General features: G+C 37.2%; 4 protein-coding genes across 7 annotated transcripts; 2 read left to right on the forward strand and 2 right to left on the reverse strand.

The window, feature by feature from the left end:
* Positions 1 to 9,080: 9,080 nt before the first annotated feature.
* LOC117316522 (calpain-D-like) lies at positions 9,081 to 24,843 on the reverse strand. 2 transcript variants are annotated; one of them, XM_033871144.1, is made up of 13 exons: positions 24,766 to 24,843; positions 21,960 to 22,769; positions 20,740 to 20,936; positions 20,034 to 20,217; positions 19,179 to 19,323; positions 18,531 to 18,603; positions 17,971 to 18,099; positions 16,543 to 16,704; positions 15,593 to 15,754; positions 14,787 to 14,980; positions 10,341 to 10,520; positions 9,649 to 9,824; positions 9,081 to 9,456 (listed from the first exon to the last, which is right to left on the reverse strand). In XM_033871144.1, exons 1-11 carry the CDS (start codon positions 24,823 to 24,825, stop codon positions 10,384 to 10,386), a joined length of 2,253 nt encoding a protein of 750 aa, XP_033727035.1. In that variant the 5' UTR covers positions 24,826 to 24,843; the 3' UTR covers positions 9,081 to 9,456; positions 9,649 to 9,824; positions 10,341 to 10,383. The 2 variants fall into 2 exon arrangements, with proteins under 2 accessions (XP_033727035.1, XP_033727036.1); XM_033871145.1 differs by lacking the exon at positions 17,971 to 18,099.
* Positions 24,844 to 44,358: 19,515 nt separating this feature from the next.
* On the forward strand, positions 44,359 to 51,664 carry LOC117316563 (the record flags this gene model as incomplete). The annotated part of the gene is made up of 4 exons (XM_033871208.1): positions 44,359 to 44,851; positions 45,337 to 45,424; positions 46,353 to 46,546; positions 51,015 to 51,664. Coding segments are annotated over 4 exons (1,050 nt in total), but the record flags the coding sequence as incomplete, so codon positions are not given.
* A 1,741-nt stretch (positions 51,665 to 53,405) lies between these two features.
* On the reverse strand, positions 53,406 to 63,365 carry LOC117317026 (beta-1,4-N-acetylgalactosaminyltransferase bre-4-like). Its single transcript, XM_033871809.1, has 7 exons — positions 62,958 to 63,365; positions 60,687 to 60,919; positions 60,024 to 60,214; positions 59,730 to 59,852; positions 56,252 to 56,347; positions 54,823 to 54,967; positions 53,406 to 54,161 (listed from the first exon to the last, which is right to left on the reverse strand). The coding sequence occupies exons 1-7, from the start codon at positions 63,337 to 63,339 to the stop codon at positions 54,006 to 54,008; spliced, it is 1,326 nt and encodes a 441-aa protein (XP_033727700.1). The 5' UTR covers positions 63,340 to 63,365; the 3' UTR covers positions 53,406 to 54,005.
* Positions 63,366 to 67,741: 4,376 nt separating this feature from the next.
* LOC117317148 (putative homeodomain transcription factor 2) lies at positions 67,742 to 107,942 on the forward strand. 3 transcript variants are annotated; one of them, XM_033871944.1, is made up of 16 exons: positions 67,742 to 67,949; positions 71,339 to 71,682; positions 71,849 to 71,905; positions 72,218 to 72,287; positions 73,251 to 73,347; positions 74,234 to 74,348; positions 84,435 to 84,583; positions 86,078 to 87,452; positions 89,077 to 89,316; positions 96,583 to 96,622; positions 100,530 to 100,785; positions 101,599 to 101,695; positions 103,472 to 103,603; positions 104,134 to 104,220; positions 105,089 to 105,340; positions 106,044 to 107,942. In XM_033871944.1, the coding sequence occupies exons 2-16, from the start codon at positions 71,641 to 71,643 to the stop codon at positions 106,194 to 106,196; spliced, it is 3,162 nt and encodes a 1,053-aa protein (XP_033727835.1). In that variant the 5' UTR covers positions 67,742 to 67,949; positions 71,339 to 71,640; the 3' UTR covers positions 106,197 to 107,942. The 3 variants fall into 3 exon arrangements, with proteins under 3 accessions (XP_033727835.1, XP_033727837.1, XP_033727836.1); XM_033871946.1 differs by having other exon boundaries at positions 89,077 to 89,295; XM_033871945.1 differs by having other exon boundaries at positions 71,342 to 71,682.
* Positions 107,943 to 112,315: the final 4,373 nt, after the last annotated feature.

Below are 112,315 nucleotides of genomic sequence, written 5' to 3' on the forward strand. Positions count from 1 at the left end.
CGGTCATTTGAGGACAGGTGTCAAGGAGACACCTATAGAAGAAAACGTTACAGACCGGTCATTTGAGGACAGGTGTCAGGGAGACACCTATAGAAGAAAACGTGACAGACCGGTCATTTGAGGACAGGTGTCAAGGAGACACCTATAGAAGAAAACGTCACAGACCGGTCATTTGAGGACAGGTGTCAGGGAGACACCTATAGAAGAAAACGTTACAGACCGGTCATTTGAGGACAGGTGTCAAGGAGACACCTATATAAGAAAACGTTACAGACCGGTCATTTGAGGACAGCTGTCAGGGAGACACCTATAGAAGAAAACGTGACAGACCGGTCATTTGAGGACAGGTGTCAAGGAGACACCTATAGAAGAAAACGTCACAGACCGGTCATTTGAGGACAGGTGTCAGGGAGACCCCTATAGAAGAAAACGTGACAGACCAGTCATTTGAGGACAGGTGCCAAGGAGACACCTATAGAAGAAAACGTTACAGACCAGTCATTTGAGGACAGGTGTCAAGGAGACACCTATAGAAGAAAACGTTACAGATCGGTCATTTGAGGACAGGTGTCAAGGAGGCACCTATAGAAGGACACGTTACAGACCGGTCATTTGAGGACAGGTGTCAAGGAGACGACTATAGAAGAAAACGTTACAGACCAGTCATTTGAGGACAGGTGTCAAGGAGGCACCTATAGAAGGACACGTTACAGACCAGTCATTTGAGGACAGGTGTCAATGTCAAGGAGACACCTATAGAAGAAAACGTTACAGACCGGTCATTTGAGGACACGTGTCAAGGAGACACATATACCTCACAGACCAGTCATTTAAGACAGGTGTCAAGGAGACACCTATAGAAGAAAACGTTACAGACCAGTCATTTGAGGACAGGTGTCAAGGAGACACCTATAGAAGAAAACGTTACAGACCAGTCATTTGAGGACAGGTGTCAATGTCTAGGAGACACCTATAGAAGAAAACGTTACAGACCAGTCATTTGAGGACAGGTGTCAATGTCTAGGAGACACCTATAGAAGAAAACGTTACAGACCGGTCATTTGAGGACACGTGTCAAGGAGACACCTATAGAAGAAAACGTTACAGACCGGTCATTTGAGGACAGGTGTCAAGGAGACATATAGAAGAAAACGTTACAGACCGGTCATTTGAGGACAGGTGTCAAGGAGACACCTATAGAAGAAAACGTTACAGACCGGTCATTTGAGGACACGTGTCAAGGAGACGACTATAGAAGAAAACGTTACAGACCGGTCATTTGAGGACAGGTGTCAAGGAGACACCTATAGAAGAAAACGTTACAGACCAGTCATTTGAGGACAGGTGTCAAGGAGACACCTATAGAAGAGCACGTTACAGACCAGTCATTTGAGGACAGGTGTCAAGGAGACACCTATAGAAGAAAACGTTATAGACCGGTCATTTGAGGACAGGTGTCACGGAGATACCTATAGAAGAAAACGTTACAGACCGGTCATTTGAGGACAGGTGTCAAGGAGACACATATAGAAGAAAACGTGACAGACCGGTCATTTGAGGACAGGTGTCAGGAAGACACCTATAGAAGAAAACGTTACAGACCGGTCATTTGAGGACAGGTGTCAAGGTCAAGGAGACACCTATAGAAGAAAACGTTACAGACCGGTCATTTGAGGACAGGTGTCAAGGAGACACATATACCTCACAGACCAGTCATTTAAGACAGGTGTCAAGGAGACACCTATAGAAGAAAACGTTACAGACCAGTCATTTGAGGACAGGTGTCAAGGAGACACCTATAGAAGAAAACGTTACAGACCGGTCATTTGAGGACAGGTGTCAAGGAGACACCTATAGAAGAAAACGTTACAGGCCGGTCATTTGAGGACAGGTGTCAAGGAGACACCTATAGAAGAAAACGTTACAGACCGGTCATTTGAGGACAGGTGTCAAGGAGACACCTATAGAAGAAAACGTTACAGATCGGTCATTTGAGGACAGGTGTCAAGGAGGCACCTATAGAAGGACACGTTACAGACCAGTCATTTGAGGACAGGTGTCAATGTCAAGGAGACACCTATAGAAGAAAACGTTACAGACCGGTCATTTGAGGACACGTGTCAAGGAGACACATATACCTCACAGACCAGTCATTTAAGACAGGTGTCAAGGAGACACCTATAGAAGAAAACGTTACAGACCAGTCATTTGAGGACAGGTGTCAATGTCTAGGAGACACCTATAGAAGAAAACGTTACAGACCAGTCATTTGAGGACAGGTGTCAAGGAGACGACTATAGAAGAAAACGTTACAGACCAGTCATTTGAGGACACGTGTCAAGGAGACACCTATAGAAGAAAACGTTACAGACCGGTCATTTGAGGACAGGTGTCAAGGAGACATATAGAAGAAAACGTTACAGACCGGTCATTTGAGGACACGTGTCAAGGTCAAGGAGACACCTATAGAAGAAAACGTTACAGACCGGTCATTTGAGGACAGGTGTCAAGGAGACACATATACCTCACAGACCAGTCATTTAAGACAGGTGTCAAGGAGACACCTATAGAAGAAAACGTTACAGACCAGTCATTTGAGGACAGGTGTCAAGGAGACACCTATAGAAGAAAACGTTACAGACCGGTCATTTGAGGACAGGTGTCAAGGAGACACCTATAGAAGAAAACGTTACAGCCCGGTCATTTGAGGACAGGTGTCAAGGAGACACCTATAGAAGAAAACGTTACAGACCGGTCATTTGAGGACAGGTGTCAAGGAGACACCTATAGAAGAAAACGTTACAGACCGGTCATTTGAGGACAGGTGTCAGGGAGACAACTATAGAAGAACACGTCACAGACCGGTCATTTGAGGACAGGTGTCAATGTCAAGGAGACACCTATAGAAGAACACGTTACAGACCAGTCATTTTAGCATAGGTGTCAAGAGGAAATACTGCAGACTTCCAAATCACACACATACACAACACGCATGCATCTCGCGCACAGGGACTTGAGAATTAGTTACAGTCTACAGGTATTTGGACCTCCCCTAGTGTGTATAGCACATTTGAAACGTAAACTGGCCCCTCAAAACCTCTCAAAATGTGCTATACACACAAGGGGAGGTCCAAATACATGTAGACTGTAATTAACTCTGAAGTCCCTGTGCATCAGGCTGTATGGGACATCAAATAAGTGTATCAAGGCCTTTGGATAGGACCCATAGTCTTAATCACAAGGTAGAACGCCCAAATTCTTGACAGAAAGTAAAGCAGTGTCAAGGGAGACAGGAAAAAAAATTCCAGAAAGAAAAGGACACACTTCGAGAAAATGGGACTGTAGTTACAATCCCCACGTCTCACTCGGAGGGAGTAACTATAGTTACAATCCCCACGCCTCACTCGGAGGGAGTGACTGTTGTTACAATCCCCAAGTCTCGCTCGGAGGGAGTAACTGTAGTTACAATCCCCACGTCTCACTCGGAGGGAGTGACTGTAGTTACAATCCCCACGTCTCACTCGGAGGGAGTAACTGTAGTTACAATCCCCACGCCTCACTCGGAGGGAGTGACTGTAGTTACAATCCCCACGCCTCACTCGGAGGGAGTAACTGTAGTTACAATCCCCACGTCTCACTCGGAGGGAGTGACTTTAGTTACAACCCCCACGTCTCACTCGGAGGGAGTGACTGTAGTTACAATCCCCACGCCTCACTCGGAGGGAGTAACTGTAGTTACAATCCCACGTCTCACTCGGAGGGAGTGACTGTAGTTACAATCCCCACGTCTCACTCGGAGGGAGTGACTGTAGTTACAATCCCCACGTCTCACTCGGAGGGAGTGACTAGTTACAATCCCCACGTCTCACTCGGAGGGAGTGACTGTAGTTACAATCCCCACGTCTCACTCGGAGGGAGTGACTGTAGTTACAATCCCCACGTCTCACTCGGAGGGAGTGACTAGTTACAATCCCCACGCCTCACTCGGAGGGAGTGACTAGTTACAATCCCCACGTCTCACTCGGAGGGAGTGACTGTAGTTACAATCCCACGCCTCACTCGGAGGGAGTGACTGTAGTTACAATCCCCACGTCTCACTCGGAGGGAGTGACTGTAGTTACAATCCCCACGTCTCACTCGGAGGGAGTGACTAGTTACAATCCCCACGCCTCACTCGGAGGGAGTGACTAGTTACAATCCCCACGCCTCACTCGGAGGGAGTGACTGTAGTTACAATCCCACGCCTCACTCGGAGGGAGTAACTGTAGTTACAATCCCCACGTCTCACTCGGAGGGAGTGACTGTAGTTACAATCCCCACGTCTCACTCGGAGGGAGTGACTGTAGTTACAATCCCCACGTCTCACTCGGAGGGAGTGACTAGTTACAATCCCCACGTCTCACTCGGAGGGAGTGACTAGTTACAATCCCCACGTCTCACTCGGAGGGAGTGACTGTAGTTACAATCCCCACGTCTCACTCGGAGGGAGTGACTAGTTACAATCCCCACGCCTCACTCGGAGGGAGTGACTAGTTACAATCCCCACGCCTCACTCGGAGGGAGTAACTGTAGTTACAATCCCCACGTCTCACTCGGAGGGAGTGACTAGTTACAATCCCCACGCCTCACTCGGAGGGAGTGACTAGTTACAATCCCCACGCTTCACTCGGAGGGAGTAACTGTAGTTACAATCCCCACGCCTCACTCGGAGGGAGTAACTGTAGTTACAATCCTCACGTCTCACTCGGAGGGAGTGACTGTAGTTACAATCCCCACGTCTCACTCGGAGGGAGTAACTATAGTTACAATCCCCACGTCTCACTCGGAGGGAGTAACTGTAGTTACAATCCCCACGTCTCACTCGGAGGGAGTGACTGTAGATACAATCCCCACGCCTCACTCGGAGGGAGTGACTGTAGTTACAATCCCCACGTCTCACTCGGAGGGAGTGACTGTAGTTACAATCCCCACATCTCACTCGGAGGGAGTAACTGTTGTTACAATCCCCACGTCTCACTCGGAGGGAGTGACTGTAGTTACAATCCCCACGCCTCACTCGGAGGGAGTGACTGTTGTTACAATCCCCACGCCTCACTCGGAGGGAGTGACTGTAGTTACAATCCCCACGTCTCACTCGGAGGGAGTGACTGTAGTTACAATCCCCACGTCTCACTCGGAGGGAGTGACTAGTTACAATCCCCACGCCTCACTCGGAGGGAGTGACTGTAGTTACAATCCCCACGTCTCACTCGGAGGGAGTGACTGTTGTTACAATCCCCACGTCTCACTCGGAGGGAGTGACTGTAGTTACAATCCCCACGTCTCACTCGGAGGGAGTGACTAGTTACAATCCCCACGTCTCACTCGGAGGGAGTGACTGTAGTTACAATCCCCACGTCTCACTCGGAGGGAGTAACTATAGTTACAATCCCCACGTCTCACTCGGAGGGAGTAACTGTAGTTACAATCCTCACGTCTCACTCGGAAGGAGTGACTGTAGTTACAATCCCCACGTCTCACTCGGAGGGAGTAACTATAGTTACAATCCCCACGTCTCACTCGGAGGGAGTAACTGTAGTTACAATCCCCACGCCTCACTCGGAGGGAGTAACTGTAGTTACAATCCCCACGTCTCACTCGGAGGGAGTGACTAGTTACAATCCCCACGCCTCACTCGGAGGGAGTGACTAGTTACAATCCCCACGCTTCACTCGGAGGGAGTAACTGTAGTTACAATCCCCACGCCTCACTCGGAGGGAGTAACTGTAGTTACAATCCTCACGTCTCACTCGGAAGGAGTGACTGTAGTTACAATCCCCACGTCTCACTCGGAGGGAGTAACTATAGTTACAATCCCCACGTCTCACTCGGAGGGAGTAACTGTTGTTACAATCCCCACGTCTCACTCGGAGGGAGTGTGAAGGTGGGCATTTAAATTGTTGTTTTTTTTGTTGTTTTTTTTAACTTCTTTGCCTTTTTCACGGATTGGTCAAGTTGTGTCGTCATCTCTTTTTCCGGTGATTGTTTAAGTTACCACTTTTCATACTTTGAAATAGAGACTTTAGATAAAGTTGTTCCATTTGGTGAATATTTAGGCTTCTTATCGAGAAAAAAAACAACAGAAGACTGAATCATTGAATAAGCTTTTCTTCAATTTTATGATAGTATCGATACATTATGTTACTCTATAACAAATTATGATTATATATCAATGTTTATCAATTATCGGCCTTTGGTTAGGTTAATATGGTATTACACCGATCTGGTCAAAATCAATATTTTAGATTCTACCACGTCGGTTTACCACCATAATGACCGAATCATTACACGTTACATGATAATGACGTCATAATTTACGCAATATTAACTCGGTGTTTCTAAAAACAGAAACATCAGGTCGATATCCTAAAATATTAGCCTCGACCTGAGCACATTTTAGCCAATGAGAATGGAGGAAAATGGGGCAAAATATGATATTACACAATTATAGCCTTTTGCTAAGGTTGATACATGATTTTATTTACCTGGAAAGTTATCGACCGAGGACGAATAATTTCCCATTGAATAACTGTTTTTATTTTTAATCGTCATACAATGAATGCAAATAACACCTGTACATGAAATGAAAGAAACTGATTGGTGAAACATTTGTAAATATTTAATTATGTCTTTTTAAATACCACACAATCAGAAAATAAATTAATGCATTAAAATACATTCAATTCAGTAATTCTTAGATAATTTAATATCATAACAATCAAAGATATTGCTTGTCATGTTTCAATAGCATGCAGGATATTTGACACTGCAGGACAATACTAAGGGGAAATCATTCATAATCAACTTATTTTCAGGAACCACCTAGTTAACCAGCTTTTTTAACGGCCTTTTCTTTGCACGGCCGGTCAATATTACTTTTTATCGTTAATCACGTGATTCAATTTTAACCAATCAGAAAGTGAGAAAATAACATCTACTTGAGTATAATAATTATCAATATATAAATATAGATTAGAACAACACGTACCTAAGCATTAGCGCTTTCCTTTTTCAATCTTTTTGGTGCTTAGTATGGTTATCCATGTACAGATGTATTGATAAAAGGCAGATATATTGGGTGGTAAATTAAATTGTATTCGTAATATTTAGTTAAAAGTTAAAGGTACGACACGGTTAATCAATAAACGGTATACAATGATATACATAAATATATATTTAAAATGTATTCAAAGGCATCACTTTTACTTATTCCAATACTTTTATCGGATTCAATTTACTGAATTGATTAATCTGTAGTACCTATCGATAAGTTGTGACCACGATGGTTGTACTTCGTGTTACTGTAAAACGAACTATTCATGTTATATTTGGCTTGATAAGAAGCTGATTATGATAAATTTAATTACCTTATCTACAATTCTCTCTTTTTTCAACAGTACCAACCAGGTTTTATGCATGGTCATTCAACAGTTTACCTACCAACTCATATTACATTATTTGATCATCATATGATAATGATATGTGCTGAACTTGAAGAGAACAGAAATACAGATTCAGTTTTTTTGTAATATTTACAAATCTTTTATAGTGTTTGGTATTGGGTTTTGTTGGTTAAATCAAAATCGTAAGGTATTTAGTTGAATCGTATTCTTGGTTAGAATACTTACAGAGGCCGATTCAAAGATATCTGCAATGTCATCAACATATAGATTAAAAACAAAAGTGGTCTAAGAATTGAGCCTTGAGGAATCCCTTCTGGATGGGATATGTCCAATGCACCGATAGTGATTCTGTAAATTGCCAAAGAATGCCAATACCATCTCGGATGGGAGTTCACATATTCATTCAATATGGAGATTTCAACACAGATGGCGATGTTGAACCACAACTAAATACGTTCATTCTAAACTTAAAAACAGAATCCGGTAAGCACGAAACATATGTATTGCAAATAACACAAGAGGTACATATTGTAGACATCGATATTTCGTCCTTAAGAAAACAAAATTACACCACTCAATGTTTCCAACATCAATCAATCAGTCAAAGGTCCCATCGCAGTTACCATTTTAATCGGGCCGTTTCATCCCCTTGTGGTTTCATCTAAAGCTATTACATAAAAGGATTAACAAACAGCCAATCACTGCAGGTCTTTCAAATGGTGATGCACGCGCAGATAATGTCTAGTCGCAGTGTCGGACCAAAGTAACCCGTTGGGTAATAGTCAACTTGGCACGCGCATCAAAGCTTTCTGTTAACATACAGGGTTATTTTGTGCAATATAAGCGATACAAATGAGGTAATTATGTCCCCCTGAAACCTGCATTTTTTTCATGTTTTCTTGAAATTTACAAACAGCTTAACACATGGCATGTCAACAGCATGACGTCAAAAGGAAGACCCACGTTTTGCCATGATACATACTAAAAGTTCATCATGTTACTTCCACGAAAAATACTGTTTGCTTTACTGTATAACATGAAATATCCGTGTGAACTTTCTCTCGTGGTTTGGATATTTCACGTGTATTTCGTTAGTACAAACTGTCGTGATTCGCTCTTACAGCAATAATATAACAATACATTTGTTGTATTTGTATTCCTGGTTTCCATAGCAATTAAGACAACAACGAAGGTTTATACACAACGACCGTTATATGATATATAGTAAATAAAACCGTAAAGCATTGAACCATCAAACGGACCCTTACATTTAGAGAATTTCCTCCCTAAAAAGTAATCATGATATAATGATAAATAACGGATCGAGAACGAATGAAGCCTGTCGTGTAACACCAGTAAAGGATTTTAATGGTTTATATTTTCGTGCTTTTTGTCAAACGTTTGAACGAAAAAGTGAAAAAATCCAGGAAATTTATGAAAAGGATCATACCTTTTGTATTAAACTATTGAAAATAGCGAAAACAGAACCTTCTCAAAAATGACCTCATTTACAGTATCCGGTATGTTATAGTAGGTCTGGTGTAGAGCCTCAAATTCTGGTGTAAATTCCAGTGGGTTTTAGAATAGGCCGAATCTTATGTAGACCCTCCAATTGTGGTACAATTCTGGTACTTGTGGTACAATTCTGGTACGTTACATATTAGTCCGAGGCCTATGTGGACTCTCCAACTGTGGTGTTATTTCCGGTACGTTACAGAATAGGCCACGGCCTATGTAGACCCTCCAATTGTGGTGTTATTTCCGGTACGTTACAGAATAGACCGCGGCCTATGTGGACTCTCCAACTGTGGTGTTATTTCCGGTACGTTACAGAATAGGCCGCGGCCTATGTAGACCCTCCAATTGTGGTGTTATTTCCGGTACGTGGTGTTTTCCATTTGAGCCACATATTGTTTTGTGCAGACCAGGTTCTGCGCTCATAATATATGTGTATTGACAAGACGTGGACCATCCATGCTTTGAGTCGAGTGGCGTCAAAACTGTCGTCACCTGTCTGTGAACAGAAATTGGAGGCAAAATTGATCAAATTAATCTTAAAGAAATTAACAATGCTTCCCTTTCTAAAATACATAAGAGGTTTATTTTCAAGAGTTTTCAAAGAGCCCCGGGAAGACACATACCGAAAACTTAGCGCTTGGATTTGGAAGATGCTGGTTCTAGTATCCGTATAATTGTTTACTCTTACCTGTGTCTTGGTGGAACACAATCCATAGTGACAAAGCTAACTCGGGTTGAGAGCAGGTAAGAACTTTTGGAAGCATCACATTTAAAGCTGCCATACATTTTAGAACTTGTGTTTTCAAGGACAAAAATGGCGCCGTGCCACCACAACTCATATGAAACTAAGTCATCTTTGCCATGCTGCAATATAGAAGTGTCAGAAATGAGCTTAAGTATTCATCTCAATAGAACATTGATGAATTACTCCTTTTTTCTAGACATTGATGTACTGCGAAATATGACAGGGGAAAATTTGGTTCAGTATTGAAAACAAAATAGATAAACAAGAGAAAATGAATAAAAGATGAAAAAGAATGATTTAGATCTGATACTTATTACACAAATAGATAACCTGTAAGCGTATACCTTCATTTATCAAAATGGACAAAGGGTAATTAACAAAAATTGCCATATATATATGTGTGCGTGACATGCAAAGATATATATCCTAGATAGCATCAAAATAAAATGCAAATGGGAAGATGCAGTAAGTCAATTTTGGTTTCTAATCGACCCCCATAGAAACACGTTTCCTCCATCAACGGCCTCGCACGCTAATGCCGTCGAAGTTACCACTAATTCATTCAACAGATCCAAAGGCTTGTTTTTATGTATGGTTTGAAATGTGTGTCAGAGCGATTAGGAAGTATGGCTGACCTTATTTCGTTTCCCATTTTGAATGGCTAATTGGATTAGGGTATCAGCGAGGGCGGTACGGTAAATCAGGAACATGACTATCGATCTCCTCCGATAGGATCATTTCAGAACTGTGAATGGCCATGACGAAATTTCGATTGAGTTGTTCTTCATCTAATAGTGACTGCCTTCCGTGGCCAGCTGGAAGAAATTAATATCAGGAGACATTCACACAATGACCAATATGCTTCAAAAGTCGTTAAAAGGTCAAAGTACTGGCACCAGACCCTAAGTTGTTTAGTTAAGAATTACCAAGCTAAATTCTAATACTAGATTATCTGCCCCTAGTTTGAAACTTAGGATCAGACATATCCTAGGGATCAAAACCATAAAGCTCAATTTTATTTATAATTTTAATATTCCAGAGACAGGGGGCCAGTCTAAGGTAAAAGGTAAAACAGCGAATCTAGAAAAGTATGTTTTTGACTCAAAATAGACTCCTGACAAAAACCAAAGAATATCGACATGTAAGTGAAATCGTAGATCGACAAAATGAGTGTAACATCTTAACAAATTCAGATTTATACGGCAATGTTTAAAAAAAAAACTGCAAAAGAATAAATCTAGGTGTTTCGGAAGAGTTTTCTACTTCTTCGACAATATCTTCCATCTCTATGTTGCATCCAGGTAATGTAACGTTCTCAAACTGAGAAACATGTATTCATTCATAAGATCACGATGCCACCCATAACATTTTCCCCATGGTGTTCATCAACCTACATCTCTTGAAAATCCAAGATGCACGTTTTATGTCAGAGATGAACTCTGGATTGTGAATACACACTGATATTAAAACTATACAGTGTGAAGAAGCAATGTATGGTCGTTGTCTCTGCTGAAAGGAGAGTTCATGTTTGTAAGTACATTTATGGTCTTGGGTATTTTTAAATATAACTAAGCATCTTTTGTGTCTCTATGATATTCCAACCTTTCACGTTATACATACGTTTTCTTGGTACCATGCTAACGGCAAAATGTGTGGATTTATTAAATTTACATGCTAATTGTAACATTTTGTGATATCTAATCACTGTTAATAAACTTAGATTCGCGTTTTAATGTCGAATTACTTTTCACGGCGATTTAATTTCGCGAATTTTAATAGCCCCAGGATATACGCGAAAATAAGTTTGTTTAGAGTAATTGAAAATAAATAGATATACGGAACAGGGAAGGGACATGGAAACAGTCGGCAATCTTGTTTGGTTTATATAGTGGAAGGGAAGTAACTCCTATTTGCAGTCATTTACTTACCACAGTAACAATATTGTAAACTTAATTATTTCTCTTTGAAACTGTAACTAGACATTCATTGGAGCAAGTTAAATTACAATTAATGCTTTTCTTAAACATTGTGTTTTATGTTCGATCTTTAGAAGATCATTTATAATATTAACTCTCATATATATTCATGCTTCATGAAAGGGCCTGTTTCCAAAATGGCCCCTTCTCTGATTCAAATTTCCTGTTGGTGGTGCATTGCCCATGCCGTTGTGGTCACAAATCTATAAAGTATAAAGATTTAGGTCACTTGGTTTGTTTTTTATGGCTCCTCAAAGTTGTACCTTTCAGAAGCTGTCTAAGTGTTGATAAAATGTGCATGTTATGTAAAATATTAATGAAAATCTAATCAAATGATGGTCACCGTAAAGAATACATTCATGGCATGATTGTGATAAGAAATCATGTTTCCATCGCGCCATTTGGCTGTTTTATGGAAGAAACAATCTCAAAAATGCCATTTTCGATGATAACATTTTAGACACAAAAACTGTGTTTTTTAGAGAATACACCCTTTTATGGGCGTTGGATGCAAACCAATTGTTATCCTATTAAACAGTACATAATATGCTATTGATGAGAGAAAAAATCATCAACATGTAAGTGGTGGAACATTTTCAAATCTTGGGTTGAATTAGCCTATGTTTGAATTGCCAATTTTCCACTTTCTTTAGATAATTAACAAAAACACGAGAGTATTTGCTCGGTATGTTGAGAATATGTACACAGATATGAAAAAAAGTGAGAGAAACACTTTTTCATAAAAAAAATCCAAGATGGCTACTTTACAAGTCCCCGTGGTTGAAGACATTGGCTGACAAATAGACAGAACAACAAACAAAACTAGATCAAGATCAAAACACGGGATTTCCAACTAGAAAATGATTGCAGACATGTTCTCGTTCTGACGAACGCTTTTGTACGTTTTACCTACGATTTCTCTTCGTTTTCTCTTCGCTTCCCTTCTTTAACCGATCAATTGACTTTCAACCCTCTCTGTGACCTTTAACTTTGAAGGTCAAGGTCAAATATGTGCATACCTTTTGTAGCCAGTCATTAATGTTTTATATGTGCCAATTATCAAGTCTGTTAGTGTCAGAGTATTGGAGGAAAAACATTTCTAGTGTAATTGAAGGATAATATTTAATTTTGGCAGTTAAATGTTTTCCTATGTATTTTTTCTGAGATAAAGTTGACGTTTTGACGTGGAAACGTTGCAAACATCTTCAAACAAACGTTTTCTTAAATATACAATAAAAATTAACCGTTTGAAAGAGAATTTGAAATTTTCTATTTTTGATCATTTGACCTCTGTGACCTTGAACGAAGGTCAAGGTCATTGAAAAGCAATCAAGTTTGTAGGCATCCGTACATGCTATCACTATGCCAAATAAAATATCTATGTATGTAAAGATTTTGGAGCAGAGGGTAATTAAGTGCATTTTGGGGAAAATTTGAATTTTGGCGGGAAAACAAACATTTTTCAAAGTGCCATTTCTACGTCATTTTTTATCGCACGACCATAAAACTTGCACCGTTCGTCTTCATTATTCATGCACTTTGCAATGCAAAAAATTAACTCATTTTGAATTTTGAATTTTTGACCTTGATTTGACCTTGCGCTGAGACCTTGACCTTGACATATTTTTTGATAGCATATCGCAGAGAAAAGTGAGCCCCGCCAATGAACTACAAGATGCATTGATTGTTTAAGGAAAAAAACGAACGAACAAAGAACCTGATTCAAAAGAATTTTTGTTTAATTTATTTTTTTTGATTATTTGACCTTGAATGAAGTTCAAGGTCAGTGAAAAATAACTTCTTTTGTAGCCACTCTTACGTTCTATGGTTGTGATAAATATCAAGTCTGTATGTGTTTAAATGAAGGAGCTGAAAAACATTTAGGCATTTTTGCTCGATTTTTTAATTTTGGCGGGGAAAACTTTGAAATTTTATATATCGATACTGTTTATTTAGTCGTTAGATATCATAAAACAGTCATGAAAATATCCGCTCTGATATTCAATATAAAATTTTGTATATAATAAGCTATATAATAGGGTTTCAGACAAGGTTGTTACTCATTTCCCCTTTTCTTTCAATTTACAACCACATTCAGGCGGCGACATGAGAACGTTCCACCACATGGAATTAGCTGATTTTTGGTACACATATGAAACAAGTAAAGCTCTATCCGATTTTGTGATGGAAATATGCATCCAAAACTATATAACGGGAGAAAATTGCAATTTTATGGCATTTTTCTTCATATTTGTGTCTCTGCAAGTGCATTTTCATCCGAGAAAATTTTTGTTTTATGTTTTATGAATAAACACGATGTTTTGGAAATATTTATCAAAAGAAATTTATACTATGTTGCGAATTACAATTTCGAGATAACCTTCTTTTATTTAGGACCTTATGTCTTTGATGCTCAAAATGACAACTTTATAAAAATACATTTTCACTGACATTATGAAATCTGGGTGTCGGAAAGGTGTAAAATTATTCTTCGGAAAAGAAAAAAACTGTAGTTGAGCTAGGTAAGAAATTATACGGGGACAGGCTCCTATGGGGAATTAACATTACTGGAAACAGACCCTTTCAAATATGAGATCCCAGACTTTTAAACAAAACTATAATTTTGACTCAAACGATTTGCAGGAAGACCCTTGAACAAATGGCTAGCTGCTTTATGCAGCATAAGCGTCTTCTATGAACATTTAATCAGAGTATTGTTAAAGTAAGACTATTTGGACCAGCATTTTACAATTGAAATGACTGAACAAAAGGAAAAGGCAGATTTGTGAGAGATGTAGTTGATGAAGACTATGGGCAAGTTCTATGGTCGACAGTATCGTGATATCCCTGAATGGTGGTTCTATTCTCACCAACCCGGTTTATGTATGTATTGGGTAATGGCATTTCCTCCGATTTTATTTCGACCCAGATATATGATTACATACTGCGTGTTTTCTCAATGATTAAAAGACGCTCAACCTTCCGGGATATCTGGTGATAAGTTCCTTGTAATGATTCAACGGATTTCGTGTAGTTGTGTATTATTTCATATTTTGCCCTCGATCATTGGCTACGTTTGTAGGTTGGTATTCCTTTAGTACATACCTGTCTGCCAGTGTTTGAAAGCCAGACACACTATTGTGTAGTAACCTGGCCTAAGGTCAACCTCACACCCAACGAAGCTACGTTGTTGTCTTTGACTTGTTGTTACAACTCTCTTGAATACATTGTGACCCTCCATGTTGTTCTCCATGACAACAATGAAGAGATCTAACGTATTTTCTTTCCCTTCTTGTCCCCTAGATCAAAGGAAATTATCAAAAAATGTATCACATAATTTTCTCTTTTAGATATCCTATGTCACAACGCCTCTATATGTCGTTAATGAAAAATTGTACACCATGAGAATGTATAATAGAACTTCGTGATTAGGTCAATGTAGGGATACAGCTAGAGTAAAACATGGCCGTCGGTCACTGTCGGTACCAATAAACTGAATATGTTATCCTTTAGTTAAATAAGATAGACCGTTCAAGCCTTAAAGCAACATTACGAATGTAAAACCATGAAATCATCAGTTTATTATCAACAACAAAGTTGTCGGGAGTGAAATATCATTCAAATTCAATAACAATGAGTTTCATTGAATGAATAACAGATTAATTTCAATAAGATCTATTTAACAGTATGATGAAAGTCATACATATGCAAGCTTTAATACATTCATAGATAATATGAACGAGATCCAGAGATTATTTAATATATGGAAAATCAAGATTGTTGTATTGTTCTGTGGTTCAAATATGTCAAAAGTCTGAAAGTGGGAAATTGGGAAACGGACTAGAGCAAGATAATGCAATATATCAATGATATCGAAAAATATGACATCTTAAATAACCAATAGTTTATACCTGAAACTTTTCTGGAAGAGTCCTATGTCCAATTGTGTTCTCTCCATAATGGATAAGTTGACAAATTTCCACGGTTTTCCAGCATTTGGAGGGAACACACCTTTGATTCGGACCTCGTGCCAGCCGGATCTTGCCTTACATATGTCAACACTATCAAAGTACCTGTCAAAACATATATATATATATATAATGGTTCTTTGATGTTTAGTTGTCAACAGTTCAGTTTCACAAAATGCTGAGCCTTTCCTTACTTAGACCAACGCTCAACAAGAAGCTAAAATGAGGCAGTGTAAAGGCAGAAAGTTTCGAAAGTAGAGAAAATATAACATCTCAAATTAAGTCGCCACTTGCGACCATGCAGAATGCTTTTAAGTCCAATTATTCTCTGACCATATAGGGCCGTGTAACCAAGGACTGGTCTCATTTGGTTAGTTTATATCGACAAGGTAGCACTCTTAAGCAAACAAGATAAGCGGTTTTTGCAAAATGGAAAAACTCAGTTAGGGTTAGGGTGAAAGAGTCTGCTATTGCCATGTGCTGCCATTCACGAGTGTGGCTTTGATTGAGAATCCGCCTTATTCATCTGATTGCGCTCCATCAGACGTTCATCTATTTCCAAAACTGAAAACAGCTATTTCAGGCACCCTAACCCCAACCCTAACATGCAGTGGATGGCTTTCTGAACAGCCAAGAAAAGCAGTTTTATAAAAGTGGCATTGAGGCCCTTAATTAAACACCCCTGGCAAAAGTGTATAGATACCGAAGGGGATTATGTTGAAAAATAATACAATATGTCCGGCAAAATTCAAATCCTTCAATATGAGGCTCACAACTTATCAATAACCCCTCATATATAGTATGTCTGAATTCTCATTTTGATTAACAACTCCGCTTTTTTTCTAGGATAGATATAAGACATGCATATTAATAACATGCCATAAGAAACATACTTCATGTATTCGTCCAGGCTTATCCAAAATATTCCGTTTTTGTTTTCTGTTGGATTCAGTGCTTTTCTCGAGGACTCTCTAATAGCTGACCATCTCTGCGACCCATCAGACCAATCTCCATTCCAAGACTCCCGACCCCAAGGGTTTCGTATTCGCACCAATCTGTAGAATATTAAGTTGAAGTATACAGTAAAATTATTATTTTCGCGAGGTCTTATATTTCGCTTTTTTCGAGGACATATTTTCCAGACTGCTAAATTGGACATAACTCAAATTGAATTAGTAATGAAATTATTTTCATCATCATCTGAATTTTGGCAATTGTGTTAAGGTCTTAGATGCATCTTATTCAAGTTTGATATCTGGAAATATTTGAAATACGATTGGACAAATAAGCAATATATAATTGACACAAAGATTTTATCCAAATGGTACCACTTAAGGCTTGTCAGTAGTAGCAGTCATCTATTGGTACAACATATTTACTAGTATAGAAGAAAGTTGAAATACATATCTGGTTGTATGATTCCACCTAATAAGATATCTGAATACTGATTTACATATTACTTGTCTTTTCGGACTTGTACTTCTACAATTTCATTGTTTGTTGACTTGGGTTATCGACCCGTGAACAGCCAGGGTCATTTTGAGGTAGGGACTCTATGTAGTTGTTGGTGACTACCTCACTGAACAATATATGGGAGGTCCTCCGCATGTCGTCCAAAGTAACTAGGGTAAAGTGTCTTGCCCAAGGAAGGGGGCCGCGGTGGCCGATTGGTTAAGGTGTACCGACACTTTATCAACTATTAACTATGGTAAAGTGCCTTGCCCAAGGACACAGCCATGGCAGCACAGACCGGCCGTTTCTCAGCTTCCTGAGAAATACAGACAGACACGGGTAGGGAGCGTCGAACCACGTAGTTGGGCCTATAGCCGACTGAGCTATCATGGCCCGATGTACTTCTACAAAGTCATCCTAGTACTTCTTACAGGTACTTAAAGATGGTCTGATGTCGAGTTTTAGACAAACTGATACAGTAATATAATAGTTTTACCAAATATTTGAAGATTTGGTTATGCTGTTTTCTCTAGAAAATGTTCTTTATCTGGACCTTTGATATCTCAAAAGCTCTGCTTAACTCGAAATACAAATTCAATTCCGACAGTAAAATTTTAAGTACATACTTGGTTACCTTGAATGCCCGGGATAAGTTTGTTTATTACCCCCTTAATAACCTCGAGATAACATAGTTCGAATGTATATTGCACCGGATGTAGCTGTTTATTGGTATAGTATGATTTTTGTGATGTCCCGTAGCGATAGGGCAACAGAACTAAAACGCTTTGCCACGTTGCCTTGCATACATTGACTTCTTTTGGTGAACACTTTTAATTCCTTCTGGGCACTCACAGTACAAATATACTTACTGGTTTCCTTGGACATCTCGTACGTCTAATACCGAATAAGCGTGTAGGGAAATGAGACCCATCTTTTTATATTGATCTTTACTGACATTTTTCATTTTTCCAGATCCACAGGACGTGCCCATAAGGAATCTAAATCAATTCATAGTTCTTGTTATTAACTCAAAACATAAATTAGAAATGTTAATAAGTGTTTATCTAAATCTTGGTTGTATAAAGTACACTAATTTAAAATATGTTTTAAAGATGTTGCATGCCACATAGAAATAAAAATTATCAAACAAAAACACAATTTTAGCGCAACTTCGTTTTTGCTAATAAAATAATGTCATGACTTAATATTCGTAATATCTCTAGATTGTCTATTTAACAAAAGGATAAAATATTCGGAAACCTCATTTTATTGATACCGGAAGTGACTGACGGCAATGTTTGCTTATCCGGAACAACTCTAGCTGTATCCCTACACTCGAACCACTGCAAATTGTGATATGCGTTCTCATATACATGTATTACAATTCTATTTACGAACGATATATATAACTAAAAATAAGTGTACCTACTTTGATTCTCTTGCATTCACCAGTTTTGACCACACAACCACTTTGTCAGTTTCCTTATCACCTTCTTCTGAATCTGCAATCGACCAACAGACTACAGCTTGTATTAGTGTAATTAGCGTATGAATATGTATCAAATACAAAAAAATGTACCTACTTCAGTTAGATATTTTAAAATGTCGTTATCTGTGGATACAATAAACCATGAAAATACAATTATCATTTGAATATGATATCTTTATTTTTAATAATTCATGTTCACAAAGTTTGCTCAGTATACTTTCAAAAAAAAAATCAGAAGCAAGACGGATATTTGTTTGCATTGTACATACGGTAAGTAAATAATACTTTGAATGTAAATTTAGTAATAAATAAAGTCAGTACCGAACAATGAATCTGAACACTACAAATTCAACTTTTGAAAAGAAAAAGATGCATTTCCCTGAAAATACCTAATTAACCTTAATTCCTAATTTTTTTTCATTAACGTGGCATCTATTTTTGCAATTCCATCCTCAAAAATTGCGCGAAAAGTATAAACCAATCAAAAAAGTTTAATATTACACAGCATTTTGCAATATACTATAATTCAATAAAAACTATAGGTATTTTATATCAATAATTGTTATCAATTATAAGTAATTGCATTACCTTGAAAACTGATGTGTTCGCACGGTTCTCCGGTGAGTAGGGAGAGAGCCTCCACCGTGTGACCAGACGCCAATGCCTGGTAACAACCAAACAACTTGGCAGCCGCTTTCTCGATCAAAGGAATCCAAAGCTGATTCCGTTTTCCCTGAAATCAATTAAGAATGGTAAAAGGATATTTGTATCCAAACCTTATAACGGACCTGTCACTATGGAGTATATGTTTGAAAGGAGGAGATGTGCCTAATTAATCATTTTATGGTATAAATAATAATAACAATATAATCTTGACGTGTGAACAAAATAGATAAAAAAAAATTAGGTCTTTTTTTATCAAATCCTTGTAAGGGTTATTTGACCTTGGGAGTATATTTCCAAAGAAAGGAAACTACGGAATTAATGTTTTATGAATTTGAACAACAGTGATATAACTGTAGCTGGACGCGTAAACAATAACGTAACTGTAACTCAAATAGGAACAAAAATATACTTACACGGATACACCAGAAAACGTACCAGGTGTTCCGGAAGGTAACGCATTGTTTGAATAACGTGATATAACGTTCCATGTTATCACATTTTAGTATTATCACACTCATTATAGCGTTTACGCGATAAAAAAAAAAGGTAAACAAAGAACTGACATAATAGCTTTACTGTAATTCTAACTCGAAAACAATAATACGAGGGCAAAATACCAGCAAATACATACATTTGCATGGAGACCTTTTAAATAAGTACAAGGCGAATACGACCAGGCATTCCGGAAGAGTAAGCGTCTTCTGCTCCATTAACTACACAACTTATTTAACATTTTAAGGAGAAATACAAGAAAAATTATAGACAGCTGTTACTCACCCTTGAGTAGAGAAAACGATTGCTAGTGTCACATGGAAACGCGTCATCGACCAGAACTATTTTCCAGCAGCCATCTTTACATAATCGTAAATGGTAGGCTCCCTCGTCGCAAAACGTTTTGGTGAGTATTATTTTTTCCAGTAGCTCCTTTCGATCTGCGAGTACTGCTAGAGCACTCAGATACCTGATGAAACAGAAATAGAGATTTGTCATTATTTTGTTTCAACAACATGGTGATCAAGGTATGATAATGCTTTGTAATATGCTTACACATTTAAACACTTCATGAACTAGTTAAAATCAATATGAATGTTGATATACATATAGAGCACAAGTCTTTCATATAACAAACAGTTATCTGCAAGCGTTCGAAGATATCTCCCAAAATTGGCATAATTCTTTAGCAATTGGCCATTTACTTTATCTATGACTAGAAGTCCACTTACTGTAAATTGGACGTTTTTGATCGTATGACCGAATTTAAAAAGAGATTAGTGTTTTGACGAATTGGCACTTTCACAATATTTGGTCATATTGAACAATATAGAGAAACTACAATTCATGGTATAATAATTTAGCTGAATGCTTTGTGTGCGAAAATTACAAAAAATAGATTACTGCTAAATATGTACGTTTATAGTATTTCGGAATGGATAAAATTAAGTTAAATCCTATCTTTAATTCAGTGATACAACAGAGAACCTACCAACAATTTCCAAGGTAACCCTGCTCGATATCGTCTGGCAAGGGATTATCTCTATAAACAACCCATTTCTCGCGTTGGTTTCCCGTATAGATGTCGTGGCAACGACGCCATTGTGGGTTATTCCCTTCTTTCTTGGGTTTTGTATATAGTGACGTAACATCATGAGGAAAATCAGCGTCCGTGAATTTTTTCTTTTTCTGAAATATAGAATCAATTTAAGGATTGTAAGACACGCAGTTAGTAGTTAATCAAGTAAAGGGAAAGCATTGTAAAATTATGTGAAAACTTATCCCGTTTGGACCACGTTTTCAACATCTTGAATACCCTTCCCTGAATGATACATCGGGCCATTTTATCGAACTTGCTTCAATGAAGTTGAAAATGGGACGGACGGACGGCGGTCGGACAGCTACGCACAAACAACGAAACAAACTAGTTCTAGTATTTGACTAAAAGGGTGATTTAAAGACAATAATTAAATATAACAATGTGATGTTTATCATTTCGACGAAATAAAGACCGAACGCATAAAAGACATTTTGACTATAGCTACTCTTAGTAAGTTTGCTATTGACGACAGTTTCCTAATTTAAGTTTTCGTGTGTTGTATATGATATGTTGTTTGTTGAAAGTAAGAATTCGACATTCTACAACAATGATACTTGTTTACTTGTTTGCTAATCCTATATAATGAAATTGATGTGTTTTATATAGCATTGCTATGACTTTATTTCAGCATTTTTGAAGTAACGTTTAAACCAATTCTACATATTTTTCATTGAATTTTTAAGGTTGTGAAATACTCTGATATTGTAAAAATAAATACTCATATATCAATAATATTTCGCAAACCAGATCTGCAATAACAGTGCTATGATTTAAAATGGCTCATTTCTAAAATATCTTTCAATGCCTGAACAACTATAATCCGACCTAAATGACTTCTCAACTAACCTCATAATACCATTCTTATTTGATCCAAGGTAAACTTCCATATAGTGAGAATAGGCATTTCAAGGGAGTTGATTGCATCCGAACTACAGGTGACGTCACGATGTCGCGCTGATTGAACTATGAACCGGTAGGCTTAACATCTACATACATACCCCATTTTTTAAGTAACAGTAGGCATACAAATATAGCTTAACCGTATATGAAAAGTCATTATGGTCTGACTCCCTGACAATACAAGCATAAAATAGAAATGATTTGAAACCTACCTCTCTACAGTATTTTGTAATACTTATCCATCTCTTCAAAGCATCTGCTTCTTCTTTCCTTTGTAGATCCACAACGCGCATGCTCTGTTTGTGTTGGAGTCGCTGTCTCTTCGCCACACGAGAGGTAGGAGCTGCCACTGCAACTGACGACGGACAAATGCTGTCACACATTTCACATTTTTCTGTCATCAACTGAGAATTCAGAAATGTACAAATTTTGCATCGCCATTGATCAGTAGACTCCGAATTATCGCCAAGTTTCTTGTCATTTTTTCGCGCGTTTTTTCCAGAATTATCTTTTCCGTTTCGTTTACTTGAAGTGTCTGTACTTGTTCCTTTAGTGATTTTGTCTTTGTCGTTGCCTTTTCCGATTGTCACTTTATCTTTTGTTTCCTTTTCCTTCCCTTTATTGTCCCCGGTAGCACCATCACTGGTTCCAGTATTTCCCGCCTGCCAGTCCCTTTGCTTTTCACACATATCACACATGTATAAAGTTTCGGGATTTAGAAATGTACACCATTTGCAATGCCATTTTTCTACTTTGAATTCTTCCTCGTAACTGATAAGTCTTGCAACCGGTTTATTTCTTTTTTGACATTTTTTACATGATTTTTCACGTATGGTATTGTCAAAATGACAATTTGTGCAGGTCCATCCTCCAATTTGTTCGCCATTCTCCGTTATCGTAACCTCGGTATGGATTCTTTGTTGATGACACGCATTACAACGTTTTCGGAAGTTCTCGTTCTGTAGAGTACAGTGTTGACAAGTCCATTTAACTTCTCTAGATTGTGGTCCACTCATGTTCTCCTAAGAAATGAGAATAATTTATATAAAAAATGGTATATTTCAAATCAAATATGCAATTTGAAAAAGTTCATACTTGACAGATGTGTACATGAATTAAGTATTTATCTTCATTTGGTCCATTCCATTTTCACCTCCCCAGTTCTCAATTCGACAACATGATATTCCTTGTTCGGTCTACATTTATATGACGAGCGCCACTTAAAATACGCTTACCTCTCCGGAACGCATGAGTTTGATATTTTCTATGGATTCCATATACGTTTTGTTCATAATTCTCCCATACTCTATCAATTTTCAGTAATAATTAAGGCGTCGTTGGCATGTTGTTGTTTTCTTGCTGTATTTGTTTTCATTCTTTTAGCTTAGATTATAAAACAATTTTAGAAACATTCTATACATTTCTTTTCAAAATTAAATCAAAACTTTTTTTATCAGGAATGGAATAAACTAATTAACATTATATCTAAATAATTAGGTTTAAAATTAACTTCTCGTCTCCTCGTCTGAAAAATTGATTCAAACATCGAAGAGTAGACCCCTATCTCTAGTTGATTTATATGATTTTTTCATCTAAAATATGTCTGATTCTAGGTTTCAAACTAGGTGGAAATAATCTAGTATTAGAACTTAGCGGAGCAATTCTTAACAAAACCCTATGGGGCTGGTGGTCAGTGTAATCGAAGATCGGTCATTTTTCATATAAATTCTCTAGTATTCAGATTCTTTTTTGTACTTTACAGGTTCAAATACTGTCAGATATACAGTGAAACATCTTTATCAAGACCACCTTGGGGTGTGAGTGAAAGTGGACTGTGTTCTGCACATGTACCACTTGTATATATATACTTTTAATATATGATTAAACTTTAACACATTCTATGTTAGATATGTTTTTGTTAAGTAATTTAAATAATGCAATGCATGCATTTTTGTAATAATTTTTTTAAAATCAATATTAAATTCTTATTTATTTGACATAGCCATTAAATAGCCATAAAATGTCAAAAACAACTCATAAATTATTCATGTCTTGATATCAGCTCTGATAAGATGGTCTTAATATAAAGTGAAGATAAACATTGATTGCGTCATATGGAAAACATAGCTGCTTAAGTACTTGTCTACTTCTTGTGCAATCGATGTGGTGTTAGCCGCAGAGCTATGTATTTAAATCATGTAGACATGTGGGTTGTTTACAAATTGTTATTAACAATAGCAGCGTGTAGACACTTGTCTTGTTGCCTGGATAGAAACTATGTACAACAGCATATCGATAATGGAAGGCAATTGACGAGAACTTTAGAAAAACCTTGTAGGATATATAGCACAATTCTATACATTACCGCCTCCCCGAAGGATTTTATAGAAGGAACAAAACTTTTAATTTAAAATTAGTGTTAGAAATACAGTGATGCTGAATATTGAATATAAAACTGCATCATACAGCTGTTTTCTCTATGATTCCTGACCTCCCTTAAATTCTTTCTGGATTTTCACAATTTTTGCCCTTAGCGTCCCTGACGAGTCCTTGAGGGATTGTAACATTGTTGGTGTCACTTTTACCGAATGTTAATCTAGACTAGACCCCCCCCCCCCCCCCCCCCAAAAAAAAAAAAAAAAAACGTCTAAAAGTATGCTATACACACTAGAGAAGGTCACACTACACGTAGACTGTAACAAGTTACAATGTCAACATGATTAATATAAAGTGTTAGAAGCTATGTGAACGCATCCTTTAGTAAGGGTTTAAATATCATACAAGTCAAGCTATAGGCAATAACGATCATACATGTACTTTGACATATGATACTTGAACTCCACTTCCTCATAACCCAGATGTTTAACGTACCGAAAGCGAAAGTAGACAACATGCAATAATAGAGATAAACAGCATACTAATACATAGAAAACATATGTTTCCGTGTTTATGACAGATATAAAGATCTCCTATGAATGTTAACTTTTTTAGGTAGGGAAAAATTCGTGTAATACTTACAGTTCTGTCGTCCGATTTCAGCACTGTCGACAAAGAGGTAAAATATGGTCGAATGCGCATGCTCTGAGCGCTAGTAATGTATACACATCTAAAATACAATTCTATATTTAGACTTACCTGGTATTATTATGAAGTAGATACGGTAATATATGTATCAAACTACATAGACAGAATGCATTACATTGTTAGTACAATACAATACAATACAATACAATACAACACGAAATTATTTATTTGATGTCACATTACATTTCTATAAAATACATATATATGGGATATATAACCAGACTCAATCTTTCTAATACAATACTGCCCTGCAGGTAGAGCGTAAGAATTGTACCTGCTGCCCCCATTGCATGATCGTAAGAGGCGACTAAATTTGGGATCTTATATTTTCTCTTCTTTCTGAACAACTTTCTTCTTCCTGATGTCTCCCTTGACAATGCCTCACTTTTGGCCTTTAGTTGAAGCGTTCGCCCCTGTGAGGAAGGCTTTGGGTTCTGTCCCCTAGCCGAGACATACCAGAGTCTTTAAAAATGGTAGTTGCTGTTCATGCTAAGCGCTCAGCATATTAGGAGTGGGACGACTGGTTCGCCCGTTGTCAGTATAATGTGACCGGGTGGGGTGTGCTGCTGGGTGTCTTCAGCAGTATGCATCAGTGGGGTAGCACTATAAATCGCAAATGATCCGGCCTATCACAAGGAGACTTAACACGAACATACCGCAGCCTCCCAAAACACACATACGCACTCGCCACACGCATGCATATCGCACGCACGGGTGGCCGTCCATAAATGACCTTAGCTGTTAATAGGACGTTAAACAAAATAAACCAAACCAAACCAAATCTAATACAATATATTTATTAATGTTGGACATTTCTAAATATCTTCAGATGGATACAGGCGAGAGAGCAGGGGATTTGGAGACCTCCCTACCTAAAGCAGGCTCTCTGGCTGTTCAACATATACATAAGTAATACATGTATAAAACAGTCATATTTATCCTTTTCCTGGGATTAATATCGATCCTGTCCTTTATGAGATTATATATTTACTTTTTTTATATCTATATTTCACTGTATATCAGAACAAGTTCCGATTTTACGTTCCTTAACTTTAAAAAATCTTCCTTAAATTCTGAAATGCTTCCCAATAGAAAATGTAAGTTAGAGAATACCTTAAAGATTCTTGATGATCTGATGATGAAACTGCGTCAAGAACCTATTTGCAATGTCATTTCGCCACTATTAAAAAAATAATATAATAAAGTAATATATATGTATCACAAGTGCAACTCCCCTTACTACTTTTATTGGGAGCTTTTTTACCTTTTACCATCTTATTTATCCTTAATATCAAACCGAGCATGTTCTACTTAGTTGGTTCAGTCATATTTGTACACATCTCCCTTATAGCAGGTATCCTTTAATTAACTGATCTTATGACAATCTTATCACGGGCGACAATTTAAAGTCCCGAAATAGACTAAGATTTTTCTACAGGCTTCAAAGCAATTTACGTGTGTGTGTTCATTAAATGTTTCAATTTCCTTAGATACTGAAGCAGTCAATACAACAGGAATATTAGGAACTTGGCTAGTAAAACTTTGGTGGACATTGCATATATGGTTCTTATATCTATCTTATCATCTTGACAATTTCCACCTCCTATATAAACAAACTGTGGGGTATCGGATCTTAAATTGGGTTCAACAATACCCCCTTAAAGGGTTTGGTGAAGCCATTACCTTATCAAGGGGAGGGGACACAGTTAGTCTCCCCCTCACTCACCCATCCAACCCCTGCACCAGAACGGAGTATGACCAAATTCTGCAATACAACGTACACAATATTTCACTTCTCGAATATCCTCTACCTCAGGTGAACTAATATACTAGAATGCATCTCGCAATGATTGGACGAAATCAGAAAACCTTTATATAAATAGGTGACATTGAAATTAAAAAATATAAATGTTAACAGAATCAAAATAGTTCTGTGACAACAGATGTATAATAAATCTGGTCGCACTATAGTTAGGATGTATTTAGCTCAGCGTTCGTCACCTTCAACTCTTTCTGTATTTTAAAAATACTGTAAACGTGGTTATTTTCGCGGGGGGGGGGGGGGGGGGGGGGGGGGGGGTAATTATACGATTTCGATATGTATACTATACGCGTTCGGGTAATTTTCGTGATCGATCCACCTTCGTTTGTAGTTCGAGATTATGCATATTGATATCAAAATAATACGCACGGGGGGAATTTTCGCGATCAAAAGGAAGCATAAATTTCCACGTTTACAGTAGCTACTTCAGAACTGTAAATGTTTACAGGGTTTTGGCACTAAAACTCGCTCCATTGTCCATATACACGCATTAGGTATATATAAATATGGACCTGAAATTTGGAATTGTGTCAATTCCATATATACTAATTTAAGTTTATAAATAGTAACAGGAAGGGTTTTTTTCAAAAGAGAGATTCCAAAAAATGTAGCTGTACAACGTGGTCTGGATGAATAGAGAATGGTAGATTATTGATATGGAGCAGATATACACAGACAATCAATCGAGTGTGGATCGCAAAGACGAACAATACATAGAATAGTATTCTGAAGACAATGAAATTCCGGAAAACAATGCAGAAATTTATTATATTACATGTGACCAAAATATACTGGAATCTGAAGATGTTTATATCACTAAACACAAGGGCTGCATTTGTATTAGGAGATATTCATCATATTTAAGTATGATATTTTCTGGAGTGAAGACAACTGCCAGGCTTTGTTTTCATTTGTATGGATTTGTATCTTGGTATTGGAGGACCGAGTAGTCTAGTGGCAATTACTTTGACTTGTGGATTTACTGCAATCAAACCTGTTACAATATCATCCCTTACAATAGTAAGTGGTAAGGGCATACATTTACAGGACGGAAAGGAAAGATTATTAATTACAAAATCCTGATGATTATTTTCCTTAATCGATACATAGAGTAAACATGTTGCCATATATATATATCAAGTTTCAATACATCTTACCCACTCTAATTAGTAACCTTAAAACTTCATATAACATCGAGAGGTACTTAGCAAAAAAATGTGACAAGGAAGCTACTTTTATTGAGGATTTCAGTGCTTACCATTCAGCTTTTAGAAAATAAATATAACCATTACATTAAGGTAGTGTCTTTCATTATGAAATAGATTTCAATTTACCAACGTAATTAATTTTGATATTTTTTCAATTTGCTTGTGTTTTTGTCGGACTCGTTTCTTTTCCATTAAATGTTTTTATTAGCAATAGTCAGTTGTTTTTTTTGTCACCCTTTCAGAAATTGCCTTTGCTTTCGTCGGAAATCTCGTTCCCTCTTCTCTTCTTCCTTTTATGTTTCCTTTCTCTCTTATCTTTGTATTTCCTTTTTAAAACCAGCTTCTACTTTTTATCCAAACTATCCCCCAATCCCATTTTTCAATTAGCTCCAGGCAATATATTCATTGGTTGATTGTTTTCAATTCTACATACACTATACTGCCCAATAATTAAGAATGTAATAGTAGATTATAGTAGATTTAAAATACACCAAAAATGTAGGAGTATTCATAAAAACTGATTACATGTACATAATTAAGAGAGTATTGATGTATATGTTTGTCTGGAACTAATAATAAAAAAAAAAAAAAAAAAGTTTCAATACATCTGAAATTAAATCTACCATACTCCCTTGAGAGCACCATATGTAAAATAAGGAATTAATTTGATTCATAAATCAGTTCTAAAATATCGCCCATATATGCAAGAGCTTTTTACCTTTTAAAAAAAATCCAGTATTGGAGTTTTCTTTTTCACCCAAGCGAAGCTTATATATCATTTACAATCATTTGATGTACCTCCGTGTGTCATAACAGAGGAACATGTATATATATATACATTATGTATATATATATATATTCAATAAACCGTTATAAGACAATTTTTAATACTAGAATTGGTCAAAATGTTTAGATATTCTCCAAAGTTTAAATCTATTTAGATAATACTTACCTTCGGTTATTCTACTACGTGTTTTTACATAAGTTAGGCATCAAGCTAACCAGACACTGAAACCTGAGACGTAGATCCAGGTCATATACATAATACAGTTCTGTTGAACGAGCAGATATATAAAGCATCATTAGCTTATCGATACAATATTCAAATTATCATTGCTGGACGAAGGCTAATACTCTCCAAATACTTTTATCGAAATTTTCGCTTCAAAAATAAGTTCCCGTATAGATAAAACAAAACAACATAACAATAATGTTAGATTTGATAGTGTTCAACACAAAAGACTGTGTACGAAACAGTGTTGGGAATGTTGGGAATCATTCGGAAGGTATTGTACTATATAAACAACAGTATTGTACTATATAAACAACAGTATTGTATTATATAAACAACAGTATTGTACTATATAAACAACAGTATTGTACTATATAAACAACAGTATTGTACTATATAAACAACAGTATTGTACTATATAAACAACAGTATTGTACTATATAAACAACAGTATTGTACTATATAAACAACAGTATTGTACTATATAAACAACAGTATTGTACTATATAAACAACAGTATTGTACTATATAAACAACAGTATTGTACTATATAAACAACAGTATTGTACTATATAAACAACAGTATGGTACTATATAAACAACAGTATGGTACTATATAAACAACAGTATTGTACTATATAAACAACAGTATTGTACTATATAAACAACAGTATTGTATTATATAAACAACAGTATTGTACTATATAAACAACAGTATTGTACTATATAAACAACAGTATTGTACTATATAAACAACAGTATTGTACTATATAAACAACAGTATTGTATTATATAAACAACAGTATTGTACTATATAAACAACAGTATTGTATTATATAAACAACAGTATTGTACTATATAAACAACAGATAATACCGTAATTCTAGCTCAAAATGATGAAAAAAATCATTGAGGACTATTTTGTAAAATATTCCCTTATGCTATTAAGTTATTATGTTATGTCAATTCTAAAACATACCTACCTGATCACTTTAAATCACATATCTGGTCAAATTTGTATCAACACACTGACATATAGTTCTTCTATCATTTCTGCTCTGTAGGCATTGACGTTTATGGGCGTCTCCTGGTCTGTCATATCCGGTATCCTGACCCTGTTTCTGGCTTTTTCTCCCCTTTTATTTTTGTTGTTTTTTGTTTTTTTGGGGAGGGGGGGGGGGGGGGGGGGGGGGGGGGGGGGGGGGGGGGATGTTAAATGGTGTCACAACTATGCCTTATCTCTTCTAACAACTTGTTATGAATAGTAGAACCACTTCGTATGCCTCAATGTTTTGTTTTACATTTTACATTGCTTGGTACTGTATACAATATAAAGGATATATATAATACATAGATGAACGGTACTGGGATGCAAACACAAATTACACACAACCACACAAATCAAACACAATTAATACACAACCACACACACAATTTACACTCAACCACACACAATTTAAACTCAACCACACACACAATTTACACTCAACCACACACAATTTAAACACAACCACACACACAATTTACACTCAACCACACACACAATTTACACTCAACCACACACACAATTTACACTCAACCACACACACAATTTACACACAATCACACACACAATTTACACACAACCACACACACAATTTACACTCAACCACACACACAATTTACACTCAACCACACACAATTACACTCAACCACACACACAATTTACACTCAACCACACACAATTACACACAACCACACACACAAGGACTGGGCACACACAAGCACACACAAGGGACACACAAGCACACACACAAGGGACGCAACCACACACACAAGGGGCACGCAACCACACACACAAGGGACACGCAACCACACCAGGCAAACACAACCACACACACAAGTGACACACAAGCACACACACAAGGACACACAAGCACACACACAAGGGACACACAAGCACACACACAAGGACACGAAACCACACACACAAGGGACACACAACCACACACACACAAGGGACACAACCAACAAAACAGGGGACACGCAACCCACACACACAAGGACACGCAACCACACACAAGGGACACAACCACACACACAAGGGACACACAACCACACACACAAGGTTACAACAACAACCACACACAAGGACACACAACCAACAAACAAATGACACTCAACCACACAAACAAGGACACGCAAACCACACACACAATGGACACTGCAACCACACCAGCAAACACAACCACACCACAAAGTGGACACACAACCACAAAACAAGGACACTGCAACCACACACACAGGGTACACGCAACCACACACACAATTTACACGCAACACACACACAAGGGACACAACCACACACACAAGGGACACACAACCACACACACAAGGGACACGTCAACCACACAAACAAGGGACACGCAACCACACACAAGGGTAAACTCAACCACACACACAAGGGTACACGCAACCACACACAAGGTAAACACAACCACACGCACAATGGGACACGCAACCACACACACAAGGACACGCAACCACACGCACAAGGGACACTGCAACCACAACACACAAGGCACACCCAAGCAACACACAAGGACACACAACCACACACACCAAGTGGACACGCAACCACACACACAAGGGACACGCAACCACACACAAGGGACACGTCAACCACACAACACACAGGGACACGAACCACACACAAGGGACACACAACCACACACACAAGGACGGGACACACAAGCACACACAAGGGACACACAAGCACACACACAAGGACACGCAACCACACACACAAGGGACACGCAACCACACACACAAGGACACAACCACACACCAGGCAAACACAACCACACACACACAAGGGACACACAAGCACAACACACAAGGTGACACACAAGCACACACACAGGACACACAAGCACACACACAATGTGACACGCAACCACACACACAAGGGACACACAACCACACACACAAGGGACACTCAACCACACAAACAGTTGACACGCAACCACACACACAAGTACACGAAACCACACACAATTTACACAACCACACACCAATTTACACACAACCACACACACAATTTACACACAACCACACACAATTTACACACAACCACACAAACAAATTACACTCAACCACACAAACAATTTACACTCAACCACACACACAATTTACACTCAACCACACCATTCAAACACAACCACACACACAATTTACACACAACCACACACACAATTTACACTCAACCACACACACACGGTACACCAACCACACACACAAGGGTACACGCAACCACACACAAGGGGACACAACCACACACACAAGGGACACACAACCACACACACAAGGGACACGCAACCACACAAACAAGGGACACGCAACCACACACAAGGTGAAACGCAACCAACACACACAAGGGACACGCAACCACCACACACAAGGGAAACACAACCACACGCACAAGGGACACGCAACCACACACACAAGGGACACGCAACCACACGCACAAGGACACGCAACCACACACACAAGGGACACCCAAGCACACACACAAGGGACACACAAACCACACACACAAGGGACACGCAACCAACACACACAAGTGACACGCAACCACACACAAGGGACACGCAACCACACCACACAAGGAACCAACCACACACAAGGGACACACAACCACACACACAAGGGACGGGACACACAAGCACACACAAGGGACACACAAGCACACACACAAGGGACACGCAACCACACACACAAGGGACCAACCACCACACACAAGGGACACGCAACCACACCAGGCAAACACAACCACACACCACAAGGGACACACAATGCACACACACAAGGGACACACAAGCACACACACCAAGGGACACACAAGCACCACACACAATGACACGCAACCACACTACACAAGGAACACAACCACACACACAAGGGACACTGCAACCACACAAACAGGGACACTGCAACCACACACACAAGTACACGCAACCACACACAAGGGACACAAACCACACACACAAGGTGACACACAACCACACACACCAATGGGTACACACAACCAACACAAGTGACACACAACCACACAAACAAAGACACTCAACCACACAAACAAGACACGTCAACCACACACACAATGACACGCAACCACACCATGCAAACACAACCACACACACAATTTGACACACAACCACACACACAAGTGACATCAACCACCACACAGTTGGACAGTCAACCAACACACACAAGGGACACGCAACCACACACAAGGGACACAACCACACACACAAAGGGACACACAACCACACACACAAGGGACACGCAACCACACAAACAAGGACACGCAACCACACACAAGGGAAACGCAACCACACACACAAGGGACACGCAAACCACACACAAGGGAAACACAACCACACGCACAAGTGACACGCAACCACACACACAAGGGACACGCAACCACACGCACAAGGGACACGCAACCACACACACAAGCACACCCAAGCACACAACAAGGACACACAACCACAACACAAGGGACACCAACCACACACACAAGGGACACGCAACCACACACAAGGGACACGCAACCACACACACAATGGACACGCAACCACACACAAGGACACACAACCACACACACAAGGACGGGACACACAATCACACCAAGGACACACAAGACACACACACAAGTTACACACAACCACACACACAATTTACACTCAACCACACACACAATTTACACTCAACCACACCATTCAAACACAACCACACACACAATTTACACACAATCACACACCACAAGTTGACAACCACACCACACACAATGACACACAATCACACACACAAGGTACACTCAAACCACACACACACAATGACACACAACCACACACACATTTGACACTCAACCACACAAAACAGTGGACACGCAACCACACACACAATTGACACGTCAAACCACACACATGGTACACAACACACACACAATTTACACACAACCACACACACACAAGTGTACACACAACCACACACAATTTACACACAACCACACACACAATTTACACTCAACCACACACACAATTTACACTCAACCACACACACAATTTACACTCAACCACACCATTCAAACACAACCACACACAACAGTGACACACAACCACACACACAATGGACACGCAACCACACACACAGGGACACGCAACCACACACACAATGGGACACGCAACCACACACAAGGGACACAAACCACACACACAAGACACACAACCCACACACACAAGTGGACACGCAACCACACAAACAAGGTACACGCAACCACACACCAAGGGGAAACGCAACCACACACACAAGGGAACGCAACCACACACAAGGGAAACACAACCACACGCACAATGGACACGCAACCACACACACAAGGGACACGCAACCACACGCACAAGGGACACGCAAGCTCACACACACACTAAGGCACACCCAAGCACACACACAAGGGACACACAACCACACAACAAGGGTACACGCAACCACACACACAATGGACACGCAACACACCACAAGGGACACGCAACCACACACACAAGGGACACGCAACCACACACAAGGAACACACAACCACACACAAGGGACGGGACACACAAGCACACACAAGGGACACACAAGCACACACACAAGGGACACGCAACCACCCACACAAGGGACACGCAACCACACACACGAAGGACACGCAACCACACCAGGGCAAACACCAACCACACACCACAAGGACATCACCAAGCCACACAACAAGGACACACAAGCACACATCACAAGGGACACACAAGCACAACCACAAGGGACACGCAACCACACACACAATGGACACACAACCACACACACAATGGACACGCAACCACACAAACAGTGTACACTCAACCACCACACACAAGGTACACGCAACCACACACAATTGGACACAACCCACACACACAATTGTACACACAACCACACACACACAATTTACACTCAACCACACAAACAATTTACACTCAACCACACACACAATTTACACTCAACCACACCATTCAAACACAACCACACACACAATTTACACACAACCACACACACAATTTACACTCAACCACACACACAGTTTACACTCAACCACACACACAATTTACACTCAACCACACACAATTTACACAACCACACACACAATTTACACACAACCACACACACAATTTACACTCAACCACACACACAATTTACACTCAACCACACACACAATTTACACACAACCACACACACAATTTACACTCAACATCGCTTCTGCATTCCTAAGTTGTTATTCAACTGTAAATAAAAATTTAACAGTGTTTTCCTACATTCTTACATTTAAATATTGCTTTATGTAACATCTAATAAAAAGGGATACTGATGAGTTCACTTCTTTTCCAAGCCTTGTTGATATGTTCCAGAAAACGTAGCTTTGGCTAGGTTAATTAACATACGAGTTAGACACTCATGTGTGAATGGATTTCAAATCTGAAAGGAAATAAATCATACCATACTGAATAAAATATGTTACGTAGTGCCAATATAAATGTGTTAAACTGTACACGGTTATTTCAAAACATGGATCACATATTTGATTTGTACGACCTTAAAATATACTATATTTCTGTAAGAATATTTTTTGGTTTTGTGTTTTGTGTGTTGAACATACCTTGAGATAACGCGGAGATGCATGATGACGACTTTAGAGTGCTGCCTCACCGAAGCATATTGCGGAAGACACCAGTGGCAGGAACACACCAACACGGTCACATTATACTGAAAAAGGACAAACCAGTTGACCCACTCCCAAACGCCCATGAGTACTAAGACCACAATTAGCTTCGCTATATGTTTCGTTGTAACATTAAAATTCATAATAAATTCCCAAAATCTCATATGCAATTTTCCATCTCACCTGGCCAAGACCAACATCTGAGAAGCAAAATATAAAAGTTTCAACCCAGCATGTTGGGCATTTTCTGAAGATAGCTGTCAAAATGTGTCACCAACGTGGATTATATACATCCGGGTCAGGGGTAGAGATCAAATCAGGATTCATCACACAGGGTCCTGGAGCACATAATAAATGATCAATATTATCATTTTACATCACAAAACCTAGATTGACATCTCTACTATAAATCCACATTAAATTCATCAACAAAAATCAAGTTCAAAGAGGCATTTGATTTGTTTTTCTGAAATACATACATTTTTGAGGGGACTTCATTCGTGGGGCCTGAACCCGGAAGTACTTAATTGTGGTCTCAGTCCATGAGCAATAAGCAGGACTAGTAACAAGTACCAATTTTAGGGACTCTAGTATGTGTCGGCCATGTTTCTAACAGGACCCAAATCCTTCCTCACGGGGCGAACGTTCAACTAATGGCTAAAAGTAAGGAAGTGTTAAGGGAGACGTAAGGAAAAGAAAATTGTTTTGAAATAGGAGAAAAGATAATACCTTAAATGCGTTTGTCTCTTAAGATCTTACCACGAGGAAAGCAGTTTGGGGGAAAATATCAATAATCCATTAATATTGGTAAATAAGTAGTATTTTTTAATATAAATGAATACTTAGTAGTAATTCATTGATACACAAAAATACATAACGTAACACAATATCACCAAACACTTCTGTTTTGGCTTTTCGTTAGTAAATTGGTTCTACGATTACAGGTCAAGGGATATCATTCTGATTTACTTGCATGCAAGTCTTTTTTTAAAAGAACTATACTACCAAAGGCAATCATCTGAAATATAATGTTGATCAGTCTACAATGAAACTGACACTCCTCTAAGATTATATTTTTAAATGTCATTTAAATGTTGAAAGAGGCGCCAAAATAATCTTACAATGCTTCATGTTCTAAAATATTTTTAACAAAACCCACACAATTTATCAGACTAAGAGAAACAATTTCAACAATAAGTTTATATCATATACAAGCCGATATCCCTCTAGATCTGTATCCACATGTTCCCTTCTCTACTTCACCTCACAAAATTTAATCATCTATCCAAGTATTACCTATTAAAGGTCAATCAGCATCTATCATAGGTCCTCTGGCTCTGGTGTAGTTTTATAGTTAACCAATTTATACTGATTGTTAATAAGAAATGTGGTAAGGTAATTTTTAATAAATTGTTAAGCTGTAATATCATGCATTGAAAATTCATTAGCAGTATGTTTCAAATTAAAATGGGTCTGTCTTTAAATTAGATTATGGAACATCTATAGCCATTTCAGATGTCTAATACGACAATGACCATGCTTTAGATTTAAGTTACATCATTCAACTGATGGATTCCTAAATATTGCTTTCGATTTTCGTCATCCATCTTATATACACTATATGTTAAGCAGTGACCCTATCTTGTTAACATTGTAAATAATATCTTAATCCACATATAACAATAGCATTGGTTTCCCTTCCATTTGTATCCTTTAGAGTTCCGTTTCAATAAAATTAAAAATATGCTCTTAGAATTGTACCCGCTGCCCCAACTGCATGAGCCGTAAGAGGTAACTTTTTGAACCTGTTCTTTTCGCTTCTTTCTCAACAACTTTCTACTTGCTAATGTCTCCCTTAACATCGCCTCGCTTCTGGTCTTTAGTTAATTAGCGTTCTCTCCTGTGGGGAAGGCTTAGGATTCTGCCCCCTGACCGAGACATACCGGAGTCTATAAAAATGGTAGTTATTGCTCCTGCTAAGTGTTGTCAGTACATAATGTGACAGGTTTTTTTTGTTTTGTTTTTTTTTGGGGGGGGGGGGGGGGGGGGGGGGGGGGGACTTGTTGGGTGTCTTCGACAGTATGCTTCAGTGAGACTGCACTATAAAGTCTGCACCGATTTCGCATTATCACAAGGGTACGAATATACTGCAGCCTCCTAATACACACACCGAGACTATCAAAAAGTACATGGAGGCCACGTGACCTGGAAGCTGCTGGCATTGGAGTTTCTTATTATTTCAAGATCTCTTGGGTAAATCTGACAGACGCGGTTCAGAAATATCTTGTTATTTAAAAACAAAATATCGTTGACGTATCTACCATTGAAATTGAAGCTTTCGACTACTTATGATTATATACACGATCAAAAATGGTGTAAATTATCTCCACCACCACGTGTTTTGTGGTAATGATTCTGCTTAGACGTTAATAAGTTTATTTACAAATACTGTATTTTCAATGCCTCGTATTTATGAAGAATTCAATAAAAAAGTGAGCTAGTGTGAGAGTTTTTGTCTGAGTAATATGTTTTATATGTGAAAATAAAACGATAAAAATCAAGACAAACAAGAAAAATCTTTAAAAATCTTTAAAAAAATAAACGGCATAGTTTTAATGCTGGTGGTTATAATGTAAAACTGCTGGTGAAATAAATTAACGACCCAATTAATAAATGCGCAGTTTCAGCACGGATAACAAAATTATATCAGTTTGAATAATTTTTGGTGATAATAAGACTGCATTTGAATCAGGAATATGATTTTATTATGTGTCATTTGAATAGATACATCCACTTATTCAGGTTGCATTCAATCTTAATTTTGTTTGGTCTTTAACTGCATATCTACATTTTGCATTTACCGCTACATTGACCAATCACATACTTCATCTTGACCAGTAACGCCACCTGTCGTATGAGGTTATCAGATATATGACCATACATGTTTATATATTACCTTTTACGAGCAGTTACCCTGTTATTGTTATGCTACGTGTAAACAATGACGATGGGGAAGCAGGAATGCTACTATCTAGCAAAGGATAAGATAAGAAGCATACGTTGAAATCATCACGCTTGTCATACAAATCCATTCCTGTTGGTAAATTTGGTAGGGGAAAATTGAAGTATCAATTGAAGAAGGGTACAGACTCTCGCGTAGCGATATGGTAGTCATGCCATCATCTTCGCTAGCCAAGGTGATCAGAAGAGTGAAGCGTAATGAGAAACTAGCGAACATGTCATCCAATTGGTTCTAGATAAACCTGTATCTTTTGAAAAGTACTTATATGTGCTGCATTCTTTTTAATTCAATTATTTATTGCTTTCGGCCTTACGGCCTATCAGTCACAAAAAATCAGTGTACATTAATTACAGCATAGCGTAAACAACAGCACATAACATATAGAGAATAAGACATCATAACATCAATAATTGGTTAAGCCATTGGTTTATTTCTTAATTTAGTAGCTTCATGTATGTATTTTCCTAGAGAACACAGTTCCTTTACATTTCCCACTCTTCATAACTGAATTGATTTAAATACATATGGGTTAATTTCAGTAATAACGTTAGGTTTACTTTTCCCTTTAATTTCCATATCTATTGCATTCAAGAATAAAGCGATACGCAAAGTCATTCAAGCATTAAAGCCCGGGTCAGTCACGTGACGACGGATGTCTCATGGTTTGTTTGTTTGTTGGATTACTCTAGTTCTTACTCAAATTATTTATTTGTAACTGTGTTCACAAAATTTGGTTGGAGGTAGTCCCAACAATTTGCTGCGTGAAGGCATAGTTTCTTGTGTGTAAACTTGAAAGCTCTTAACATGTGTTAAGGTAATGGTCTCGTGTGTTTGAACTTTCTTTAATTCTAAATATATCTACAACGTCTTTGTCATATTTACCAGAATTACATTACATTATATTCCAATTATATTTCATTATAGAAGCGCATGGTATGGATATGTTATTGTAAGAATAGCTTAGACGCGGATCCACTACCTAGAGAAACATTCGGATGAAGATAGAAGTTAATGTAAGCCTCAATCAATAGCATAAAATTACATGTCACTGTAGAACTGATAAATACATATAACATTTTGTCACGCGAACAAAATAAATCTCAAATTGAACACTAAAAAAAAATAGCCACCAAAAAGATAGATTCGATACATACGTCACGGATTTGGATCACGTTTATCTGAATTCTTAATTGCCACGCGGTGGTGTACAAAATCATTTTTTTTTATTGCTGTGTGCAGTTATCGTTCATGATAACCAGTTGCAAACTCCTGGAAGTATGACGATGTTTTTGTAAGAAAATTTCTAAAAAGCGCAATGCTTGTCATTGTTCGGATGCGCCCACCATGACGAGAACTCGTTATACCTTATTGGGTTATTTTTATACACCCCGTAATCCTACCGACTGATCCTTGGGGGAAATCTACACCTATTTAGATTCTAGTCACGTGACAAGCAGACGACAGGTTTTTAAAAGTGTACAGTGTTTCGTTAACATGCTGAACAAAAGCGGTCGTGTCGGTGGATGTGTATTATGAAAATAGCACCAATGGGTATTTAATTTGTGCTCTTTATTCTGACTGTGATGAAAATGTCAAAGTAAATATGTATGGCAGGCGGCCAAATTGACGACAAAATTACCACAAATTGCATAGAAGCCATGTCAGTAAATTGCGCTTATGTCGATGGGGTGACTATGAACTCTCGGTTGTGAGTAGTTGGCAGTAGTGTGATGTCTGTTTAGGATCCTACTAACATCACGGTATGTATATCAATATGTCACACCTCTTGGTCAGCCATTGACAAGTTTTACCTAACTTTTTACTTTGAAGACGTTAACACTTCCTTAAACCGGAAGGGATTAGTTTTGCTAATTTCAATTGCTGATTTTTGATAAAAATGCTACATGTACACATGATACAAAGATTCGTCATAATGTCTTATAAACATGTTACATCGAGGAGTGACATAGCACAGAGGTGGTTGATAATATATAGGGGTCTGTGTACATTCTATTTACATGTGCAAATTAATTCCCTTTCGTATTTTATAACAAGAGCCTTATATTACGTCAAATGTAAATTGCGTGTTCCTGTTTCTACACACAGGCACGTTCCAGTCGCCATGGAAATGGTTTCAAACTTGAATTAAATATATAGTTTGAATATTCTCTTTATTGCCTCCAAATATGGCGAGTACAAAGGAATGTAGAACATACGTACAAAGCCTTCTGTATAATTACATGAAAGATATTACATATATGCACTTTATGTGTATAAATTTGTATATAAATTGGAAATTAGAGTATACCTAGAAGGTTTATAAATTTATATACGCTATATATAATACTAATACATGAATATGTTTATTAAATATATCGATCCTAAATGCCCCTGTAAATTTTATGAACTCCAGCTTGTTTGTACTTAAGGAAGTCTGGAGGCGTGACTAAACTGCTACTTCATGAAAACCAAGTGACCCTGAAGTGTATCCCGCGCGTGTTCAGTTCTCATATTTATGACCCGATACAGGCTGCTGATAAGCTCGATCACTTTTCTAAATATCCCAGTGTCAAACTTTCAAACTAAACTGATTTGAAACACAACATTGTCCTATAAATAGTTTTGGTGGTGATGGCGAGTAACAAACACTCTTAGCCAATTCCGTCAATGTTCCGAGTCAAACCGAGTTTTCACGGAATTGGTCGATATGTTGGGTGTGTATGAACTTGAGCAAATGATGTCAACGACAAGCTAATATATCATAAATTTTCGTTATGCTATTTATTATTGTCCCGATATACAATGTTTTATTAAACATTTCGAAATCAGTAGATTTTCATTTTGTTAGGTATGCTGTGCATTCATCTTGTCAACCTGATATTTCTTAATGATTATTTGTTGTTAAGCTGCCCATGCTTAGAATGGGAGTATCGTTAGCTTAACCGTAGGTACAAGTATATCGGATACACATATTTTAAATGTATACATGACGTATGTTGGGATGGGTACTTGTGATAAGACTATGAGACGGAGATGGACACAGGTGAGTGATTTTGATTACAGGCGAGATGTTCAGTTACGACAGGTAGATATTACACAGGTAGATAATTGTCCGGGGTACGTGTATGAATTTGATACAGCTCACATATTTGTGTACTTGTAAACAACTCGACTCTGTGCAATGTATTGCTATTGTGTATTTTGTTTATGGTAACAAATCAGTTATAAAATGCACACAGTATATGCACAAATTCATCTGGATATAGTTGTCTAGAAAATACGTTTATATGACAGTTCTGCATTAATACATCACGCTCCATAGTCGTCCGAGTTTCATCTGACCTAAACGCTACACATTAAACATCTTTGAAAACCAATATTCTACGCAGTCGATTATACTGAAACTTAGTAATAAGCGGAGTCATATGTAGGCGATAAACCAGTAGCTAACTAAGACAATCATTGGCAATTGCCTGTCAAATGTCCAATATCGAGTAGTTGGGGTCAGAGGAAACCCGGGCTAAACGCTAGGACAGATCGATCGATGAGAAATAACTAAACGTCTTAATGTCAAAAGAGTATTAAGAACCGCGCCCACCGATAACACTTCCACTACAAAGACGATTTTCCGAATAGGCTTTATAACTGAGAATGAGCACGTGATCACTCCAAAATAGACTCAATCGAGACGTCCCCCTTCTTATCAAATCGGTGTCTACGCTGTGTTGGCATAACTTTCTTTGTGGAATGTGTTAATCTTTCAAAAGAATCTCAGCGTCGAGTTTATCTAGTGTTTAAATATTTGCCATCAACAATAGAAAGTTAGTTCGGCAATATCCGGTTTTCGTGAAGCAAATTAATTATTTTTTCTCGCGAAATCAAAGACGTACCGGCCCAATATTTAACAAAGCGTACTATAACACAGAAAACGTATCGGCTCTTTGACACAAATTGTCAACACAAATTTTATAGAGTTAAATGAACCCTACGGACGAAGTAACACATACAGAAAATTAGTCGCACATATATATAGTTACATTTTGGTGGCAAAGCCACGATATAAACTAAGTAAAAAGATTTGCAGTCTATGTGACCATACTTGACACTCAAAACGTGACATCAATCCATGCCGCGCATGAATATATTCATCCCACCGGAACTACTTGTAAATAACATAAATCGTTTTTTATGTTAATTAAAAAGTATCAAAAAGACATTTTATACAATATTGTTACACAAATAATAAAAAAAAATTGAACAGACTGTGTGAATTATTTCAATGCACTTTTTTGTTTGCCAATCTGAACGTGACAATTGAATTTTGAAAAAAAGAGGCTGTTCTATTTGTCGAACCCCATTGGCGAAATCGCTGAATATTGGCATTTTTTATGCTAACTCAATTTTAATTTTCAAAAATAACAAAACGAATATGTCTAGAATGTAAATATAATCATTAAACTGTCTTTTTTTGGTGTCTATGGTCGATATAGATGCCAGAGCTTTGCAAACAAACATGTCATATGTATGACATGTTTGTTTGCAAAGCTCTGGCATCTATATCGACCATAATTACAATGACATGTTTGTTTGCAAAGCTCTGGCATCTATATCGACCATAGACACCAAAAAAAGACAGTTTAATCCTTAAATATATATCGCGATTGTACCTCATTTTGATTGCGTATCCGCTAGATTTAGTAGTGACGTGATCAAATCTCTAGGAACTGTACGCTTCAACCATTTGTTGTCAGCTTACATCGTGGAGAAGTTAAATATACACGTATTTCCTCAATATTCAGTTTAGTTTTTGACAAAACACTCACTTGACATTAGCTTTTTGAGATCATCGGGTAACAGAAGAAAACGCTAAAATTGCGTTGATCAGTCCGATCAAAATGGCGCCGTCTTGTTGACGTTCCGGTAACGTTAAAAATAGACGACGTCATAATTATGTTACCGATTCCGCGCTTATTAATCCGCCGAACCTTTTCCATTGCGTATACGCTAATTTATTTAGTTACATAAGGGAGAGATGTAAATTTTTACAATATATATACAAAACAGTGTGTATCGTTTAGATATGTAACCATAATGAACTCAAAATGATAATCGCCGATAGCCGATACTTATTTTGATACCAACATTTGGTATTTACATGTGATGCGGGTTCTGAATCACGAAGGCATTTGATTGATCGCAGAACACGCTAGGTACAACGTGCTATACCAATGAATCATTTGTTAATATATACACATTTTCTGTTTGTTACTGACCCATTTCGTAGTTGTGGTGATGAAGGGAACCTTTTACTATTCTACACGAAAAAGATAAACACTACAAAATCATTACTGTTCTATTGTAGAAAGCACTTTAACTTTAGACTAACCGTTAGATTTTTAATTTCTCTTACCGCTACATTGACCAATCACATACTTAATCTTTACCAGTAACGCCACCTGTCACGTCATATCCGGGACCAAAAGAATATTATACGGCTATGCCGAAAAAAACAGCAAAAAAAAAAAAAAAAAAAAATCGGGAAATGTAACTTAATTTAGAAACCGACTATGTTCATTTCATAAAATCATCAGAATAAAGAAGAAATGTTAAATGTAAGTAAATGTCATCGACATTACAAAATTGATTCGATGCTCTTTTTTTTTTTTTATATCTTTGCAGATTGCCGGTAAATAATCCTCAATCAAAGTGGCGGCGAGGAACCCGGCGGTCTTGGCGGTAGGGGGCACCGTCAGACGTACATCCTCCCTTCGGAATGTCTCTAAGAGAAACAAAGGCTCCGGGACAATCCGAAGAACCAGCAGTTTCAGTCTGCTTGCGAGACCCAGTAAACCAGGAGATCGGCTGTCAGTGGAAACTTTACAAGCATTGTCTCCCTTTGACGTAACAGGAAATGACGTAGTATCAGAGGCTGCGCGAGCGCTACTCCTAAATAAAGTCAAAATGGAAAAGCACGTACATGACATTTTCTTTCCTCATGAGAAAAGTGATCCACGATTAGAAAACTTTGACACCCGAGGATTTCCGGTAGACAAACTCGGAACCGCTCTTGTAGCACAGGCTATTTCCAATAACAAGGACGATCACAAGTTTCACTCTATGATCGACAAGCGCGGCTTAGCGGACGTTCTAGAAGAACTATATAACAGCATACAGTGGAAGAAAATAGGTACGGTTGTTGTTGTTGTTGTTGTTGTTCAGTTCGTAGAATATCGGATGTCATGGATTACTTCCCCTTAACACGTTTCGAATTGCTATACGACCCAAACAGCACACATATATTAAATCTAGTTAGCTGGACACATTTCAATGATTTATCACCTTGCATAATTTTTTTTATGGATTTACGGTGAACATGCTGACTTAATTAATTTGATCTAAAGTCTTATCGTAACTATATGAACACATTCATACAGAGCTTCTAATATATTTTTGGTAGGCTCTGTTCGGGAGCTTTCGGGTTATTCCAGTTTTAGTATGGCGAATAAAGATCTCTTGAGTTCAATTTTAAAGACTGTGATCGAAAGCATAAAATGTTAACCATCTAGAATTCTCGTAATCTTAGTCTAATCTATACCATCATATTCAACTTGATGTAAATTCAAGAGTCATCAGCCATTTTCCAACATATATTTCTATTAAATATTTTATCAGGGTTCTGCCTCTACACACTACTGTATCCGGATGAACTCAGGAACGACGTCCTAGGAATTTGTCTGAGGGACTTCATCGAAGACAGAGGGTAAGAAAGAGAAAACTATACTGTTTTTATTCTTGAAAATCACTGAGTAGTATAAAGTATAACGGCGTAGAAAATGGGAGACATCGGTAGAAATTCGTTGAGAGTGACGTCCCTTGATTATAGGTGGCGCACAGTACGTTGCGAACCTGCATATACAGTGTCTAATCATTTAGAGTAAGACACAGTAAAAACCAAAATAATAACTTAGTAACTTAGTATAACTTAGTATATTCTGAACGCAGGCATAACTTGCATCTATGTTCAGATCGCTGTCCATATAATATTCAAACAAAGATTATTAGTGTTTTATGTTGTGAGGTTTCTCCACAATTTGTCCAGATGGTTTTCGGAACTGATTAAATTGGGGCTTGAACTACATTTCAGGGTAATATCTCCATCTGTCCACAATTCTTTGAGTGAACAAGTATTTCCTCATGTCCAGTCTACTTCTTGATTTTTAAGGCTGAGCGAATGTCCCCGGGTCCTTTTCTCTTGCTTTAATAATAAGATTGTATCATACAGCAGTTTCGTATGTGAAGGGCTCGGTAGTGGTGCTGAGTCCCTTACATGTTGTTGCCAAGGAGACGGCGGAGGACATTTTTAAAATATCAATGTCAAAATCTGGATAGCCCCATAATTCCATAAAATACATAGTTTTAAATATTGAATTTCACAATAAATGCATATGTTATGAACCGTGTCCGTATTCAAATGAGTTAATATGAAACCATATTCGGATACAAAGACCGAGTACTTGTAAATAACATTGTCAATACTTTCTACAATATTTGTCATTTCCTTTCCTCTTTTGTGTCAATTCTTGTCTTAGACTGCATCGTGCGATCTAGCAAACTCCCGCCTGATACTTTGAAAACATCACATCCGCTGTTGAATGTGAATTGACAGTTCATCCGCTATTTTGTTTCAGCCATGTTTGGGCGGAGAAACTGCTTTCATACATCATGGAACCTCGATGGACAGCGATGTGGCAATATAAAATTGTGCGAGGTCAAGCTTCGGAAGAGGAGTATAATCGAGAGATGAACGCCCTTTTTGTCAAACTACATCTACTAGACCCACAGTCCGTCATACCCGCCTACCAGTTCCTACTCAACCAGAGAGGTTAAGATCATATTTATTACTCTACTAGACATTTACTTTTTTCTTTTATGTTTTCTCCTAATACCCATCTGTTAATTGCCACTGAAATTGGGAAAGATCACAGGGCCTTGACACAAATTTCTAACCCACGGAACACACACACATATATATTATGCCAAGTCCCTTTGGTAAAGATCCGGCTCAGTTCCAAAACCTGACTGTATGGGACACCAGAGTCATTTCTAAATACCGCTCTTATATAATATGAGAGTTGTCGCCCTTATGAAACACCGGTGTTTGTGAGAGTTGTCGCCCTTATTCAAAACCGGTGTTTGTGAGAGTTGTCGCCCTTATTAAGCACCGGTGTTTGTGAGAGTTGTCGCCCTTATTAAGCACCGGTGTTTGTGAGAGTTGTCGCCCTTATTAAGCACCGGTGTTTGTGAGAGTTGTCGCCCTTATTCAAAACCGGTGTAGCAAGATGAACAATAATCATCCAACTCAGAACATTAATGATCTACCTGTATTAATGAAGTTCTCAGAACAGGAAATTAATTCTGAAAATTACAAACTTTCGTATCAAAATAAGTACCATTTACAAATGTAGCTGTGGAGACAATGGTTATTTTGGTTAAACAACAGAGTGCCGTTTTATTTCATGAAAAGAGAAACTACAAACCGTCCATCGGCTAGAAATATATAAAGAAAAGTCTTCAAAGTTCTTGAACATAGAGATGTTTTTCCCTTTTTTTTTTCATAAAGATATTATCAATTCAAATCATATGATGTCATTAAAAAATTTCTAGGTTCGTACATTGTATATCATTTAAGTATTTCGTCACTCAAACACGAGATTCATGTTGGTACATTTGTGTAAATCTGGTTTTGAGACATACTTAGGCACTAAAATAAGATTATTCAAGAAAGCGCCAAGTCATCGGATTTGACTTCTTAATGCACGATTTGTTAACTTTGAAGTCATTTACTCCGTATTAATCCATAACAGTTTGAAATAAGGATTACAAGTTATAATTCTTCACGCAACAATGGCCGCGCTAAGCTAGTATGATTTATTAAGCGGTTTTAACGACGATGACAAGTTTTTCAACAGGTTAATGTTCCTAAGCTGAACTCTGTATTAAGGTGTTCCGTTGTGAAAGAAATTGTCCTTTTTGTATTGAATATGTATATATACGCTGTGTTGTATCTTTGTATCATTTGACACGCTGATTGATCATACACGTATATAATATTTTGTTTTTAAAGATACAAGAGATGTAGTTAAACATGTGTAAAATCTTTTCATAACTACACTGTATACTTTTAACTCCGTCAATTGAGTATTTACGGCCCCATCCTATTGAAAACGAAGGGAGGTAACTCTGAGAGATGAGAATGTGTTGCGATTTCGTTAAGTCCTGTGTTGGTTTGGTTGTGTTCTTGTGCAAAATACTTTTAAAGATGCTAAACGTTGTTATTTTTTCTCATTTGTTGATGTTAATTAGTTAACACCTTTAGGGTAATTTTATGTGTGGTGTTGATATGTTAGAAGCAGTATATACGTACGCACACGTGCAGTTGCTCTAGACAGCAGGCGACGGTCATCCCGTATGGTATTCGCGAAGAGGTAGCCACCAGCTATTATAAAGACACTCCCTAAAATTGCGTTCATTGGGTGATAAACGCAACAAAAACATGTTGAATGCTTACCTCTTAGTTCAGACCTATATTAAAAAGTACCATTTAAATGAAAGCAACGTCTTTCTTTCTTTCTTTCCAAATTTAATATTTACGGTTCTGTTCCATTTTTGGAGTTGTTTACCAGAGAATCTAACATCATTTGTAGCCCTTCAAGAGTTTTAAATAAAATACCATATAGGGATTGGATTTCACTTTTATGTTAACCATGCTTTTATAACATAAAAGTGAAATCCAATCCCTATATTTACACTTACGGATGTTGTTTCTATAAGTCTTTGTGATTACAATATTTTTTCTTTGTAAATAAAAAAAACATATAAAAGTCGGGACACAGTGGGAGGAGTCAATTATTAGAACAGCCAATGGTGACGCTTCACAACAAATTGAGACTTTTTTCCCGCGGTAAAAAATAGTTCTGTTTTTTATTATGATGTTAACATAAATAACAAAAACATTTTGATAGATTATCATATTTAATATTGTCAAACATGTTATTTTTATACATTTAACAATGGTTAACAAACGGCTTTGTAACTTAAATTGTAAATGTAAACAAAGCCATGTGCTTGGAGAAAGTAGTCCCCGTACCCTGTCATATTTTCATACGCAAGTTCAAAGGTCAATGTTTCCATGCAAGAATGGTAAACAAATCGGTCTGGTATATAGTGACAAAACTTTGCAAGTGTAAATATAAATCCTTGGTGACCACATTGACTCGGAACGAATTTCCAACCCACGGTCCATTTATATGTGTCATATAAAAATCGCCAAAGTTGTGCAAAACTTCTTGAGAAGGTCGGGAAGATTCGACTATCACTTCCTAACTCGCCCCTCTCCCCTTCTTTTCATGTCATTTTCCTATAATTACAAAAACAGCTTATTCCAAAATGACCCATTTATCCATATAATATATAAAAAAAAATGTTTTTTTTTCTAATCGATTAAGCATAATTGAATTCATTCCAAACATTTATAGGTCGTGTTTCTGATCCTTCCCGATCTGGGCGGCACATGTGAAACGGATATAATACGTAGAAGGAAACAGAGAGACCCAGGAGAATGAAACTTTGTACAGGATGTGATGAACATTTAGTACAAGCAGAAAGATTCGAATAGCGATTAGAATAACTTGTGCCGTCTGTGTCGGGAAAAATTGGAACCACGACCTTGCAGTCATTTAACTTTATATGTACCTACCCCCTCCCCCTCCTGCCCCCTCTCTCTCCCTCCTATACCCAAATATTATTGCTGATATGTCAAATATTATATTTTCGTTTCTTTATCACATTTTTGACTATTTGTATATACCATCACGTGGCTATGTTATTGTTTATCATTGTGTTATTATTCTGGGAGAAGTCGTTTATAAGTTGGTAACACTTGCTGACTAATCCCTTTGTCAATTTATGGCAATAAAATATGTTTAAACTAAATATATGGATCGTGTGTGGGAAATGCCTTCCAAGTCCTTGTGCTCGCGACAATAATCATAGGTAATATATTGAAATGCTTTACTATTATTCTTATTCTTAGAAAATCGATTTACTGTGATATATTTAAGTCATTTAAATATTCGTTTTTGTTTTATTTAATTTTGATTTAATTTTGATATATATAATTTATAAAACGTTTTGCATGTTTTTTTTATTTGTTTACAAATCGTGAACAAAATCTATGTTTTGTTTAAACATACTTTATTGCTTCTTCAAAACAAGCAAGAGGGTTTGGCGCAAGTTATGACAACTTAAATAAGCCCTCGCCTCCACAGTTTATTTCGGGAATGTGACAACAATATAGACATAATTTTATGTACATTATATACGATAAAACGAAATTGGAAATCAGTGGCGTGAAAGAAGAGACAGATTGGATATGCAGGGAAATAGCAATGATATCATAAAGTGGACTTTATCATTTATAACAATATATTGCCTAATGATATATAGAATATGAAATATATCATATATCTGCCTGGCACATACAAGCTACACACTCCAGCTACTTTCTTTGTTCAAATTGTCCATGTAAATGATCATTCCTTATACACACGTAGTAAGCTTTCTCTAATGTACACTCGTGCTCCTTCTAGGTACCGTTTCTTTGTGTCAAGCAGAAATTCAATTTCAATGTATATTCTTATCTTTTAACATATTTAATAGAGAAACATAAATAAGAATAAACAATATGCCTGTTTTTCATCGCTTGTGATTTCAGAAAAGGTAGTTGTAGGATAGGTATGTTATATAGAAAGGCAGGGAATTAGAGGATAGGGTATAGGGTAAGGGCATGCTCTTCAAGACTATATCAAAATCTATCACTTTTTCGAATAGATATTTGGACAGTTTAAAAAATAGTATTATTTTCTCCTAATCTTGGATCAACACTTCCATCAAGCTGTAATGGTTGATATCGTCGTAATAAACATATAACTTCTTATGTTGTTATAAAATGGACATTATAACAAAAAATGATAGGAATTTTCACAAGGATAACTACGGGCACAATTAGGAGAATCTGACACAATAGAGATCATTGTTTAATGTAGTGTAATTGTGTCCTAGCTTATAAGTAGAACATCAAGATGACGTTGTCCGTGGTTAAAAAAGAGGAATTTTTAAAAGTATTCAGAGTAGGCTGCCTTCTACCATCAATCAACATCAAAAAGCTTTATTATTATAATTTTTGTTTTGTGTTGTTTTCCAATTCATTAAAAGTGTGTTTGAGCGTACTGTAATTTTTTCTTCATCTTCCAAAATAAAAATGTATTTATTTTTTTAATTGTTCTTTTCAGCTTTACCAACAGTGAACTTAGAGTTAGCCACCCGGAACTACCTCGGGGATGCTATCGATTGTGCGGAAGTAGAAGAGGATGTTTCGGACGCCATTACGAGGTCAAGCATGCCTCTAAATGTTTCAAGACTAAGTCTATCGGAAATTGAAATATTTTACGGTGTAGAAGTGGACGAATTTATTGTGACTTCGTGTCGTAATATTGGGGTGTGGAGCGGAAACAGGGCGGACAATAGCCGAACATCAAAACCACGTGACAGATGTTGTGTCATGTGATTTCTTCTAAAATGTGATAAATCGTATAACCTCGACTGATTCCGGTACTATCCGTCAATGCTCGACGTGGTTACGGAATCTATTATGACGATCAACAACCTGGTTTTCACAGATCTCCCATACTTCCACACGGAACTGAAGTATTTGTTATTTTATCACTCTACGCTTTTCAGTTTGATATATGATGTCAAAATCTTCCAATTTGTTTTGTAATGTATATATAGCACATACATAGAGACACGGTGAAAAAGTCACGTGACTGGACACGTGAAGTTTAAATTGAGTCATATGACCTGTTTAAGTATTACACGTTCGTTTGAAATACATCTGATTTGCAATATAGTCATTTTAAAGAAATAAATCGGAGCAACTTTATTGAGTTTGATGGTCTTACCTGAATACACGTTATAGAATTGATAAAAGGGTATGTTTTTCAGTAATATAATTCCACTTACATTAAGCCGACGTCATCTAACATAGTTAATGTTAACATTTTCGTGTGACGAACTTTAATAAGTGCAATCGTATACTGGTTTTCAAATTTTAACACAGAGGGTCTCGAACGACAGAGTGCGTTATTCTTAATATTATGTTTAACATTGGAGTCAATTCATTTTAAGATATTATATATTGATAAGTCTGATTTGTTTTCAGTCGAACAGTAATGTCCGTTTTCTCGCCGGAATATTTTGCACAGCCTTTTCAACTGCAATACCGCCATTTCGATATTTCATGGAAGACACATGTTCTTCAAATCTAGGTCATATCTAAGTAAGGTCACGTTCTCAAAATGTAAAAATGATCACCAAGATCGTGACAAAGAAAACACTTTCCCAAGACAAAATATTAGCTAATGGTGCTTATATAACCCTAATACATTGATGTATTTCCCCATATCATGATTAATAATTCCACCAATTATCCCCGACCCCACCCCCAATATCCCATCACGCTCCATGATCTCCTCCTCTCTACTCCCTCTCTAGAGACTTCTCCCCCTCTCCCTCTCTCCCCCCTCCTCCTCTCCCTCCCCCTCTCCTCCTCCTCATCTCTCTCTCTCTCTCTCTCTCTCTCTCTCTCTCTCGAAGACCGGAAGTAAGCTTTCTTTAATAGTAAATATCTCTCGCTGAAATCGGGATATCGGGATATCGGGATCGAATCAAATGGTCATGTAAATGCCACAGGTTGAGAAGGCAGGTGTTATCTAGAAAGGGAAAGTTCAAATACGGTGATAAAAATCACTCTTATAATACAGCTTAGTGGTAGGTATCCATATCGTTACAAAGACCGAGAAAAGTGGCGGAGAGGAACATAAATGTTGTTTGTAGGAATTAATTCGTGTGAAGCTTTAAGAAATCCAATATCAACAAAGTAGGTCCGTACGTATAGTCTAAAAGATATAGTTTGGAAGCACGGTAGCTTACACTTTCATCTTGAATCTTGAAAATGAATTATACTTCGGAAGGGTTTCCTTACTTATCAAGAATTTCAGCTCTTTTTGTAAGAGTGATATTGTTTACTCGATATATTTACAGTGAACGGACTTATTTCTCTCTAAGCTTAGAGAACCCGATGAAATATGTTCCGTCTGCTAGCTCGATGGAACTTAATATTATCTTGCCATTCAAACCAAATGCTGTAGAAGAATTCTGTCGTTACTTTGGTTCCATCATGAAAAACTCTCCAGGCGTAATATTTTAGAAAATATTTTAGATTTTAGGTAACCCGGATTTGACCTTGATTTGCATAGTGGGTGTTGTCGATGAAATAAAAGACGCTAACCTTCCTGGAACGTCTCCATGGAAATCTATATCTTATTAATATTTACGTCTCCATGGGTATCTATATCTTATTAATATTTACGTCTCCATGGAGATCTATTTCTTATTAATATTTACGTCTCCATGGAGATCTATATCTTATTAATATTTAAGTCTCCATGGAGATCTATATCTTATTAATATTTACGTCTCCATGGAAATCTATATCTTATTAATATTTACGTCTCCATGGAAATCTATATTTAATTAATATTTTGCCTCGTTTTATCGATTTTGAGTTATAATTGGCTCATTTACATGTCGGCATTGTCTCTTATCGTACAAACAAAACATAGTTTAAATTTAACTCTAACATTTTATTTATAAACATGGACTAGGAAGCACGTTTAAATATTTCACATACTCTTCAACCATAACTATTCGTAGTATATCGTCATGGAGAGGCATGAGATACTTTGTTTTGTTGTAATTCCACTTGCCGTAAGATGTCTTTGTAGAGAAATTATGACAGATGCACAGGAAACCTATGAGTTGACAGTCAGCACTGGCGATTCAAAATGTCCGGGGCAATCGTTTCAGACGAATGATCTTAAACTGAAGAACTCGCCAGATCTGTTAAGACTCTAGCAGCATTTGCAGACTTAAGGAAGATCTACAACGAAAAGAACACCGCCATCCGTTCAACGTTGGACAACATTGATGTGCTCTCTAATCATATCAATATTCTCATTCTCACGGAAACCTTAGATATAAACAGCAGACATAGAAAGAAGAATACCGGTCATGGATATGTCTTAGAAAGCCCCTTGGCATCAGGTACAGAGACCGTATCTCCTTTGAGGAGGTGCCAACCAGAATTAGACAGGTAATCGGTCCCTCTGAAGAATGCAAGGAGCTAGATTCCAGGTCATCTGTGGCGCCCAATGACCGCCAGACTACGGTATAGGGGAAGGTGGTAAAGATGAAGGCGAGGGCGAAGGTGCAATTGTCTTTTCTTTTAAATGGACTTTGTTCCAAGGTTTATTCCGAACACTTCCTTTTATGTATTCTTTTCCTTTGTGGTGTTCGATGCTCTCGAATTTTTCGAGGCTCTGGAATGAAAGACAATCGAATATTTCGACTTAGACAAAAACAAATTTCAAAGGTAAAATAACAAGCGAGTCAGAAAAAACACGGATATAAAATTAAGAAAGCAGAGGATGTAAACATACCTTGAACACATTTTATTACAAGAAATTAACATATTTGGGGGTATTTGAATCATTCGCAAGATCTCGGTCTATTCCGTCAAAGTTCGGAATCTTTGACGGAATTCACCGAGAGTTAGCGTCGGAATAATTACGTATATGTTAATGTTTTACCTATTATTACATATTTATGTAAGTGTTAACTATATTCTCTATATGCGTAAAAGTAAAAATATCGTTATTGGTTTTTCAGACAATGATATTGACATTAATGAACAATAGTTTAATTTTGCTTGTAACAAGCATTTTCATTGGCTTAAAAATGTTATCAGTCCACGGCGTAAAAAATGACGTCGCTGTTTGTAACGTCATTTTTGTTTGGCTAAGGCAGTTGCGTGATAATTTCTGAGAGAAAAGAGTGTATCCGTAAAGGTAGATGTTAACAGGGGTTGTGTATATTATATTAAAATATCAGGATTAGTTTGAATATGAAAGCCATACCACAAAACAAGGTGTGTACTCTCAGATAAATAGTGTTCAGCGTGAATGTAATACAACTGCTCACCTTTAGGACAAGTTCTTCGCTAACACGTACATACAGCCACGTAAACAGTTGTCTTTCCTCACTAATAACCAGTGAGTATTTATCGTCCAGCGTATTCAGTCCGTCTTTGGAATCGTGGTTCCTGATCTTTTTTAAAATCGCTTCACTAAAATGAATAAACAGATAGATAGATCCTTTCGTGTCTTTCATGTATGTTCTTTTAACTGTTTTGTATTCTTCTGTCCCCTCCCTTGTCTTGTATAACACACTTCATGCATCCCCCCCCCCCCCCCCCCCCCCCATTCCAAAACATACTTAAGTCCTTCTTCCCCCTCCCTTCCAAACACACCACACTTTATACCGTCTCCCCCTCCCTTCTAGAACAAAATTCATACATTCTCCCCCACCTCCACCCACCCCCATTCCAAAACATACTTCATACTTTCTTCTCCCTCCCTTCCAAAACACACTTCATACCCCCTCTCTCAAACACACTTTATGCATTCTTCCCTCTCCTTCACAAAACACAATTCATACCCTCCCCCATTCCTTCGAAAACACACTTCATGCCTTCTTCTCCCTCCCTCTCAAATACACCAACACACACTTCATGCCTTCTTCTCCCTCCCTCTCAAACACACCAACACACACTTCATGCCTTCTTCTCCCTTCCTCTCAAACACACCAACACACACTTCATGCCTTCTTCTCCCTCCCTCTCAAACACCAACACACACTTCATGCCTTCTTCTCTCTCCCTCTCAAACACACCAACACACACTTCATGCCTTTTTCTCCCTCCCTCTCAAACACACCCAACACACACTTCATGCCTTCTTCTCCCTCCCTCTCAAACACACCCAACACACACTTCATGCCTTCTTCTCCCTCCCTCTCAAACACACCAACACACACTTCATGCCTTCTTCTCCCTTCCTCTCAAACACACCAACACACACTTCATGCCTTCTTCTCCTTCCCTCTCAAACACCAACACACACTTCATGCCTTCTTCTCTCTCCCTCTCAAACACACCAACACACACTTCATGCCTTCTTCTCCCTCCCTCTCAAACACCAACACACACTTCATGCCTTCTTCTCCCTCCCTTCTAAAACATACTTAAAACCTTCTTCCTCTTTATTCCAATACACTTTATAACCCCTCCTTCTCAGAAACTGAATTCCCCCCCCCCCCTCCGATACACATTTCATGTCCCTTTCAGACACTCATTTCATGACCCCCTTCCCTCCTATCCCTGGTTAAGGTGACTAATCCTACCGAGTAAAAAAGGGTAACACAGAGAACACATATTCCAAACCCCATAGTCCGAATGACACAAACACATATGTATACGGACCGTGGGGTTAGGAAGTTGTGCCAAGCCCCTGTGTATATCTACCCAATAAACACCACTCTAGTCCATGTCGTCCCCGTAGATGATCCTTACCTTACTTGATTGTCATAATTCCGTTTGTGGATGAGGGTCGTTATATGTCCTACCTCGGCTGGAGGTCGAGACACTTTGTAACCATATTTACGAAATCTGTAAAATAAAAAATATTCCAACTAGAGCTGTACCTGTATATAGATTTCAACATTACTGATTTGATGCAGTAGGCTGTGAAGATAACTAAGCAAGAGATTCCAGAGTGATCCTGGCGCCCAGCATTGATATTTACTGGTCCTAAGTATGATTGATCTTTTCTCTTATTTCCCCTGCTTTGTTCTTTTCTTCTTAAGCATTTGGCAACAAAACAGCTTTATGCCTCCAAGGAATGTGTAAGAGGAACTGTCCGAGAAATAGCGATAACAAACATCACCTGACAAAATCCAAGATCACCGACTTTCATCCATGAGGTTTTCTTGTTAAAGCCCCAAAATCAAATGGACACAAGGTACATAGGCAAACTTACATGCGAAATTTGAAAAAATATCCTTCCAGAACTTTTCATGAAATATTGATAACAACGATTGTTTACGGGCGGTCGAAGTTCGACAGACCGGAGACGTAGCCCACTATAGTTTAAATCAATTTTATTGCAGATAAAAGCAAATGGATTGGACAAAAGTTGTACAACTTACTTACGTCCTTTCCGTAACAAGGGAATATATACAAAATTCGTCACGCAACAGATTATTTTAACTTATATTGTATTTTAACGAAGACGGGAATAAAGATAGAAAGGGGCAGAACAGATCAGGAACACCAACGAAAACAGAATGTGGAGTTTTGTAAGATGAAGAACATGCATGTGGTTACTGTAAAAGTAGTTATTTTCGCGGGGGTTTAATTTCGCGATTTCGATTTATAAACTATATGCGCGGGGGTATTTTTTGCGATTGACCCACCTTCGTTCGTAGTTCGAGCTTTCTCAAATTAATATCAAAATAATACACGTGGGGGAAATTTTCGCGATCAAAAGGGATCCGTGTAATTAGCGTAAATTTCCCCCTCGCGTAAATTTCAACGTTTACAGTGATATGGTCTTGTCGACGTAGGTAGACTGCTTTTCTTATACACAAGTCCTTCTGCTTTCTAATGTTCGTCACATTCTGTGCTCAATATCGTTCTCCATGTTCACTCGTAATCCTTCTTTGGTCTCACTTCCAATACATATCCTTGGCTACCTTCGCCGACAAGACCAGTGAAACTAGGTACACCGTCAATACGACATGGAATTTACAGATACATGTATATATACGATAAATGATACATTTTAATGGTACTAATACACAGTTGGTGTTGGAAGGAAGGGTTTAGATTGGATAGGAGGTGAGTGGTAGGAAGAGAAAGAGAAAAGAAAGGAAGGAGAATTAGCTACCTGGGTATTTGATTGGACAAACTCATATTAAATGTTAAATCTTTTCGAACCTGATATAAACATTTGTACAGACCTGCAAATAAGAATACATTTGTATTATGGTTAGTATCGAGATTTGCGTCCCCGAAAAGAAGATGTTCCACGGTGATTTATTTGTACCAGTTAAGGGATTGAAGCATTATGCTTCTGACTCGATAATATTTTTTACAGTGTAGTAAGAAATGAGAGGAGTTTTCACAAAGGTGAATTCGAAGGTAGAGTTTGCTGAAAGATGGGCTTTATGAAGATAATATTTTAGAGGACTACAACGATTACGTAATTGACAATGTATTATATTGACTTTTCTTTGCCCGTATTCGAGAATTCTTTTAATTTGAATTGGAATGGTATCTTGGCGAGATAGAAAGGTTTTTTAAATGTCTGATGTATTGTGATGATTTAGCTTCTGTTGCTAGGTTATTCTAGGAATTTGATGTACTTGGTATAAAAGATGATTTTGTGACTTGTAATCTATAAAGTGGAAATAATCTCTGTTTCTAAGATTATAATTAGTATGATTAGACACTGTGGGTGGGAGTAGGGACTTTAAATAAGGAGAGTTATCGTTACAAATATTATAAAACATACACAATTTTCTATTTCTTCTTCTGTCTGCTAGTGACTGCCATCTATGTTCCCTGTAGATATATTCTTTCTTAGTCAATATAGGTAAACCGGTAATCATTCGACATGCTTCATACTGCATATGCTCAAGTTTATTTGTTAAAGTGGCGTTACAGTTATCCCATACTTCGGAGGCACACTCGAAAAGTTTTTCCTATTTAAGATGTATTTTGATTTTGTTAAAGTTCCTATATATTGAGTAGTTTTATTTAAAATGTCTTCAATGTGGGAATTCCATGTACCCCTGCTATTCATAACTACACTTAGATGTTTGTGACTGTTAACAAGAGGGATTGGTTTATTATCGAAAAGAAATTGTGGGTTAGAAGGTATAGTTGTGTTAGAAATCAAGAGTATTTCGGTTTTAGTAGGATTGAAATTCATTAGCCATTTTTTTTTTACCAAAGATTCATTTGTTCCATGTCAAAGTTTATTACTTGTTTAATGTCGAGTAGATTTTTAAAAGAATGTGACGTAGCCCACTATCTGATGATGGTGGGCAAAGAACATCGTTTTATACCACTAATGTGTCATATAATGATTTCTTTTGTTTCCATGTAAATGTATATTCTGTTGTGTAAATATTATTCTAAAACAAAGGCTCATTGTTTCAGCTTCCCATATATATAGCCTGATCAATCCTATAACATGATTTCGCGAACGCTGATCTAGAAATTACTTTTAATTCGCAAATGATGAGCTATTAGAAACATGGACTCTACAAAACCTCTATATCTGTAACTGATAACTTATCCGCCATCCTAAAGTGTTATTTTTGCAAAAATAATCACTAAGGATTTGAATTCGCGATTGACTCTCCTCGCGTACTAACGCGAAAATAAACTCTACGCGAAATATAAGTAATTTACAGTACTGTATGATATAGGTGAATTAGTTTATTTTGACAGCTAATGTTACCAGTTTTCTTTATTTGCATTTTTTTTTTTTAATTAAAAGAAAATATTGATTGTGTTTTGAAGATACCACTATAACTATTCATACACGTTTCAAAACGACGAAAATTAACTACGTATAAATAACCAATTTATGCCAAATAAATGTTTAAGGTAGTTTGACAGGAAATGAATAATGTTATATTTTCCTTGAAACAATACTTTCCTATTGTTATAAAGTATGTTGGTGCTTCGCCCCATTAAACATATATATGGACCGTGGGTTTGGGATTTGTGTCAAGCCCCTGCGGTGAACATTATCATAAACTGGATTGGAACATTCAATATTTTTTTATGATTTTCAATATTGGATTTCAAAAGAACGTTAGGTACATGTATATTCTGGACCCTGTCAGTATCTCAATTAATTAAAACGTGACCAGCAGGTTACGATAAAGCTCTAGGACACACTCAAGTCCACCAGCAGTATCAACCACCTGCAATCTCAAAGGATTTTACAAAAGATTCACAAGTAAATGTAAATTACCTGTCGAATAAGTCGTCGTCCTCGCCTCCCCAGACGTATATGGAGTTAGAATAACCATTCGCTTTCACAAACTGTTCGTAGGTCACGCTCAGAATTCCTCCAATTAGCTTTTTGTACAAAAGTCTGTAAAATAGTTTTTAAATGAAAATTATATTTTTTTTTATATTTATTGAAATCTTAATGCGTAAATCTAAAAGGTCTTCAATAAAAATAATTAAAACATTTTATCACCGTGTTTTGTTGTTACTTTGTTTCTTTCTTATTCATTTAATTTTATACTTCTTTTGGACTTACGTGTAATTAAACACGTCCACCAGAGATCCAATGTGACGTACATGATGTGCGTCACAAATAAACATGTTTCTGTCATCCTCAATAATGGTGTCAACGTCGTTAAATATGTAACAGTCAAACTTCTGTTTCCTACTGGCTTCAACGAATCCTATGTTACGCATCATTCCGCGGTTAAAATGGTTTCCTGGTGCCTGTGAAAATGGTTCATAAATAAATTAAGAAATTGTATCAATGCTGTTTGCTTGTTTTTGTTCTGTTTATTGTTTTTGTTTTATTATTATCCTTATTTTCTTTTCTTTCATTTATCTTTATTTATTTATTGTTCTTTTTTTAGATTTTTTTTAGAAAAGCCACTTTCCCGTATATTGACAACAGCTATCAAAGTGAACAATTTCAATTAAAAACCTACTGAACTTTATCAATTTTGAAACGTCTTAAAATGTCAATGACCAATGATGCCACAGCCTCGTTTAAAAACAACTACAAGACTTCCATTCGAGTTCTTCTACAAGAACTGACGGCATCTAAGTAAAAACAAAAATAGATAAATAAATAAACTAACCATTCCGAAACGCACATTCTTAATCTTGAGTTGGTCCTCCCTTGATTGAAGGAACTAGAAGCCTTACATAAATATTGATTACTGATGAAATGGCCACTTACCTGTTCCACCACAAATATAGTGTAATCCACCATTTGTCGTTGTAGTTTGGGTATGACGTTCGATATGAATAACTTTAGATGGCGATCCCTATCTTGGTAAGGAATAATGATTGCAATCCGGAACTGGGCCTTACATCCCCGGGGTCTCCAATGTCCGCCTCGTAATGTATCATTGAAGGCGTTTTCTAGATAACTCCATTGATGATATTTGAAATCTACAGCTTCTCTGCCATCTAAAACGATTATCATGTGAACCTTTATATTATATTGTATAAAGCGTTAATTTGACTAAATTGTGACTATGTGATGATATGCCGGAGGCCTTATAGAGAAATTTATTTATGTTTTGTTTGTGTTTCATACCGTCATTAAGCGACATTTTGCGATCGCCTTTGTCCGGCGCAATCGCAACATCTCGGGGAAATTTCCGGCAACACTTCGAGTGTTGCCGGAAATTTCCCCGAGATGTTACGATGGTGTCCGGCTATGGGGCGCCGTTTTACTATTCATTCCCATTTGGTGATATTACCTATTCAATCAGTGATATCACCTATTCGAATAGGTGATATCACCAATTCATTTTTCAAATAAGTGATATCACCTATTCGAATTGGTGATATCATAATGAAACGAATAGGTGATAGCATTTATTCGAATAGTTGATATCACTCATTCGAATAGGTGATATCACCAATTGGAATAGGTGATATCACTTAAAAAAGTTCTTAAGTGATATCACCTATTTGAATAGGTGATATCACCAAATGGTAAATAGTAATACGGCGCCCCATAGTCCGGCATTGTGTGTCATAACCAGTTTACAGTTTGACTTCTTATTAATTACCAAGAGACTCGGGGTCATGGTATTGGGTTAGTAGCATGCTGTGATGAAGGGATTTGACATACTCTCGAAGTCAGGGGTCAAATTAGCCCGAGTTTTCTCTGGCCAGTGACAACATGTCTGGTGTAGGATGTAGGGGCCCTGTACACCAGACATGGTGTCGCGGGGTCAGAGGAAACTCGGGCTAGGGTCAAATGTGTTAAAATCTTTTAACGGCGTCTTCTCAATAAGAATGATAGCCAGTCACCAGGACTGAGTTGTTCAAAAGGTGATTAGCCTAATTACCTTATGAACAACTGGGCCCCAATATTGGGCATGTAGCATGCTGGGATGAATGGCTACCATTTTTTAATCAGTGATCTTGACCTACTTTCAAGATTACAGGGGTCGAATGTGTTATAATCAAGAGTACTGTGGCTATGTTATTGGACCAGTAGCATGCTGGGATGATGAGCACTTCCATATTTTTTTTTAAATGAATGACCTTGACGACTGTTCAAAACGTTAATTAAGCAACTTCTTACTAAACATTTAAAGGGCCACTAATGATGATATTAGGCAAATGTCTTGCTGGAATGAATGGTAACCAAATACAAATGAATGACCTTGACCTACTTTCGAGGTCAAAAGGGTTCAAATGCGATAACATATCAAAAGGTCTTCACAATAGACAAGACGCATAGGGTCATGACATTAGTCAATTAGAATGCTGGGATAAAAAATCTGATCTAATTTCAATCTCACATGGGTGATACATGTCGAATCTTTGTTAGTATACTTTAGAAATAAGGTGACCGATAAAGCTCATGGGCCTCTTAATTTGATTTTTTGATTTTTTAATGCATGTATATATTTTTTTATTTTGATTGTAACGTACACAAGACAGAATTATTTTGTTCTAAGATAATACAATTGATTTTCATAAACTTAAGTTTAAAAAAATTGAGAAACAAAATGCTTGTATTTCTGTAACGTAAGATAATATTCTAATAATGAAATCAAGGATAATCCGGAATAGGGTTGATTCTCTTAGAACGTAGAAATATCGATAATAATGTCGTATAGATGTTGGAGTCTACGGCGGATATAGTGGACGTCTATACTGTCTACGGGGAAAATTTCCGTTACCATTAAACTGAACTGTTGCCGTTTTGGCTAATATTGTAATAATTTCACATATTGTCAGGGTTGAATTTTAAAGAATAGAAAGGTATTTTTTGTGAAAGGTTGAAAGTTTCCTAGGCTAAATAAAGATGTCCAGGTCACAATATATTTCTACCATTTTAAGTATTTTTAAGTTAATTAGAATCAAACATCAAAATACACCAAATAGTCCAAATCAATTATTTGTTTTAAAATATCTATAACAGAAGTATGATTTAACAAAACAGAAAGTGATCATGTGTATTTTTTAAATCAGTTCCACTTACGAAAATTAGACGTTTTTTGTACGCATATAGCCTGCCCACGATCAGCAATGCTTTGGCTTACATCGTCAGATGATACTTCTGTAGAATACTGTCCGTCGTCGTCAGATGATACTTCTGTAGAATACTGTCCGTCGAACGTTGTCGTAACCACAAGTTCACCGACAGTGGTGTTGCTAACATTGTTATGACGCATCGCTTCCATGAAATGTTTTCCAGACAACTCGGCAACATACCGTTGTCTATCGAGACCCACCTTATTGGTTATAATAAAAGACATCGCCACTTGGTGTAAGGCTAACGACATTAGAAATAGGCCTACAACGTAGATCCCTGTACTTGAAAATAACAACGTAAAATATCTGAAAATCCAGATTTTGTCCATGTTGTTCAGTACTAGTTTCTGCTATATAACCTTCTCACGTTCTCCAGAGCATACACGTAACCTAAAATTAAGCTGCACTCGAAAAGCCCATTAAAATTTTGCTTATGGCAATGTATATGATATAGGTAGATATTTTATTAGTATATAAGACTTGGGGCTATTCAATTAAATTTGTTGGCTGGACTTCGATTTTTAGTCCTCGGGGTTTTTCATTGCCGTACATATATCTTGTCAAAAAGAATTGAGTTTGTTATGTTTAATGCAGTAGAAGATACGATATTTAGTAAACTTTTGAGGCGTTTATACGTTTATTGGAAGTTACAAAGTCTCTTATGATCGAGGCACATCCATGTATGAATTCATACAGTAACAGAAGATAGCTATAAGGAGGAACCTTATTGGAGGACATAGTGGGCTCATAGTAATGTAAAATAACCACGTGTAATATGGATGTATTTTATATCAGTTCATTTTATTCCGTGAACCTATCGGTCTATAAGTGAAAATAATAACATGATTATTACATGAAAAACGGAGAGTGATCAACATGCATATTGATATATTGTCATTCTAAAAAACCTGCATTTATATACCCCCCCCCCCCCCCATTTATAACCCCCCCCCCCCCCCCCCCCCCCTGTAATTTAACATTATTTTGTTCCTTTTTTTCATTTGCCCAGTTGAACTTCTTGATCTTCATAAGCTTGGCCAGCATTTCCCCAATAACGATATAATTAGGATCGTAAACGAGTTTTTATCTTTATGGGATTTTATAACACAAGTCTTAATTTTGAAGTTTTTATATTGCGAGCCTTGGTGAGCAAAAATTTAGAGGCGAGTTTCATACCATCTCACCATACGAAATGAAACAAATATAAGATTGTATTACACAACTATGAAAACTTATATTTTGACAGGTTTTAAAACGGAAAATGGAGAACGCCATTTTGCTGTGCCATTCACAATTCATGACGTCATTGTCTATAGTATCACGTCACAATGAAAATTCTGACTGGCACAGTCGATGAAAAACGTCACAGGGAAAACATTACACGGACGAATTCATCCGATAACAGGCAGGTTTTGTGTGATAAATTACAATATATAGAGGATATTGAATGGTTTCCCGTTTAATATTACGTCTGTTTCACGAGTATGACAGAACTCTTGAGAATATCGATATTTTAACGAGTGAAAAATATCGAAATATTCTGTCATACGAGTGAAACATATGTTCTTGACGTCATCTCTTTGTGACGTTACTCCACGTCAAATCGACGGCGCTATTTTGAAAGGACTGATCAACGCAATATATAAGTTCTTTCTGCTGTTATCGAGGATCTGTGCATAAAAAGCTAACGTCAAGTGAGTATTTCGTCAAAAACTAGTCTAAATATTTCAGAAAATCTTCGCTCCGATTGGAAAATCGGCACGTTTCAATGAGGTGAATACAAAGGTTCGCTCTGATTGGTCAAAAAGAAAAACTTATATTTTCTCTGCAAAAGTTACATTTTCAATGCAAAATCTTATATTTTCACTGGTCATCGCTGCAGTGAAAATATATGTTTTATTAGTTTGATAAATTTCTATACTTCACTGGCAAAAATCGCCAATGATCGTATCTTAAATTGTTTTTGGACACATTATTACCAAACTGCATTTATAACGAGTGTAAACACCATAGCATGGTAGTGTCTTACATTTCCTCAGTATTAGGGTGGTCAGGGGCGCAGTGGTATCACACTTCCCTTTTATCTAGGAGGCCGGGGTTCGACCTTCCAAACGGGCTTGAAAACTCCGTTTTCGAACGCTTTAAAATTCCATCCGGGCCAACAAGGTAATTAATTAATATAAGTTGGTAGGCCTATATATAAGTTGTTTCGGGTTTTTTTTTTTGTTAATAAATACATTATGCATCTTTTTATTCATTTTTGTACATGAAAAATATCTCTCTTTTTTAAAATGATTTTTTGATATCAAGAATTTATTTCCTGTATAAACATAAATCAAGCGCAGCCTCGTTACCACCTATGCTGATAAAAAATTGAATGTTTGATATTAAGAATTCATTTTTGTTATATCAGAAAATAACCTTGATTTCTTTATATCGGGAAATCATTATTTACATAAAAAAAAACCCATAAAAATCCTGAATGAATTTGCATAAAGACGTCAAGCATACATATACAGTAGTGTATGATCCATAGAAATGTATTCTTGATATCAAAAATTAGTTTCTGATATCAAAAAGTAATGAATAGCTATACAGATATACAGTAGAACTTCGTTAACTCGAACTCGGATAACTCGAATACCCCGCTTAACTCGAAGTACCTCGCCGGTCCCGGCCGAATTCTCTCTTTATCTTAGTAAAAAAAAATCGGAAAATTCGAATTCGGATAACTCGAAAAACTCGGATAATACGAAGTAAAAATTTGGTCCCAACAAAAAAAATCCTACTTGAAATGTTCGAATAACTCGAAGTATAATTTTCGTCGATCGGTGGCAAACGCCGACATTTTTTAAGAGCTAAATTCCGTTTGTAATACTGAACATATCGGCACTACTAACCTACATGCTATTATAAGTGTTTCATAAATTCATAAAAGAAATTGTCGGTTGAATCTTATAACAACAAGTCTTGGTGATAAAAAAGTACTGCTTTACTTACATCAGGTAATTTCCCCAAGGCGGTCGCCGATATCAGTACACACGATAGTCAACAACTCATCTACCCGTTCGCTCAAGCGGAACTAATCTCTGACACACCGGTAGATCTACCCGGCTGATGTTTTTACAGGTGTAGAAATGACACAGTCACCGGCGCCTATTAAATCTTTAAACTGCTGAAACAATAGCGTAATTACTGCCGAGGTGTGCAGAGTACAACTGTAACGGTCAGTGCTGTCTATTAAATCGGATAAAACGCCAACTCAGTTACAGTAACATTTTATACGCACATGCGCAGCCCAACTTCCGGTGCTAATACACATGGAAATGGCGTGGTTATCAATAAAAAGTAAGTAGGCCGATCAAACAGTATTTTATATATGTCCAATAAAAGGTAATGGTTCTGTTACGTTTTGTATGCAATCTGTGTTAAACTTAAACGGTTATTTGTTTTGACATTAATAACTTGTTATTTTGTCGAATTCCGTTTTATCGTTTACCTTTTGCAAACATGACTTGCACATCAGATCGTTATTGAAGTGACTAAGTGAAAGAAACTTTATCGTGACTGTATATCGGCAAAATTACACCAAATTACAAGTGACATAACGAAACATTACATATATATTTACATGTATTGACCAGTCTTCACACTAAACTGATCAGCGACAGAGCGAAGTTATAATGATTATATAATGTTGACAAATATTGACCAAACTTTTCACCAAAAACGATAACTCGCTTAATTCGAACACTCGGATAACTCGAAGTTTTTTCGTGGTCCCGTCGACTTCGAGTTAACGAAGTTCCACTGTATATTAATATATATATAGATTTAAGCTTTCATTCTGACATAAAAAATCGAATTCTTATGTCAGGAAATACACGGTCCGTGGTCCGTATATTGTTCGGGTTTCGAAGGCCCAAGGTTCGAGTCCCGGTCTGGTAGTATATAGTTGCATTTCTCGTCTCCCGTCTCCTTTTACCTTTTACCTCAGACTTAAGATTAATTATATAGATTCTATATATTTGCTTGGAATGATATATTTTATGTTTGACCGATGTATTGATAAAACAGAGTCTAGAATCTATATATGGAATTCAAAACGACTTCGTATCCTAAAATTATAATTTACATTATATGTATATAGAGTACTACATATCACCAGGGTCTCTGATATCACAGAAGTCAGCTCTTGAACAAAAAGGAAAATGTGCACTTAGAATTTCTAGGCCTACATGGTTTTTGTGTTTTGAAAATCTTTGCTGAACGTCGAACCTTCAAATAATGTAACTATATATATACCATGTGTGAGGGCATATTCAAATTGTTAATCGTATCGCCGTGGTCCTTATAAGATTTCTTATAACACTATAAAGAACCACGGTGATAAAACACAAACATCTGAAACGTAACAATCATTAGGTAGGCCTTGGCTGTTTTCGTTTTTGCGGTCCAAACGGTGAGACCACTTGGACCAGTGTTGTTCGTGAAATAAAGACGGACCTGGTGATTTTATATTGTTTTCAGACGAGCCTGGACAAAGACTTCCAAGGTCTGTATTAACATTTGCAGTTCCGTCAAGATATATGTTTGAAATATTACATTTAAAAACTGACGAATCGGTTTGTCCACACTGAAAAAAAAACGAACAGGCCCCTAGTCTCTCGGCACCGTCTGCATTTTGTAACTCTTCTATGTTAGGAGGTAGAGAAATCGATATTATGAAAATTGACAGCTGAGTGGGAAAGAAGAAAGGAATCGCTATGAATCAAGGTTTTTCTGTCGCTAGTGTGACATAGATTTTACCAATTAATAAGTAACAATAATGGATGGTCGACAATGCTCTTGATTGACTTTGATTAACAACAGGAGGAACACGCACGCGGTAGTATTCCACAAAGGTCATTTCCACAGCCAACGTACAGTTGACACTTCGGTTTGTATCAGCTGTGTATATATATGGTTACATAAAATGGTCGAAAATTTCACTTTCCTAAACCTCTGTGTTTCTTAAACTGGTTGAACTAGTCGAATTTTCAGCTTTTCCCAACCATGTGAAAATAGTTTAAAGATAACTTATGTTTAACGTTGACGAGAAGAGTAATTTTATAATTAATAATCGCCAGCAAGTACAAAGATTATACTATTTTCAGAAATATTTTTATTGAGCAAATGGATGCATTCAACCATAATATACAAAGCAATTGTGAAATCAAATGAATTCTAAATTTCGTAAAGTCTTCAACCTGTTGATGAGGAAGCTAGACAACCAGGTAGCTGAAATTACATATTTATTGATCTGGAACACGTATATAAATTTGCAGCTAACTCTCTCCTGTCTGTTGCATCTCCTTCTCCTCCTTACCCAGTGTCGATTGTAAAATCTGACCTAACAAGCTTGTGTTATCATGTTATATGCCTATATCGACGTTAAACAAAATTACTTGAACTTGTATTATATATGGATTGAATAGATTTTTTTAATTTTCATTGTGGCTATGAATACCAGTAGCTAGCCACTGGTATTCATAGCCGCAATGAAAATTAAAAAAATCTATTCAATTCATATATTTACATAACCTTGATTTAAAAAATTTATATCTAGAAAACGAGAAATTTTATTAAAAAGAAAAATTTGTCATGTATACGACGAAACGGCAAATTATTAGAACAGCCGGGAGATCCCGCCTATGCACCATGCCGTTGTTTTAATGTCGTTCCGCATTTTCCGGTCTTTTTTGTTTAATTTTGTATAAAACAAAAAGAAAGAAGTATTAAAGTAAAAATAATATTAAATACAATCATTCAATATTTTTAACACTTATCTCGTACCAACGTTATCGATCCAAGGGAAGCTACTCTTCCTGTCTTACTGTCGATGGTGTATTAATATGACCCGCTTAATCAGGTGATTTGCACGAGAGACAATGTTTTCATACGGTTTTCATAGTGTATTCATGGTCATATGTTTGTTGTTTTCACTTGGTGTGTTCATATCAGCAAACCACATTAGGAATGTAAATATAAATCAATTAATCATATGCTGCTGCCACCATAAGATATCTAAGATTTTGTCTAACTTTTAGATATCCTGTCAGCACCAGGCCTATAACCTATGCAAATTTATCTGCAAATCAAACATAAGTCCCCTACTTTCTTGCATAATCATTGAATTTTAAAATAGTAAGCTAAAAATGGTTCAAAAATAAAGCTTAAGCCCTCCTGAAACATGTAAATGAAACTATTACATAAGAGGAGGGTCTTATTTTAAGATCTATATGTGATATTTCATACAAGAATATAATGAACAATTTTTTTTTGGTCATAAACCCTGTGTGTTAATTATCTTTGTGTTGACCTTGACTGACCACAGTGCCCTCACTACCCTGTCATGTTGACCTAGTCAGACCACAGTGCCCTCACTACCCTGTAATGTTGACCTAGTCAGACCACAGTGCCCTCACTGCCCTGCCATGTTGACCTAGTCAGACCAGTGCCATGTCATGTTGACATAGTCAGACAAAAGTGCTTTGTCATGTTGTCATAGTCAGACCACTGCGCCCTGTCATATTGACTTAGTCCGACCATGCATATATGGTGCCCTGTCATGTTGACTTAGTCCACCACAGCGCCCTGTCATGTTGACTTAGTCAGACCACATGGTGCCCTGTCATGTTGACCTAGTCAGACCACTGCGCCCTGTCATGTTGACTTAGTCAGACCACAGTGCCCTGTCATGTTGACCTAGTCAGACCACAGTGCCCTCACTACCCTGTCATGTTGACTTAGTCAGACCACAGTGCCCTGTCACGTTGACTTAGTCAGACCATGGTGCCCTGCTATGTTGACCTACTCAGACCACAGTGCCCTGCTATGTTGACCTAGTCAGACCACAGTGCCCTGCTATGTTGACCTAGTCAGACCACGGTGCCCTGCTATGTTGACCTAGTCAGACCATGGTGCCCTCACTACCCTGTCATGTTGACTTAGTCAGACCACAGTGCCCTGTCACGTTGACTTAGTCAGACCATGGTGCCCTGCTATGTTGACCTACTCAGACCACAGTGCCCTGTCATGTTGACTTAGTCAGACCACGGTGCCCTGTCATGTTGACTTAGTCAGACCACGGTGCCCTGCTATGTTGACCTACTCAGACCACAGTGCCCTGCTATGTTGACCTAGTCAGACCACGGTGCCCTGCTATGTTGACCTAGTCAGACCATGGTGCCCTCACTACCCTGTCATGTTGACTTAGTCAGACCACAGTGCCCTGTCATGTTGACTTAGTCAGACCACAGTGCCCTGTCATGTTGACTTAGTCAGACCACAGTGCCCTGTCATGTTGACTTAGTCAGACCACGGTGCCCTGCTATGTTGACCTACTCAGACCACAGTGCCCTGTCATGTTGATCCAGTCAGACCACGGTGCCCTGCTATGTTGACTTAGTCAGACCACAGTGCCCTCACTACCCTGTCATGTTGACTTAGTCAGACCACAGTGCCCTGTCATGTTGACTTAGTCAGACCACAGTGCCCTGTCATGTTGACTTAGTCAGACCACAGTGCCCTGTCATGTTGACTTAGTCAGACCACAGTGCCCTGTCATGTTGACTTAGTCAGACCACGGTGCCCTGCTATGTTGACCTACTCAGACCACAGTGCCCTGTCATGTTGATCCAGTCAGACCACGGTGCCCTGCTATGTTGACTTAGTCAGACCACAGTGCCCTCACTACCCTGTCATGTTGACTTAGTCAGACCACAGTGCCCTGTCATGTTGACTTAGTCAGACCACTGTGCCCTGCTATGTTGACCTACTCAGACCACAGTGCCCTGTCATGTTGATCCAGTCAGACCACGGTGCCCTGCTATGTTGACCTAGTCAGACCATGGTGCCCTCACTACCCTGTCATGTTGACCTAGTCAGACCATGGTGCCCTCACTACCCTGTCATGTTGACCTAGTCAGACCACGGTGCCCTGTCATGTTGACCTAGTCAGACCATGGTGCCCTGCCATGTTGACCTAGTCAGACCAGTATTGATAACTGAAAATTTGAGCAGTTAATAGATCTATCTCAAATTCCATATGTAGGCTACCATTGGTCCCTAGTTGTGCTTGTTCAACTGAAATTTCTGCAAAAGATTTTTAGTGTTTAGAAACCAAATTAAGGAAAGATGTTGTCCTTACAATGTAGTACTGAATACAGAGGAAAACTGTATGATTTCCTCATGAACAAAAAAGTATCATATCTCACTGAAGAATGGAAATTTTGTAAGAAAGAACAATTTATGAAATAATGTAGAATTTGATGTTTTATGTTTTAGCAGGATTTCAGACCATTGGGAAACCAGATCTTTGGTGGGAAGACTGCTTTAATTAAAATTGATGCTGTAAATGGGAAAAAATAGAACAAATTTCTATCAGAAAAAGTTCATCTTGATCATCTGACAAGCCAGATAACCACTGGACAAAGGAGATTACCATCAATCAGCTGGCAAGGGCAGATAACCACTGATCAGGGGAGATAACCACTGATCAGTTGGCAAGGGCAGATAACCACTGATCAGGGAAGATAACCACTGATCAGTTGGCAAGAGAAGATTACCACTGAGCAGTTGTGAAAGGAATGGATAGAGTGCATGACTCGGTGGCATGGTACCAAAAAAAGGTAACAGTCATTTATAACAAATGAAATATAGCCAATCATTTTCTATTTCACGTAGTGTGAACATTTTGTGGATCTGTTATGAATTCAACATTACAATTTGTTAAAACTCTGTGCTGACTAATTATTTGTTTGTATATCTGACTCCCTGCCATTCTGCCAATTTCAGATTGGGTCATATGACAAACACATCTGGGAACAGTCATCTGAACAAAAAATCCTAAGGGTATGTATTTTGAAAAATGATTTTTTTTTACATAATTTTTGTTTACAACAATTGCCGAACAAGTTCTGTCAACTGACTATCTAGCACTCTTGTCAGCCAGTTTGGAAGGCCATGCTCAGACAGATGGGTGTGTCTATGAGGGGATACCTTATTACTCTTTACCACTGCGCCATCCAATCATGGCCCTGGTTTCATAATCATACACAGGACTATTGTCAGTAGGAACTCAAAGTGAACACTTTCATCTATGAGTATAGAGTTAATGAAATTAATAAATTAAAAGTGATTTCTATATTTTATTCTGTCTTTCAGAGTATACAACTTGCCCCGCGGAGAAGTGTCCGTCAGAAAACAGAGCTCATTGACGTTGATCTTGTTCGAGGTAAGAATGTATTTCAGATGTCTAATCTGGTGTTCAATGCTCTTTGTCTGATTGGTAGGAGGTAGAGAGGAAAGAAATTTTCGTAGAAAATCTTGAAGTGAACTGGTATAAGGTAGTGAGTATGGAAATTTTCTTGGAAATGTTGTGAAGTGAACTGGTATAAGGTAGAGAAGATCAACATTTTCTTAAAAAATCTTTAAGTGAACTAGTAAAGAAGATAGAAATTTTCTAAGAAAATCTCGAAGTAAACTGGTATAAGGTACAGAGGATATAAATTTTCTTATAAATGTCGTCAAGTGAACAATATATAATACATATTTGAAAAAGACATTTTTAGCCAACCATCAGATGATGGGCTATTCAAATCATCTGTGGTACGTCATATGTTGTCTGTAGTCCATGGTCCATCTGTCTACAAACAATCCTAAAAGTTACTGCCTCAATTTCTTGAGAATTACAGGAGAGATCATTCTCAAACTTCTTATATAGGTTTCCCTAGTTGTGTCCACTCATTTCTGATCAAGTCTGATCGGTAAAACAAAATGTTCAACAGACAGCCATCTTGGATTTTGACAATTTAAGATATTGCTCTTTCTTGAGAAGCTCTGGAAAGATTTTTTTCTCAAACCTGATAAAAAATCATGTAGATTCCACTCTGTCCTTTGTCCATTTCATTTTGAGGCTGATCAGAGAAGCAAAATTAATGTCGGGCAATATTGGAATTTACTGATCTTAGTTATACATGTAATTTCTCAAAAAAATATCTTCTCTAATTGCCCATGTAGGTTCCGCTTGCTTTCAAATGATTATAAGACCAAAAGATAAAGCAGAAGAAAGATCAGAATTTCATAGACCTAATAAAGATAATTCAATTGTGGATGCCAAGATACCTCTTGGATAACTTGTTATACAGTTCTAGTATTCTGATCAAAAATATACCATTGATTTGATTTTCTGTTTCAGGTTCAACCTTTTCCAGAGCCAAACCACAGGTGTCATGGACAAATATAACTCTCAAGGCTATTGTGAAAGTTGTCTTCTTTCCTCTGTACTACAAATGGTCAGTTTCAGTTTTTGCCATAGTAGGCAAGGATTGTGTGTTTTATTTTAGCAGGGAAATAGCTGGTTTTATTAAGCACACATCTTTTTAGGTCACCAGAGATGAAGTCTATTTTAACTGACTTTTGTTCGTCGTCCATCCGTAAAGAATTTACATTTTCGACTTCTTCTTCAAAACCAATGGACCAAATTCAATGAAATTTGGCAGGAAGCTTTCATGGCCAAAGGTCAACCAAAATTATGAATTACATGGTCCCAACCCCCTAGGGGCCTGAGTGGTGGGGCCAAATAATCAAATTGATTACTTTCAAAAATATTCTTCTCAGCTCCCCAGTTATGGTAGAATATCAGCATTGGATGGCAGCTTGATGAATTGCACTTGTTGGCACTGACTGACCCCTAGGGGCTGATGGGCGGGGGGCCAAAAATGTTTAATTAAATTAACTGAAATATTTCAAAACTCTGGTGACTTTTAAGGCCCATGGGCCTCTTGTTTGTTTTTATGAGTAGAAAGTACTCTTATTAGGCCAAAAATGGTAACACAGATTAAATGAACTGAATTCAATTATGTAAGGGGACTTAACTCTTGGACACATTGAATTTTATGATGCAAGGGGGCTTAACTCTTGGATACATTGGATTAAATGATGCAAGGGGACTTAACTCTGGGATGCATTGGATTAAATGATGCAAGGGGACTTAACTCTAGGAACATCGATTTTTATGATGCAAGGGGGCTTAACTCTTAGACACATTGGATTTAATGATGTGAGGGGACTTGGACTTAACTTTTGAGTACATCAGATTTTATGATGCTAGGGGATTACGCTTGGATACATCTGATTTTATGATGTAAAGAAACTTAACTCTTGTTTCCTCTCCTCCAGGTGGCTGCAGCAGATGCCACTGAAAATGTTTGTGTTTCTCATGGTGCTGTTTATAATGCAAACGATCAGCCTCATCATCTTCTTCAGGAATGTTGGAGGCAGCATAATGAAAGATGTAAGTAGGAAAAATGAAAGTAAATGAAATAGTATTTAATAACTAAATATTAATAGATGTTAGAGATAGCACAGTGCCCCAGATAACTCTTTAGTTCAGAGATTGATGTACTCCCTCTGACGAAGGATGGGAAGTATAATCCAGATACATTTGAGGTCATTGTAAGCATACTTTAAATAAACTGTTTGTCACTGTCTCTCAAACATTCCACGGAAATGAATGGCTTCACACTTGCATTGCCATTGTTGAATGAATTTTGACATGTTTTTTACTGTTACAAATTGTTGAAATAATTTAGTCAGTAATACCTTTGAGGATAATCTGGCTTTCATTGACAGATGATTTAGTTTAAAAAAAAATACTTTCAGCTTACACTTGGCGATTAAACTTTCACACAGCGTGGCTCATGTCATTAGTGATCTGAGTCAATAAAGCGCTTAGAAGCACTTGCGGTCAGACTATAGCGACAAACAGTGCTTGGAACAATAATTGAAGCGTACATTGGGGCATTGTCTGTTGGTAAATGATGTCCCGAGCATCATTTATAAGTAGTACATGAACACATTACTACGCTATATTAATTGGAGCGTATACGTCCCACATCAAAGTCGTGGGCGTAATGCTACATTCATGGGAGTTTTGTATATATGTCTCCATTTTTTCTATTTTTTCTAATTCTAAGGCGTAGAATACGCTTGTATGCTTCTTATCTGGACTACTGGCATGATGACAGATGTAAGTGGGGACAAAAATGAATATTAAATGAAAGATAAAATTAAAAGAAGAAATTAAATAAGTGCTAAAGAAAACAAATAGAAAATATTGAATAAATTAATAAATAGATTAAGAATAAATATTGGGAGAAGCAAAATGAAAAATTAAAGTGAGGGAAAAAAATATTGAAAAACCAATAGAATATTTTGAATAAATCAGGAAATAAAGAAATAAATCATGAGAAAAGAAGAAAAAAGATCAAAAAAAAATAGAAGAATAAATCAATAAATAAAAATGTCTGTCCACTTTTAGGATCTCAGTTTGTTTTTCTTTTGGAATGCTTAAATGCAAAGAAAATGAATATTTAATTACATTTTGTTATCAGAATAGGATGACCACCATGTGTTGATGTAAATATTTACAGGGGTTTAGTTACATTTGTGGTTAAACTACCAGAGCAGACAGATCAGACTCAAAATTTGATTTTAAAAACATGTAATTTGACTAGTCCGAATTATTCTAACATTTATATTGATGTTATTCAAAATCAGACCAATGCAAAAATTAAAGATTGATGAAATGTCAGAATAATTTGGGACAATGTGCTATTGACACAACAGGATATAGATAATGTGTTATTGATACAATGGGATATAGATAATGTGTTATTGACACAATGGGATATAGATAATGTGTTATTGACACAATGGGATATAGATAATGTGTTATTGACACAATGGGATATAGATAATGTGTTATTGACACAATGGGATATAGATAATGTGTTATTGACACAATGGGATATAGATAATGTGTTATTGACACAATGGGATATAGATAATGTGTTATTGACACAATGGGATATAGATAATGTGTTATTGATACAATGGGATATAGATAATGTGTTATTGACACAATGGGATATAGATAATGTGTTATTGACACAGTGGGATATAGATAATGTGTTATTGACACAATGTGATATAGATAATGTGTTATTGACACAACAGGATATAGATAATGTGTTATTGATACAACGGGATGTAGATAATGTGTTATTAGCTCACCTGGACCGAAGGTCCGGTGAGCTTATGTCATGGCGCAGCGTCCGTCCTCCGTCCGTCGTCCGTCAACATTTGCTTCAAATCGCTACTAGTCTAAAAGTTCTTATTGGATTTTGACCAAATTTGGCCAGAAACATCCTTGGCAGAAGGGGGACAGATTTTGCATAAATGGTGACTCTGACCCCTGCGGGGCCAAAGGGGCGGGGCCCAATAGGGGAAATAGAGGTAATTCCTTTAAATCGCTACTAGTCATAAAGTTATGAATGGATTTGAACCCAATTTGGTCAAAAACATCCTTGGCAGAAGGGGAACAGATTTTGCATAAATGGTGACTCTGACCCCCGAGGGGCCAAAGGGGCGGGGCCCAATAGGGGAAATAGAGGTAATTCCTTTAAATCGCTACTAGTCATAAAGTTATGAATGGATTTGAACCCAATTTGATCAGAAACATTTTTGGGGGAAGGGGAACAGATTTTGCATAAATGGTGCCTCTGACCCACGAGGGGCCAAAGGGGCGTGGTCCAATAGGGGAAATAGAGGTAATTCCTTTAAATCGCTACTAGTCATGAAGTTATGAATGGATTTAAACCCAATTTGGTCAGAAACATCCTTGGAGGAAGGGGAACAGATTTTGCATAAATGGTGCCTCTGACCCCCGAGGGGCAAAGGGGCGGGGCCCAATAGGGGAAATAGAGGTAATTCCTTTAAATCGCTACTAGCCATAAAGTTATGAATGGATTTGAACCCAATTTAGTCAGAAAGATCCTTGGGGGAAGGGGAACAGATTTTGCATAAATGGTGACTCTGACCCCAAAGGGGCCAAAGGGGCGGGGCCCATAAGGGGAAATAGAGGTAATTCCTTTAAATCGCTACTTGTCATAAAGTTATGAATGGATTTGAACCCAATTTAGTCAGAAACATCCCTAGGGGAAGTGGAACAGATTTTGCATAAATGGTGTCTCTGACCCAAAGGGGCGGGGCCCATTAGAGGAAATAGAGGTAATTCCTTTAAATCGCTACTAGTCATAAAGTTATGAATGGATTTAAACCCAATTTAGTCAGAAACATCCTTGGGGGAAGGGGAACAGATTTTGCTTAAATGGTGGCTCTGATCCTAAAGGGGCCAAAGGGGCGGGGCCCAATAGGGGAAATAGAGGTAATTCCTTTAAATCGCTACTTGTCATAAAGCTAGGAATGGATTTGAACCCTATTTGGTCAAAAACATCCTTTGGGGAAGGGGAACAGATTTTGCATAAATGGTGACTCTGACCCCCGAGGGGCCAAAGGGGCGGGGCCCAATAGGGGAAATAGAGGTAATTCCTTTAAATTGCTACTAGTCATAAAGTTATGAATGGATTTGAACCCAATTTCGTCAAAAACATCCTTGGCAGAAGGGGAACAGATTTTGCATAAATGGTGACTCTGACCCCCGAGGGGCCAAATGGGCGGGGCCAAATAGGGGAAATAGAGGTAATTCCTTTAAATCGCTACTAGTCATAAAGTTATGAATGGATTTGAACCCAATTTGGTCAAAAACATCCTTGGGGGAAGGGGAACAGATTTTGCATAAATGGTGACTCTGACCCTAAAGGGGCCAAATGGGCGGGGCCCATAAGGGGAAATAGAGGTAATTCCTTTAAATCGCTACTTGTCATAAAGTTATGAATGGATTTGAACTCAATTCAGTCAGATACATCCTTGGGGGAAGTGGAACAGATTTTGCATAAATGGTGTCTCTGACCCAAAGGGGCCAAAGGGGCGGGGCCCAATAGGGGAAATAGAGGTAATTCCTTTAAATCGCTACTAGTCATAAAGTTATGAATGGATTTAAACCCAATTTAGTCAGAAACATCCTTGGGGGAAGGGGAACAGATTTTGCATAAATGGTGGCTCTGATCCTGAAGGGGCCAAAGGGGCGGGGCCCAATAGGGGAAATAGAGGTAATTCCTTTAAATCACTACTTGTCATAAAGTTAGGAATGGATTTGAACCCAATTTGGTTAAAAACATCCTTTGGGGAAGGGGAACAGATTTTGCATAAATGGTGACTCTGACCTCCGAGGGGCCAAAGGGGCGGGGCCCAATAGGGGAAATAGAGGTAATTCCTTTAAATCGCTACTAGTCATAAAGTTATGGATGGATTTGAACCCAATTTGGTCAGAGACGTCCTTGGGGGAAGGGGAACAGATTTTGCATAAATGGTGGCTCTGACCCCCGAGGGGCCAAAGGGGCGGGGCCCAATAGGGGAAATAGAGGTAATTCCTTTGAATCGCTACTAGTCATAAAGTTATGAATGGATTTGAACCCAATTTGGTCAGAAACATCCTTGGGGGAAGGGAAACAGATTTTGCATAAATGGTGGCTCTGATCCTAAAGGGGCCAAAGGGGCGGGGCCCAATAGGGGAAATAGAGGTAATTCCTTTAAATCGCTACTAGCCATAAAGTTATGAATGGATTTGAACCCAATTTAGTCAGAAAGATCCTTGGGGGAAGGGGAACAGATTTTGCATAAATGGTGACTCTGACCCCAAAGGGGCCAAAGGGGCGGGGCCCATAAGGGGAAATAGAGGTAATTCCTTTAAATCGCTACTTGTCATAAAGTTATGAATGGATTTGAACCCAATTTAGTCAGAAACATCCCTAGGGGAAGTGGAACAGATTTTGCATAAATGGTGTCTCTGACCCAAAGGGGCGGGGCCCATTAGAGGAAATAGAGGTAATTCCTTTAAATCGCTACTAGTCATAAAGTTATGAATGGATTTAAACCCAATTTAGTCAGAAACATCCTTGGGGGAAGGGGAACAGATTTTGCTTAAATGGTGGCTCTGATCCTAAAGGGGCCAAAGGGGCGGGGCCCAATAGGGGAAATAGAGGTAATTCCTTTAAATCGCTACTTGTCATAAAGCTAGGAATGGATTTGAACCCTATTTGGTCAAAAACATCCTTTGGGGAAGGGGAACAGATTTTGCATAAATGGTGACTCTGACCCCCGAGGGGCCAAAGGGGCGGGGCCCAATAGGGGAAATAGAGGTAATTCCTTTAAATTGCTACTAGTCATAAAGTTATGAATGGATTTGAACCCAATTTCGTCAAAAACATCCTTGGCAGAAGGGGAACAGATTTTGCATAAATGGTGACTCTGACCCCCGAGGGGCCAAATGGGCGGGGCCAAATAGGGGAAATAGAGGTAATTCCTTTAAATCGCTACTAGTCATAAAGTTATGAATGGATTTGAACCCAATTTGGTCAAAAACATCCTTGGGGGAAGGGGAACAGATTTTGCATAAATGGTGACTCTGACCCTAAAGGGGCCAAATGGGCGGGGCCCATAAGGGGAAATAGAGGTAATTCCTTTAAATCGCTACTTGTCATAAAGTTATGAATGGATTTGAACTCAATTCAGTCAGATACATCCTTGGGGGAAGTGGAACAGATTTTGCATAAATGGTGTCTCTGACCCAAAGGGGCCAAAGGGGCGGGGCCCAATAGGGGAAATAGAGGTAATTCCTTTAAATCGCTACTAGTCATAAAGTTATGAATGGATTTAAACCCAATTTAGTCAGAAACATCCTTGGGGGAAGGGGAACAGATTTTGCATAAATGGTGGCTCTGATCCTAAAGGGGCCAAAGGGGCGGGGCCCAATAGGGGAAATAGAGGTAATTCCTTTAAATCACTACTTGTCATAAAGTTAGGAATGGATTTGAACCCAATTTGGTTAAAAACATCCTTTGGGGAAGGGGAACAGATTTTGCATAAATGGTGACTCTGACCCCCGAGGGGCCAAAGGGGCGGGGCCCAATAGGGGAAATAGAGGTAATTCCTTTAAATCGCTACTAGTCATAAAGTTATGGATGGATTTGAACCCAATTTGGTCAGAGACATCCTTGGGGGAAGGGGAACAGATTTGCATAAATGGTGGCTCTGACCCCCGAGGGGCCAAAGGGGCGGGGCCCAATAGGGGAAATAGAGGTAATTCCTTTGAATCGCTACTAGTCATAAAGTTATGAATGGATTTGAACCCAATTTGGTCAGAAACATCCTTGGGGGAAGGGGAACAGATTTTGCATAAATGGTGGCTCTGATCCTAAAGGGGCCAAAGGGGCGAGGCCCAATAGGGGAAATAGAGGTAATTCCTTTAAATCGCTACTAGCCATAAAGTTATGAATGGATTTGAACCCAATTTGGTCTGAAAGATCCTTGGGGGAAGGGGAACAGATTTTGCATAAATGGTGACTCTGACCCCAAGGGGCCAAAGGGGCGGGGCCCAATAGGGGAAATAGAGGTAATTCCTTTAAATCGCTACTTGTCATAAAGTTATGAATGGATTTGAACCCAATTTAGTCAGAAACATCCCTAGGGGAAGTGGAACAGATTTTGCATAAATGGTGTCTCTGACCCAAAGGGGCGGGGCCCATTAGAGGAAATAGAGGTAATTCCTTTAAATCGCTACTAGTCATAAAGTTTATGAATGGATTTAAACCCAATTTAGTCAGAAACATCCTTGGGGGAAGGGGAACAGATTTTGCTTAAATGGTGGCTCTGACTCCTAAAGGGGCCAAAGGGGCGGGGCCCAATAGGGGAAATAGAGGTAATTCCTTTTAAATCGCTACTTGTCATAACGCTAGAATGGATTTTGAACCCCTATTTGGTCAAAACATCCTTTGGGGGCAAGGGGAACAGATTTTGCATAAATGGTGGCTCTGACCCCCGAGGGGCCAAAGGGGCGGGGCCCAATAGGGGAAATAGAGGTAATTCCTTTGAATCGCTACTAGTCATAAAGTTATGAATGGATTTGAACCCAATTTGGTCAGAAACATCCTTGGGGGAAGGGAAACAGATTTTGCATAAATGGTGACTCTGACCCCAAAGGGGCCAAAGGGGCGGGGCCCAATAGGGGAAATAGAGGTAATTCCTTTAAATCGCTACTAGTCATAAAGTTATGAATGGATTTGAACCCAATTTGGTCAGAGACGTCCTTGGGGGAAGGGGAACAGATTTTGCATAAATGGTGGCTCTGACCCCCGAGGGGCCAAAGGGGCAGGGCCCAATAGGGGAAATAGAGGTAATTCCTTTAAATCGCTACTAGTCATAAAGTTATGAATGGATTTGAACCCAATTTGGTCAGAGACGTCCTTGGGGGAAGGGGAACAGATTTTGCATAAATGGTGGCTCTGACCCCCGAGGGGCCAAAGGGGCGGGGCCCAATAGGGGAAATAGAGGTAATTCCTTTGAATCGCTACTAGTCATAAAGTTATGAATGGATTTGAACCCAATTTGGTCAGAAACATCCTTGGGGGAAGGGAAACAGATTTTGCATAAATGGTGACTCTGACCCCAAAGGGGCCAAAGGGGCGGGGCCCAATAGGGGAAATAGAGGTAATTCCTTTAAATCGCTACTAGTCATAAAGTTATGAATGGATTTGAACCCAATTTGGTCAGAGACATCTTTGGGGGAAGGGAAACAGATTTTGCATAAATGGTGACTCTGACCCCCGAGGGGCCAAAGGGGCGGGGCCCAATAGGGGAAATAGAGGTAATTCCTTTAAATCGCTACTAGTCATAAGGTTATGAATGGATTTGAACCCAATTTGGTCAGAAACATCCTTGGGGAAAGGGGAACACATTTTGCATAAATGGTGACTCTGACCCCCGAGGGGCCAAAGGGGCGGGGCCCAATAGGTGAAATAGAGGTAATTCCTTTAAATTGCTACTAGTTATTAAATTATGAATTGATTTGAACCCAATTTGGTCAGAAACATCCTTGGCAGACGGGGAACAGATTTTGCATAGACGGTGACTCTGACCCCAAAGGGGCCAAAGGGGCGGGGCCCAGTAGGGGAAATAGAGGTAATTCCTTTAAATCGCTACTTGTCATAAAGTTATGAATGGATTTGAACTCAATTCAGTCAGATACATGCTTGGGGGAAGTGGAACAGATTTTGCATAAATGGTGACTCTGACCCCAAAGGGGCCAAAGGGGCGGGGCCCAATAGGGGAAATAAATGTAATTCCTTTAAATCGCTACTAGTCATAAAGTGATAAATGCATGTTCTAAAAACAATCCTTGAGGTCTTTCAGACCGTAGAGAGTCTGGACTTCATTAATCTTTAAAGCAGTTCGGATTCCCACACTATAACCATATATAGCATTGTTAGAGATTTACAAATAAAACAAATTGAATATGAACATTATTTTGAAATTTGGTCTAATCCAACCAGGTGAGCGATACAGGCCCAATGGGCCTCTTGTTGACACAACAGGATATAGATAATGTGTTATTGACACAATGGAATGTAGATAATATGTTATTGACAAAACAGGATATAGATAATGTGTTATTGATACAATGGGATGTAGATAATGTGTTATTGACACCATGGGATGTAGATAATGTGTTATTGACACAATGGGATATAGATAATGTGTTATTGACACAATGGGATATAGATAATGTGTTATTGACACAATGGGATATAGATAATGTGTTATTGACACCATGGGATGTAGATAATGTGTTATTGACACAATGGGATATAGATAATGTGTTATTGACACACTGGGATGTAGATAATGTGTTATTGATACAATGGGATATAGATAATGTGTTATTGACACAATGTGATATAGATAATGTGTTATTGATACAATGTGATATAGATAATGTATTATTGACACAATGGGATATAGATAATGTGTTATTGACACAATGGGATATAGATAATGTGTTATTGACACAATGGGATATAGATAATGTGTTATTGACACAATGGGATATAGATAATGTGTTATTGAAACAATGGAATGTAGATAATGTGTTATTGACACAATGGGATATAGATAATGTGTTATTGATACAATGGGATGTAGATAATGTGTTATTGACACACTGGGATGTAGATAATGTGTTATTGATACAATGGGATATAGATAATGTGTTATTGACACAATGGGATATAGATAATGTGTTATTGACACAATGGGATGTAGATAATGTGTTATTGACACAATGGGGTATAGATAATGTGTTATTGACACCATGGGATGTAGATAATGTGTTATTGACACAATGGGATATAGATAATGTGTTATTGACACAATGTGATATAGATAATGTGTTATTGATACAATGTGATATAGATAATGTATTATTGACACAATGGGATATAGATAATGTGTTATTGACACAATGGGATATAGATAATGTGTTATTTATACAATGGGATATAAATATTGTGTTATTGACACAATGGGATATAGATAATGTGTTATTGATACAATGTGATATAGATAATGTGTTATTGATACAATGTGATATAGATAATGTGTTATTGATACAATGGGATATAGATAATGTGTAATTGACACAATGGGATATAGATAATGTGTTATTGATACAATGGGATATAGATAATGTGTTATTGATACAATGGGATATAGATAATGTGTTATTGACACAATGGGATATAGATAATGTGTTATTGACACAATGGGATATAGATAATTAGTTATTGACACAATGGGATGTAGATAATTAGTTATTGACACAATGTGATGTAGATAATGTGTTATTGACACCATGATGGATATAGATAATGTGTTATTGACACAATGGGATATAGACAATGTGTTATTGACACAATGGGATGTAGATAATGTGTTATTGACACAATGTGATATAGATAATGTGTTATTGACACAATGGGATATAGATAATGTGTTATTGACACAATGGGATATAGATAATGTGTTATTGATACAATGTGATATAGATAATGTGTTATTGATACAATGTGATATAGATAATGTGTTATTGATACAATGGGATATAGATAATGTGTAATTGACACAATGGGATATAGATAATGTGTTATTGATACAATGGGATATAGATAATGTGTTATTGATACAATGGGATATAGATAATGTGTTATTGACACAATGGGATATAGATAATGTGTTATTGACACAATGGGATATAGATAATGTGTTATTTACACAATGGGATGTAGATAATGTGTTATTGACACAATGGGATATAGATAATGTGTTATTGACACAATGGGATATAGATAATGTGTTATTGACACAATGGGATATAGATAATGTGTTATTGACACAATGTGATATAAATAATGTGTTATTGACACAATGTGATGTAGATAATGTGTTATTGACACAATGGGATATAGATAATGTGTTATTGACACAATGGGATATAGATAGTGTGTTATTGACACAATGGGATATAGATTATGTGTTATTGATACAATGATAGATATCAACAACATGTTACATTTTGTTGACACAGGAGCAGACGTTGTCCGAGGTTGTGATCCCTGCCTTACTGATGTTGATCCTGGGTCAGATACATTCCCAAACTGTCCTGTCACACTTCTCACACCGATCTCAGCACAGAGACAACAAACTGGCCCGCAAATCCTCCACTGGACTCATCAGGTATATATATACTATAAATCATCGATAGGTTTTGTCAATGTTTTTGCAACAGTTTTTAGCTCATCTTTCTGAAGGCTAAATGAGCTAATGCCCTGGTGCTGTGTCTGCCATTTGTCAATTTGAGAGCTATGTGTTCTTCTAGTGTCAACTTTTACCTTTAAATGACTTTTTCTCAATAACCAAGGATCCTGATATTGGGCCAGCGGAATGCTTGGAGCAATTCTACTAATTTTCTTCAAATGAAATGATTGAATCATGTTGACCTACTTCCAAGGTCACAAGGATCAAATAGGTTAAATCTTCAAATCACTTCCCACTATCCAACATGTCCAAGGTCTACTCCTATACGTATATGAGGTCTTATTCCACCTGATTACATTGATGGATATTGCGACCTCATATCCCCTCAGCGTGTTTTTCTTGTAGCTGCCAGCGCCCTGATTCTGGGGCGCGACAAAAAAAGTGTCATAAACCATCTAAAACGATAATTCATGCTAACAAATATGTGTATGCTTACTTGTTGATGAATTATCAATCCATTTATGCACAAACTGTTGATGGACACCTCTTAAATATAATTATATCCACAATAATTCACTTGCAACCTACTGTGTTCAAATATTGGGTCACTAAAACAACTTTGCTGTTCCGGTTATTATAAAATACGGAATACAAATAAAACAGATAGCGTAACGTAATATTTTCACAGCGTTTCGTTTGTTTCGTCTATTTCAACTCCAAATTTGTATAAACCGGAAATAACCTCGAGAGGTCACAATCAAAACAAGTATGGCGGTATATACAAATGGGACCTACGCTTAAACGACAAAAGAGGCTAATAATCACTGATCTTGGATATAGATATTGACACATGTTGTGTAACTTTGTGTATTTATGATAGATTAATAGAATAAGGTAGGTCAGATCATATGAAATGTGAGTAAAGATAACTTTTAAACGACTTTAATTAGGTGGGTCACAGCAACAGGTTTTACGTGCGGTGGTGATTAGAGGTTACATGACAGCCTGTCAAAAGTTTCCTGTCGTGTAAACCTCTAATATTATTGGAGTAGTCTAAGGTCATGATGTTGGGTCAGAAACATACTTTGATATTATGCTGCACAGTTTGTTTAAATTATCTACCTTGACTTACTTTCAAGGGCTACCAAAGTTGTTCAAAGTAAATTTCCTTGATGTAATTTCAATTTTTAAAAGACGTCTTCTCAAGTTCAACCAGTGACATTCAACTCAAACTTGGCTATAGTGATCTTGAAATGGTCCTGACCACGTGTTGTAATATTTCTGGTCGGTCCAAAATCCAAGATGGTCACTTTTGTAAACAGTACTATACTTGGTACTGAGTATGTATACTACAATAGTGCGAGGGTCTTTCGAGTCAGATGACCGTAATGACCAATGGGCCTCTTGTTTTTTGTATTTTCAAAGATTTGATACAAATAACATATCAAGCTCTATAAGTATTTCTCTTTGCAGGGAATCAAAGATCAGGAATTCCAAAATTGCTGATTTAAAACGAAGCTATTCTGTGCCAAGCCAAGTAGTTGGAACCATATATGAAAATGTTCCTCAGAATTCGAGCGCCGATGTTGGCCAGACACCCAAACACCATAGAAAATCTCCTTCAGAGAGACCTGTTTCTAATGGAAAAGTGGATGTTAAAAAACAAAACAGTTTAATAGACAATGCTAAGAAGCACTGTTTTACAGATAAAGGCACAATCATTAAAACCGGCACAAACATATCGGAACATAAATCTGTGAGTTGGAGCGATGCGTACTGTGTGAAAACCTCTCATGTGAGTGGACATGAAAGTCCAGACAGCGACGCTCGTACTGATGAGGAGGATGATCACACTGAGGATAAAGAAATCTCAGAAAAAGATCTTGGATCTGAAGAGGAATCGGAGAATATGAAATGTTCTAAAGAAATTCTCAACAGTCCAAAAGATCCTATTGGAAATCCAAATAATCCTACTGGAAACGATCTCACTAATGAAATCGCAAAGAAAAATCTTGATAGTATAGATAATGTCCGGGTTGTGAGTAAGGACTTAGATAGACAAGTAAAAACTATGGTTGGTGTTGAGCTCTCCCTAAACAAAAAGGAAAATAACATTGAATTTAATCCTAAAGACCGGCATGTAAATGGTGACCTTGAAGAAATCTGTGATTCTACTTTAGTTGAGGGTGATCTCAAATATGGGGAAACATGTGATATCTTGACTTCCGATCTCCAAACTTCAAATCAGGACCATGTGAGTAATGGTCAAATTTTGCCTGATGGGAGATGTCCACTGTTACATTCTGACCTTCGTTTACCAGCCACAACAGATGGTACTTTAATCTTGCCTGAGGAAAATGCCTTGAAATATCACAAAGCTGTGACTGGTGCCGAAACCTTGCTTAAGCCTTCGGTATCAGTAAATTCCAATGGAAGTGATGAGGTTTTCATTGATGATAGTTCCAAAACTGTTTCCAAAAGTAATTCATTTGATGACAATGCAAGCGATTATAGTCCCCAAGATACAGAATCTGTGTGTAATTCTAGTCATGGAAGTGTGGATTCTGGTTCGCTTAAACGTTTTATTTCATCGCCTGTTACAAAAAAAAGTAGAACCGAGTGTGAAACTGGGTCAGATTCTGACGATCCCAAAAGCAAATCTATATCTTACAAAGGTCTGAGGAGGAGAAAAAACGCAAGCTTGGAAGAATGTCAGGAGCCGAATCCCACCATCTTCCGTTCACGACGTCCACCATCTTCTCTAAATATGAAAAACAGGGAGAGTAAAGGCAGTACTGGGATCAGCTCTTCTGAGGGGGAAACATCCTATACTCCTGATGGGAGCAAGGTATGTTCAGAACTTATAGAATCTTACATGGGTCTGTCGCATGGACAGGGGCATCGAGAATCTTACATGGGTCTGTCGCATGGACAGGGACATCTAGAATCTTACATGGGTCTGTCGCATGGACAGGGACATCTAGACCTGAGTGTAAGAGGTTGGTTGGTCAGCATGGGGCTTACCGAGTTCTGGCCAGCCAAACTCTAACACAGGGTTTGAGATATCCCATTCCACCGTACAGCCCCTTGATTGATCGTTATTTCTCACACATGTACATTGTATTTGAAAAACAAATTGTAAGGTGTTGTGAAACCTTTTCATTGCATCATCATCAATGTCATATGAAATGTGTGTCAAACGTGGTTATATGCTACATTGAATGATGATGTTATGCATCATAGCGCGAGCCAGCTGTCTTTCACTACACTGTGTGAGATGTATTTATCACATCCCTAGAAAACTCATGATCACCCTATGAAGTATGTAAGAAAATTCTTTCTACAATTCATCTCTCTGGAACTGTGTTTATCTGGTAATAGCCCATGTCTTGTAATAACCTCATGTCTGGTCATAAGGCCATGTCTGGTAATATCCCCATGTCTTATAATAAGCCCATGTGTGGTAATAAGTCCATGTCTGGTAATAGCCCCATGTCTGGTAATATCCCCATGTCTGGTAATAACCCCATGTCTTGTAATAAGCCTGTGTCTGGTAATAAGTCCATGTCTGGTAATAAGCCCATGTCTGGTAATAAGCCTGTGTCTGGTAATAAGTCCATGTCTGGTAATAAGCCCATGTCTGGTAATAAGCCTGTGTCTGGTAATAAGCCCATGTCTGGTAATAAGCCTGTGTCTGGTAATAAGTCCATGTCTGGTAATAAGCCCATGTCTGGTAATAAGCCCATGTCTGGTAATAAGGCCATGTCTGGTAATAGCCCCGTGTCTGGTAATAGCCCATGTCTGGTAATATCCCCATGTCTTGTAATAAGCCAATGTCTGGTAATAGCCCCATGTCTGGTAATAAGCCCATGTCTGGTAATAAGGCCATGTCTGGTAATAGCCCCATGTCTTGTAATAAGCCTGTGTCTGGTAATAGCCCCGTGTCTGGTAATAAGCCCATGTCTGGTAATAGCCCATGTCTGGTAATAAGCCCATGTCTGGTAATAAGGCCATGTCTGGTAATAGCCCCATGTCTTGTAATAAGCCTGTGTCTGGTAATAGCCCCGTGTCTGGTAATAAGCCCATGTTTGGTAATAAGCCTGTGTGTGGTAATAAGCCTGTGTCTGGTAATAAGGCCATGTCTGGTAATAAGCCCTTGTCTGGTAATAGCCCCATGTCTGGTAATAAGCCCATGTCTGGTAATAAGCCAATGTCTGGTAATAACCACATGTCTGGTTATAAGTCCATGTCTGGTAATAGGCCGATGTCTGGTAATAAGCCCATGCCTGGTTATTATATATAGCCCATGTCTGGAAATAAGGCCACCTATATATATGTTTTATGTAAAAATGAAGACAGATGTTGTTCTTTTGAGATTGTTTAAAAAGAAAGGTTTATTGTGGTATAATTGAGGTGAATTTTATAATGTATCCAAATTGAATGTACATGGAGGTATCTTTATATTTCATCAGGCTGGGGCAAGTTCAGAAGCTGAATGGGAGGATCGTGTCCAGTCGGACATCACAACCTCAACATACTCCAGCAGTTCAGCCTCGGACAACGATATCTCTGAGAATGAAGAACATGACATCATCGAGGATAGTCCCGCAGAACCTAATTTGCCAACCAGTTCTACAAGTTCATCCAGTGTAACGGGAGAAAGAAACGCAAAAGTTACAAGCAGTTTGCATGTAATTAATCTTCTACAGCCTGTATGTATCTTTAACTTCCTTCGTTGCATGCTTAATTAGATATTTCTACCAACAGCATGCATTCAATAAATAGACTTTTGTAACAGCAGTTTTCACTGGTCTTAACAAAAGATACATAATTATATGTCAAAGATAATAATTTTCATTGGATAGTAATAAAGTTTACCAAATTTTGAACAGAATTTAAAGAACAGAATTCAAATAAAATAAAAAACAATTTTCTTTGGTTATGGCAAAAAATATTTCCTGTCAGAAAAAGCTATAATTGGAAATATCAACATGAAGGATAAAACAAATATGTAGAAGCTATTTTTTAAACTTCATCTCACCTTTTTGAGTCAAATAAAATGCCAAATTTTGTTTTATATACCCGGGGGTAGATTATAAATTCATTTTCTTTTTATTCAATATATGTAATAAAAAATGGTCAGTGTTATTCATAATATGACCGAAATAAATAGATTTGAACTCCAATATGGAACTGGCTGTTACATTATATTGAATTTTTTGTACTCCCTTGCAATTGTCTTCCAATCAGTGTGTAGTAGAATTATATATTTGATTATTGCACAGTCAAACAGTTCATCTTCTTTGAGGAACGAACCTTCTGGAATCTGAAAAAGTATCAAGATTATTTTCTATTTTTGCTGTTAAACATTAAAAAATGGTGATGGAAAAAATTTACACACTCTATTCTGAACATAAAATTCTGATGATTTACTGAGGTTCCATTCTGAAATCAAATTTTTGAAATTAGATATAATGTAATTGAAGTGAAGATTGAAGATACAAATAGAGCATCTATATCTGTACATTGACTATTTGCTGTGATTTGAATTTTGCTTGCATCACTTTTGCTTATAAGAATAAGAAAAAAATGCTTATTTTTACATTAATTTATGTCTTAAAAGAAATCACAATTAAAAAATAAAAATCCAAAAAATATATGTGTTTCATATACTGGCTACATTGTATTATGATTGATTCTTAACATATCTTAGATTGTTTTCATAATTAATTATCATTCTAAGATTAATTAACGTTGTGTGGAACATTTCATAAATCATATTTAGTATTTATTCCAAATTCCTGTCATTTCATCAAAATATCCAAATTATTTAAAGAAGTCTGTCCCATGATGTATTTGTATTTTTATAAATGGTAGGCTTTTCTTTTGTATATATCAATATTAATTAGGTTTTTATAACTTTATTTTTCAAAGGGAATGTATCCTTCGTTGAGGGCTCGGTCATACAGTACTGGGTGTTGTGTGAGCGGCCGAGGGCAGCCAGAACACGTTAGTGTCGGGTAGAATGTGTGTGTCTGTGTGTTAATGTAAACAACATATAGGAAACAAAAATATCACTGTTGAATCAATGAGAATTTTTCATGATCAAGCTCTTGTTTCTTCAAAGTTCCTTATAACTAAAGGAAATTCCTTAACTTAAAATTTTCAATAAGAAAGCATTATTGGGTATTATGGGATATGAAACTCCGAAAATGCTATCTCCCAAGAAAAAGATCTCCAATCTATCGTCAGACCTATGTTTGAGTACAACTCATAGAACTATCCTCCCTGTGTTGGTCTGTGACAGCAACGTAGCAAAGAGATAAAATATATATGGGAGATAACTCCCCTTTATGTAACGAAAAAAACCTGCAATAATTCCATTTCTTCCATAATATAATATTTATCATAATCTATCACTGCAAGAAATATTATATGATTTTGTTTATGACATGATAGGTTTTATGGGAAAAAAAGTTCAAATTTCCTTTAATTGTTACCAGTAAACATTTTCAGAGTATTGTGGCATTTTTCATCCTAACTTTGAAATTATTGTTTTTTTGTTTTTTTTTAAATGTACATGTATTCTTCAAAAAGTTTAAATATGGAGAAAATTAGCATGGAAAGGCATAGCAATTTTTTGCAACAAAGCAAATGGTGGCACAAAGATCACTCATGTCAGATTTCATTCCCTGACCGTGTCGTATCCCCTTATGGGGAAATTTTCCATTTAGGAACTTTTCTGAAATTCTTCCAAATTTATATGCTTTTCTATGCAAAATTTGAAGTTAAGGTATTTCAATAATATAAGGAATGTCTATGCAACCAGGACCAGTTTCAATTTCATATTAAGTCATGATCTCAAAGCGGATTTTGTTCATAAACATTCAAATAATTTATATATGAAAAAAATGGTACCTTTATAACAATTATGATTATATACTTTTATTATTGAACATAATTTCAAAAATATTATATATTTTATTTGGGGATATTTCTTTAATTTGATTTCTCGATTATTTCCGGCCATTTTCATTATTTTTTTCATATTTTTTTAATTGATTTCATTGGTCCTCACTTGCATATTTAACACCTCAACGATCATGAAATTTCTATTGGTTCTCATGACCGGCATACATATACATACAGTTATATTCATAAACATATTATTCTCATTGGCAGACTTACAAGACAATTAAAAGAATTTGGATATTTTCTTAACGAAAGTATCGACCATAAATTGATCTGTTTCTTTTATCAGAAATTTAAGTCCTAACCCTTTTGTGAATCAGGGGTTTTAATGGAAGTTGAGCTTGTAATAATTGCTATTGAATATTGTTAATTGCCCCATCACAATTTTCTTTATTGTAACTGAATACTTATATGGAATTTTTTTTCTTTTTGCTGAAATAGTTAAGTGTAGACAGCCATTACTGTACATAACAATATAGCTGCCTAAGTTTAATTATATATATATTTAAGGGTAATAAAATCACTCTTTTATAAAATCTTAAAAGTTTATCGACACATTTGTTGGTCTGCCATTGACTATACTGTATATTTCCTTATATTCAATTTTCATGAGTAATCATTTTTATGGTCATACTCCAAATAACTTTCTTTTTGAGGGTATTTAATTTTCTGGGCAAATGATAACATATATTCATTATTTTATAAAGGGTTTATGTACTTTCATGGTATTTGAATTCACTACTACTGGTAATTCTCTGAATGATTCAGTGTGAAAATATTTTACTTAATTTGGGTGATCTACAGTATAGCCTAGTGACTTTAAATGTACATGTATATACAATGGGAAAAAATATCTTCATATTCTTCATATTTAGAATTAACACCACAGTTAACAACACAAATCAATTATATAAACGAAAATCACAATTAATATGATTTTTTTTCTTTTTCTTCCCAGTTCTCTGTTATTTTTATAAGATGAGGAAAACTGTGATTTTATTACGACAATGATAATAATTTCACTAAGCCAACCATTTTCTCTTCTCAATCTTCCACCTTTCAAATAAAATATAATCCCTCATGTCACACTAATCTTGTTTTCTTGATCATTGATTTTATGACTTTTGAAATATTTACATTTTTTGGTAAAAAACAATACAATACATAAAAATTTGGATTGGAAATAATTTTAAATAGTCAGTTTAAAAAAAATGAATGTAAGATAGAAAGAGCTTAAATGTTCTGAAAAATCACTATGAAAAAATCACAGAAGGAAATCAATATTTCTTAACATTGAAAAATCTGGTGGATAATTTATTTTTTTTTTTTTGTAGAAAGGAGATAGATCTGTCCTTCATGTGCAAAGGACATTGCTCACACTTTATTATAAAAATGTTGCAACTCATACCAGGACAATTCGTCATCATGTACAAATCATTAACAATACTGTATCACAAATGAGTGACGTCATCAATTTTGTCACACTTTCCAGGCACCATATGGTAGTGTGATGTATTCAGTATACTGTTACAACTAACGGTCTCTAATGACAGGAACGTAAAAAAGACGAATAATCGTCATCACCCCTGTGTGATGTAGACAGAGTTATCTCAACCCTAGTGGTCGGCCAATGATCACAAATGATCGAAAATTACTGTAGTAAAAAAAAAAAATATCATCAATGACGATTTTGAAAACGCAATTAATTGGAAATTTCTGAAAGTGTTTGTAAATCTTCTGTTTAATGTGTTTTTGTAATGTTACGGAACCCAAGGTGTAAATCTATTGATTCGTGTGTTTTTGTAATGTTACCGAACCAAGAAGTAGGTGATCTTATATTCTACTGATATATTCATTGGCCATTTACAAGTGATTAAAGAGGTAGATATGTTAACAACCATTAAATGCTTTGTGTTCAATATTAGATATATTGAAATCAAAGGCTAAGACGTATAATAAATGTAATTGAGATGTACATACATTTTCTGCAGACGGGCAATTCAGTGCTAAATTTGAAAAACCGATTATAATCGATGATTGATAAATTTCAAGTTTCCGATTATCAATTCTGAAAGTGAAACTAATATCCATCACAACTCAACAATAACAAATTAAAGCCTCACGCTAAACGATAAAAATCCAACCCTTGAGTTGAGATATCCCTCTCTACATCACACAAGGATGAATTATTCTGTTAATTAAGGATGAATTATTCTGTTAATTAAGGATGAATTATTCTGTTAATTAAGGATGAATTATTCTGTTAATTACGACTTCTCTAGCAGTTCTATCACATCACAAATTGTGCATGAAATTACCACCTTGTATGTGTGAGAGACTTAGACAATTTTGCAGCACAGGTACCAGTAATAATTGAGTTTGAACCATAAAACATTAAAAAAACGTAAGTGATAAATCTTAGCGTATACATGTACCTGGATAAAGTCGGTCAGAATTCTCATGAGGTTGATAAACGGTCTCCGAATGGAGAGTGGTCTCTTAATAAAGATATGGTCTTTTGATCTTAATAGGAGATGATTATAAGTGTTTAATTCAATTTATAAAATGCTAATAATAGTGAATGATATATTTAAGTTGACTGCATTCTTTTTTACACTTCTCATGCAGATTTATGTACATTTATTATTCAAAATGTCCCCTCTCTGTTCTTTTTCTCAAAGTAAAGTTTCTTTGTAATTTGGTGTTATTAAGGCGAAATTGAGAATAGAGACTTCTGGTCACATATTAAAGAGTTATTGTGATCACAGGGGAGAAAATATGCAGTCACTTGTCTTGTAAAGTGAGGGTCGCTTAATAGAGTTGAAAAATATAGCAAAATTTGCATGGGGGAATTGAAATGGTCGTTTAGAACAGAGGGTCACCAAATATAAACGGTCACTTGGACAGATTCCACGTACACTGTACATGTATTTGGTATCTGGGCTGAGTTCCAAATAATTCAGTTAACTGAATCGTTCCTTTTGATAAATTTATACAAAAATTTAAAATGCTATCTATGATAGTAAAATATTCATTTTTGCTTTTTGTCATAGAATTTATTATGTAATGATATATGTAGATCAACATCTTTTGAATGTTTGTAATTATCCAAGTCCTTTGAATGTTTGTAATAAATACATTTATTGATCCATGAATTATAGTTTAAAAATGAATGCAGAGAAGTTTCCTTTTTTAGTGCTTTGGTATCATTTTTTCTCATTTACCCTTGCTTTGCTTGGTTTCTGTAGCTTATATTTGATAAATTTTGCCCTTGTTCAGCCTATACTGTTTCATTCTCTACAGAAAAGCTCCACTATTGATTTTGTGTTATATATTACAGAGATTTTAGAAAACATTAAAGTTCAAAGTACGTTATTGTATTACTGATAGCTTTTGTACATTTCCTTATAGACTTGATCTGTATGAGATGGAAAGGGTCTGAACTCTAGATCACTTGTCAATAATAAGTGATCTAGGGGTCAGACTCTCTTTGAGTTATTGTTTTCATTCTGGGTCATAGAAACGTGTCAATCCCCTGTGACTGGGTCTGTTACTAAGGGTCTGGCTGTAATCTCTCCATATTTCCATGTAAAGTTAACCTGTGTAATTTGAAACCTGTTTAATCTGGATATTATGTCTAGGGGTCGTCTAATCTCTCCATATTTCCATGTAAAGTTAACCTGTTAAATTTGAAACCTGGTTAATGTGGACATTCTGTCTAGAGGTCGACTGTAATCTCTCTATATTTCCATGTAATCTAAACCTGTGTAATTTCAAAACCTGTATAATCTGGACATTTTACTTAGAACTGACAGTAATCTCTATATTTCTGTGAGCTAAAGAGATGTTTATGTTAAAACCTGTGTAATCTAGACTTTCTATAAACTGATTGACTGTAATAAAACCAAGACATGTATCTGTGTAATCTTATTATAACTCTGACAGTATACAAAAATGTATCAAAGTTACCCCAAAAATATAGAAATATCTTATTATCACTAACAAAAGAAAAAAAGTATAATAGTTTATTGCATTTTTGCCAGTAAAATATATATCAAACTGATCAAAATATTTTCACTGAAGCAAGGAGCACTGATAATATAAGATTTTGCAGTGAAAATGCAAGGTTTTCATTTTTGACCAATCAGATTGAACCTTTGTTCTCACCTCATTGAAGCTTGCCGATTTTTCCAATTGAAGTGAAGAGAGATAGAAGGGTTATTTTGCTGTATTTCTGAAATATTCAGATTAGTTTTTGACAAAATCCTCATTTGACACTAGCTTTTCATGCACCAATTCTCAGATAACAGCAGAAAACAATTATTGAAAATGAGTAACAAATATATAGAGGCGAAATATGATGAAATTTCTAAGGGATTCAATTAATTATTCGATTTAAGATAACAAGAGAAAGTCACACTTCTGGAGGGTGGTAATAGCGTAAAGTATTTAACTTAAGGTATTTTATAAAGATAGGGAACAGTCTATTATTGGATATAAAAAACATCTAAGACTTGCACAAGTCAGAATTTTGTTGAAATTGTACTTTCTTCTAAAGGACCATGGGGAAATAATTAAAAACACATGTATGAGAATTGGTTTATACTCCATGGTGTGCAATGAATTTTGTATGATACAAAGGAAAACTAGGCACTGATAAAGAACTACAGGTCTTATTGGAATCAATACATCAATTTTTGGAAATCTTTTTGTTTGGTTAATTCAGCTAGAGGTTAAGATTTTTTAACTCGATCACTTCTCTTTTAGTAATGATTATGCGTTATTGTAACTTTAGTTAGTTACTGGTTTACCACCTACAGAACTCTGCCCATTGCTAGGTTTTGTCTAACCAACTACCTATACAGTCGGTATTCCGTTGACTTTAATTAGTTGCTGGTTTACCGCCTTCATAACTCCGCCCTTTTCTAGGTTTTGTCTCACCGACTGTATTTAGTGTTCTGTCAGTATTTTGTTGTTGTTATAATTCTTCTGTGTTGTATTTACAGCCGACCAGTACGACCTCTGTGAGTCCTCCTCCAGACAAAGGTATGTTGGTTTCCTCCTGTTAATGTTTAACTTTTTAAATGACTTGTTAAAAGTCTAAAACACTCTGACAGTATTCACAACTAAGTGACAATGAAAGTAAAATAGGGTCACCATATATAAAATATAGCTTACTGCTATCAGAGTTATTGTCAAATAAATATAAAATATTATATACTTAAATTAATTAGCCTACCATCATCAGATGGTAGCTGTTTAAATTTTGACAGAAAATGAAATTAAGCAAGTTGCCATTTTTAGCTCACCTGGACCGAAGGTCCGGTGAGCTTATGTCATGGCGCAGCGTCTGTCGTCCGTCCGTCGTCCATCCGTCGTCCGTCAACATTTGCTTCAAATCGCTACTAGTCAAAAAGTTCTTACTGGATTTTGACCAAATGGCCAGAAACATCCTTGGCAGAAGGGGAACAGATTTTGCATAAATGGTGACTCTAACCCCCCGAGGGGCCAAAGGGGCGGGGCCCAATATGGGAAATAGAGGTAATTCCTTTAAATCGCTACTAGTCATAAAGTTATGAATGGATTTGAACCCAATTTGGTCTGAAACATCCTTGGGGGAAGGGGAACAGATTTTGCATAAATGGTGACTCTGACCCTCCAGGGGCCAAAGGGGCGGGGCCCAATAGGGGAAATAGAGGTAATTCCTTTAAATCGCTACTAGTCATAAAGTTATGAATGGATTTGAACCCAATTTGGTCAGAAACATCCTTGGGGGAGGGGAACAGATTTTGCATAAATGGTGACTCTGTCCCCAGAGGGGCCAAAGAGGCGGGGCCCAATAGGGGAAATAGAGGTAATTCCTTTAAATTGCTACTAGTAATAAAGTGATAAATACATGTTCTAAAAACAATTCTTGAGGACTTTCAGACCTTAGATAGTCTGGACTTCATTAATCTTTATAGCAGTTCCGATTCCCACACTATAACCATATATAGCATTGTTTGAGATTTACAAATAAAACAAATTGAATATGAACATTATTTTGACATTTGGTCTAATTCAACCAGGTGAGCGATACAGGCCCCATGGGCCTCTTGTTGATTTTGACATTTGAAGTCATTTATTGCCATTTCTTGAAAAGAACTGATAGATTATTTGCAAACTTGATATAAAGGTTCCTGTCAGTCCCTTGTTTTGCCCATTCAATTTTAAGACTGATTAGGAATTAAAAATGGCCAACATGTGGCCATCTTTGATTTTGACAGTTTAAGTTTGTTATTAATATTCATCTAGTTGGCAGTTCTCCCATTCTTGTTTGTATGTTCAATTATCTAGATATCTTTAGAAGGAACAGCAATATTTTGTGAACACTACTTATTGATAAACCAGAAAAATATTGAAAGATAAAAGGAGAAAAGTGCTGAAAAGTTCAAACTCATGAGCGCATGTGCAGGAAAGAATATGCCTGTTGTATCTCACTGCATGTTGATCATTGACAGTGACTAAAAGAAGGCCCCCTGAAGAATTGTTTGAAAAGACCAAATTTTGTCTTATTTCCCCATTGCAACACTTGGGATTTCTTCCCTTTCTTTCCTCACATCCTTATATGACCCTGGCTGTTAAAAGGATGTTAAACCTGACTACTTTGTCTTTCCATGCTTTGTTTTCCTCTGTAGGTGTCTCCTTGACATCAATCCTCATATGTGACCCCTCCTCATATGTGAACCTAGGCCTTCTCATATGACCCTCATCCTCATATGTCCCTTGTCCTCATATGTCCCTCTTCCTCATATGACCCTCGTCCTCATATGACCCTCATCGTTATATGACACCCTTCCTCATATGACCCTTGTCCTCATATGACACCTGTCCTCATATGACACCCTTCCTCATATGACCCTCATCCTCAAATGACCCTCGTACTCATATCACCCTTGTCCTCATATGACCCTCATCCTCAAATGACCCTTTTCCTCAAATGACCCTCGTCCTCATATGACACCCGTCCTCATATGACCCTCATCCTCATATGACACCTTTCCTCATGACACCCCTCCTCATATGACCCTCATCCTCATATGACACCCTTCCTCATATGACCCTCATCCTCAAATGACCCTCGTCCTCATATGACACCCATCCTCATATGACCCTCGTCCTCATATGACCCTCGTCCTCATATGACACCCTTCCCCATATGACCCTCATCCTCATATGACACCCTTCCTCATATGACACCCCTCCTCATATGACCCTCATCCTCAAATGACACCCGTCCTTATATGACCCTCGTCCTCATATGACACCCGTCCTCATATGACCCTCGTCCTCCTATGACCCTCATCCTCATATGACACCTGTCCTCATATGACCCTCGTCCTCATATGACACCCTTCCTCATATGACACCCGTCCTCATATGACCCTCGTCCTCATGACACCCTTCCTCATATGACACCCGTCCTCAAATGACCCTCATCCTCAAATGACCCTCGTCCTCATATGACACCCGTCCTCAAATGACCCTTGTCCTCATATGACACCCGTCCTCAAATGACCCTCGTCCTCATATGACCCTCATCATTATATGACACCCGTTCCCATGTGACGCCCATTCTCATGTGACATCCGTCCTCATATGACCCTCGTCCTCATATGACCCTCGTCCTCATATGACACCCTTCCTCATGTGACACGCGTCCTCATATAACCCTCGTCCTCATATGACACCCTTCCTCATGTGACACACGTCCTCATATGACCCTCGTCCTCATATGACACCCGTCCTCATATGACCTTCGTCCTCATATAACCCTCATCATTATGACACCCGTTCCCATGTGATGCCTGTTCTCATGTGACATCCGTCCTCATATGACCCTCGTCCTCATATAACCCTCGTCCTCATATAACCCTGGCTGTTGTGAGAATGTTGAACACCTAAGAACAAAGAAGCAATCAAACTAACATAGACTCAATAAACATACCTTCTGGTAATTCTTTTTATAATAGGATTTTATAATCCTTTCATAAATCATGTTCTGATTTACTGTATTTACATTGTATTCTCAAATAAGCCCCGCACCTAGTGTAGAGATTGAGAACCATATAACCTCAAATAAGCCCCCCCCTCCTCCCCTGGTGTAAAAGTTTGGTACTGTAATAATCCTCAAGTAAGCCCCCTCCCCTAGTGTAGTAGTTAGTACCATATTATTCTTAGATAAGGCCCCCTCCCCTAGTGTAGAAGTTAGTACCATATTATTAGTCCCCCCCCCCCCCCCCCCCCCCCCTGTTTACCAAACAGCAGGGGACTGATAATATGGTACTAACTTCTACACTAGGGGAGGGGGCTTACTTGAGGTACTTGAGGATTAATACAGTACCCTCCGTCCGTCTGTCTGTCTGTCACGCAACAGTTGTCCAGACAACTCCTTCTAAAGTACTACTCCGATCTTAACGAAACTTGGTATATATGATCAGTATAACATGTAGCTGTGCATCCCACATTTGTTTTTTTTCGAAAAACCATTTTTCAAAAAAAAATGGGAAATGAAAAGGTGCACTTCTAGCTCAGGCAGGGGACTTTGTATTGCTGTTGCAATACTATCCATCCTTGTTCTTAAATAAGGCCCCCTCCCATGGTGTAAAAGTTAAGTACTGTATTTATCCTCAGATAAGCCCCCTTACCCTAGTATAGAAGTTTAGAACGATAGTTATTCTCAAATGAACCCCCTAGTGTAAAAGTTCAGTATTTAAGTTTGGGTAGGGCTTATCTGTGAACCACTTTAAGCTTGCAGTTTTAGAATTGATGGTTCTGCAAAAATGATGAAGGGGGCTTATTAGTGGATTGGGGATAAATACAGTTGTTCAACATTTTGAAATTGAGATATTGATATTTTAATGACAACTTTCTGATGATCTTAGTGTTGAAATAATGGAAAAAATTGTTTCAGTGAGCTGTGTGATTTGGGAGGACAAAGAGTGCAAGAAAGTAGAACTAACTGCCCTTGACATTGGCTGGACGATTATCGAGAAAGTGGACAATATTCCGGAGAGTTCCGACTACCTTTGGATTGGTCTCAGCTTCTCTATATTTCTTGGTGTTGTGCCGTTAATATTCCGGTTGTACCATGCCAAAGAATATCCCGACTTCTTCACGACAGATGGACTGTTTCGCATGTGTTTGATGTTGATATCAAATTCTTGGAGGTAAGTCAATCACAGCATAATGTCATTTAGATTTAGATTGTAAATGTTCAAAAAATTGTGAATTATCAAAAAATGTTTATACATTTTGAGAATGATCAGAAAAAACCAAAATGGCTGTCAAGTGACCTTCTTATTTATGATATTTAATGGTTAAACTGAGTGATGGATTTGATAATTCCTGGTTTATTACCCTGGAAATGTATTTTAGCACAGATATATTTTCATGAAAGCCATACTTTTCCATGGTTCGTACAGATGAAAACAAGTGCTGTAATTTTGGGTCAGTGCTGGAATTAGGGTCAGTGGTGACAGTGCTGGAAAAGTGCTGGAATTTGGGGTCAGTGCTGGAATTAGGGTCAGTGCTCGAAAAGTGCTGGAATTTAGGGTCAGTGCTAGAAAAGTACTGGAATTTGTACCAACTGAATATTTGCTGAAAACATGCTCTTTTATATTCCTTAAAAATCGATTATTTTCTTTACAAGAAGAAAAGGTAAAGATTTCAGTCATAGGCATTATTTACTTTGACTTTTGATGATATCCAGATATTTATTACAAGTGCGGTCTTTTTAGCATTTTACTTAAACAAAAAAATTTGTTGATTTATCACAATATAGATAAAGACTTCCTCAATAAGATTGAGAAAAAGTGCTAAAAAATTGCTTGAATTTCAGTGTGAAAAATTCTGTACGAACCATGAAATTGGTTTTGTGTTTATAAATGTTCATTAACTCGAGCCTTCTCTTTAGGCACACTCCAGCTGTAAAAAGTAGATTCTCTTCAATTAATGGTATATGTTGCTTTCTATGTTTACAGAATCAACCTGATAACGGTGAATGGTATGATACAGCGACTGTGTCTGGGAGGTATCTTCTTTTTCCTCCTCTCAGTTGCTGATAGAACTTTTAAACAGGTAGGTGCTTGAGTGAATTTTTAAAAGCGAACAATTCAAAATTTTATGATTGTCTAGCCTGTGTGAGAAATGGAAATTTCATAGGGTAAAGATATTGCATGACTCTATCATTTGGTGTTTTAGAAGGCAATTGGAAAGGGTTGCTGACATTAGGACTCAAATTCAGGATAAAAATTACTCATCAAGTGGTTCACCTCTTTAATTGACATACCTCTAGATGAGTCGGTAACAAGTGGCTAGCTATAGGTGGTTCACAACAGTGACATACCTCTAGATGAGTCAGTAACAAGTGGCTAGCTATAGGTGGTTCACAACAGTGACATACCTCTAGATGAGTCAGTAACAAGTGGCTAGCTATAGGTGGTTCACAACTGTGACATACCTCTAGATGAGTCAGTAACAACTGACTAAATGGTTCACAACTGTGACATACCTCTAGATGAGTCAGTAACAAGTGACTAAATGGTTCACAACTGTGACATACCTCTAGATGAGTCAGTAAAGAGTGGCTAGCTTTAGGTGGTTCACAACTGTGACATACCTCTAGATGAGTCTGTAACAAGTGACTAAATGGTTCACCACTGTGTCATACCTCTAGATGAGTCTGTAACAAGTGACTAAATGGTTCACAACTGTGACATACCTCTAGATGAGTCTGTAACAAGTGACTAAATGGTTCACTACTGTGACATACCTCTAGATGAGTCTGTAACAAGTGACTAAATGGTTCACCACTGTGACATACCTCTAGATGAGTCTGTAACAAGTGACTAAATGGTTCACCACTGTGTCATACCTCTAGATGAGTCAGTAACAAGTGACTAAATGGTTCACCACTGTGACATACCTCTAGATGAGTCTGTAACAAGTGACTAAATGGTTCACAACTGTGACATACCTCTAGATGAGTCTGTAACAAGTGACTAAATGGTTCACCACTGTGTCATACCTCTAGATGAGTCAGTAACAAGTGACTAAATGGTTCACCACTGTGACATACCTCTAGATGAGTCTGTAACAAGTGACTAAATGGTTCACCACTGTGTCATACCTCTAGATGAGTCAGTAACAAGTGACTAAATGGTTCACCACTGTGACATACCTCTAGATGAGTCAGTAACAAGTGACTAAATGGTTCACCACTGTGACATACCTCTAGATGAGTCTGTAACAAGTGACTAAATGGTTCACCACTGTGTCATACCTCTAGATGAGTCAGTAACAAGTGACTAAATGGTTCACCACTGTGACATACCTCTAGATGAGTCAGTAACAAGTGACTAAATGGTTCACCACTGTGACATACCTCTAGATGAGTCTGTAACAAGTGACTAAATGGTTCACCACTGTGTCATACCTCTAGATGAGTCCGTAACAACTGACTAAATGGTTCACCACTGTGTCATACCTCTAGATGAGTCAGTAACAAGTGACTAAATGGTTCACCACTGTGACATACCTCTAGATGAGTCAGTAACAACTGACTAAATGGTTCACCACTGTGTCATACCTCTAGATGAGTCAGTAACAAGTGACTAAATGGTTCACCACTGTGACATACCTCTAGATGAGTCAGTAACAAGTGACTAAATGGTTCACCACTGTGACATATCTCAACCAGAATCTGTAACATGTGACTGTAATTCTTTAAAACATGTTTTAATTTAAAATGAATTACTGAACAGAAACATGTATGGGTAGGCTTATCACTGGGCGTTGGCTTATTATTGATATGATAACAGGTCATGTGATCACTATGTACATTTTGATTGACAGCGGCTGCTTTATGCCAAACATTTCTGTTACCTGACCTCTTCACGACGAGCCAAGAAGTTCGACATGCCTCACTTCCGTCTGAATAAAGTCAGAAATATCAAAATCTGGTTGTCTCTACGATCTTATCTTAAGGTATTGTAAACATTTTCTTATGTCTTTCTTATATAAAGATGTGCATTTTGAAATGAATTTGAATTATTCGGAAATCTGATGTAAGATAGACAAATCTTGTTGCATTTATGTTTTATCAAGAGTATTAATATTTGTAAATGTTGATAATTTGATATGCAAGCAATGTATCCTCCAGGTTTGTGATTTAAACTTGTTTCTCTTTATGTGTAATACTACAATGGTATAGCTGAGGAAATACTATAAGTAACTTACAGTTGAATCTCCCATAGCAACAACCTGTCTATAAAGACCACCTGTTTCTGTTCCCTTAGTAACACATATTATTGTACTTGTAAATAAATCTCTGTATCAAGGTCACTTGTATGTAACATCACCTGTCTACAGAGACCACCTGTTTGAGTTCTGTATGCAGAAGCACGATTATTTTTAATGAACCTCTGTATAAAGGTCAGCTGCCTATACAGACCAATTTTCCCTTGATATGTTTATTGCAGATAGTCATAGTAGTTTGTATCTTATATTTGTTGTAGAAACGTGGTCCACAGCGATCAGTGGACATCATTGTGTCAGTGACATTCCTGTTAACAATCATCATTCTCACCCTGATGTGCCTTCAGGTAAATAAATAATTTCATGGTACAATGAACCAAGTAGGTCTAATTTTCTGATTACACCGCAAACTTTGCCAAAATTCTGCTCTATCGATTCAAATGTGATTTATTACCTCCCTTACGAAAATGCTTCTTAAAATGGCAATATTATGTTGCCCTCACTTCAATGTTGATGCCCTCACTTCAATGTGATGATGCCCTCACTTCAATGTGATGATGCACTCACTTCAATGTGATGATGCTCTCACTTCAATATAATAATGCCCTCACTTCAATGTTATGATGCCCTCACTTCAATGTTATGATGCCCTCACTTCAATGTGATGATGCCCTCACTTCAATATAATGTTGCCCTCACTTCAATGTTATGATGCCCTTACTTCAATATAATGTTGCTCTCACTTCAATGTTATGATGCCCTCACTTCAATAAAATGTTGCCCTCACTTCAATGTGATGATGCCCTCACTTCAATGTGATGATGCCCTCACTTCAATGTGATGTTGCCCTCTGCACATACATATAATATCAGATTTTTTAATTACTAGCTGTTGAATGATTTCGATATCCTCCCTCCCTATTTTTAACTACTTTCGAATTACTAGCTGTTAAAGGATTTAGACACATCCCCTGATTGTTGAATCACTAATTAATTACTCGCCTTGAAGGATTTTAACTCCTCCTGTGAATTTTTACTCATTGTTGAATTGCTAGCTTTTAAAGGATTTAGATATACTCCCTGATTATTGAATCGTTATTACTCGCCTTGGAGGATTTAAACACCTCCTGTGAATTTTTAATCACTGTTGAATTGCTAGCTGTTAGGATTTAGACCATTTAGACACCTCCCCTGACTAGACATTTTTTCATTGCAGTTATTGAAGGATACAGACACTTACCTGGACTTCCTGTGTAACTGGGAGCTGCTCGTATGGTGTATGGCCCTGGGCGTCTACCTGCTCCGGTTCATGACCCTCGGACTCAAAATCAATAAAAAGTACCGTAACCTGTCGGTACTCATCACAGAACAGATCAACCTGTACCTACAGATGGAACAGAAACCACACAAGAAGGAGGAACTCATGGTGGCCAATAATGTGCTCAAATTAGCAGAGGACCTCCTCAAAGTAAGCTCAAAGTCATGGGAATATAGGTCAAGGTCATGAAATGCGTATTAATGTTAGTTGTTCTGATGGCTCAAGTTCAGCGTCGGGTGCACAAAACATCAATATTATAAAATGAGGTGAAATGTAATTGGATTAAGTGTAGGATGATTCCCTCAAGGTGAAGGTCAAATTCATGGAATATTTGTCAAGGTCATTAGATTTAGATATTGGATATATTTGAATAAGGATCTATTCAAAATAAGGTGAAGCTTACTGTCAAGAACTTGTATGCTTAGGTTGTATGTCTACAGGAACTTGTATGTTTAGAAAGATCTCTTTTTCTACTCTCTTTGTGATCTTTAAAGGTTTGACTTTATAAGATGATATCCGAGTCTGAGCCTGAAGAAGACTTTTTTTAATATCACTTGCCCAATAAACATGTCCATAACCTAATAAGTGCATCTGCCCCTTTAAGCACCACCCCCACCCTCCCTTTTTTTTATGAAAAGAGGACAGGGGTGCTAATTAAAAGATATAAAATGTTCCTCACCTCACTGATCTGCTAATAGTATCTTCAGTTCTTTCTGTATATGTTTTTATCAAATACACCATTTTTGTGCATAGTGTATTTAATCGGTCAAATATGGGTATTTAAAAATCTTTTTCATCACCACTGATTTCAGAATTTATATTTAGTAATGTTGTCCTCCATTTTGACCTACAGGAGCTGGAGAGTCCCTTCAAGATATCCGGTGTTTCTGCTAACCCTGTCATATACAATGTAACCAAAGTTGTGGTCCTCTCAGCATTCTCCGCAGTGCTAACAGAACTCCTAGGATTCAAGATGAAGCTTTACAAGATTAAACTCAGGGCATGATCCTTATGACGCCTTCAGTATCTATTCCAACACAAACCTCTACTGGAAATGTTTTGTATTGATATCAAAAAAATGTTGCCTTAGTAATGTCAAAACATGTTGCCTTGGTAATTTAAGAAACAAATGTTGCCTTGGTAATGTCATAACATGTTGCCATGGTAATATCAAAAGATTGTTGCCTTGGTAATATCAAAACATGTTGCCTTGGTAATTTAAGAAAAAAATGTTGCCTTGGTAATGTCATAACATGTTGCCATGGTAATATCAAAAGATTGTTGCTTTGGTGATGTAAACAAAATTGTTGCCTTGGTAATGTTATAACATGTTGCCTTGGTAATGTCAAAAGATTGTTGCTTAGGTGATGTAAAAAAGATTGTTGCTTTAGTAATGTCATAACATGTTGCCATGGTAAATCAAAAGATTGTTGCTTTGGTGATGTAAAAAAGATTGTTGCCTTGGTAATGTCATAACATGTAATTGTTGCCTTGGCAATGTCAAGATTGATGCCTTGGTAAAAAAAATATTTGCCTTGGTGTTGTCAAAAAATGTTGCCAGGGTAATATAAAAAGGATGTTACCTTGGTGATGTCAAAACATACTGCCTGGGTTAATTCAAAATATGTTGCCTTGGTGATGTCAAAAGGATATTTCCTGGGTAATGTCAAAACACATTGCCTTGTTGATTTCAAAACATATTGCCTTTGTAATGTCAAAACAGGTTGCTTTGGTTGTTACAAGAATGTTGCCTTGGTGATGTCAAAAAAATATTGCTTTGGTGATGTCAAAACATGTTGCTTTTGTGATGTCAAAAGGATGTTGTTTTGGTGATGTCAACATGCTGCCTTGGAAGATGTCATATTTTGATGTCTGGGTAAAGTTTTCCTTGTCAACAATAATGACTATTGATGCTATTATATGATTAACAATAGCCATACATATGTCAATGTTTAACACACATTTACACGGTCAATACAGGTATGATGTCTGCTTAAAAAAAACTCATTTAGCTATAAGATACCAAAAGTTTTTTATTTAAATATATTCAATTTCATTGTTAAGCAAACAAATGTAACATTTAAAGTTTCAACATACAGGTCCTACTGTTTGAGGTCCACTTTGAAAACAAGAGAATGTTAATATTTAGTCCATAGTTAAGTCCCAGACTTGATCCTGTTCCTTGAGCTCAGTTCCATGGATCATCTTACCCTTCAAGAGGAGAAATTTAATAAATGGACTTTATTAATCCCAGTTATTAATTTTTTAAACAGAACTTTTTTTGTGTTGATATGCTTAATTCTCTTATAGATATGTGTAAAATGCTTTAGATCAGAATTTCAGTACAAATGATTATGTAAGCAGGTGGTTTTTGCTCGGTTGTGAAACATTTTTAAACATGACACTCTCTATATAATATAAAGTACACTGTATATTGTTTATTATGTTAAACATTGTGTTGCCATTTCACTTGCCTCTGAAGGATGTACTAAATGCACACAATTAGATACTTTAGAATTGAGAAATAGTGTGTCTAAAACTGTATCATGACACTTTCTCATATCATGAAACCTTTTATGATGCCAATCATTGCTGGACAATAAGTGGCAGTATAACAAGGTTTTTTCTATCAAATAACGGCAGTATGAGGTTTTCCCGGACAATAGAATAACAAGGTTTTACTGTAGAAATGGTGACAGTATAACGAGGTTTTACTATAGAAATGGTGGCAGTATAACAAGGTTTTACTGTACAAATGATAGCAGTATAACGAGGTTTTACTGTACAAATGGTGCCAGTATAACAAGGTTTTACTGCCAAATGGGGACAGTATAACAAGGTTTTACTGCCAAATGGGGACAGTATAACAAGGTTTTACTGTACAAATAGTGCCAGTATAACAAGGTTTTACTGTACAAATAGTGCCAGTATAACAAGGTTTTACTGTACAAATGGTGGCAGTATAACAAGGTTTTACTGTACAAATGGTGGCAGTATAACAAGGTTTTACTGTACAAATGGTGGCAGTATGACGAGGTTTTACTGTACAAATGGTGGCAGTATGACGAGGTTTACAGTAGGTATTGGTAATATATATGCATAATGTATATATATATATTACCTGTGATACACAAGAAATACATTATACAATAAAATGTACTTCGTCCATTAATAATGTACAAACTGCAATGCACATTGTTCACTTTTTGGTAGCACATAAATCATGTTAAATTTTTTTTTTTAAACTGACATGCTACAGAAAATTCCTTAGTTTAACTGCTAATAACCCCCTGTCCTCAAATAAGCCCCCTTATCCATTCTGACAGAATCATCAATTTAAAAACAGTAAGCTAGTTTAAAAGTACATTTTGTAGCTAAATTAGTTCACAAATAAGCTCCCTTATCCATTCGGACAGAATCATAGATTTTGAAACAGTAAGCTTAAAGTAGCTAGATCAGTTCATAAATAAGCCCTCCCAAACTGTAACAATAAACTTCTACTCCGAGAGACCTGGGGCTTATTTGTGAATAAATACAGTACTAAACTTTTACACTGGGGTTGGGGGCTTATTTGAGGATAAATACGGTACTAAACTTTTTCACGGGGGTTTGGGCTTATTTGAGGATAAATATGGTACTTTATTAATATTGTACATTTGGTTTATGACACATTGGATATTGTTAATTGAATATGTTGTTTATTGTTATATTTTCAGTGTTTATACTATACAGGGTATGTTGTTTTATATTTAATCATAAGTAAATTTCCATTGTTGCTTATGTGAACTATGTATATAATATATACATGAATAATATTGGTTATAAAATCATTATATGATCTATAAGAAGTCAGGATTGCTCGCTACAGAGATTTTTTTCTGGTACAACCAGTAATTCCATTTTTGTATTGATTAATTAAATTGTCATTGCAAAAAAAAAAAAAAAAAAAATATACATTGTCAAAATTAATGAAGTCATTTATAACCAGTATGGACTCTTTTGAAAGGTATGTATTGAAGTCAGTGAGAGTTTGCAGTAAAGGAGCTGATTATTACACATTTCCAGACAGCTTAATTGTTTTTGTAAAAGGCTTTGGTGAAAACTGCCTTTGTAGACCTGTACAATTCTGCTTTAGGTGATGCTGTTTAACAGACAGGATATACATGTATTAGATAAAGACGAGAAATTCAAGGGAGATAACTCCACACACATATTCACCAATGGCATATTAATTTATTCATGGTCTTGTTCAGGCATATATATTGACGGACTTGCAGACATTACTACTGGCCTTGAAGTTTTATTTAACGTATTTTATTTGTATCTTATATATAAAAGGGAATTGGACTCAAGTTATCCAACTTATGCTCTTCTTCAAGGTTTATCCTAAAGAAACATAAAATCACTAGGTCTGTCATTCAAAAAACTAACCTTGTCCAAGTGGTCCAACCATCTGAGATAAAAGAAAATGACCCAAGTGACAAAATTTGTTAGCCATTTCATAAAACAGCTTTTATTATTTATGATTTTTTTTTTTCAAGTTTTAAGACGATATTTCTACAAAAATGTTTACCTTTTCCCAAAAGATGTTTTGAAAGCTGGAAAATATCTCATTTGATTCTTGTAATGTGTCTGGTATTCAATTATAAAGATCCAGACCTCATAGAATTGTTGTTTTAAATCATTTCCTTTTGCAGAAACAATTTATCATTATCTGAGTGTTAGTATAAGTATTAAAACCCCTTCTGCAATACATTTTAGGGGGACATGTACATTGTGTGAACTTAAGGATGTATATCGTATGACATGGTCGGAAAAAAGGATGTAAAATATAAGATAATTAACTTTCATTAATTAGGAACAAATTTTAAAAATACTTATTAATTATAAACAACTTATAGATAAGGGAGGTAACCCTTTAACACAAATCATAGCTTTAGCTTTTAATATCATGTTATTAAAATCATATCAGTATTTTTCTTGCTTCTAAGGAGACATTTTTTTTTTTAAATTATCAATTAAAAATGAATATTTATCAGTGATCTTTCAGAAAGTTATAAATATTTCAAGCATACAGGTTATCTTAATAACACCTTAAATGAAGTTAGGGGGTAAATGAAGTTAGGGGGAGGCTATACTGGAATCAGCAACTGTCTGTTTGTCGACACGTTTTTTTTTACCATTCTATCTCTCCCAAGATTATGCATTGATTTCAATGAAACTTTGCTTGTCTCCCTGAATGCCGGAGTTACGGCCTTTGATTTCTTATAGCCGTTGATGCCAGAGTTATGGCCCTTGATTCCTTATAGCCATTGATGCCAGAGTTATGGCCCTTGATGCCTGTAAGTGTACAGTAATTATCTTAAAAATAGTTTTTTTTTATACATACCAGTATGTACTTTGGAGTATTGTAAGCATGGATTAATGCCACTCTTCTGAGTAACTAGGGGCCTCGGTGGCCGAGTGGTTAAGGTGTACCGACACTTTAACACTAGCCCTCCACCTCTGGGTTGTGGGTTCCAAACCTACCGTGGGGCAGTTGCCAGGTACTGAGGAAGGTCGGTGGTTTTTCTCTGGGTACTCTGGCGTTCCTCCACCTCCAAAACAAAAGCTCGTCCTTAAATGACCCTGGCTGTTAATAGGACGTTAAACAAAATAAACCAAACCAAACTGGGAAACTTCAGAGATCATGGGGTCAAAGGTCACAGATGCATCACCGTACCGGCCACTAAGTGAAATAGTTCTAGCATTAAGTGAAACCAACCTGGTTCAAACTTGGTCAATGAGTATAATTTACTAAATGCTTATGATTTGAGACATCAGATGTTACCAGAATTGTTACTATGGAAACATTATGAAGGCTTCTGATTAGCCAGAATTGAGATGTTGCCCAATTAAGCTGAAACTCTGTTTAAAAATAAATAAAATGACACTGTTTTCCGAAAAAATGAGTGTCATTTGGTTGCCATGGTAACAAATGATGGGTAGTGCCGTAGCGGGGATATGAGTTAGCTATTGGCTTATTTTTGTTAACATGTTTGTATACACTTTAACATAAATAAAGTACTTGTAATCGTAATTCAGACTTGTATGGATATGACTGGTTTATAATTTATTTTCTGTTCTAGGAAAATGTCAGACCATGCATATATTGTACAAAGTTCAACACAAAATTCAGAATATTTCCTTAATTTACTATTTTGTTGAAAAATGTTTTCCTTGATTATTTATTTTTAGAGTTGTTGTGCGTCACCTCTCCAGTGTTTAGGAATTCAACTTGTGAAGAATCCCTCCAGTCTGTATACTTTTTGATAAATGATTATCAACTAAAATTTGAATGAATAGTGAATACATTTTAGTTTATCAATACATTTCTTGCCATGTTTGTAAAGTTTGCCAAATTTGAGAATCTCATGCTTAGATCATTGACAATAATTGCCAAAATGTTCTCATTATATAGATTTAAAAAAAATATTTTATTGCAATTTAAAATCTCAATAATAAATTAATACTTAGAAAATATTGTTGTAAACATTTTAGATTGCAAAATGAAATAATTATAAATCTTAAATGATCTTAAATCAAAAGTGAAAAATTTATATTTATATGATAATGTACAAGTCGTATTGACCGAGAATCAAGCCTGCTAACCTATAGTCTCGGTATGTGGGTATGGTCAATCCGTATTTAAAACAGCCAAATCACGGAGTCTCACCAAGTCATTTTCCAGAGAAAAAAGAGGCAAATCAGTCTTAAATTTGACTTGGCAATTCAATTAAAAATGTTTTCAATTTGGTAAAGGCTTTGATTCCATGTCTCCTGTAAATGATTTTGTGATTGTCGGGTTTGAGTAAGCTAGATTAAAGTAGATTTACAAGATGATCTTTAGATTTCCATGCAAAGCATCCACAAATCAATTGTTCTCAATACATTATAATCGGGCATTCAAATCATCCTTCGTATGTGGTCCAGGGTCCATCTGTCCAATATATAACAATCCTCGTTATTGCTATTTCTTGAGGATATTTCGGAAACTTCATATTTAGTACTTCTCACGAAATTGTGATGACAAATTGTAAAATTCCAAGGTGGCTGCCCATCAGCGATTTTGTTTCCCGAAAATAA

The sequence above is a fragment of the Pecten maximus genome, chromosome 18, assembly GCF_902652985.1.
Source record: "Pecten maximus chromosome 18, xPecMax1.1, whole genome shotgun sequence".
Lineage (NCBI taxonomy): Eukaryota > Metazoa > Mollusca > Bivalvia > Pectinida > Pectinidae > Pecten > Pecten maximus.

Coding starts and splice junctions, on each gene's coding strand:
- LOC117316522 (XM_033871144.1), bottom strand. CDS start 24,825: ATGCGCATTCGACCATATTTTACCTCTTTGTCGACAGTGCTGAAATCG. Junction 16,705..17,970: donor CGAGATGTCCAAGGAAACCA/GTAAGTATATTT, acceptor AATATTCTACAG/ATTGGTGCGAATACGAAACC. Junction 14,981..15,592: donor CTCTTCCAGAAAAGTTTCAG/GTATAAACTATT, acceptor CCTTTGATCTAG/GGGACAAGAAGGGAAAGAAA.
- LOC117317026 (XM_033871809.1), bottom strand. CDS start 63,339: ATGGACAAAATCTGGATTTTCAGATATTTTACGTTGTTATTTTCAAGT. Junction 59,853..60,023: donor GTGGACGTGTTTAATTACAC/GTAAGTCCAAAA, acceptor ACTATTTTACAG/ACTTTTGTACAAAAAGCTAA. Junction 54,968..56,251: donor AATTATGACAATCAAGTAAG/GTAAGGATCATC, acceptor TATTCATTTTAG/TGAAGCGATTTTAAAAAAGA.
- LOC117317148 (XM_033871944.1), top strand. CDS start 71,641: ATGGATAGAGTGCATGACTCGGTGGCATGGTACCAAAAAAAG. Junction 74,349..84,434: donor GAGGCAGCATAATGAAAGAT/GTAAGTAGGAAA, acceptor TTGTTGACACAG/GAGCAGACGTTGTCCGAGGT. Junction 100,786..101,598: donor TTGATATCAAATTCTTGGAG/GTAAGTCAATCA, acceptor CTATGTTTACAG/AATCAACCTGATAACGGTGA.